The following is a 144,179-nucleotide window of genomic DNA, read 5'->3' as shown; positions in this document are numbered from 1 at the left end:
TGAATTAGAGTGTATTTCTTTAGAAGGTTATCTGTATTTCTTTAATAGAATAATGTATTTTACTGTTTAATTGGAGAGCTGTTACTGGAGAATGTTTGGTATAACAAGTCCCAGTCTTTATCTTGGAAAGGAAGAAGTGATACTTTTCGAATGGATCCAAGGAAATAAAGGAATATATTACAGTATAATTTTTTAAATTGCTGAAACACATTTCTTTATACGTGAAAAAAAGCACAGCTGGAATTGTAGTGATCCATTCAAATACTCAAGATTTAGTTGATATATTGTGTTGCTCCTAAACAAGAAAACCGGAGGTACGTGATTGATATGAGGTGTTTAAAGAACATTTAAATAGAATGCATTCCTACTAAGCAAAGTGTTAATTCATTTGGCTGAAAGTCATCCAGAAGAAACAGCTGTCATCTTGGTTAACTTTGTTCTGGTAAACTGTATTGTTGCGTGTTTGTGGATGAGCTTAGTGGTTTACTTAGGTGGATTCCAAAGATATTGTTGAAATTACTGCTCTATGCATTTCTCTGTGACATGAAATTTCCCAATCCTCTATAGTGGGGGGCTTGGGGGGAGTGTTTTGGTGGTTGAGAGATCTTTTGGTTGGTTGTTGTTGGTTTGAGGTCTTTTTTTATAACCTGTTTCCAGAGGTGCTCCCTTGCTTCTTCCCATCCATGTTGGCCTCTCTAATCAAAGGTATTAATTAATTCACCATGCTTCAGCTGGCTTACATCCTTCAATATTATGGCTAAAACAACACTGAAGCACTTATTTCTTGTCATCCAAGGTTTTATATTGTGTCGTTTGTCTTCATAAGTCTCCACATAAGCTCAGAATTACTCCAGTGATTGATAATCCAAATTTCAAATACTGTCTTGTATAAATGTCACTTCCAGGTCAGTATTAATAAAGCCTGCACCTCCATGGAGGTACACAGGGTACACATGCCTGTCTCTACTGCTGGGTTCGGCACATGCTCAATAATACCATGTATGAAAGGGCTTTAGATGGATATTTAACTGTATTATCTGTACTTGTTGACATGCTAATTGGCCTTAATGGATCCTGACAAACACTACATTTATGATAACTGAGTGCAACAGACGATAATAATGGAGTCTAAAAACCTAAACCCAGATTTTCTCAGTAAAGACTGATTTTACTGTTTCTGTTTCAGCTCATTATCAGATGAAATGCTGCTGTTTGCAAAACTGCATTATTCTACTTTTCCTACCGTATTTTCTCCAATTTGAAGGTGAAAAGGATCATACATATTGAATAGAGCAAGATGTTTCAATATGAAGGGGAGGGTATAAAATCAGACAAGGATCTTGTGAACACTTTGAGTATATTTCTTGTGAATATTTGAGAAAGACAAGTTTGCACATAGAGCTTATTATGCTGTGTTAATTCAATTCTTGCACAGTGAAATGAGACAACATCCTTAAACTTTCTTGTTGCCAATCACCAGGAGTTGTGAAACTGCTACAATATTAAGAAGTGGAAGATACAAGCCTGCCATGCACAGGCCTTTCTTTAAGGTGAAAGATGTACTGATGGGTTTTAAATCCCACTTTAAAGAGGATGATGTATTTAAATCTGGATGCAAGGGGGAAGGGCAAGAACTTTCCTGAATGACAGTTACTGATATTCTCTCAGTGTTATTAGTGATTACTTTTACTCACGCACCCCTGTGAGAATGTTAATATTGCTCTGTTGGCTTGGAACTGAAATATCCATACATTCCAGTTTAAAGGAAAACTTTTCTAAACAGCAAAATCCAGGAACAAAAACACTTTAATTCATATTGAACATGCTGTGTAGCAGGTTGTTTACAGTGCAGTGCTAAATGCTGAAACATTTCACAAATTCATTGCATGGGCTCTTATGGTTTTGGGATTGAAGTTAAGTGCCAGAAATTCATGTTTAAAAAGAATTAGGGATTTGAGACTGATTGACAACAGCTAGGCAATTCCACATTACCCTATGTGCTGGCCCACATCATGTAATCATAATGGCATCAAAACTGATCCTGTCTGCTTAAACCATCAGACCATCTCGGGCTGGGATTTGCACCAGATTGCTGTATAAGACTTGAGCACTCAGTAGTTGTTTGAAGAGCTTTAACCATGTTCTGCAACTGTTTGTGTAAGGAGCCCGTGGCTTGCTAAAAAAAGTATGCCACCTTTTCAGATACACTTGTTGGATTACAGCTAAATACTTCATTCAGATTCAATCAGCAGTTAGGAGGAGAAGAGGTGGGCACCATGAGCCCTGGAAGTAGCTGAGAAATGGAGATTAACTGTGTACTGGCAGCTCTGCTTAAGGCAGAAACCAACTGACGTGGTCTGCAACCGATGAGTGGCTCCAGCTTGATTAAAGCCCTTGAATCTGTTCTCATTTCTGCTGACATTGGTACTTACTTAAAATGTCAATAGAAAAGGTCCGTGCAGATTAAAGATAACAGAATATAGCATCTGTGGAGGGTGTTTGTTGACAAGTCTGCAGAACTTTTCGAGCGCTTATCCAGTGTGCTAAATTAAACCCAGTGTATTTCTGATCCGTTATCTTCTGTCTGACCAGAGGCTTCAGAAGTAGGTGAATGAAATGCACAAGCCCTCTTACATCATGACAGTGGCATAATCTCCATATGGAAAAAGGGAAAATCTTTCCTAAACCCTAAAAGCCAGTTAGATTCTACCTTGATGATTATCTGATGACCCAGATCTTACATTCTCAGCTTACACCATATGAATTCCAAGCAGGTCTTTCAGCTTTGGGCATACTTATAGTGTTGTGTCTGAAGTTTTTTCAGCATCTCTGATACATTTTCTGTTACCCAGTGTCTAATGTAATCACTTCTGGAAATGAGATCTGCAAATTCAGCTTTCCCAGGTATCCAGAGTTTGGTCCTGTGTGTGACATTCCTGTACAATTCACACATCCGTGGTTTATTTGGCCAGTGTCAGCTGTGAGCACACTGATTTACAGTTTACCTCCTGCACTGTAAGAGTGGTTAAGAAATAAACTCAACCTTAGCAAATGCATTTCTAAGAGCAGTTACCTGATCACTAGCCCACAAAAAAGATCTTTAAGGTGATTGATTCTGAGCAGAATGTTGCTGAAGTTTAGAGATTTTTAATCCAGTGACCTTAAGAAATATTAGACTAAGGCTAAGTAAAAACGATGGCAAATAAAGACAGAACAAAATTTAATTTTACAGATAATTTTTCTTTGAGTAGACACACAGAATTTTGGTCAAACTTGTACATGAATTTCTAGGATGTCATAAAGCTATCAATCCTTTTTGTCAAAGTTTGGAAAAAAAATTTCTAGGGATCTCCCATCTTCTTTTCCTGTAAATGTGACATTTTTAGGAATATAAATTCTGAACATTTTCCCCTTTTTTATATTTACTGCTAAAAGAAACCCCAAACAGTGAATAAACTACAGTCTTATTTTTTTTTTATAATAAGGATTCAATAAGTATTTTTCTATCAGTTTTATTTTTTAAAAAATATTAAAATTAAAACTTACATTACCATGGGATTTTTTTGGCTATTTCATGAAACAGAAGTTTAAAAAAATGCTACTGATTGTATTGGGATGAAATGAAACCTTTCAAGTCTCATGGATGTGCATTCTCTGCTCCATCACTCACTGGATTTGCAGGGTAAACACATTCAAGTCTCTGTTCTGAATCGAGTAGGGTAATTATTCAGAGGTGTGTCTCCAAATGTATGTGATTATCCTGGGTAGTCCTCACTGGTTTGGAAGCTGTTTGCATCTGACTAGACTTCAGGGCATGCTGAGAAATCTTCCTTGATTAAAATTTTGTTTGGTCTGAGAAGGCAAGAATGTTCAGATTTTCACTTGGGGGGGAAAAACGTTTACTTAAGGAAAGTATTGAGAAATTAAAGCTAAAATTAATATCTTATTTTAAAGAATTTACACTCTCTACTACCAAATAGCTGCTAATGAAAGGATTCAGAGTTTGGTTCTACCAGGCATTCATATATGACATTGTGGAACAACTTTGATGTGTGACATTGGGAAGTTATTTCAGCCTTTCAGTAGCTTATGAAACGAACTGGGAAACCAGTTAATTGTCCAACTGATAGATATTACCTTGATAGCAGTTTTTCATATGAGAAGTTGTACTTCATTACATCTTTTCTAGATTTTATATTCCCATTGTTGTGGCAAGTTAATGTTGGATTTTTTTTGTCTCAAGGAACAGATCAAATGGACACAGATGTTAATGTATTTCTTGGAAGAAAAGTATTACCTAGATTAACAACTGTATAATGTTGTTCAATCTGGAAGTTTTTAATTATGATTTGTCTTTTATATGTATGCAAGAATCACTTTATTCTTTATTCATTATCTTCCTTTAAGCATTTCTCAAATGCAGCTGTACTGTGTATGTGTACTCTATTACACAAAGTAGCCTGGGTTTATATTTTACATTTGTAATTCTTTTCAACTGTAATTTTTCCTTCATATTATCTTTTTTCATATTCTTTCAGTTTTTCTAAATGAGGCCACCTATGAAACCGCTGGCAGGTAGTGAGAAAATAAGTGTTTAATGAGTGAGAAACTATTAGAGCAGTCAGGAAAGGGAAATTACAGCATATGTAATAGGACAATCATTACTTTTATAAAATTCAGTATTAAATTGTTAATGTCTCTTGACAGTTCTTTAGTAATTAAGATTTCATCTTGATTGTCTTTCTGTTAAGATGAAATGATATGATGGTTAATATTGTTTAAATCACAATGTTAAGTGAATGAAAAATCATAGTGTATAATCCTCTAGATACTATTTGTTAAAAGCTTTAATATTATACTCAATTTAGAAAAAAAAAATCATTAAACTATGAATTTAATTTTATAACATTTAAATTGTCTCTTGGCAATATTAAATTTATTGTATATATATATGTATATATATGAATGCACATTCATATAATTTTCCAGCTTTTAAAAAATACATAAACCACATAAATTAAAGCTAATTATGAGGTATGACTAAAAGCTAGACTTTCAGACTAATTCATAATCCAGTGAAACTCAGTATGTGTTAAAAACATTTGTAACAAGTGTAATTACTAAAAACATATTTATGAGACAAGTAGACAGTTATTTTTTCATATTGTAGCTGAGGTAGCATTTCACATTAGATATAATCTAGATAAGAAACATCAAGGTAATAATCAGGTTAAGCAGGTGCTTACTCAGAGGATAAAGGATGTCATGAAAATCAACCTCCCACAGAGCTAGAAGAGAAGGTTTTACAACTATTGGGTCTTGTCATAATGATGCATGACAGAAATACAAAGCCCTCCTAGCTAGAAAATAAAGCAGAAACTTTCCACCACCCAGAGAATGAAGGGCACATTAACCCAAATAATCGTAAAATATGAAAAATGAGCTAAAGTATACAGAGAAAATTGATACAGTTCATTTAAAAAAGAACACAAGTAAGGTCTTAGATTTAAGCAATGACTGTTGGGACCTACTCTGTGACTTTAGGAAAGTCACTTAGTGCTGAAATCTGCTACAAATTCTTATTGTGCTTTCAGAAAGATCTGAAATCAGTTTCTTGATTTCCGTGGTTCAGTTCCCCAAGTGTAAAACAGAAGCAATAGCTATTTTCTTTCTGGAAGGCTTGTCACAAGGATAAATTTGTTAATTCCTTAGCTGGTATAACATGGCAATGACACGAGCACATTTGTTATAGTATGGTTAAAAAAACCATTCATACCACATCGTTTAGGAAAGGGAGATGAAAAAGTCAGCATCACACACTGAAAGTGTTCCCAAATGGAAACTTTGATTAGCTGATTCAGTAACTTTTTTCCTGGATTATTTAGCAATATTGTGTCTATGGCAAACCCCCTGTCACTAATCAGACTGTCGAAGGCTGTTTCATGTTCTTCTTGAGCACTTTTCAGACATTACTGGCACCTTCTTTTCATGAATACCAGAATGCAATTATTTTTAAAAACACACACTAATTTTGATATTTTGCATTTCGTTGCATAACTTATTTTCCAACTATTGTGTTATACAGCAGTAAACTCATTCTCAGATACAAAGTTGAAAGCAATGAGTACTTACAGTGTGGAAGGTCCATATGTAAAAATCAGTAGGGTTGCTACCAGGAACATACTGACTTTCACTATCAACCATTTAAAATCAATTTGAAGGCATTTGGAAAGCATTTTAAAGAGCAACTAGGCATCAATAAAATTTAATTAATTGGGTATATGGATGCTCATGTAAATTGAGTGCTAATTGTGCTAGCAATGCTTTTCCATTAAAAATTAAACTCATGATTAGTAACTAAGAAAAAAACAAGCCAATGTTGTTCCATAAACAAATCTCATTTTCCTTAATTGTGCCCCTACTTTAGATAACAATCATAATTCTCCATTTGCTTTGTTAAATATGAGCATCTCTTCAGCATGGGAAAGACAGAACAACTGCCAGTTAAGATATCACAGAAGTATCATTCATAACTTCTGACATGATGTCCTTGTTTAAATTGCCTTCTCCCTCCTTTGAACAAGAACGGAAAGTTCAGGCAGCCTACCCAATGTATTAAGGAGAAAAATAAATTTGTCAGCCGTATGTTTGCAAAGACAAATTTAATAGTAATGTGGAGATTAGTGGGGCAATCTCTTTTATTTAGCTTATAGGTCTGAGAATACAGAGATGAGAATTAGTACGAGTGTCAGTTCAGCTCAGGCTGTAGGTATTTGAAGCTTCAGTTCTGTTTCTTCTTCTTCCACAAACTCTGCTGCTATAACTGTGCTTTCAGAGCAAATAGAAATCGGGATCAAGAGGAGGAATATGTGCTCAGATCTTGGAAGAAAGTCAATAGATTTCAGGAGTGAATGTTAGGATCTAGTGCTTTTCGAACAGAAATGCATTCAGAAAAGTTGGGCTGAGACTTCTACAGTGTGAGTTTTAAAAGCAGATCCTCTCCTTGGACGGTGCCGTAATGTCTCCGTGTTCTGGATTCTCTTCCTAGGCAGGCAGCTGGGACCTGGGATCTGGAGACCCTAAATTTTATTAGCTAGATTCTCTGAATGATTTCAGCACTTATTCTGCAGTTCCCTCACCAACAAAATGACTGTGTCACTTCATTGTCTCACTGTTGTAAAGATATAAACGCCTTAAAAACTGCCAAGTGCTGAGGGATGAGGTAGATATACCATGTAAGTAGAGAGCAATGGTGGTATTGTGCTTCAATATTATATAGAGGACAATGATAAAAAAAAAATATTTAAAACACCGGAAAACAAAAAGAATCTGAAACAATATACTCCAATGATTCTGAGTGCAAATCTTAACTTATCCATTTGTTCATACTACCTCTGCTGTAGAGCTTCACTTCCCCTGTGGAAAAGCTGTGCTTAGTTCACTTTGTTCCCTCCATGAGAAGAAAAACGTTAGGACAAATCAACTTATGACTGCACATTTTTCATATTCACTGTTAACTTGTGCATTTTATCTAGAACTGGGCTTATGGGTGGACTCTAAGATGATGCTGTTCTAAAAGGATTTGAAGTCCAAATCAATTAAACCAGACAAAGTAATGTCTCACTAGAATCTAAGCAGATAACAGTAAGGAGTCTGTCATGTTCTAGGTTTGCAGAGAATCAGCCAAAAATATTTAGGTAGCAGTAAAATGGGAACTGATAAAAGAGGCTTAAGAGTAGCAGGACAGTATGTTACAGCTAATGCAAAATCAATCAAAATATGAAGAAAGTATTTTATAGGATTTTCATGGAGCTTTGAAATTACTCGTTGTCTGTTGGACTCAGGAACTGCATCTCTGTGTAGCCACCTCATTTCTTTGACACTGTTGAGTAGAATAACAGGAAAAATAAATTTTGAGGAATATCACAGCCTTTCTTCTGTGGCCTTGTGTGTCTTCTCGCTATTCATAATAACATGCTCTGACAGGTTGGAAACAGGGGTGTTCCATGCTCCATGCTAAACTAGGAAAGTCCAGTTCAAATTCTTCTTAGCCTCAGGGTGACAAGTAAGAAAACTTTGTTGAAAGTAAATTTTCGAGGCAGAAAATTGATTTTCTCTTTTTCTTGAAAAATCAGGGGAAAAAAATATGCTAGTGAAGATAAAGCCTTAAATGCCTGAATCTCACTGTCTTAAAAGACAAGTATGTGCCTAAATTATTGTTTAGCTTCTGTCACCTAATGTGAAACTTTTGCCACTTGTAACAAATTTGGAATTTGGGAAGGTGAGTGCAAATACCCCACCACATGAAATTTGTACTCCAAGGGTTTGTGTGTTTCTACTTTCTCCACACAGTGTTTAGGTGCCCTCCCCATCCCACATCAACCTTCCTGCCCTGAAACCCCTCATGCCCATTTGTTTGAAGTACTCTCTGCTGCCTGTCCTTAATTGTGACTCACATATTGGAGGTTCTATTTAGTATCTCAAGTGCTAGTTCCATAATTGCTTCAGTACTAACTCAGCATGGGTTGGTTTGCTTTTCTCAACTGATTTGTCCTATTCATCCCAACAACATCTTTAGACCAAAGTCAAGGAAATGAGTGCACAAATGTACTGAAGTGTCCAAATCAAGATTTATTTTTTTTATTTATAACAGTCATAACAATGTACTTCTCTGAAGCACAGAAAACTATAAATTTTTTAGGCCAGTAGATTTTATACTTTGAAATGTGACCAAAGGGCTTAAAGGTAGTATAATGATTCTATATTTCATGTAGAAAATTACTCCAAGAAATTTGTGCGTCTCTGACTGTGAGAAGTGGTTTGTGCCTTTTCACTGGGATTTGGAGGACAGAACTTGGAAATTCTGTGTGAGTTATTGGAAAACAGCACAGAAGGCATACCAAGAATAAAGTGAGCTACTTGAAATCCTGGCAGTCAAGTCTGCACTGATCATTTGTCTGATCCCGCAAATGTCTGTCCAGTGAAAGATTTTCAGTGCACACAGATGTTCAAGTAGGACTGGACTGGGTCTTTGTCTTACTCGGGTAGAAGGAAAATAAGGACTCTTCATAGTGTTCATTGCCTTGCACCTAAGGCACAGAGCAGATCCTGCTTATTTCCCACTAGTCCGTGATTCTGTGATTTATTGCTGTGATCTGTCATTAGGTAGACAGAGAAGTTGTGAGGAACTTGGTTTTAGTTTCGCTCTTGCACTCAGCAGCAAGTTGCAAAAAGGAAGTGTCTTTTGGAACGCAGTCATAGCTGCCTTTGTTAGATATGGGGGGGAGCAAAGAAGGTATTTCAGACCAGGCTGAAGAGTACTGGGATCCTCTAAAGAATCCTGCTTGTAACTGCCCCCTCCTCCCATGTCAGATAAAGTTTGCAAGCATGCTTTCAAGCAGCTTAAATCTCCTCCTAATCTTATAAGAGAAATGGAACTATTTGCTGTTGCTTATATCTACAGTGGTTTCTATCTCTTCTGTCTGTCAGGTGACCCAGATCCTAAACCTCTTTGTAAACTTCAATTAAATGTTTAGCCACAGATGGGGGATGTGTTTCATACAAGCTTTGGCCAGTGTGCTAACACGTTTTGAAAACAGTAAATTGAGATGATAAATAAAGTAGATGGAAATTATTCCTGTTGAACTTCCATCTGATCAGATAAATTCCTGTTTTCACACACCAGTTGTATTTTTCTGATGGCAAATGGTTATACATTCCAAACTGAGGACACACATTTAAGTCTCTTTTTTGTTAATGCAAACCTTGTGCTCATTAGCATTCAATCAGAATGGATTAAGAGGTGTGAAATACAGTGGTGCTAAATAGCAGCAGAGAGATAAATACAGTTCCAGCTTTGGGTTTTGAAGTTTTGGGGATTGGGGTAGATTTTTGTTGTTGTTTTGATTTGTTTTTTTTTTCCCCCAATCTGTTAGCTACCTTTGAGTTGCAGTGTCATTCCTCTGGGCCTTGCTGTCCTGCCTGATGCTTTTGGTGAAGGGCAGGTTTGCATTGCAGGGAAAGGGTTGTGATTGAACTGCCAGGGGACTATTGGCTCTGCTGCAACTTCTTCAGCTCCTCTAAGTTATTGCCAAAACCAGTTGTATTGATTCTTATACAGCTGTGGGAAAGCAGCAGTTTCCCTTTCCTGCACATATTGACTGGCTTTTATTTTTTGAAAATTCTAATAACTGTGTACAACTGGATTTGGCATAATGTCATGAACAGCAGATCTGTTCTTATGTATTATGTTAAGATAGTAATTTTGTACTAGTTACTTATTCATAGTTACTTTTACTTTGTATTAATGGTGAAGGCACTTATTAAACTATTAATGAGAAATAAATTTTCCCATTCTGTTTTAGAAGAACATTCATTTCAAATTTTTTTTTGTAGAAATTAAAATTCCTTTTATAAAATTTTACACTTTGTAAAATGCAAGGATCAACCCATATTGTGAAGTTAAAAAAAACTAGTTTTCCTATGGAAATAGTTATTCTCTTTGGAATATGTACTATCCAATGCTTAATTCCATCATAGTAATAAATTTCAATTTTATATTAGATTTAGAAATGCAAAGAAAGTGCAAACCATGTGAGACAGTTGCCACAGTCTCTCTTCAAACTCAGCTACTGTATTTGTTGAAGATGTCCAGCAGAATCCCACTTTGATAGCAACTGAACATACAGTGAGCAGGTGCCAGTTCTTGCTGTCTAAAAGTGCATGAAGGAAAGACAAGGGAAGACTTGAAAATATTGAAGCAACTTTCCTAGATAGTAAAGTGGCCAGATCCAAAACTTTATTCTTGGGGTAATATTCTACTGTGTGAGACTGCTTCTAATGTATTTTTGCTTATATTATTATTATTATTATTATTTACTTTGTAATAGACAATATAAAAAGGCTCATCATGAGAAATGCATTTTTTTCCTCTTACACACTAATTCACAAGCTGACTGAGCTTCAACACTCGTAATCATTTCCTTGATAACTGTGCTATATTGATGGTTGGTTGATGCTATTCTGTCAGTGATATCCCATGCTAGAGACTCCTCTCATCTGAGCTGATTCTTAGTTCTTTAGTGTACTGTGAGTTTGGATAGTGTTAAAATTTATGATAACTTCATGCTCTTCTGACCTAAAATGCCTGTTACCTACAAGAGGAAATATCAGAGCTTTATGAAATCTAGTAAGAGAAAAATGAGAGGTAGGAAAAGGTTCTGATATTTGTTTTTCTCATGCTGCTTTCCTTGTGTCAGGTTTCAGGCCTTGAATGCCTTTTGATTTGTCCATGTACTTTTTGTTTGTTAAACTTCATGTGCTTATCTAACTTCCTAATCTCCTGTGGGGATTTGATAACCTTAGTGGTTTTTTCATGCTGCTTCTAGTGCCATGATTAATGGGATAGACCACTAAACTGGCCACCTCCAAAATTATGGAATGTGTTAATCAGATGGGCAGATGACCTCAGGGAGTGCAATGACCCCTAGGATCAAAGGTCAGATTTAAACAATATGACAAATACAAGGATGTTGTCATTTCAAACTAAAAAAGGCTAAATAGATAAAGGGTAACTTGAGAGTGACATACTTATGTCTTGCAGGTTTTATGTATACAAATTGACTTTTGCCATTAAATAGCAAGTAATGTGTCTTCGATGGTTTGCTATATGAGGTTGAAGTTACAAGGGAAAGATTACTGGTAAGGTACATGACACAAAGAACACAAGATTTGGTTTCAGTTTTAGTGTTGGTGTAAAACAACCTGTTATTTCTGTGCCTTCATTTTCCTCTCTATAAATATTACGGAATATGATCCTTGGTAAAGCTGTTCAAACTCATGCATTCATAGTAGTGTAGAAGGACAGTGCAGTGTTGCTATCAGTGCTGCTGAGTAGCTGTTTCATATATTACCCACTTAACTGGAAACGTGGCACCATATGATAGTTGAGTATGGAATTTTATTTTTCTCTCTTAGTTGTTAAAATGATCTCTCTGGAGTTTTATTACAAAAAGAAAAAGGCTCAGTCCTCAGCCTGCTACAGCTGAGAAGAAGGAGGACTTAAAACAAATTTGTGCTTCCATTACACTGACTGGCCAGGTAATACAACAGACTTTGTCAAAATTTAAGGCAGCTCTAAGTTACACTGGCTGAATAAGCTGGGAACCTGTCAGAGTGCTGTATGATTTTTCTGACCATGACATGAATTCTGCTCAGTACTTTCTAACCCGACCTTTAACTAGGTCTAGGAAACAATTAGTACAGAAATGCACTGTGTCAAGGAGAATCATCTGTTATCCTTTGGTAGCTTTATAGTCTCAGCTATACAAAGCAGTTCGATGTAGGGCAGGAGTTTGAAGCTTAAGTGTGTTGAGCCAGTGAAACATCAAGCAGACAGTGTTGTATCTGCCATAAAGCTTCTCTTCAGCAGGATTTGTAGTGGACAATATAGTCTAGAGTACTATATCTTGGTCTAGTTATTTAGCATTTTTACTTATCTACTATCCTGAGTATTTCACAAATGGCATAAAAAGCAGTATAAAACCCCTTAATTTCTAAATAAATCAGGTATGGAAAGTAGTCTATAAATTTTCATAACAGTACTGTTGTCCTGGCTGTGATGGTCTAAGACATCACTAAGCCAAATATTGTGCTGGATCTTAGTATTTTTTGTTATGATTAACAAATCTACTTATACTTATTTTCAACTGTTGTATTCTTTCCAAGTTTTTTGCTTCTATTTCAAACTTAAGAGTTAGCCAAAAGCATCCCTGCTGATTCCCCCCACCACTTATGTGTTGGCTGGTTCAATAAAAAAAATTTCTTCTCCCCAGAAATGCCTTAGGAAATTCTGTCATGAATGCCCAGATGCTCTGCTACATGTTGGTTGTATTGACATTAAAGGAGACAAAGCACTGAGGAATAACTCATAAACCATCATTTCACCTTTATTACTTAGATAGAGCTCTAACTTGGTTGTGGCAGTGTGATTGAGTAAAGAGTGTAGCTCAGCATAGGAACTAAAAAGGCTAAGTCAGACTGGAAAGGTAACCAATGTTTTTGAGTAATATTCAGCTTTAAGAGCAGCCTGCCTACTAGAGAAATATTTCCTTAATAGGTCTTCAGATTACTTTTGGTTTATAGTTAATAACTGAAATGAGTTCTACTGAATATGGTCAGTTTAGACTTGAGATGGAAATACTTACTTGAGAAGTATTCTGTTCTCAGGGTATATATATTTATGTTCTATGTTCACAAAAAAAAAATAAATCTTTTATAACAATAATAAAAAAGAAAAGAACCATTTTGCATGAAAACATGTTTTAACTGTATTTGTAACACTCAGTAAATAAATTACAGGTTTTATATCATTCAGAAAGAGCTGCGAGTGATTTATTCAGTTATTAACTTCACACGCTTGGAAGAATGAATTAAATACCAGTCCTTGTTGAAGGCTTTTGGATTATTCTGCCAGAATATACCACTTAAAAGTTTTGGCAGCTCAGTGTGTGTTGCGTGATGAGCAGGAGGGTTTTGTTGGAAGCTGAAGCAGATGAGTCTGTATCCTGACAGTTTACAGCATCTTATAAATTCCATAAAATGAAAATGAATTATGTATTATTGGGTTTACATAAGGTCACCAGATGAACTCTGACCCTTCTCTTTTCTCATTTGGCTCAATTATTAGATGAAATGACAGATCTGATCTCTTTTCAAATTGTATTAGAAGGGGCCTCTTTATTTTGCCCTCTAGCAGCAATTCTCTGACAGAACTAGGCAAGTGCATTAATTATGATTGATTTAGTGGGTCTATAAGGTGATTATTTCTCAAATTCTACTTCTGTGAGAAAACCTTTTGACCTCTCTCAGGCCACACAGCAAATGAAATCCATAAGAAGATTTAAGAGGGGACTGACCAGCGCTGCAGTTTCCTTCTGCTTTTTGAACTCAAAACACTTTGGGACACCCAAGCAAATCCAAAGGATTGAATTACCAGGACATACTGTGGTTAAAATGTTTAACAATTTGATATCTCTGTTTAAAGTAAATGGCATGAAATTGATCACAAGGGGTAAAAAGTCCCCTTTTGAAGGGGGGGAGGAGTGGCTAAAAGGATTTTTTGCTTTGTAAATTAGATGCAATAAAATGATTAAGATGCCCAATATTAAGGCTGATGGAGTGTGTTACATTGCAGTGAGAATAGAATTGCAGTCATGTTCTTCTGATAAAATGACAAAATAACTTCAGATATCTGTGTAAGGGTCTACTTTTTCTTGGTGTGACTATAAATATTATGGACTACATGTGTGTATTTATATGCGTTATATATATGTGTGTTTATACACACACATATATAAGCATAGTAAAGAATACAGTTTGAAACCAAATCCAAGTTCAAAAAGAGAAACTGCACACTGTACATTTGTTCCTCAGTCACCTTGATGCTTTGTTTATAGGCTAATAGAGACGTGAATCCTGTTTCCAGATAAACCACTCTGGTTTTGGCAAGCCTCGTTCTCTGGGAGGTGTGCAGTAATACACCATACAAGTGCAATAATTCTGGATATGAGGTTTGTGTAATGATGCCTTTTACAACTCCATTGTTATTAACCAGTTAGAGGATATGTGCACTGAGATAAGTTTCTTGGGAGCAAAGCTGGCTGGTCCTCAACTTCCAGCTCAGATCAGTGCATGTCCACTCTGCCTTGTCTATTTTGCCTGATTAAATGTTTGCTGAGTTGCAACTTCTGAGAACTGGTCTCTAGAAACAGAGGTGAATGTCTTGGAAATATCAAGTAAATGCCTCTTATTTTCCTTTTGAAAACCAGATATTCGTAAGATGGTAATCATGAATAGTAACCTGGTTAATGCTCAACAGCTGAATCAGATCTATATTTATTGAGCATATCTGTTGCAATATATTAATTAGGAGTACTTTAAATTTTTTGGAGAGTTTTTTCATATACTTTGTGGAGATAGATACTGTTATTCAGGTAGATCTTTCAGTAACTCCTGAGTAAAATTCTGGAAACCCAGCTAATCCAGATGAAGTTTCGACAGTTGATTTTAACTTTCTAAATGTAAAACTAAACAAACAAACAAAAGGAATCAAACTAGAATGAGAAGAGATTTGCAGGCAGATTTCAAAACTCCACAGGCAAGGAAACTTAAACTGCAGCTTAACATACTGCAGTAAAATAATTTAGTTCTAATTGGTTTCATGAAGCAGAGATGAATGGAGAAAATGCCTGATGCTTTTTTGTGTGAAATAATTTAGGAATTTCCTGAGGCTGTAGAAGGTACATTCATTTCTTCACTCTGCTGGAGGTAGGGGGATCTGAGACGAAAATCTCTGCTTTGAACCAGGCAGAAAAAGAACGTAACCTGGCTTTTGCAGTCCAGGAAGCATCCCTGCCATTTAGTGCATGTGTTTATGCACATACAATAAAAATGGGAACCAGGAAACAATTGTTTTTCTGCAGAGCTGTTTAGAGCAGCATGTGTGATACTTGGACACCAGTCATAGGCAGTGTTGGTCTAGTCTGATCTGCTAGTGACACTAATCCAGGGAAACAAAAAAGTTGGGCAGTTTCCAGACACCCTGTGCCACTTTGCTGTTTGTCCATAAAACTGTTGCTGATGATCAGCACGTATTTTTCAAGTCCCTTTATCACTCGTAAATGGCATGTGGTACCTCACCAGATATTGTGGATATTTCACTTTACTAGCATAAACGAGAACACTGCCAACATGATAACTTCATTAGCATCCTTTGCAGTGGCACAAAATATTTGAATAGTAAAGTGCCTGTTGAACATTCATTACTCAGTTTTCTGGGGAATTCCTTACTGTCTGAATTAATCTCTTCAGCCATGCAAATTCCAGTGCTGGAGCATGTGCAGAAGCAAGAAAAGCACAGCAGTTGTCTTCGTGTTAGGTATCAGCTGTTCTTCCAGATCTCTGCAGGGCATCTTAGCACAAATCCTGTCACATTGACTGGTTTGGCTGGTTTATCACTGTGCTCTGCCAGTAACCTTGGTAAAGGCATAACACCTGCATTAGTCAATGCTGTGCCTCTGCTCCTTTTTAATGATACTACTTGTATTGAACTTATTATGGTTAGAATTACACTTGCTCTCAGAGGTTTGCTGGCACAGGCACTCCTGATGTAGTGTTTCTGATGTCATGATTTTGTTCTTATATTAAAAATTAGACAGAAGTCCTAATGTTCATTTTCTTACACCAGAAAAGTAAAGAATGTCTAGTGAAAACAAGCTGATAACTGAAGTCATGCCGATGAAATAAAGTACCTTAACATGGACTGATGTTCAAAATGATGGCTTAGAGCTGCCTTGTATGTCCTAGCATTGTGTGGGAAGCTATAAAGAGGTTGTTCATTCTCATAACTTATAATTCAGACATTCAGTGCAACCATTAGAATCTTTGAAAAGCCCACTTTTTACTGTAGTAGAAAATAAATCATCTTTTTCTAAATTATACAAAATCAAACCCAGAAGCATTCTATTGTTTTAAAGGTGGGAGTTAATTTGGCTACGTCTTTTCCTTGACATAGAGCAAGCTGTGGCAATCTCTAAGCTTGCTTATTGATCTTTCATTAAATAAATAAGAGGTCTCAGGTGCTGAAGTTACCAACTTCACACATTTGTAAAAAATTAATGCTTTTCTTGTTCTCTGTCCTGTTCTGCTGTTAGATGACAAATGCTCACAAATAAGAATTCTATAGAAAGCAAATATTTGGCCGAGTTTTTACACACTGGCAGTTTCCCATGGAGTCTTTTTGACTATTACGTTCATTGAATCATAGAATCATTAAGGTTGGAAAAGATCTCCAAGATTGCCAAGTCCAACCATTAACTCAACTCCACCATGTTCGCCACTAAACCATGTCCTCAAGTGCCACATCCACATCCTTTTGAACACTTCTGGGGATGGTGATTCCACCACTTCCTTGGGCAGGCTGTTCCAATGCCTGACCATCCTTTTAGTGAAGAAATTTTTCCTAATATCCAATCTCAACCTCCCCTGGCCCAACGTGAGGACATTTCCTCTCGTCCTGTCACTTGTTACCCAGTAGAAGTGACTGATCCCCACCTGGCTACAACCTCCTTTTCTGGCAGTTGTAGAGAGCAATAAGATTCTCCCTGAGCCTCCTTTTTCTCCAGGCTAAACACCCCCAGCTCCCTCAGCTGCTCCTCATGAGACTTGTGCTCCAGACCCTTCCCCAGCTCCATTGCCCTTCCCTGGACATGCACATTGAGACATTAAATAGAGATGGAAAAATGGGGAAGTCTGCTCCCACTTTGAAGGCAGCATATGTATATGCATTAATTCATTAATTGTGAAATTAAATGATCCTTCCAGGTATGATACATTATTGTTTTCTGTAGAATTCTTAGAGAATGTTTGTTGTGGGTTGACCACATTTGTGACTCTTGTAATTTTTTTTCTTTTTATAGTCAGAAAGTTTTAAAAAGTATACAGATTTTACCACTGTTTTCCCCAAGGATGTGATGGAAGTCCTTTAGAATAATGTAGACTCTTTTGCTGCCGTGGTTGCTGTGTATAGTAGATTCTAGATGCCATGACATTCTAAAAATAACTAGCTAGTAATAATAGACTTGGAATATTGCATCTCAGACCAGTGGTAGCTTCATTTACCCTGTCCTACTTGTAACCAACTGTTTGTGTGAAGCTGGTCTATCTTAGGATAAAGTCCTGCAGGAGTGCTTTTTCCTGTAACTTTATGCTTGTCCTTGATCTGTACCTAAGCAGACACTAATGTTTGATGTGTGAATGGAAGGGTGCTAATGTGGGCTTTGTGCACTATTCAATTGTCCAGGTAGACAGTCTCAAGAATTGTTTATATGAATTCTGCATAGCTCAGTATTCATTTCAGTCTTACCATGCTGATAAATCAGCTCAGATTTCTCTTTAAGAAATAGATGTTAATAATTCCAGTGTCTGATTATGTCAGACTAGGCCCCTAAAAGCCTTGGGTTTAGAATTTATAACTCCCTTGCAAATAGTAATGTTATTTATGATAATGAGTATTGTTTGTTTGTGAGCAACTTGATCTCGGACCTGAGCTGAGACCATTGTTCTCAATACATGTAAGAGCTGAGGCAAATTGGAAAAGATGTTCAAAGGTTACATTTTAACCTCCAAGTTCCCTGTGCTTTATTTAGAGATAAGTTTCTGCTCAGAAAGCTCTCTTCACTTGGCCTGAATCTGGAAATAAAATGTGTTACATTTTAATACTGACACAAACAAATGAGTTGGTTTTAGTTTCTGTCATCCACAAACCGCTATGTTTATAATACCACGAGTATATTAATGGACAGATTTAATGATATATATATTATGTCTGTCAGGATCCTCTAAATTACTTTTGCTACCACAAGACACAAAATGATGATGTATTTCAGTGAACAAAGGAAGGTAGGTTACACTTCTAGTGCCCATAAATTCTTTGTTTTAAAAACATCAAGGCCCTTGATACAGTGCAGTGCTTTTCAAGAGATTTGCTAGTAAAAATTAACCAGTGGGGTGGAAGAAGGTTTCCTGATGTACCTACCTGTATCACATTTCCCCAGCTTGTTTTTTCCCATTCCAAATGTGGCATTGACTGACCTCCTGCTTCATTACAGTTTCTCAGTTTTGGTGGATGCTGGCACAGCTAATGTGTTACCATGAAAAACGTGCTAAACTGTGAAATATTATTATGTTTGGCTGGTTTATCTTATACCAGATTATTCTTGGCATAATCTTGGAAAGCATTTTATGTCACGTGAATTATTTTATTTCTTTTTAATGTATTTCTCATCTTAAAATGCCTTTTTAAGAAGTTTGTGCTCCTCAGTTTAGTTGATTCCCCTTTTCAGCTCTGATATTTGGCCAATATATTCCTGCTACTGTTTTGGGGTTTGTTTCTTTTAGTAAGGTGTTTGAAGAATGGGCAGGTTGAGAGTAGAGGTAAGAAAGATGTTTAGTTTTGTATTTGTTATGCTCGTTCTCTAAGAGATTTGATCACTTCAGCTTTCACTGTTATTTCACAGCTCTGTTGCCATCCAAAAGCTGAGAGCATTGTTAGAGATTGACAGTAATTTCAGAATCTGCAAATCATGAGAAGAGGACAAATACTTAATCTACTTTTAAGATTTTCAACCTGTACACCTGTTTAAAAGATATGTAGCATTACCAAAACAAGCTTTCAAAAACTGAGAAGGAGCAGTTACTCTTTACTGTGCTGCCTCCACTTAATTGCTTGGGAGAAAATCAGTATGCACTCATGAAATTCATGTATAAAAGAAGAGTCAACCTAAGGTTACAAGGGCAGTTTAGTATTGAACAAGTATTTACTGCTCAAAACCAAATACTTGGCAATTTGAAAATCTATTTTAGTGCTGTTTTAAAATAGAAGTTACTTTTTAATTGTATCTCAGAAATATACCTACATCCTCATTTCTTCCTCTGTTCTTGTCATGAACAAGATTCAAATCTTCTCTCCATAGCACAGATCTCCCTTTGTGAACCAAAAGTAAGTAGATGGAAGTAATACAAGCTGTTCATGTAGATGAAGATAAAACCAAAGGTTTCCTTTAGAGCAGTCAGTGCAGCAGTTTGTAGTCACAGAAAAAGAGAATATCTGATCCTCCTTTCTCTAATGTTACTGACAGAAAAAATTAGTGTCACTGTGCTAATTATGTACTTACTGCTGCACTATATTGTGTAATTGTTACCTGTAGATGTTTGTTTTGTTTAGTTTAGCTTTTTAAGTCATGCATTGGTGCAAAGACATTAAGTTTTTAACAACGAAGTATGTTTCAGTGATACTGTGCTGTATTTACTGTCAGAAATTTAGAAAGGTAATTTGGAAACCTGATGAGCCTTCATAATTTATCAAGCAAAATATCATCTGTCTTTGAGGGAATGCCACAGAAAGCAGACACCTCACTCTTAAAGAAAAAAAAATAACCTATGTATATGTGTTTTTCATGAGAAAATCAAATCTCTAACTTCTTGAAGTTGTCTTTACTCCAGTCTTTTAGCAAGGTTTTGTGGTATTTGGTCGTCTTAAAAGACCTTGATTTCTTTTCTGGGACCTTGATTTCTTTTCTTAGACCTTGCTGCAAGTACAAGAATCATGAAAAGAAAATGGTCTCCTGTGAATGCACTGCAAATAGTTTCCTTTTTCTATTTTGAGCTCTACATCAAGTAGAGTAATCTTACACTGTAGTTTGTCAGTACTTTTTAATTATTCTCATCAACATTTTCTAATCCAACCTGAGAGCCTGTTGGAGAAGTGAAGGATATCAGATGACTTGTTTTGTTTTAGTATTTATTTGGGGATTTTTTTGGTTGAATGTTTGATGTACTTATTTAATTTTAATTGTGGTATGAGTAAGTATGTATTGGTTGTATTTTCAGCATGATACCTTTTCAATTTACAGCAAAGACAAGTAGAATTTAGCTTAGCCTTCTGTTTGCCAGTTGTTAACCTGAGGAATTAAAATTCCAAATAGTAAATAACAGCCAGTTGAGGATTACAGACTGTGTGCAAATGGAATAAATTTGTCAAAGTGTTTTAAAAATCTAAATAGTCAGGCAATGTGTAAAAGCAACACAAAAATTTACAGGTGGAAGGTAGGGTTGTGTGTTACTGCAAGCTGTTTACTTATGTTTGCTATGATAGAATCCAGTATTTCAGACCAGGTGCCATTCTTCAGAAAATAAGTTAGATATGAGAAAGATTATTTGGATTTAAGTTGTACAACGGAGTGACAATAACAATTGACTAATGATTAAAAGAAAAAAGAAATCTTTGAATATAAACAAACAAGATAATGCAATTCTAACTGAAAGGGTGTTCAACTGTTCCCACAGTGTTGGCTGACTCTAGAGAATAGTTTGCCTCACAGGTTCAGTAATTTTGCATTGATCTTCTTTACTCTGTCCTGCAACATTTTCCCTGTTTAGAAGTGGTAGGGATCTTAATAAAAGAGTAAAAACAACACAGTAATATAATGCAAAAGGGGACTTGGTAAAAGAATCTTGGCAGTTTCATATTCAGTAAAGAAATACAAATTCAGAGAAAGATTCTGAGAAGGGGGAGGAGGGGAGTAGGAAAAGGAAAAAAAAAAAGCCACACACAGATGCTCAAGTGTTCATTACCTAAATCTTTGCAGGAAGCAATTGAATAGAATTACCTACAAAGAGAATGTGGCATTTTAACATTATACAATCATGTTCCTCATGGCAGGTGACATCTATCTCCTTGACGGAGACTGTATCTCAAAAATACATTCACCGAGCTGTCTATAAATTCAAATAAACCCTGCAATTTAATTTTCAACATATCCATATGTTTGAGAATCAAGCTTTCAGCAGTTGAGTACAGTTTGTGTTGATACTACTGTACCCAGTGAATAAGGAGGAAACAATGCAGTGCCACTGCAGCTATAGCCAGGTTTAGCAGGGGTCTGCAGGGCAGAAAGGATTCGTCCCAGTGTTCTGGGTCTAATTCAAGATCCAGTCAATAGAATTTCCAAGAAGTTCATCCTTTCTTGTTTGGTCAAATGCAACCTTTTTCATGGTTTAGGGGAACTATGTCATTACTTAGTTAGAAACACAAAGAACCAAATGTGTCATTGTGCACCATGGAAATGCAGCCAAGAATCTTTTAAGATAAAATAAAACCGTTAATTCTTTAAGAAAAATAATACAGTAGAATGCGCATTCATTTAACTTCTTAAGTATAGATTTTCAGAATATCTGATAAATTATATTGTTTGCAAGAAAGAGAACACCTGAGGCAGCTGCTGTAACAAAAGGAAAAATGTAGTTGTTATTTTTCAGTTTTCAAAAAGGCATTTCCAAAGTAATTCTCAATCCTTTGTGTGTGTCCGATTGTATTTTTGCTAATGAGAAATGTTGTCTTACGAGCTGAAGAAACAGCTTGAAATAATGAACAAACAAGTAAAGATTTTAACTGAATATTCGTTTTCTCTTCTGGAATGTGATAGATACTGTTGGTTGAGAAATGTAGTCTTGCAGTTGTAGGTCTGTTCATCCAGTCAGTAGGATCCTTGGGTGTGTTGGGATCAGTCAGAAAATTCCTAATAGCCTAAAGCATTTGAAGATGCATCTAATAGTAATCACCAGCAGATCTCCAGAACACTGATTGGGGTTTTAAGTGCTCAGTCATTTCGTTCCAAGTTTTTGGCACAACCCATGGCTCTATAGTGGTAACGTGAAATTTTTTGTTGAAGCGCACCAAAACAAAAGCTGTTAGCCTGGCTTGCTGCTAGGCCTAGGCTGGGCCTGACACTACAAACCTAAAAGGGGAAGGCAAACCCCCCCCTGCACAACTTGCCCTGCCACCATCTTAGTGTTGGGAGGATGTGTGAGCTCAAATGAATTCACTGCTTGTGTGCTCCCCAGCACAGATAAACCCTGGCAGAGTTTTGACTACATTGCATGAATAGAAAAGCAGCAAGGAACATCCTCCATTCCATGAGGTGGCCTGGTCTCACTAGGTCTCAAACTTTGCTCAGATAGCCTGGAAATGTCAGGTTCTGTTAAAATCAGCAGTCAGGGATGCAGGAACAACCTGTGACACACGGTTGCAAAAGTATTTTAGGTGACATATTTAGTTTATATAGAGCTGGCAAAGTCTCGTCTCATATTTTGTCACTGGTACAAAAGGTTTCTGTGTTTGTTTGCACACTTCAGCCTTTTGAAGGCCAAAGCTAGGATGAGTCAGACTTCTAGAACAGTGAACATGTGTGTGACGTAGAGTGAATTTGGGTACTGAAATGAGTAAAAGTCAGTACTGGGGTTCTCCAGGGTCAACTCTTTTAATCAGGGAGAACATAAAGATCTTCCATCAGACCGTTAGTGATTTGGTATGATAGGTAAGAAGATACTCATTTTTCACATCTTGGATCATATACTGTTTCTATTCTTCAGAAACAAACTTTTTGAGCTGCCCCAAGGTGCCAGAAGTTTGTTACTCATCGCTCTCCAGACTATAATGATCAGTATGTTCAATACATTTTCCCTGCCAGGTATCTGTTTAATCACTTTTTTTTTCAGAGGAGAATCTGGTGTTGCATATTTTGGTACATCTAACATTAAGAAATTAAACATGTATAGCTAGCTAATAAATTATGAAAATATGTATTTTGGTGACCTGACGTTAAGAAACAGGTTTTCATGTCATCTTCATCCTCTCGTTGTGAGGCCTTCAGATTTGAACCCTGGCCACTGATATTTTGTAAGATAATAGAACTATGTTGACTTATCCTGCCAAGCATATGGTCCTTGAATTAGTGGAAGTTTCTGCATAATGTTTCAGAAAACATTTCCCTGATTTTAGATAACGGGATTTTGTTGTGGAACAACTACATGGGATACTTTATCTTATTCACATCTAACACAGACCCTTCTTTTTTTTTCTTCTTTTTTTTTTTTTTATAAAAGAGGTGCTAAATTATTTTAGAAGAGATTAATTAATTGTAGTCCTTGAAAACATTCCTGTAATGTGCAGCTACATTCTAATCAGCTGCAGTTTGCTAATATTTCAATTTTCATCATCCAGGATCATCCATATGTATAGGAATTTTCTGAATATTCTGTTATTGTTGCTTGTTCTCTTTCGTTTTTAAAAATATTTTAACTAAAAAACGTGGGAGCAAACATTTAAAAAAAATGCAGTGGTGGAGCTTTGAAAATTTATTGCACAGCTGGGGGCACTTAAAGAACTTAATTAACAAGCTCCAGCCTTAACATTCTCTCTCTTTAAGGGGAAAAAAAAATCAGTTAAGGTTTGTCCAATTAAATTTTAGAAGAGTTTGTTGATAAAAAAAAAAAAAAGCTGTGATTGTGAGCTTACAGTTTAAAAAGAGAAGCTCCAGAATAATGAAAACTTGCAAGCTGATTAATTCAGTGGAAAGCTGCTCTGTGCATAGTTTCCACAAACTCATAAGCACTTGGGCATTTTTAGCCCAAATTTAATTATAGCCTTTGATAATCAGGCTTCGCTCAAAAGAAATCCCCTTCTTCCCATAATACTTGATGATGTAATGCTCTATTATAACTCAGAACTCTTCCCCCAGCACCAAAAACAAGCCGTCTTCATGTCAATAGGGAAAAAAAAAAGGTGACCTCTCCTCTTGGAGTTTTACATTGCATGTTCTGCAAATTGATATAGATCATCCAAGGCTGTGCTGGTTTTGGGGTTCTTTTTGTTGTGATGTGGGGTTTTTTGGTTTTGTTTTGGTTTTGATGTTTTTTTTTAATTCACTACTGACTGAAAACAGCTAATAAAGGCTCAGTTCAAAGCTGTCTATTTCTTAGTGGGGGGGAAAGATGTTATTCTGACATCATTGCTCTGAATGAGCAGCCTGTGGTTCATACAGTATACGCTCCCCTGGAATGACAAATTTTCTGCCTTTTTCTTGGGGGGAATGTTCAGGCGAAAGGAAAAAATGCATAAGAGAAGCAAAGAAAATTCATTTGTATAAGCTGGCCCCCCTACTGTGGAATTTTCAATTATATATATCTAATTATGGCTGTCAGTTGATGAATTGAGAAAAGACATTTTTTGTCCCCCCTCCTTTTTTTGTCTCTTCGTCATCTCTTCTGTTAGAATGATTATAGCACACTTACACAACTAATTGCCTTACTGCTTATTAGTGATACAATTATGCAGGCCAGACTCCTTGTGTGAACAACCATCTGCAGAGAAAAAAAAAGTGACACTATTCAAAACTATCCATAATTTAACCAATGTTATTCCAATGCACTGAGCTCAGACAATTGTTGGGCCTTCATATTTCATACCCACCCTGGAAAAAGAGGGTTGTGGGTTTTTTTTCTTTTTTCCCCTCTCTTTCTCTCTTTTTCTCTGTGCACTGATTCACCTCTTTAGACCCACTGTGAAATGGAAAGAAAGGAAGAGAAAAAAAGTGCTTCATATGTCAACAAAAAGGAGGGAAGTGAAGCATGGCTAATGCCCATTCCTCCTGTGGGCAATTTTTCTTCAAATTTTATACTAATAGGCATTTTTTTCTGCTTTAGAAACAGTTGAGAAAGTGCAGATGTCCTGACCACAGAAATCTGTGTATGTACATTTGTTGGCTTTTAAATCGTCTTAAAGCAACTGATGTACAACACAGAGCAGAGAAGAAAGTTTGCAGTGCATGTAATTGGTTCTTAGGAGAATGCGTAGGGAATGTCTTTCTGTCGCAGCTCCCAGAGTGGTAGGTGTTGGAAACCAAACAGGTGAAGATTCAGGAGTCAAAACAAAGCTTTGTGTGTTGCTGATTAAGCTAATGGGGAATATTTAAATGTCTAAAAGATACTACTTTTAAGTTGTAGCTTAGAGATAATGTCAAAATGGCTTCCCTGGCAGAAGAGTCAGAGAAGAGCTTTATTTCTGTCGTTTACCTTCATTTCCCTGTACGGTAGCATTTGTCAAGTCTCTGAAATGTCAGTCTACCATTACTGTATTTTCAGGATAAGTAGGCAGAAAGTAAGTTGTTGTGGAAACCAGAATTTCTTTTTTCTTCTTTTTTTTTTTTTTTAAGTCAGTGTGAGACTACGAAACATGCACAAAAGAACAAGCAAAACTTTGGTGTCAGTCCCTCTCGACATGTGTTATAGAAGGCTTGTAATTCTTTTGGTTTACTAGAATATAATCCACCTGTAAAATAGGGAAAATGAAGATATTTACAATCTGTCTTAGAGGTACAGTTACAATTGTCTTGGAGACACAGTTAAAAATGCACAGTTCTTATATTTCCAGGCTTTAAAAAATGTCAGCAACCATGTCAAGGAGAAACCATCAGATGTCTTGAAAGAGGAAACTTGCCATTCCCTCCTTATTGTTCCCGCTCTCTTTAGTGCTGTTTGACTGTCATCTCCACAGCAAATATAGACCAAAGAGTACATGATTCTGCTTTTTATTGCACTTCTAGAACTTTTTGGCTCTATAGGTGAGTGTTCTGATATAAACTGGATTTGGACCACTGGATCTCGGAGACTTAGGGTTTAGATATTTAGTTGTTCATCTTGATTCATTCATAGTGAGTCTAGTGTCATTTATCTGTAACAATTTTAATGCAAGGCCCTGTTATTGTGAGCATGCCTATTAGAACAAGAATGAGCTCTATTTGTCTTCAAATAGGAATCCTGCTGGTTTGTTCATGGAGTCTCTCAGGGGTCTCCTTTAATCTCAGTGATTTAAATGCACATTCAAAACTGAGAACTCCAAATTCCTTAAAAATGGTGTACTTCAAATGTCCAATTTATATGAGGGGGGAGTTACAAATCCAGCTTCTCATAGTTTTAGTCCTGAACTTCTCAACTTTAAGACCTGTCAACTATGACAGGAAGGAAGAGAAGCACTGCCTTGCAAATTCATGTTTTACTTATACATCAGTTTCATGGAATGGACTGTTTCTACTTTCAGTTTTTTATTTTTGTTTCGGGAGATGCATCCAAGTGCTTTAGTGGTGTGTTTCTGCAGTTTGTTTGATGGTGGTGGTATCTGCTGTGTGATTGATTTATCTTCAGTGTATCAGTATAAGTGTTCCTAACAATGCCATAAGAATCTTACATTGGACAAGGCTGCAGCCTGAGTAACTCCATTCTGATCTTTCCTATTTGTTCTGGAAAGTAAACCCTATTTTTCTGCATTCTGAAATCAGGACCTAAATCAGAGGAATGATAGTGGACATGGTTAATTGTTCAGTACCTCATGGAGTACATGCATACCAAAACACCTCGTGTTTCTGACTGTAAAATGTACTATTAATACTTCAGGCAACCTGACCTTCTAAGAAGCTTTACAGATTTCCTTCTTCACTTAAGTATGGATGACAAAATGTCTTTGAGCTGTCTCAGCTCTGTAATAACGGGTGCACTGCTCCCGGCAGTTACGAGTTGTGCCTTGAGAGTAACATAAGGTATCACGTCTCTGTGGTACCCTGCAGAGAGAAAAACTGACAATCTAATTATGCAGATTAAAAAAAAAAAAAAAAAAAAAGGCTTCTGATCAACATGGTATGACAAAACGTCTGGAAATAATCTGGACAATCACATACCTGAGCACTGGCGATCCCAAAAGACAGATTAAGACTTTCTGATGTTATAACCTATTTCATAGTTCCGGAACCTTCCCCGTGATGTTACAGAGGTTGTGGCAATAAAAGCTGCATTGAACAACAAGGGGGACAAAAACTCTGGTAGTATTTAAAATTGTATCTGCATGCATGCATGCAAGGCAGCTGAAGTATGCAGAGACAGCTTTAATGCTGCCGTGTCCCACACTGTGTGTGCCCTACTTAGCATGCTTCAGAGTTTTTTTGGATAATTTCTTGTGTGCATGTCTGGACTGTCTTGAAGCAATCTAAGTGGAGTATAAGATATAACTTAACATAAGCTTATTTATCTGCCAAAAGCACACTGCAAGTAGATTATTTTCTCTTTACTGGTTTTATCTGTCTCCTTTACCCACTCCTAAAAAACATTCAAAGCATGCACAGGCTTAAAAACCAGAAAATGGTTCCACAAAGGGTCTGGAGGTGTGACAATGGCTGAAGGACAATTATTTAAACACTATTCTTTACCACTTTTAAACTTATTCAACGTCTGTGCTACTAAAATATTTATTGAATTTAATTACTTAGAGGCTGTCAGGAAGAATTATCCATAGGAACCTCTCATGTGCAAACAAAAAAAAAATTAAACTAATAGCAAGCAAACAAAAATCCAAGAGTGAGAGAGAGAAAATAAGCATGGAGGTGCATAAATGCTAGGTATCATTTCAGATAGCTCAAGGTTTTCCAGAGGAGATCTTTATGTATTTTAGAAACCATCTAGAAAAGTGGGTAGGGCAGACTGGTGACATGGGAAATCTAAGGAGGGTGGAGGGGGGGAGCTGGTGGGGTGATGTTTGGTTTGGTTTGCTTCTGAAGTTTCTAAAATTTTGATGAATACCTCTGATCACCCAGATGTTGAGTCAGATGGATGTTGTACTTTCTGCCAGATTTTTCATGGTAGATGACAGAAGTTATTGGTTTTCTTTCTTGTTGAAAAACAGCATAATTCAAGGTCTTAATTTTTCATGAAACAGATGCTTTGTTCCCCACTGAGTCCTGTCACTGAGCACTGAGTGTGCTGAGAAGGTGTGCTTCTTTTAAGAGTTCCAGTAGTATCCAAATGCCTTTTTTTGGGTCTCAAATCATTTCTGATGTACCCTATTGGTTTTGTGTTTTGAAGAAATCCAGTGGATATGCACAGAATTCATAAACTCCCTTAGCTGTTACTGTGAATCATATAATTTTAACATCCTTTATGAGTTCTTGGGGTATTTCCCTTGTAATCCACTTCAATGTAGAGAAACTTCCGTAGGAAACATTGGATTGTAAGGGATCTCCCTTCTCCTCAGCTTCAGCTAGAGAGTTAAGAACATACAGGAATAATCATAAGCTAGTATTTTACTTTCCATTTTCTCCTCCTCTACAGATAATAAATTATCTATACATCATATTTCCCAATCCTTGTAGCTTCTGGTATAACACTGGGAACCAGCCTCACAAATGTACACACGTTTGCTGTCTCTGTTTTGAACTTTGCCCCATGGATTTTGTGCTTCTCCTGTGGCACTCCATGACACCAGGTAGTAACTCAGTTGCATCCATGGGAAACTTGGGTAGCTCTGCAGAGTTTTCTTCCCCATTCTCCTTTTTTGTGCTGTTCATGGGGATGGATAGTAAGATTGGGAACAGAGAAGTCTATTTTGCCCCTTTAATATGAAAAGCTGCTCTCGGGGTTTATGATCTGGTCCCAAATAAGATATTAGAATAATTCAGAAGTAAAATAAAAATATTTTTGACATTGTATAAGATAATGAAAAAAAATAGTGGGTTTGGCGGTAAAACAAACCAGCTGAACCAAAAAAAAAAAAAAAATCAATCTCTTTTTACTCAAAATCACTAAGATGGCTCAAAATGTAAGAGGCTCAAGTTTTCTCTGGTTAGAAGAGAACTTTCAGGTGTTTACTTGGCTTTATGGAAATTATTCTAAAACAATACTAAATATATATTTATATTTTGAGGTGAAAATTTGTATTTCTCTGAATTAGATCTTAAGATCATTTTTATGGGCACTTTTTCTTGATTTTTTTTTTTTCCTCTCTCTGCTTCAAAGAGGATAAAACAAATACATGGAACAAACTGATTAAATGAGTAAAGACATTTCTGATGCTTAGATTTTTAAGACCTTACAAAACTGTAGCAATATCCATTGGCTGGATATTCATCTAAACTGAAGTTAAATGAAGATTGGCTGTAAAATATATACTTTTTTATCATAAAGATTAACTGCTGAAGCCATTTTAGCTGTTGACATGGCAGGTTTGTCATCATGTCTTCAGAGACGCCACAGTTACTTTTGGTAAGTTCAGACATTGTGGATTTTTTTTCACATTGACCAGATCTAATCTGGGCACTGACATGATTACACCAACACAGGGACCTTAAAGAAGTCATGTACCATCATCAGTATTAAAGTGTGGGGAAAAAATTTTTAAAAATCCTGACAAATGAAATAACTTGTATTGGTTAAGAAATCACTTATCCTGTCCTTATTTTACACAACCAAATACAGTGCTGGCCATAATCTGCTGCCTTTCAAGGAGGAAAAAATACATTACTTATGCAGAGAATGTTTCTAATGTAACAAAGAGAAGGAATAAAAATGCCTTACAACAGTTTTATTAAAAACAAATTCCCACAGTAAATACATATACACTCTAGTACCATGGTGAAACAGCCAAAGACATCACTGTTAAGTGCTATGGGAAGTACTTATAAATTACTTGAAATAAAAAACATTGTTGCCTGGACATCAGGGTTGAAATGCTGCAGTTTGTAATAAATTAACACAGAACTTCACTTCCCCTCCTCTAACAAAGCAGCCATTTGTCTGAATAACCCACATTCAGCTGTGAGTTATATTTTCACAACTGCAACTGCATTCATTTGCAAATCATTCTCCAGTTTTAATGCTGAAGTTTTAAATACCTTAAGAACTAATAAATAAAGCAAAGTAGAGCAAACAGTTGGCTTGTAGCCTAAAAACTGGCCTAATTTCTGGGGGGTTTTCTTTCTTCTTTTTTCTCTTTCACAGTAATTTTGTACATGTCTGACATTTCTTTAAGCTGTGTTTTGTTTTTAGTCTGAATGTTTTTTCACAATATTTAAATTTAGTGAGAACATTTCATATCACCAGCAAAAATAAAGACTCCAGTTATACAGGTTTGAATATTAAAAAGCCTGTAAGGATTTCATTCCTTGACTAGTTTCAAATAATCTTTGAGTTACCTTGAGATTTTTCTGTTGTAAGTCACTTTTGTCTCTTGAAAACAGGTTTTTACTTGTATTGATCCTGAGCTTTATGCAGAAATTTTGCTCTGGAGTATGAGTCTCTCATTTTCCTAGATTAATTTGAAATGTAAATCAGAGAGCTATTCACTGTAAGGGAATCTGCTTTCATTGCCTACTGGGTAAAAATAAATGTGATACTTTATGGATATTTAAATAAACTCTTCAAAGTGGTATGATAGAAACATTTATTTACAAAAGTTGAGTTCTGAGGTTACTTTCCTGGCATTATTGAAGGCTGGTTTCTATAGATAGAATCTTAGGCTTTGTTCCACTTACTCGTTTTGTTTTGAATAAATTCCTGTGGACATGCCTGAAAGGGTTGGTAGTCATTTTCAGGAAGTGAAATTTAGGGAACAAAGTTCCTTACAGTGTCTACTTGGGTTTAGAATTGATCAAGTTTTCATAAAAGAGGATTTGAAAGACTTCTAAAATCTCTTTTCTCCTTTTGTGAGGGTAGCCCATCTGTGTGGTGAAGTGTTTCTTAATGTAAAGAGTGTCCCATGAATAGAAGTATACAACTCTAATGCAAAACCTGAATTTACAAAAATATCTTATGTTCATATTAGCATTGTACCTACTTCTTCAGAACTAAGGATATCAAGGTCAAATATTTGAAACTATTTCTTTTAACTGTAACTGCTTATTTTTAAAAGATTACAGCAGTTTTTGAGGAAAAAGCATTCTGGTCTGAGTTCCTTTCTGTACATCCTGCCCCAAACCCCCCAGTTAAATGCCTGTAAATCAGCTGTACACATACCTGGGTACTTAAAACTTGGAAATCATCTCATCTCTCTGCAGATTTAAGCAGAGAAGTTGCAGTGTCTTGCTTCACGTAACATCTATGCTAATCAGAGTGAAGGAGGCAGTTCTACATACCTCTTCCCTCCTACCCTCCATTTAATTTAGAGATAAACATGTCTTCTTGCTGATCCAATTTAAAGCCATTCTGCTTTTCCCATCGGCAATAGAAAATTATCTATATTCTGCTTAAGAATGGAGAAGGAAAAAATGAAAAAACCTGGCTGACAAGATGGGAAGGGGAGAGACTGCTACTTTTGAGATTAGATTACTTAGATTGCTTTAGCTGTGACATGAAACTGCTCCCTGTGAGATACATTGTGGAATTGAAGATGGGTTGAGAAAGTCAATTCATCTTTGAAACTGGGCTTACAGGTATAATGCTGCAATTTCTCAAGCATTTCTGTAGTCCCTCTATTGAAGAATCTGCCTGCAACTCTTCAGCTAAAAGATTATTTATCTACTTACTTATTTATTTGTTGGGAAAATAGGGTCTGTTTAAGCATCCATCCTATTGCCTTGCCTCTGATAAGTTCCAGTTATAGTCAAGACTATCTTAAGCAGGCAGTGTTTTTTACCTAAGGAAAGTACCCCACTACATCCACACACCCAGATCTCTGTAAAGTGGTGCAACCTGCCATGTGTATCAAGGATTGTTTTAACGTGTGCAACAGTAATGTGTGATACAATTATTAGGATATACTACAGAGTCAAACCTTACTTATATAACAAAACCAAATAATTCCTTCAATTCAGGCAAAGTTTTTGAGAATAAGTAAAGGCTTGCCTATGAAATTTGTGAGGTGTTTTCCTATTGCATTACTGAGAGGAATAAAGCCCTTGATGTGCACCTTTCATAAATTCTTAGCAATCAATAATATAGAGTAATCAAATTGCAAGGATATTTTCTGTGCACACATGAATGTTCATAACAACCAAAAATTGAGTTCCTTTTATTTAAGAGAGATTTGTATGAGGATAAAAAAGATTGGGGTTAAGATTAAGAGGTAATGATGTGACAGGCTTTAGCTAAGACAAAATCACTTCTCTAGTTAGCAGAGTAATTTCAGCAATACATCTTCTGTAATTTTTTTTAATCACTTAGTGATTACTTATGTGGTGCTATTTGATTCATTGGCCATCAGTACCTGATTAAGATTCTATGCTTAGGCCATCATTACTTTTCAACAGGCCACCCATATGGTGTTAGTGTTGAGCCAGTGCAAATCCCTCAGCTTAGCACTGTATATTCTGTTAAAGAAGACTACGTGAAATGCTGACATTAGCATATGTTCTCCTCTTATTCTGTTGACCTTTATCCATGGCATTACACTAACACTGGATCTTTGGAGTTGGTCCAGTAAGAAATTGGGTTGAAATGATAAAATTAGCCATCTGTCTATTAAAAACTTTACTGAGCCAGCAAGTTGGAACAAATGAGCACAATGATGCAATGAAATGTAACTATCAAATATTAGGTTTGCTTTCGTTTTGATTTTCTGTGTGTGTTCTTTTCTCTCAACTATAAATGGACTTTCTTTCCCTAAGTCTTGCATTGTGATTTCTTGTGGTTGATTTGAGTCTTTGTGTTTAAATTTATTAGGTATTAATTTTGATTCTAGAAGTACTGCTGAAATATATACCTTAAAACATGGCTGGGATAGTGATAATTAGTTGTTCAAGAGCTACAATTTCCAAGAGCTTGAACACTTTCCCTCTTCGATTGCTCTGCTGAAAATAGGAATTACAGTAGCTTGGGCTATAAAGAGCCTAGTGGAGCATTTTTGAAAAATAATTCATTTACTAATTAACAAAATGGTGTTTGTTTATTTACAGTACATAAAATGTTGCTATCAGGAAACAGCCTGCTAATACTCTGGCACTGCCCTGCTGTGCTGACAGCAGAACATCTGCAGTTTAATTTAATACATTTACTAAATGAAGTGGGTAAATAAAGGGATGCTAAACAGCTACTTCCCAGCCTCTGATATTTTTGCTTTTCTCCAGGGGTCAGAAGCACTGATGAATGATTCCTCATCTTTCCCTTTGCCGCCTTTACAAGAGGCTCCCACGGGCCAACACTGTTCCAAAGGGTGCAATTGTGATTGATGAAATTACATTGGCCCATCATACCTCACTTTATCTGCTCATCTATCTCTTTAAATGCTCTGTATGTTACTGTCAGGGATTATTTTACTCAGAATATTACTTTATGCCTTTCTGAATGTATTTTTTTAAATGTGTGGCGACCGGTCACAGCAAATGGAATAACTAAAGAATGAGGGTGTGGGTTTTGTCTAAATTCTGGACTAGTGAAATCTGATTTCAGCAGGTCAACAACTCAGGCCTAGCCAACAACATAATTACTTTTACTTTCATAAAAATATGGTATTGATTTTGGGTGATTGCATTTGCTTCTTTTTTTCTTTTTGTGAAAGTATTTTCATTTTCTAATAAAGTGTATTTAATGGATAATTTGACCCTTTCTTGAGACAATTCTGGTAGCTTAAGTCACTCTTGATTCCTCATCTTGTTCCAGGCTTTATGTAGGTAGATGATAAACCTAGAGTAAGAAAAAGATTTGGGTTAATACCGTACTCAAAGGTGGATATTTTACTAAATATGGTTCTTGAACCAAAGATATCTGTAAAGTCTTCATCTTTGCCACATTCTTTTTAAACAGTTTGCCAGGTCAGTGTCAAAAACAGCAGTAACAGAAGCATTGACTTGGGTAGTAAGAGGTGCTTAAGACACTACTTCTTGCTAGAATAACTTATGAATTTATGGCTTGAATCACAGATTTATAGAACATTATTCATGAACTCTAGGACAAAGCATAGAAGATAATACAGTTTTCCTCCTTTTCAGTCGAGTGTTGTAGCCAAAATTCCACTCCTGTTATTAAGTGTTCAAGTTTGTGGTTAGGAGTCTAGTTAGGAGAGGAGTCCTTGCCTCAAGTAGCACCTTTGCTGCTGTGTGGATGAATCATGATGTCCTGATGTTAACTGCACCTTTTAATGGCTAGAGCCAGCAAAATAAAATTCAAAAGTTTGTGATTTGTAAAGTAACTTGGAAACTTTAGCAACATATCTTGAATGGATGTTGAAAATACTGGTCTGTAGATACTAGGTGGATCAAACCAATAATGTACAGGTTTGCAATAACTGATTTAAAAAAAAAAATCCAAATAAATGTATTGGAATTCACAATATCTAATTCTGAAAGAGCAAGTTAGCATGTTAATGCCTCCTTCCCCTCCCTCCCATTAATCAAGGAATTTAGCAGGCTTATGGAAGAGATGTCCTTGATAGATGGTGAGTAGGATGAAAGGAAGTATTTTTTCATCAGCTAATACTAATCTATTCAGATGTCATAAGTAGTATTGGAATAAGTAAAGTGTACATATTATGTCAAAAATATATTGGATGTTACCAACAGCTCATGATTAATCCCTGTGTGCCTCCAGAGGTACGTGTGTTACACTGGCCAGGTTGAGCTGAGGAGGAGAGATAACAGCAACACTTTCACTGCTGCTTCTTTGAGATTCCGCTACAAGGACTCACTTTTACATTTAATATATAAAAATCTCCTGAGCAGTTGTTTTCTAGGAGGCCTAATGAGTCAGAACTCACACAAGCATGACCTTTCCTTTGGCTGCCACCAGCCACAAACCCAGGCAGTTTGGTCTCTTGGTACACAGGAGTAATTCTATCAAGTTTGCTACCAGGGCAGTGCCCTGTATTGTCTTGTTAGATGTGGAACTTCCCAGAAAATGAACTGCACCATGAATCAGGTAGAGAGGGTTTAGTAAGGGTGTCTATTGTGTTGCTGGAGCATCTGTTTGTCAGAGCAAAAATAACAGTTAATTAATAGCAAAAACTGATGTTTACATATTCATACTGAAGAAACTATTTAACTCGAAGTCTGTTATGTGCACACACATACCTCTATCAAAGATTCTCCAAAGCATGCATATGTATTCTTTTTTATTTTAAGGGAGTGCATAAAAGTTTTCTAACCATGCTTTGAACTTATTCATAAGATTTTATGTGTCTACCTGGAGCAGATTTGAAATTGCTTTTTATAAAATATGCTGCATTTATAAAATGCTTTTTTGGATGCCTTTTTATTTTTCAGTGTTTTTATCAGCCCCAACTCTAGATTTCATAGAGCCTGGGGAATTTACAAAGGAGCCAACTCAGAGTAAACTAAAGTCACAGATATTGTACATACAATAGTCTGTCTGCTGACGCCAAGCCTCACTTTCCTCCTCCGCTAATAAAAGCCAGTAACAGTTGTCTGATCTTTTGCATCAAAGACAGTGTTTATGAAGTGGCCTGTATCGTTATCTTAAAATATACATATAATTCCTGCATTAAAAGCTTGAGAAGAATTATGAATCAACATTTCACAGTAAATTGTACACAGATTTGAGGACTGAAATATGTTTCATTCATGAATAGTGGACCTTCAAAATAGGAGCACCCATGAAACAGGGTTCCCTCTGACTAGTGGTGTTTACTTGCCTGATTGATCTTGTGTGTGTGTGTGTCTCCAGTATTTTAAAAATTTAAATCATAATATTCCTTAGTCTTTCTGTTCACAGATTTTGAAATATTGGATTCAAATCTAAGTGGGGTCCAGCTGTTTGCATAAACAACTTTCAGCTCAGAGTCTTCAGAACAGGACTCTGGGTGGTTTTTTTTTCCAGGTAAATACCAATTCAATTGAGCATGGTCATTCTTGGCTTCTAAAAATAGTGATGAATTCAGGTTGAATTTGGTTGAACACATTCAAGTAAAAAAAAAATATTGAAATATTAAAATGTTGAGTAAATTCTCTGGTATATTCAGAACCAAGATTTACCTGAGTGTGACAACAATATGTGAGAACAACTTGTGACATTGTCTTTTTTTATATTGAAGTAGGTAGATGGTGTTATGGTATACACTGGAGCAATATTTGTGAGGAACTGAAGTAAATGGCAAGGAGCCACTGCAGATTTAGACATCCTGTTGGCCTCATCTAGAATAAAGGCTTTGAGCTTTCATCTCACATCTCTCCAGACTGTCCAGGGTTCTTGGACTTCATGAGTTTGCCTCTCTCCCTCTTTTCATGTATCTAGCCCTTTATATCCAACCTGCAGAAGTCCATATTTTTTACAAGTAATTAAAATGCCCTAAAGGAGACATTTAATGTTGCACCAAAGAGACATTTTGGGTTTTGGTTGTTTTTTTTTTTAGGTTACTGGGACTTTTTTTTAACCCTGATAGTCAAAAAAATTCACACAAATCTTAAATTTTTTCTGGATTTTGTTTTCTTTCTTTTTTTTTTTTTTTTTTAAGTGTCAAGCAGAACAGCTGCAGTAAAAGGAATCTAAAATTTATTTGCTTGAATCTGTAGTTTGAATTGAAGGTGGAATAGAACTACTGTTTTGGAAAGGTTGATCTTTATTTACTTTGGTAATCACAATGTATAAATAAGTTATTTTGAATAGGCTTCAATGTAGATCCATTCTGAAATTATAAAGTCATTTATTATCACAAATAGTATAACTGCTGAACAAGTTTGGCTGGGATTTCAGAAAAATCTTTGAGAAACTTTAATATTTTTGCCAATTTCTGTGAGATCTCCAAGCACTTAACTTAGCCAGAAGGGTCATCAAACAGCACAGGGCAAATCTAAATAAGAGAAACTAATGTGCCTGGGGGGAAAAGAAATCTGTCTCTTGCATTTCTGTTTGTAAAATATTGAATTGGGAAACATTTTATGAACAAGGGATAATGGGGAGCAGAGGGATAAATCTAGGAATTGTGTATTTTTCCCTGAAGTATTGCAAAATAGCTATCCTTGAGCATATCTCCCAGCTAATTTCTAGGCTACAAAGTTTTTGGGCTACCAGCATTTACTGAAATGATCCAGTGTGTAGTTAACTATTTCAGTGTATGATCTTAGTTCTTTCATTATTGTCATGGTAAATGCAGTATTTTTCCTTAGAATGATTTAAAAAAATAATACACCTCCAGGTAGAGAGGATGACTTTGATCACTTACTGGTGGTATAAAAATTCACAAAGTATTTAAATTTGTATGCATCTGGTATTCCTGTTTCATAGCTCATGTTATAGTTTACTTATGTCTTAGTCATTTGCATCAATTAAATTGAATTGGAATATTTTTCTCCTCCTACTTTAGCCCTTCATCTTCAGCTGTCAACATGCATATGCCAGTCAGCAGTGTAGCTGTCAAAGCTGACATCAACATCTGTACTTGTATTTTTCTGGTGTCTGTATCTGTCTTATTTCTGAGTATTTCTTAATGTTTGTCTTGCTGCTAAGAAAAGGATTTGCAAAGAATTAAGTTTCTACCATCACTACCTTTAGGGGCCAGTGGAAAGTTGGTTTTCATTTTGGAAACCTGACTTCAGCAGAGTTACTCTGTTCCCATTATTGTGGTAAAATTCTGGAGAGTTATAAGCTTTCAGTAGTTTTTTCCTTGCCATCAAGAAATCCTTGTTTTGCTGAGGTTAATAAAAAAATGTTTATTTCAACTTTAACCATTTATCCCTTAATTTCATATTCCCCATAATTCAGCTAACACAAAAACTGTGATATTTCTTCTGAAAAGTAAAATTGGACAGCATGTGGACAGGCAAAGCTGTTTACAGAAATCTTCATAGTAGTGCTGAAACCAAGTTGTGAGAACATTGTTGCTCAAAATATATCCAAGTGATATTCTTTCATTGAAATTAAACACTTCCTCATTTGCTTGAATGGGTGCAGTATTTATGTGATTTCCAGATCACTGAATAAAAAATGAAACATTTCAAACTTATAATGCTCCATGTACAGGTTAGGAGAAAATAGTGGAAGCAGCTCAGCAATAAAGCTTTTATAAATAAATAAAAAGCACCTAATTTTCAGAGCAAATGAGAGTGTATGATGAGTGATGTGCTCCTAATGAATACTGAAAAGCTTCCAGGGTAAATAAACAGATGGTAAAAATACTTAAGTTACAAATTTTTCAAACCACAAATACCTAAGTCACAGGTCTGTGCTACAGATTTCAAAGGAAAACTTTGCATCCAGCTTTTCCACGGTGTAAACATTTTCTTCCTCTTCAGAGGGAGATAATAAATTGGTACTTACCTCACAGGAAGGTTGTGAAGTTTATGGAATATCTCAGGTTTTGAAACCTGAAGAGTGCTCTGCAGGTATTAGTAATGGAGGTAGAGAGGAAGTTTGGTGTGAGATTTTGTCAGAGGAAAGTAACTTCACACTGAAGTTGCAAAAGCAAGTTGTGTTCATGTGATCTCTGCACTCGAGGATTATCTTACTGGCCACCAGTTTCTACTGTTGCTCTAGAAGTGTGTTGGGAGACACAGATACTTGTGTGAAATGGATTTCACTGTGTGTATTAATCCCTGAGTTGCTGCATGGTTTCGTGCTAAAGGTGGCTTATAGAAAAAGCACATGTGCTTCAGAAAATAAAGGCAACATCCGTGAGATGTTGCCGGGTTTTTTTATAATTAGATCTATATTGATCAACAATGCAAAGAGAAAATTGAAAAAATTTTTATTATGATTTAGGAATCATACAGAATTATCTCTAAATGTCAGGGTAGTTCAGAGAAATTCTTTTTACCTTTAGTGATTTTGGGGAAATCAAATTCCTGTCTAACATGATAATATTTATTCACGGTAAATTAAAAATGCGGATGTATGGATTAAATTAATCATTTAGTCAAAATCTTTTGCAGGTAGGGTAGAGCTTAACAGAGACTTTTTTGTCAGGGAATTTTCCCTTAAAACTACTACTATACTGATCAATTCATATATCCACATTATCTCCACATCTCTGGGAGAGAAGAATCATGTATCTGAAAGGAACCATGAGATGTCACCAGTGCTGCTCAGAGATGCTGTCAGCTAGTCCTGGATGGGTGTTGATCACCTTCTTATAATCCAGTGACAGAGATCCCCTTGCTTGTTCCATGTATTTAGTAAATTATGAAGCTCAAATCAAGGCTCCACTTAAGTCTTTCAGGGCCAAATCGATAAACTCATGTCTGTTACATGACATATCTATATGTTCAAGTCTGCCTATCATGGTTACATCATAATATCATATGTTCTGAGATGTTATTTCTGGGGTTTAGCATGTTTCAGATTTTGATCAAGAAATAAATACTGGGAAGTCAAATAGGATTTTGTTTCTATTTTTGGGACTGAGCCCTGGTAGATCAGCAAACACTGGTTTACTCCTTTTCCTAGAAGAAACTAGAGTTCCTCTCAATTAGGGAAAAGGATTGAGTTAATTTGGGCTTAGCCAAAGGTGATTTCTCAGGAAATCTTTCTGACATGTTTTTTGCAATGTCTTATGTCTGACATTTCCACTAGGAAAAATGGGAGTAGGAAGCACTGTCAGACACTCAGTAGTTGTTGAGATTGCTGTTTCGACTCAATTTTTTTGTACGACATTAATTTTGTACCTAGTGCTTTAGCCAAAAATCAGAAATAAGTGATGTGCATCTAATAAAGTTTCTATTTGTCTTGATTTGTTGAGCTTATCTCAAAGACGCTTCGTTTCAGAAGAGTCCAAATGACCCCCAGGGCACAAAAGTAAATTCCTGTCATGGTGAGTAGGACATGAATGTGCTTTTTCTCTTCCCAGGGGGCTGGCGTGTGAGTATAAGAAACTTTTCCTAGGTTCATGGAAGTGGTAGAGTTTAGCTACTTTGAGTTTACATGATGGGTATCCTGAATGGGTCAGATCCTGTCTGCTTCTGAATTCTGTTCCAGACTTTCAGATCTTCTCTTGGCACTGATGAATTTCCACCAGTGCACTTCAGAAACATCTGTGCTTCACTCTCTCACAACCAGACAGTCCAAACAGCCTGTTGTAAAAGATTCAGTAGCATCTTTGGCTCCCAGCAGGAAAAGTCTGAATTGCTCTTGGTAATAGCTTCAGATCTGCAACCCCCGACAGGTATTTTTAGGTCTGTCTTGAAGAGATATCAGCTTCCATACCCTTCAACTTCTTTGTCTGGAGTCACTACAGCTCCAGACATATCATTGAAATGGGGTATAATTGTGGTCTCATGCCTTCTCAATCCACCCACCAATCTCAACTGCCTTAAAGGAGCCTCCTGCTGTGCTACAGGGAGCATTTAGAGCCTTTCTGAGCAAACTTGAGCTGTGGGTTGTGCCTGAATTTAAAGACTACCTTGGAAGGAGGAGGATTGAAGATGCTTTGTGAAATCTCTTCTAAAAAACAATATGACTTATAATAGTGGAACACTTTGTTTCATTGGAATTTCATTGGAAGTGTATGTTTCACAATACTTATCGCTCTGGCATGTGGAATTCTCAGTATTTTCTGTCATTATAGGGCAAATGGTAAGATATTGTAGGGCTGATTAATAGTATAATAGAGGTCTGAACCATACTGTTATAAAAGTGAGTAGGATTTGGTGAGAAGTAGGGAAGTGATCCAGTAAGCAGCATGCAAATGTTCAAAGAGATCTTTACCAAAAAGGGCAAGAGAGAGGAAGAGCACGGCCCCTTTCACTGCGTCATGTAGGTCAGGATTGTGTCCACACTAGAACACCAGAACATTTATTCCCAGAAATAATCCCTTTGAACTCAGTACAGCTGGTAATTGGAGGTTTGTGTACAGGCTGCAGGCAGCTTCACTGGGCAGCTGCTGGTTATCTCATGCAGTTTCAGTTTTTTCCTTTCAACAACTTCTGGATGCTTTATAGATGATTCCCAAAAAAACGGGAAAGGAGAAGAAAGGAAGGGTTAACAAGGGGGGTTGGGAAGTCTAGAAAGGAGACTGAGATAGGAAGTTTTTTCTCCTTTTTACTACTTTTGTGCAGCCCAAAGGATAAAATCAGCAAGACTGGAAACTTTCAACTGGTGCTATATTCTCACACTTAAAATATAACTTTTAATCTTCTCTAGCTGTTGAAAGATGTGGCTCTGACTGACTCCTTGCTTCTAATCAATGAATAAAATACAAATACCACCAAGTCTGTCTTTCATCATGCAAGTGAGAAATCTGTATGGCCACTCTAACACATCTTACCAGAGAGCAGCTGGGATATGATCCGTGCTTTGGCAAACTGAGGTTTTTTAACTGCTGGAATAGAGCTGGTTGACTTGTTGGCTTTTTGCAATACAAATTTTTATGACGACTTCTAATATAAAACAGAAGATAAAGGGGAAACAATGCAAAATAATATATCAACCTGATAGTGTATTCTATTGCATAGTTTCAAAAAATATTTCAGGCTAGTTGAAAAGCCTTTCCATCCATATATACTAAGTTTGGAGAAAGCAGTATTAAAGTCACAAAAATATCAGCTATAAATCAATGCACTTAATATAGACAGCAAGTGAACAATAATGTGGATAAAGTTTTCTGAGGAATTTAATGTATAGGAGTCCATCTCATAGTTTATATCAATTCTGTGTCAATCAAATAAGGCTGATTGCTTGTTGGAACAGTGTATTTTGAGAGGGACATAGTACAAACATGAAGATAATCTGGTAAACTAAAGTGGTAAAAGGACAATATATAATTTTCCAATATGGAAATCTTAATTAAATTTATGTCTTTAGATGTTTTTAGAATTATAGCCATGAACAAAAGCAAATAACAGCAGTAACAACTGCAATGATGTCTTACATAGATTGGAAGTAGTCTGTTACAACTAGAACTGAACTATTTTTCTCAGGAAGTATTCTGTAGAAACAAAAACATACAAAAACAATTGAAAGAAAATATTTACTCTGGTAGATGAGTTCATACTCTTTGTATGAACAATCGAGTTATTTAGCTTAAATGGCACAAGTGCACATAGAGTTAAAAGTATGTCTTTCTAAATTTCCTGCAGAAATAACAGCACATGAGCAAAGCTGGGAAAAAATATCAAGTAATTTAGTGTCAAAGAATATTTTCAGCAGTAGAAGTACCTAAACAGAAATATGCTTTTGTCATCTGAAGATAAGGTAACATCAACTTCCTACCGAGGTAAATTGTTTCCATGCAGAAGCCCACTGTACTCAATGTTAATCTTTCCATATGTTTCAATGAGCTTTAATTAGGCCATAATTTTCAGTTTGTCTGTCTGCATCCCTTTGTCAGCAACTGGTCCTTAGTAGCTCCTTCTGGGCTCAGTTCATAAAGGTTTTACAAATTTAAACTGGAATTATAGCATTTGTTTAGATGCCCCATGGCATTAATGGCAGTTCAGCTCAAAACACAGATTCACCTTTAATTCTGATCTTCCCTAGTCACTGTGGGTCTGTTTGCTGGGTTAGGGGAGCAAGGACTCCCAGCTTTGATCTACTGTGGCTTTAGCTAAACTAGTCCCAACTTCAGCCAGGACACAAATGTGAAGGAACCCTCTCAGGGGATCTGCATTTAAGGCTAACAAAACTGTCAGCATCACATCAGTCAGAATACATCTTGTTCTTCACGGTTTGTCCCCTTAGTATCTTCACTTTCTAAGGTCTCCCAGGCAGTGATTGCCTCTTTGTGTGGGTGTATGTGAGATTAGAGGGGTTGTCACCACAGATAATATTAACAGAAAATTTAAAGTAGAAAACTGTGCTGTGATATGGATTTGGGGAATTTAAAAACAACAATTCCAAAAGAATACACTTAAATTACTCCTCTAATAATACATCAGTGGTTACATGCAATATAGACTGGGTAAATGCACATTCTGTTCTCCCTTGCATGAATTTAAATCTAATGCAAAATTGACAGATCCATTCATGCCCGTGAAATTAAATCCAAAAAGGTTAGGATAAGCATTAGGTTTAATGATCACTGCATAATATAATTAAAAGATGATGTTACTTGAATATCAGATTCTCTGTATGCATGTTTATTTTTTAATTGAAAATAAACAAAATCAGAGTGCAAAAAAAAAGTGGAAAAGATGTGTGAAATGTAATGATAATGGTTGACTTCTAAACAGCCATGGAAATTATAGTCATCTTATGTGTGGGACAGGAACAAACACCTCTTAATTGCACTTCATTATAACGTACCTTTCTCTTCTCAGTTGTATATATTAATTATAAAAATCATGTTTCAGAGACGAAAAGCTGTACAATAGGGGTTTTTTTTCTTTTCCCTCCCTCCCTTATGCTGTCTGCAGCAGGATGGAAGAACAATATCAACTGTCATCCACAGGAAGAGCTTAAGAGCTCTCAAAGACAAATCATAAAAAGAATGAAAGGCTATTATAAAAAAAAGGAGGAAAATGCTTTGATTTCACAGATTTGCTACTTAATAATGTTTAAGGTTCTCTCTTCTTTTTAAAAATAACTTCTCATACTGTTTTGTATGTGTTATGTGCAGGTACATCACTTTTTGATGACTATATCACATGACACGTGGATTACGTAGATCATTATTAACGGATGGAGGTTGAAGGGATGAGATGGGGGAAGACACTGGAGCAGCCCTCCAGGACCTATGTCAGTTCTTTGGATAAGTTGTAGAAAACTTGGACATTAATTTTGTGGCACAAAGTAACACTGTCTATCGAGGGGTTTTGGTTTGATTTGGTTTTTTCTATTCGATTTCATTCTTTGTTCATTTTCCACTCCATTCCGTAATTAAAGACCCTTGACAGTAAGGGTGTGTTTGTCTTACCTGTTTTGTGTTTACCTGGAACCAAACTTTTCCGTGGTTGCATGTACGATTGGCCATGATGTTTCCTTCAAACATGCATTCCAGCTTGTAAAACTGAGTAGTCTCCCTGGTTTTGTTGAATCTAAGAGGCATCTTACTGGTGGAGGTTTTGTGCCTGCTGGAGGTAGCCTTACAGTGTAACTAACCGTTGCAAGAAACTTGGTGTATTAATACCTGGATCATAAAGCAGTGAGCAATGGCTTTTCTTCTTTATCCTCTTGAAGTTTTTCCCATTTATTCCACTCTTTTTCCCTTTCACTCTAAACCTGGAGTGTGGTTTCCTGGATCTGGAGTCTGTGATGCTGGGTGTCTCAGGGTGCTTCCTAAGACTGTTTTGTTTCTCCTGGGCCTTACAGCATTTCCTGCAGCCTCTGTGGATCTTACAGATGCAGTGTCTCTGTCAGAGTTAGACACTACCCATGGCTTTTTATTGTATGCATGGCCTGTTGATAGCAGGTGAGGACCTAACGTTGTATGTGTTGTGTGTATAACATTGTGTGTATTCTTGTGGGGAGGAAAAAAGAAAAAAATCAATGAGCTATATTTCCTTAGTAACCATCTCTGTCAATGTTTCCTGACAGGGTAGGTGCTCACAGAAGTACAGGTGTTTAGATTGTGCTGTTCAGTTTTCTGTATGCTCCTTCCAAACTTTTAAACTGCATCACCTTCAAAGAATAAAGAAAGGGAAGAACATTGCTATCCAAATGACAAGTTTGCTACTTTGTGCGTTCCTGGAGGTGGATTAGGGCTTCTGTCAGTTGAAGTTTTCCTGCTCATGTATTCGGATTTCAGGTGTTGCTTTTTCAGATAGATGAGGTAACTCCTCCCAAAGCTGCAATAGCCTTTGTTAGACCTTCTGTTTGTTGTGGTGGCAGGGAAATCCTCCAAATGTGAGAACTTGTGGCTTATTAAATTCAAAGTGAATCTAAAATGGGTATGAGGGAGATAGGTACTATCTATAGGTAGCATTCTGAGAATACAGACTCTCACTTTACCATTTGTCATACTGATGAATTCTTTTTGTTCTCTCCCTTTACCCTGCCAAAAAAACCCCAACCAGTAATTAGTGAAAAAGGTGATAACTATCAAAGGTATGACTCCTTTTCCTCTCTCTTGAACAGTTGCAGCTTACATATTGTTTCAATGGATTGGTCAATTTATTAAAAATCAAATAAACAATAGAAAAGAAAGATGAGTTCTTTATAGACTTGCTTTGAATCACAAACAGGAGCTAGACTGGCCCACAGATTGTCCTGAGAGGACAGCAAATATGGTATCTCTTTTTCTTCTCTATCGTATGAAGTCCCATAAAGCAGCATGTGCTACTCTAAATGTATTTGCTTCATTCTTCCTATTATAAATTTTTTTTAGTCTGTATTATATGCAGAGTAATTCCAAGACACAACAGAATCAATAAAAGCTCTCTGCATTCCTCTCTATTTTAATGTCATTTGTGAAGTAGTTTAACTATTAACATCTATAAAGCCATCTAACTACATGAAGAATAATCACATGATACATTTTTTTTCCTAAGGAAATATTAACTTTAAGCTGGGATAACCAACTTCCCAGAATTCACATAAAAACATAATGTAGTTAATATTAAATAAAAGGCTTGTGCAAGCTTTTATTTTTACAATATGTGCTGATGTGTCCCTGATTTAATCAGTTTTGTTTATGATTAATGAATGATTCACCTTGAAGATCAAAGTTTGATTCATATCTCATAAAAAATTTTAAGAAATCATCTGTTTAGAAAATAAAAGAAAGCTGCTTTGTGTGTTACCCAGTATTACAAATTTGGCAAAATACACACTGAGCAAATAAGAGAGGGAATTGAAGCTGACAGGACATAAGAAATCTTCAGTTATAACACACGTGTTACCAAACCTCAGATTGTAGAGAAAAACTTCAGGTATAAATTATGTTAACTCAAAGCATGAAAACTTATCTTTTTTTCTCATTCTCTATGAGGTATTATCATAAATGCTAACTTATGCAGCAGAACCAAAAATTTAATTATGTGGAATACTTTTTATTTTCAATGTATTTATAAGGCAAAAAGGAATATATTCATAAAGAAAGGCTGCTGGAAATGTGACTAAGTTGCTTTTGTTAAAGAGGATGCACAATTGTGCAAGTCCAGAGTTTATATTTCACTAGGGGTATAGCCATTTCTGTGACACTTCACCTACATAAAATATTATTAGGTAACATCTGAGGAAAGATCTGAAGTAAACTGTAACAGTTTATACACAGTATCTGTGTATAAATTCAGAGCAAAAAAATTATTTGGTTTTATGATATAAGTGTATCAATCATAACATGTTGGGGGTTTTTCTGATCTACAGTAAGGATTATTTTGAATAGATCCATGTTGGAGTAGGAACGGGTAAATTTGCAGGAAGCACTATTTATAAATAAACCCTGATATAATGGGAATGCTTTCATGTGCCAGTGACCTGAGATCCATAATATTGTATCTTTTAATTTTCAGAGGAGAAACACAGTCTGAAGATTGTCTGGGGTGGATAGATAATAGCCAATTTGATAGCATTCATTGTGTGATATCTAACAACCTTTTCTGACAAAATGGTTCTAGTACAATGATAGACAGATGACTGTTCTGCTGTTGTCAGTGGGTGACAGAAAATTGTTTATGCCCTAGTCCAGTGATAGAATAGAATTATTGTCCAAGTATTAATGCAAATTTCATGGAAAAATTCGACTCTCAACACATATTTATCTCTGGTTCTTCACTGAAGAGTGGGGGAGCAGGTTTTACGTGTTAGTTCTGGCCTGTACAACATTTAACTTTCTTAGAATAATTCTTCAGTGGTAATGATGCATGAGCTACAGGATGAGCAGTTGAAAAACACAGTGCAAAACCAGACTGTGTTAGGTGAGTTGCAATTTGTGCGATAGTTCAACATTTACCTCTCCAGAGAAACATGTTACTGTTTTCCTGGTGAAAGAAATCCTTCTGTCTCTTTTTTTCTTCATTTACTCATAGACAAGTGAACAGTCAGTTACTTCTTTTAGGTAAAGTCTTGCAAGCAGAGGATTATGTCATTCAAGTTGATTTCAGTGGCACTAACATATTACATATTACTAACATAACCTTCTTGATTATTTGATGTGTAACTTGGCATTATATTCTCTCTCAAAGGAGTCTGAGAACTTTTGAAAAAATGTCCATTTTCTGGTTCAGTAAGTTCACTGTTGTTCATGTAAACTCCATCTGCTTTACTTGGATTTTACATTTCATAACTCTTTGTTCAATGTATCATTCGGGCTGGTTCACCTTGGTATTGACATCACAGAGTTCAATGACTTCTGTATGGCTTGTTTCCCCACTTAAAAATAATATAGCTCTGAGAATTTAGAGTGATCTTTGTCCTGTGGTTTGCTTAATATTGTGAGTTTATGTTTTTCTTATTTGTTCAGAACTATTTGTACTTGGATTATTAATCTATAACTAAATGTTACCCTCTGTGTTCATCCTGCTGACGATAACTGGAATCAGACCAAAGCTGTTTTCCTTAAAATTGTGCAAAGCATGTTTATTGGCAGTTTCTTCTTCACTTATGATCTTTTTGGAATCACATCAGAAGGGGGAAATATTAGCTCAGAGCAGTATTAGTACCTATTAGTTCTACCTTTTTACAGCCAGAAGCTTTGGATATTCTGCCTAAACAAAACCTTAATGGGAATGCTGTCTGTCTCTCTCAACAGCAATGATTCAAGCAGAGAATCTGTACTGTCACTTGAACAATTATGTCACTTGAAATGAGCTACGGCCAGTCATTGTCTGAAATCACTGTGTAAATATCATCAAGCATTTGTAAGGAAATATCTTGTATCACAAGGAACTGGTGAGGAAATGAACCCAAAGGCACTGTGCCATCTCCAGGTTGTCTCCACCTTTCCCTCCTCCAGGGTTCCTCAGGGAGGGCACTTCAGCCTGGTCACAAAATCTGGAGCACTTTGCCTTTCCTTGGACTGTCTGTGCCGCTGACTGTAGGGATGGAAGTCCTTCTGCCAGTGAGAGCTTCCAAGCCTCCCTCAGAGTCATTGCTAGAGTCTTGAACTGTGCACAGGCAGGATCACACGTTTGATCCACTCGAGTTGTACAAAAGATTCCAAGCTTAGGAGTTGTTCAAAAGTCTGTACCTAAAAACAAACAAACCAAGCATGATGCCATAAGGAAACTTTTGTTTGGGTTAAGACTTCAGTTTTAGATGCTGTCTGCTGTTCTGAAAGGTTGAACAAATGAAAGTTAAAAAAAAATCTTACTTATCATTGGTAGATTGAGTTCCTTATCAGCCTCGTGGCATGAGGGCTACACAGCTTCTCTGCTGGTACTGTCACTGCAATGTGTGCCATTGTTAAAATAAAGGGGTTATAAGATGGGTATTTACATAGAGGTAGAGATCTATATGATAAAAATATGAGATCCTTAATGAGCATGTAACAGTTTGATGTTAGTCATATAGTGTGTTTTCCTTTTCTTTTTCACTACGATAGCGTGTGACAGATGGTATAAAACAGAGCGCCTCAGCTTCCTAAAAAGATTAATCCAGTTTTGAACATCTAGAAGCACAGAATGCTGAAAAAAATAGAGGCTGTGTGCAGAGTTTTCAAACAAATAGAGGGTGGCACACACTTCTGTGAGTCTGCTTCGTTGGCTCAAAGTGTGTCACGTTATTGGTAAACCTTTCAGCTCAGGCAAAATTTCTCCTGCTATTAGAGTTTTTCTGAGTAATCTGTATTATCTAATCTTTAAAGGCTCACCACTGACTTGAAGGAGAGTGAGGAACTTCTGATGCTGTGGTTCAGATATCCATCTTAGACATTCAATGTAAATAAGCATTAATCTGTGATAGTGTAAGTGTTGGAGGTTCTTTATGGGTGAAAATTTTGCATACTCTTTTTCCTGACTGTTGTCACTGTGAAAGAGTATGGACAAATCTGTTTGGATAAATTTTCCTGTCGTATTTATCTTGAAGTAATGAATCTTAAAAACATGTTCCTATTCACATCCTATCACAAATTCGAGAGAAATTGAAAAAAAAATTACTTGCTCACATTAAAGTTAATGCAGTTGGAGACTTTCATCATAGATTCTAAGTTATCAAGAAAATAGTTTGAAGTGTAAAGAGAGTTTGATGACTTTATCAAAATCTTCCTAATCATAACTGGCATCTTTTAAAGGGTGGATTCCTGCTAAGTGGTCTGCATAGCGCCACTGATGTGCAAAAGAACAAGAAGTAAAAATGCCAGAGTTCCTCCTCCTCTCATTTTTCGTGGTAAGTGGTCACTCTTTCATATTTGCATAATGTATAAGTTTGGTTCTGAAACTCATTGAAGACAGATCAGCATTTTTTAAGAACCCTGTATTTGATGTCTGGCAAAATGTACATTTAAACTAATTTTCACCAGTGTGTACATACTGGGTCAAATCCCTTTGTCTTACAAAATATGATATAAATAGTAATTTTTATTTCAGTAACACAATAAAAAATTACTCCAAAAATGTCGGGGATGGGGTGGGGGAACAACTGTGTGAAAAGAGATTAAGTTTTATGTGCTACTTTAGATGAAGTTTTATTTAATACTTTTTATTGTAAACTTTTCAATGCAAGTCTGCAAATTGCCTCAACCATCAAACAGGGACTTAAACAAAAACTCTCTCATGATTAATAGCTATTTTAGATCAACTTTTGACAGATTTATAAATTAATTACATGCATAAATAAGTGGGAGAGAAGGCACAAAAGCAAGATGGCTATGTTATATTGTGATTATATATTTATGCTGACCTGGACCAAGCAAACTTCCATGTACTTACAATTCTAGTAACTATTTGGTTCTGTTTTTAAAGCAAATGCAGCATAATTGCACTAGAATAAACACAACCGATTTGAGCTGCATAAATGTAATTCAGATCATGGCTCATTATGTGATAATGCAATAAATGGCATGAAGATGTATAAATATGTGTCAAAAATATTACAAAAAACTTATTTTTTGCAAACAGAAATAGGCGCCTTAAATCATGCTGAAAATAGGACTGCACAAACCTTTTTAGTTCATTTAGTCTCCCTGAAAGGGTTAATTTCTAATTGTTTTATTTAGCAGTGCAACAAGCTAATAAAAATGGAAGCTTGTACTGCTTCGTAGCCGAGGCCTTCATAACGTGCTCAGAGCCCTTTAGTTCTGCTCTTGTTTCTGTGTAGGAATCAATACCACAGGCAGCAATTATGTGGTGGTGTTTTTTGGCTAAAATTCCCACACATCTGGGATAAACAGATATTCTATTCGAACTTCCTCTGTTAACTCCACCAGTTTCCATGGAATGACTCTCTATATGCTTGTTAAGTAAATGATTGTTATAAGACTATGGAGACATGGTCGATCAAATTAACCCCTTTTGTCCAGCCTCCAAAATGGTTCCCTTCATTTGCCTAAATTCAGCTGCTTTGGGGAATTTTTTCAAGCTTGAAGGACTCTCTGGATTCATCACATTAGCAAACTGTAACCTGAGAAGAGGGTCTTTGGAGCAGCAGGACTTCTTTGGCCCCCAATTGTTTTGCTAATCAAGATTATTGCCACTATTGAGATGTGGAAAGATAGCCTAGCTGACAAAATTTGTCAGCTTCCCATGAAATAGTTCTGTCAGTTTAGTCAGGGTGCCGGCTAATATTAACATATAAATGAAGTCTCTCCCCCTCACCCCTTAATAGATGCAGAGAAAATATAAACACACACACAAAAAACCCCTCTGTGCTTAAATCAAACAAGCTTCTTTTCTCAGCTCTAGCCCATGTCCCTGGAAATCCTGTGAGTAGTGGAGCTAAAGGGAGGGGGGAGGGAAGTAGAATTTGCACAAAACTACTTTTAAGCCATAAAGCAGCAAAGCCCCACTCCCTGCTGATAGCAACAGGAGATTGATTACGCCTGCAAAAGTACAAATGGTTGCCTGAATGCAAGTGGCAGACCTCCAAAGCAGTATGCTCTATGTGCTGGTTTTACATTTTACAGCAGAGGACTTGGATACAAAGTGGAAAAGTGGAACAGGGGGTATGAAAGAGTTATCTTTGCCCGGAGGTCAAACCCATGAGTGCAGTCCCTGCTGGTCTCAGAGCAGGGCCCAGGGGGATGGCGGGGGCAACCCGGGCTCGGCGCTGCCATCGGCCCCACGGGCACCCGCAAACTCAATCCCTCAGCACCTGTTTTCTGCCTTTCACTCTGTTTTCTCATAATCAGAATACATATCGTATTTTTCAGCTGACCTACAAGGTGATATAACCTAATGCTCTTTCACCCACTTGCACAAATTTTGCGTTACTTTGTCAAAAGCAAATGCCTTGCATCATTCTGGCGGCAACTCTTTCAAATCCCAGCTGTACCAGATCATAAAGAAGTAATTCAAACTTGCACTCATTTTAACTGTAAGTGGATCTACTGAAAGTTCTCTTCATCCTTTATCCTGATTTAAATATAAATAAATAAATATCTCGTGATATTTGTAATCTGCAAGTCGGCAATATTGGCCTTTTGGTACTAAATTAGCCCTTGAATGGCAACTGTGCAGCAGCTTTGTGTAGTTAGTGTACGCATCGGAGATGACTCTTCTAACAAGTTCAATAGGCTTTGCAAAGCATAGCTTTAAATAGAAGAAATCCTTCAATCATGATTTGTTCTTGCTTTATGAGAAACAATCAGATTATTCCTTTGTGCCGAACTGTGACAATACTCTAAAGCATGAATGAAAACTAGAATATATGTTCCCTCAGTGGATTACATCAGCCTTCTTGATCATTAGGCTAACATGAAAAATAGATTTAATGTCTAAAATATCTGTCACTGAAGAGAATATTAAGAAAATTACTTGGGAGCAGTTCGTGGGAACTTCAGAGGTAATGAGTTAATGACAAAGCACAGTATTTGTTAAGAAGTTCAAAGCAGATCATTCCTAATAGTTCTAGGTGAGTAGCTAAGCTTCTTATTTCATAATTTCTGAAGTTGTCATACAGACTTGATTTCAACTTCTCCAGAAATGTTGTGTAAAATATTGCATTGTTTGCCCAGAATGTGGAGCTAAAGAAGCATAATCCAACAGTGTCATTGGTACCTATTGCCCCGAGTTTAAAGGGGCTTGCAGTGTTCATGCTCCTACCTTTGATCTGAACTTTCTCAACTGAGAAAAATAACTGGGAGTCACAATATTAAGCATTGTTTGCAATAGGACAGAGTTAATAAAAATTCAGATCTCAGAATCAATGTGAATTTCCTGGATTTCGTTTGTAGCTCAGTGGAGGTTGATTCCATTGAATCCTGCTCCCTCTTGTACTCTGGCCCCTCTCCTGAAGGGTATGAGATGGGAGAAGGCTGAGGAATATCTTACTTATTACCTAACATGCAGTGTGTTGATGTTTTTGTACAAATGAATGAGTCGTCTTTGCCCCAGGGAGTTCACAATCTGTTATAGCTTTTGGTTATCTGTTACAGTATCAGTTCATCAAAACATATCTATTCTAAACTTTAGGTTCATTCTGCTTTAGACCCTCTCACAATCTGGCTTCTGCTACAAGCATCAAGTCTAAAACTTTATATCCACCTTTAAATAATTAAAAGAGTAATATTGACCGAATTAGTCTTCTACTAAACAACTGTCTTTCAGGCCAGTGCCATCCAAAACTCATGTAAAGTTTCCAGGAGTCAGCAAGACAGACTTGACCATGTGCATTGAAACCTCAGTTTACTCTGCGTGGCTTTTGCTCACGTTTGTTGCTGGTCACACTCCTTCTTTTTGCACCTGCAGGACTTGTCAGGTATATAGTACCACTAAGAAAAAGAAGTCCTGCCCAAAGGCAAGGGTGTGGAGCTTTCCTCCACTGTGGCAACTGCCCAGCTTGCAGACTTGCCTTGGAAGGGGAGCGGAGTGGTGCTTATAATGGAGCCCTTCATACCTCGGAGAGAACAGCTGCCTCACACTCCAGTGCACACAAACAAAACACCTGCTCAAACCAGAAAAAGCAGTAAGCAATGAGACTGGCTATGTGATGGATGTTGTTTAGACTTTCTCTTTTATCTTTTTTCAAATGTTATAACATGTTTTTTCAGCATTTTCAATGTTTTGAAAAATTGTGTGGTTTTGTTTGTAGAAACATTTCTTTCTTCTCTTTTTGAGGAATATTAAAAAACACTGCCAATATTTTGCTTTTCGTCATTAGTAAAGATAAACCTCCATAAGGTTGGTTTGGGTAAGCATCCTGCAGGTTTGGCTACCCAGCTTTTAGCCTTACTTCAAACTGTATCACATTAACTTGAATACAAGCAGCCCTTCATTCTTTCCTACCCTTTTACAAGATATTGGACAGATACTGAGTTTTGCCTAATGTGGTGTTTTTCTCTTGTATGTTGTAGATATGAGGGTGTATTTCTTGCACACAGTAATATAGACTTTCATCTATCCTATTGAAGGGGCTTTTAGTGAAACTTCGAGGGTGCATCAAGGATCTTTGTAAGCAATGAGACAGAAATGACTCTTCAGGAATGGTGGAGAGATAAGTAACTCCACTGAAAATTATTATATGACACTGATTAAATGATGATGAGCTTATATCATAGTATCACCAATAACATACTGTAACTCCTCACTTGTGTGTTCTGTTTCACACAGATTCATCCTTGTTTCTGACAGATTTCCAGCATTTTCAGCTGAAATGCCCATCAGGGCAGGGAAACTCTCCATAATGGCTGTTGTCATATGGCAGCTGTTATCATTTGGACTTTGTTATACAAATTTATCATCTCCACCATTCATAATAAGCCTGACTGATGCCATAAAACCCTATACTGCCACCAACAATAATTGTCATTCTATTTGGAAGTCACAGAAGAGAGATTAAGGACTTAATGTTTAAATTTTAAATGAAATATTCTCTCACCATTATGGGTGGTCTCCTTCCCAAACCTTGGTAGGACAGTATAGTAACTCTACCCAGTGCTATTGCCTGAACTAAGCATTTAAAAAAAAGAAAAATTGTCTTCAGCGCTGTCAACCTTTAAATGTTCTAAGCTGAATATGCACATAGAGTGTATGCATCAATCAAAATAAGTTTCGACTTCCCTTTTTTATTTTTAGCCTTGTCCTGAATTTTATTGGACTGACTAACTCTAAATAATAAGCATAACTATTTTATTTAACCAAGGGAAACGAATGGGAACAAGTTCCAACTGACAATGGCTCTCTGCTGGAACCCAGAGAAGCAAATGCAAGCAATGCAGTAAGGAAGATCAAACTTGTTACACTGCTGATATTCTAAGAGTTTGAACTCAGACTCCCTGCTGACCTCAATTTTACAATGATAATCATTTCCTAAAATGTCTTCATTTTGTAAATGAAGCTGTACCTCCCTCTGAAGCAGGGGTTTGCAAAGATTAAATCATTTACATTTCAAAGTGTTCATTTTTTTGCCAGTGTGAGAAATACTCAAGCAGGAAAATGAGTGCTCCTTTTAATTTTTGAAAGCTGGGAGAGCATTCATAGTGAAAATAATCACAGCCTATTACAGCAGCCTTGCTTGCCCATTCCCACTTCAAAAGGATGAGCCTATCTTTTCCCCGCCCAGCAGTGAATGACCACTTAAATGAGTGATGGCTTATTAATACTATGACTCAGCCTCTTCTCGATAAGGAGAACAATAAGGGGTCAAAGCTTGAGCATCCCTTACAGGAATTAATGAGAACATGTTGCTGGTAATTTGGTCTTTTGGAGATTACATTTAAATTAAAAGGTTCTTGTGTCAGGCTTAATGGTGAGACCAATGTTCTCACTATTTGAAATCCAGAGGCTGCATTTTTGTCCTTTCCACCTGTATAATTTCATTGACTTTATTAAGGTTGCCTTGGGGGTTGGACACCATTTAAAGAAAAAAAAAAATCAGAGGAACTGACAAAAGGAAGTTCTCAAAAAGTAACCCTAAAAAATTGCTCATATTTATTTGGGCACAGTGTTGTTTTCAGAGCCAGGACATATTATTACAAAAACAATGAAATGCACATATTTAAGATATGTTGCATTAACATTTCTTCATAAGACCTGGAACTGATTCATTTCCAAAGAATGAAGCTATGTGAAAAACAATTTACCAGGCAGAGGTGTTTGTGTAATTGGGGGCGGGGGGGTGCTTTTCTTCGGTTCTTCATCCTTCTTTCCATGAAAGACTTAGCACCTGGGATGTCTGGTTTTATCCTTAACTTTTTTTTTTTTACATTTTATTATTGATGTTGAAATTGTTTATGCTTTGAAACAAGAAACACAATGGTGGGATCAAAGTTGTTTAAAGGAGTTAACATTACTTATATTGTTGTGTATGTTATTAACTACAGCAGAGAAATTCAACCCACAGCTTTTTTATTATCTTTTTCTTGTAGTTGTGAAAATACTGCATGTAGCATCTCTTCTGACCTGAAACCAATGAAAAGATGTTCTAGGTAGGATTACAAATATAAACCAGTGTTCATTCTGCTAGCTAGTGCATGGTGCATTGCATCTTCAAGGCACTTTTCAAAATATGCATTGACTATTTATAAACATTTCAGTCATAATCCTGAGGGAAAGTATAGATAGTACAATTCAGCTGTTTTCTCATTGTGCAGTGGCAATAAAAAATGTAGAAAAATGTGCTATATTATTATAAAAATAGGTAAAGTATAAACATTTGAATTTTTATGATCTTGATATGTTATTTCCTATGTATCTAGAAGTCATATAATAATTTATTTTTTTTTTATCTTCTGCTAAGATGGTGTTACTAAATTTGTTGGAGAACTCCTACAAATCTTGAAAGATCTAAAACCGATACTGTGCTCTAAGAAAAGCAAATATGATTGTGCTGAGATTAGTTGAAAAACTTACAAAAAATTAATGGAAGAGTATTCACATAGAACACCAAGCCACAGAGAAGATTCTCTATTCCAATGTAAAAAATATTTAGATTTGCTCTGGAAAATGGAAAAACGGGTTCCAGCACAAGCATACAAAATACTGAATAATGTCCTAATGAACCCTCCTTATTAGGCATTAGCTCAGCCTTTGTGTGATTCTTGGGGAAATAAAATGTCGTTTTGACTAATAGTGTCATCAAATTAAGAATTCAGAAGGTGCAGGGAGGCTAAGTATGTATGGTATTATGATGGCAAGAGACATTGAGTTGTTTAAATCCTACACTTGTCTGTAAAGATGCCAAAAACTTATTAGTTGAGAAAGTATTAGTTAAAAAAGCAGTAGTTGAGTGCTTACAAAAACTATGAAACTTGCTTTTCATAGGACCTGTAAACCTTCTAGGTTTTAAGGAGTTAGAAGTCTTCCAACTCCTTTATCATGATCCTTGCTTGGGCCCCAGTGATGGTTCTGGTCCTTTATTTAGTCAGTTAACCACTGATTACTCTGTGCCTACTCATGATGCAATAGGCTTGTACATATTGCTCTTGTCAGGGGCAATGAAAGCTTGTACCATTTGGAAGTATAAAATATGACTACTCCATAATCAGGAGAATATTTCATGACTTGGAGTCTTAAGCAGCCCCTCTTTGCTATGCAATAACTTTTAAAAAGAATGTGAGCCAGAGCAAGGAGGAAGAGTTGTAAAAAGAGGGGACGACTGGGGAGTCCCGTTTAGTTGGTGCCAAGGAGAGGGGCTGGCAGCCCCCAGCACTGGGCACTGGGAAGATGGAGCTGCCTGGAACTGCTGCCAGCCAGAGACTCCCTGGGGGTGGCTGGCTTGATGCAGAGGACTCCTGTTTTGTGACTAGTGACTGACTTATTGTTCCTGAGAAAAGTGGCAACAAGCCAAGTAAAAGCCCTTTTTGTCCTTTACTCCCAACAGGGGACTTGGTAGTGGTTTGTCATGTGCCTGGGCATAATCCAGGCAAAGTCCCCATATGCAATTAAAATAGATTTTGCTACTGTATGTGTTTCTTAGGAAGTGGTACTCCAAGTTACGGGTACTGCTCATTCTTTTATTTAATGCTTTTGTCTGATTTCAATGCTTAATTTTCTTGGGGATTGTTTTTGTCTTTTAATCAATACTCATTTCTCAATATCAGCACTCTTTTTAGATAATTCTGATGGAGTATACATTACATAAAAAGAGATATAATTTATAAATAGTGATGTCTATGAGTAGCCATCTCTCCTTAATGTAAATTCCAATATATGTCATGATCAGAAATCTCCAGCGTATAGGTTTACCATTTAATAAAAGTATTAGCAGCACATACTTAAATCTCACAGATAAATTATATCCCTTTTGAACTGTCATCACAGTAGTTTGTCATTATTGTTCTTTATGCCCTTGTAGCCTTTGTTAGACTTATATTTGTAATTTTAAAAGTTATTATTATCATTTTCTAAGGTACTTGAATGTAGTAGACCTAGTGGTACCAGAAAATCAATCTTAGCTGTTAATCTGTAGCTGATGTAAGGTTTTGTGCTGTTTTCCACAGTTTTAATATTGTGTAAGAAGGCTATAGTGGAATATAGATATCTTAGATGATCATGATAGATATATATGGCAGACAGAGTCTCACAATTATTCATGCTGAGTAGTGGTTCTCCAGTAGATTATTTCTATTAAATCCAGTGGAACATTACAGGAAGGCAGGGGCTGTGCAGTGCAATTTAACAGATAATTTGTTTTAGCTGTCTTTTCTTGCAACAAATCTATGTTTTGTAGTGCAATATTAAGAAACATTTGAGAAAAAAAATGTTTTCTGTCAGAAAATATCCTGTTAAAAACAGAAAGGTTCATACAATGCTTTTAGGTTCCTGGAAAAAATATAATTGCATCCAGATTACAGTGATTGGTCTAAGACAGTTGCCTCTGTAATAGAATACACAATGTTATGTTAAAGCATGTTTGGCTGTTGTAAATATTTCTACAATATTGTAGAAATATTTCTGCAATAATTCTATGTTATCTCTGCATAATTGTAGAAACTCTATATTAAAAAGTTAATAGGAGAAGTTGAGGAAATTGATACAGAACATATCTAGAAGGTGGTTAGACTGTTCACCCAGAATCTGCAAGTGGGGAGGATATTGCCACATCCATGTGACTACTTTTTCATTAAAACCTTAAACCATTCCCTTTTACTCTTGTACAGGTATATGGACAGAACTGGTGGAATGTGAGACTCAGGGGATAAGAAAGATGTGGCACTCGATTCTGCTTGTTAAAGAGTATCCTAATTGTAAGTATCTTCAAGAGTTGTTTATTTCTTATAATTTTAACAGCCCTATCTTGCTGTGTAATACCATTAATATGTACCTAGTGCAAGGTATTGCAAGAAGTATTTCTTTTTCTTAAGGGGGAACCTTATCCTGATTGCTTAACAGAACACTTTCATTAATGAAATGGTGCTGCTTATCACAAAATCAGCTTTGTTCATGTTTGTATTATTGTAGCTTCAAAATGCTTCCTCTTTATCTATGGTACTTTCCTGATGATATTGGAAGTAGCATGGTTCCCAAAAAGATGTTTTAGCATTTCTCTTCTGAGTAACTATGAAACACTGAAGTACTTTCTATTGATTTAGATTTTGTATCTCATAGGTCCTGATCCCTCAACTGAAATATTTAACAGGGGAATGTCTGGGAGTGGTTTATTAATGAAATGTATATAGTCTAGAATGTAGTGCACTGTTGACAGATTCAGTAGGAGTCCCCATCTGACCAGTAAAGACTGGCAGTGTAAAGCACTCTGAGGGCAAGGCCAAGCACAAAGCAGAATAATTTAGGCCCATTTGCCTATGTAGAATTCCTGCATAACTGATTATATTTCCCTTCATGCAAGGAGAAATGCAACATACTCTCAGCTGTCATCTGCTAGGGAACCATCTTCTGGAACACACAGCCAGTTTGATTGTGGGACACTTAGTCCAGGTGGAATTTCTCCAACTTGCTGGAGTTAAATTGTTGCCAGGACTGTGTCCTGCAAATAAATAGAGGAAAGAGATAGTCCTGCTGGAGACCTGATTCTCAAAAAAAAAAAATTTTTTTTAAACAAATGGCATTTCTGAGAAATTAAGTAAAATGTTTCAAGATAAAAGAATATTTGAGAAATTGAGTAAAATGTTTCAAGATAAAAGAATGTTAAATATAGCTAGAAATAAGAGAGCCATATGTTGAAAGCATATCAGCTTTGAAACCACGCACTTAACCCTGGGACTCAACAAGATCTCACATTTTAAATAAAAAATTTAACTTCCTGAAAAGATAAAGTTCATTCATCTTAAGGGTAACCTAGAAAAAAAATAGGGAAACGTAATCTGTGGAGAAACCCTTCACTTAGATAAGCATCTTTGACATTAGGAAAAAAAGAATATAATGTGTAAAACTAAGATGGGTTGTATCCATTCCTAAAGAGCTCTGTTGTTACATTTGTACATCAAAGTAGGATTAGGGTTATTTTCTGAGTGGTTTTTTTGGCTAACAAGTACATTATCTTACAAAACCATTGCCAGAAACATAAAATCTTTGTTCAATGGGAAAGAAATGCACCATTTTAGCACTCCTATTTGAAACATTATACAGAGTGCAGGCTGTTCTAAGTTCAACGCAAGTGTTACATAAATATACCCATTAGAAATTTGGTCCTCTAGAAGGAGTTTATTTGGATGCTTCTAAATAATATTGATAAATGTCAACATTTGAGCATAAGACAGTATGCACAGTTTGTCCAACCATCATCTATGTTCAATTGAATTGATTTTATTTCTTACACAAGCTGAGTTTTCATCCTGGAATAAGTTTTCCAGTAACAAAAGGGCAGATCAGGAAATGTGTAAGATGGATCAGTGCCCAAAAGACTAAGTTTTACATCTATTCTTGGAAAAACATGAGGACATGATGTCTTAAAAAGAAAGGCATAAATTACAGAACATAAATTCATTTGAACTTGCATGTTGAGCTACACTGTCTCTAGGAATCCTCAGCATGTTACTGACTGTGACACGTAGGCTCTGCTTTGGAGGTCGTTACCTTAGACAGGGAGGGCCAGTGAGTGCCATTGGAATAGAGTGGCCAACTTCCCCAGGGATTTTACTGATTTTCATGGAGGACTCCATCTTAATTGGAACTTTCTTTCATTCAAGAGGAATTCAAGTTCTTGCCATTTCAGACACGTTTGAAAACACTTTCCAGGTAAAACTGTTGAGTTTACATTCCTTGTTTCAAAGAACCCACATGTTGTCTGTGCCTGCACAAACTAGTCTGACACCCTTTTAGAAATCAGGTTTACCTTTTCCCTTTTGTACAGAACACTTCATAAGCCCCAGTAAAAGTGCAGCCATGGTGGAGAAACAACACGTGGTGCCAGTGGTAACAGCCTCTGAGAAACAAGGAAAATGTAAGGAATTAAGAGTACAACAATCTCTGATAAAACCTGCCCAGTTATTTAGTATCATAAATGCATTTTGGAACAGTGTCATGTTCATTATATACATTAAAAGAAGCAAACACATATTTGATTGTCTCATTAAGAGCAAAAGTTATATTTTTCAATAATGTCCATGGCACTGGATCCAAACTGTTGGAGAATTGCTTGAATAAATGCACTGTGTTTTCATGATGTATGCTTTCTCTAGAAGCTACCCTACCTTCTGATGATTGAGTCTAACCCTCTTTAACTACTTTGACAAGATTATTGCCTGAAGTAACATTTTTAATTAGCATTCTTGTTTGTTTACGTCTAGAGATTGAGGGGGAAAATAACTAAAAGCTTTGGAACAGCTCTTGAGTCTGCACTTGCTCTAAGCTGGAAGAAAATAATTTTTAGTATATGTTTAAAATTATGTAACACATTTCAGATGTTGGTTCCGATTACTGTTAAAATGACATTGAAATCTGGGAGTGTTTCTCGCTGGTTTTGTCCTTTTAAAAATTTCCACTGTGCTTTTTTTCATCTTTAATTAAATTTCAATTCATTTTATAATAGCAATTAAAGTATTTACGGCAAGAAATTCTATCCATTTGCAAAACTGCAATAAATTGTAACATTTTCACAAACAAACAAACTTTGTATAAGGTTTGCAAAGTCTTTTTCCTGTATTTGTAAGGCATTGAAGGGTAGATCATCAGCTGGTATAAGTCACTGTCATTCACTGGAGTCAGAAGAGCAATTTTGATTTACAGCAGTAGAATTTGGCCAATAATCCAATTAATATAATCAAAACCATGTACAGACACCAGAATAAACAATACCAAACAGTAAGGCAAGTAACCTATCTTACAATGAAAATAAAATGAATGTCCCAGGCTTCTTAAATCACTGTTTCATTACATAGCTTTGCTTTCTATCATCTTTGATCTCCTTCATTTCATTAGAGCAAACTTCTCGTTGGAGGCATGAATGTCTTCCTATGAAATGGATCTCACTTTCAACACTGATATCTACTGACTTTTTCCAGTTTCAGCTTTAGTCTTTTTATACAGTACTTAAAAAAAGAAAAAAAAAAAGGCAAAAAACAAAACAAATTATTACATCATAAGTAGAGGAACATATGGCACATCCAAAAGTGAGTACACAATAAATATGTTTCTAATAAATACTTTGGTGCTGAGTAAATTACAGAAGAGAGCAGACAATAAACCACCATTCTGCTATTTATGCTTTTTCTTAGCATGGTAGCAGTTATTAAATTAGTTTAATCGTAGCCAAGCAGTTGAGGTGCAGTAGCACTGCTTATTACACCAGCCATTATCATCTCACTGTTACCTTGGGCTTTCCTCATCTGTTTTGTATTCACTGTATTGCTCAGATGCATAGCTTGCAAGCTTTCTTATGTTATATGAAAAATGGGTATATTTGCATGTCACAACTGGGCCTTGATATATGATTATGGCCTTCAAGGTTTTTTCAAGAATATATACTGATTATAATAATTTCAGGGCAATGGAAAAAACTCATTTAGCCTCAGGATAGAACACTGTGTAAAAATTTTACCCTGTTCAGCTTGTATTGATTCACAGCTGCACAGAGAAACAGAAGAGAAAGAAAGCATGCCCACTACATACCAATTTTAGCAATGGTTGTACCCATAGTAAATTCTACAAAGTTAGGGCATTTTTTTCATTAAGTTATACCAGTTTAATTGTGGGTTTTGTGAATTCTGAGTATTGGGATGAATCAGGACATTTTCAGTGGGCTCCCTCACCTGTAATAAAAGTAATGGAAGACCTGCATTTTGAAAAACTCTGCATTTGGGAGCAGATTCTTATATCTGGAGGCTGGACAAGTGAGGCTTCTGCAAATACACTGTCCCATTACAGCTTTCTAATTAAAGATCAGTTGCAGGAAACAGTAAATTTAAAATAGTGGCGACAATATTAAAAAATCCCGGGGAAAAAGGAGACCATTGAAGATAAGGAGGCAAATATCCTATTAGAAGAAATAGAACTAAATGCTCTATGGTGACTCTAAAGCATTGTGCAAGTATTCACAGTGGGCTATAGATGAGAATATGAAAAAGATGAGTGTTCTAACATCAAGGGGTATGAATGACAAACAGATGCTAAACAGACAAATGAGCTATGGCTGAAGGAGGCCAGTGCTGTTGTATGCTGAGGGAAGAGAGAGGAGAGGAAGAGGTGGATAAAAAAAAATATAGCCCCAGAGAAAGCTGAAAACCATGCTGAGAAGTAGTCTGGAGAAGATCACAGGAAACAGCTTATGGAATTAAAAACATTTGGGAAATTACAGCACTTAGGAGGAATTAAATATAAGAAAGTAATGGTCATCTATGAAAATAGAAACTTCAAAAAGGAAGGGACTGCAGCACAGAACCTGGAGGAGAAGAGCTAGACAATGAGGAGATATGATCTCAGCAGGAATAAAGAGACATGCTAAGGACCCCGTGCAACGTATCAGTCTCTAGGAAGACCTTTCATGAACAGTTAACAATAGATTTTGGCAAGAGAGAGCAAGGAAATGTCTGAGAGACAGGCATATCTGACTGAAGTGATGGTCTTACATCAGTCCCATCATGACTGGGAAGAATGTGTATCAGATATAAATAGCATCTTAATTTATTTCAAGTGGTTATAACTTGCTTTTCACTGATACTCCTTATTGTTAATTTGTTAAAGATGCTGGAATATATAGATAAATATAAGCATAATTTACAAAGTAATGTAAATTTATGTTGAAAGAGAAGCGCTAAAATTGTGCAAATGTATTTTTTATATTCCTGATGAATTAACCATATTGAAATTATTATTTTCAGACTCAATTCTCCCATTAAGCCAGTGGAAATATTTGTCCTGTATTCAGATTTAAGAAATGGACCCAAACATAGATAAGAAAATGAGTTCATAATGAGAACAGATGCTACAGAGACAAAAGATATCTTTAAAAATCGTATATGGCTTAATCCCATGGCCATTTGCTGTGTGCATTTACAGTCTAGCTTTTAAAAGTATTTAACAGTTGTTCCTCTCAGCAGTGCAACATGTGTCTGATTTAGGAGCTGCATAGTCAGTGCTCACCTCCCTGCCTCTGTCAGCCAGGTAACTTTTCTGTGTGTTTGCCAGACCATTTCTGTACCAAAGATGGTATGAAGTTTTATGGGAGCCCGAGTTTCATCTCATTTCCTTTGTGCAAATACTTCCGAGGTGCAGACTGCAGGATTTGAGAATCTCATTGAACTGGACAGGAATTAGGCACCTCAGTACCTTTGTAGATCTTGGTCTAGCCTAGAGTTTCACGAACAGGGCCTACATCAGCTATTGCTTAATACAGTGCCTTCTACCACCATCAGTATGGTACCCAGTTTTAAGTGCTTATTTATCTGAACAGAGCTTGCTTGTTAATTTGTTAAAAGTTTTGAGAGATATAATCCCAGAGCTGGTTAGGCTAATGTAGAGTAACTCAGCTACTACTCATTTTTTTTTCTTTCAAAATTATCCAGAAGGTGGGAAAAGTAGTTTAAAATTACTTTAAGAATGGGTTCCAGATCCCTCATATGTTGGGCAAAAGGGATGAAGCCCACTGGGGAAAGGGGAGAGTGACCAGCTGTGTTTGGAGAATGCAAGTTTTTTCAAACTATGGGGATGTGGGGGAAAAAATGCTTTAACTGTGGGTTCTGTGAATGATGATCCAAGTGTGCCTAAGAGCAGAACCTCAGATTCCTAGTGGAAAAAATTCTTGAGTATGTGTGTGTTTGATTTTCTACAAGCGTCTGAGGTGATTGCCAAGAGAGAGCTTTTTACCTATTGGTTTTGTCCATCCTCGCCTGAGATTACGAATTGGTCATACCATAGCAGCTTGTTTTAAAGTTACAAAGTCATCAAATGCTTCTGTAATCATAGTAATAGTCATATCTTTCAGTTGTATTGCAAAATGGCTGTGTAAACTGAGCATCTATGTAAAATACATGAATGAATTCAAGAAATTTAACAACCATCAGAGTAATGAGAAAATTTGGGGAAAAAATAGGAATTCACATGAGCTACTTAATTCTCATAAGCTTCCATTTTAGAAAGTGAAGGTGTTGCAAGTTTGTCAGGGAGACTGTTACAGTGATTGATTTAAAGTTGACCCAGATATACTGCTGCCACAGTGAGAACAGTTTGGAAATGTGCATTAAATGCAGTTGATAGTGGAAATAGTAGGATCAGAATATGAAAGAGAGAAGAAACCAGAGTCAGAGGTTCCTCTAAATTCCATATGGCAGCAACAAGTGTGAGGCAAGCTAAGCTTACCTCACACAAGAGAAGTCTCAAGTGTGGAATACCAAGTTAGACCCCAAAAATAACATTTTTTTTCCTCATTCACTTCAGCAGAAGTTTAGTAACTGTGCAGCTGGAGAGACAAGAGGAAATGAAACAGCAGCATTTCTCAGAAAATTTAAAGATAAGATGCATGCATGCTAATCAGCCAGTGTTTATGTCCTCCTCCTTTGTTTTTCCCTGTCCACTTTCCCGAATTAGAAGGGTACCCTCAGGGTTCTGGCCGAAGGAGTATTCAAAAGAAAAGTACAGCTGCTTTCCTTAGAAGTTCAGCCAACTTTAGTGCAGCTAGAGCCCTTACAGAGTGGCATCCACCTATCCTGAGGAAGCTGAAGGTTGTTTTACTCCCAGAAGAACATGTTCTACCTTATGTTTCTTCGGTATTTTTCTTAATCCATTACTACTTGCAACTTTTTGCTTCTTACAGTGCTTTTGCCTTGATGATTCAGAATCCTGAAATTAAAATAACTTGGGCTGTAGGATTTCCACCAGTTGTGCTGAGATTGTGGCTCTTTTCTCTTTCTTAACTAAAATACTCTACATGTTCCAGTTTCAGGTGACATGGAAGTCGTCTTGACCTAGAGCTCTAGAACTGTGAACAATCTTATCTCTACTTAACCTGCAAAACCATCAGATATTTCTGGGCAGAGAATACAAAGCTACATGGGCCAGCAACATGACAAATGGTATAGTATGTTAATTAAATCAGCACAGTACAATACCATTGTGTTCCTGGGTAGCCTTTTTCATTTTGAGCACCTCAACATGCACTCCAAATTTTTATGCGACCTACAGCTTAATTCTGTATTGATAATATTAGAAGTATTGTTTTTACAAATTTTACAGGATGGTTCTCGTGTTCTATACATTCACAGACTGTTAAGTACAAAAGAGGTAAAGAATGAGGATTTCTAAGCCTTTTGAATTTAACTTGTTTTGATACCGCATCTAGTTATGATATTTTTTTCAGTATGGATTTAATATTTTTTAAATACTCCATGGTAATGGGTTCTATGCAGGTAATACAGTGATGTTTCTAAAAGTAATTGTAATTGTAATCCATTAAAGTCAAGCTAGTGCAATATCTATCTGGTAAAGTCTGGGATTCATGAGACTACAAAATAATTATTAAGATAATAGTGTAAAAAATGAGCAAAACCAAATTGTATAATACTAGCTTTGATAAATTTTGTTCCATAAAATTAGTTTTTGAAGTAGACATTTAGTAGGTTGAGCATATGAGTATCCACCCTACAAAAGTATATTTTCTCAAATTAAAAATATCTTTCTTACAGAATTGGCTACAAGTGCCTTTTCTTATCTCTTATGGTTTCCAGTACTATGTAAATTCATAGCTCAGAGGAATGGTGTAATCCCACATAATGAGTTGCATGATATACTGAGCCAGTTTTAATGTATCTTAGTTTGAGAGAGGATTTTATTACTTTTCCCAAATATTATTTTGTTTTTTCAGCATTATCATAAAACCTCATTCATATAACATTAAATATCTTCTTTAAAGCTTACAAAGGCACCAGAACTGAGGGGATATGGACACAATGCAGTCCTTAACTCACCCCTATTGTGCAGGAACAGAACAGGAGCCTCAAAGCTGCTGGGGGTCTTACATATCTCATATGTGCTGGAACAATGAAACAAATTATGAACAGGGCTTAAGGCTCAACTCTGAATTCTTGCCTTTGTGAGTTTGTGTCTCATGCATGGAGAGCACTGATTTTGCAAGGTACTCTGAGATGTGGCCTGTCTGTCTGTGAATAGAACCAGATGGATTATTTTCTGAAGTTTGACATTCAGAGAGGGATCTCTTCTTCTTTGGTCTGGCACTTTTATTAAGTCTACACAAGTAGGTTTTATGTATTAATTCATTAATTTCTGTAAAAATGTAATCGTACTGATAAAAGCATGAGTGTTAATCTCAGACACTGCAATGCTGTTCTGTTCTGCTTTAAAATATGCTAGGATAAAAAATGCAGTTATGTTTATGTGCAGAATCCAAACCCACCCAGCTTAGACTGTACTTAAGAAATTATTCTAAGGTCAAAGATGCATATTCAGAGTTATTTCACAGAGAACATCTCAAATGGTAGCTAGTTTTACAAAATGTTTCAAATTTATTGAGTTGGTTGGCAGAAGAAATACGTGGCTGATATAATGACACTGTATGAGTGTTCACAGCCCCTGCAGTCCCACCAGTGATACAGAGCCAGGTCACATTAGATGCCATGGAATTGAATCTGCTTTTGGATAACCTCCCTGGGTTTACTCCAAGAGGAAAATACTACTCAGGGTAACAAGCTAAGCCTTTAGCTGTTCAGAAAACAAATGCTGTATTAAGTTTAATTACTTCAGCCACCTACTAATGATCTGAAAAATCTTTTAACAAACCAAGTGTTCTCAGCTAGGCTGTTGCCTTGGCTGCATGATCTTTCTCTCTACAGCTGTGTGGAAGTGCAGCAATCAGAGTTTAGATTATTCTTTTGGCAGGTAATGAAACATAGAAGCAATTTCTCTTTACCCTTTCACCTTAAATTTTGATTTGGTGACATTATCAGATTGATAAAGATGAACTGAATCTGTCTCTGCCAATACAGAGAAGTGAACAGAGGGAGAAGTTGTCATTACAAATAAAAGAGGTCAATAATTATGGACCAAATCCTGATTTGACTGAAGTGACACAAATGGCATGACTTTCAGCAAAATTAATAGTTGCAAATCACTGACAGTAAGCCCTAATAAAATGTTATTTCTATTCATAAGTTTGTTCACAGTTCATATTTGCATTATATAAAGCAAACTTGAAAAATCCTTAGAATATAAATATATTTAATAGAAATATTAAATTTTTTTTCAGACTGCTGTGAGGAAAACATGGTATGTTCATGGTGTATGTAAAAGAACAGCTGTTAGCATTCAATTACATATATATGTCATACAGAAACATGCATCTCAGTACAAGCATCAACAACTGGATGCTGTTCTTATAACAGTAAGTGGAAGCCTTATCCCTGAGTCACAATTCTGAGACTTTGAAATGCAAGTTTCTTAGGAGGTAAAAAATGGTGTGGACACCTTGACCCCTCCTCTTTCTGACGTAGAAAGATTGAACATCGTGGGGTTTTTGATCCTTAAAATGCAGTAAGTGTGAGTCATAAAAGATACCATATAACAGTTCTCCTAAGAAGTAGATGCAGGACACCTGTTTATAGCTTAGGGAGCTCTGCTTCACCACCTCCTTGGCCATCCTTTCGGTGTGATTTATATACATATGTGGAACACACTTAGAAACTTTCAGAATGCAAGGTTTGTACAGTGGGATGTTATTAACTGAACAATTATTTTCAATTTTTAGTATAGCTACTGCATTTTAGAAAAGTAGATGGAAGCTCCTTTAGTTTTGTTTTAATTACAGCTCCATGACAGCATTTTCTCAACTTCTAAATAGGTCTCTGCCTTTTTTTTTTTTTTTCCTTTACAAGTGAAAAAGAATCACTGGCCAGTTCAGAGAAAAAAATTTTCTTTAGTCTCAAGGCTTATGTATTCACTAGGGAGGTTGGACTGTGCTCCAGCAAACAGAATTAATCAGCAAGTCAGTGCTTTCCAGAAGTAATGTGTAACACCTTGTTTTGTTCCTTGGTTCAAAAGGCACTGTCACTGTTGTACACCACTGTGGGGTTTTTTTTTAAAAGCTATAATTCATATGCAAACTAAGGAGGAATTCATGATTTCATAATAAAATGTTGAAACGCTTTGATCATGAGCTGGAAGGAGGTGTGAAACAGTGCTTCAGAAACAGACAGATATTTGTGTAATCAGCCTTTATGTATTGCCAGTTCAGAATAATAACATATAAAAAGCCCCAACTTACCTCATCTGCCTGGTACAGCCAAGGCATAAATAAAAGAGAACAATGGAATTACTATTACTCACTCACTGAGCCCCAGCTACATCACTGTATTCTTTATAATTGCTGGCAAGAAGATTAATGTTTTGTTAAATATCAGAGTAAGGTCACAAGGGGGCTTGCAGGGCTGTCTAAACATCCAGGTTTTAAACTTCCTTCCTTCCTTCCTCCCTTCCTTCCTCCCTTCCTCCCTTTCTTTTTCCCTTTCCTATTTTTTTATTTTAATTTCACAGATATGAACTTTCAGCATTTCCTTTAATTATTGTGACTTCTACATTTTTGCATTTGAAAACTTTTGACAACACAAAAACCAAGTAAGGACAACAATTGTATGACTGATAAAGCTTAATCACCATATTGATAGGAAGATGGTGGGGTTTTGTGTGTTACAAATAGACACAAGTTCCATTTTGCCTGTCATATCTCTATTCCTTCATGTCTGTTAGTTCTGTAGTCAAATTAGGATTTTTTTTCTCATTATGTTAATGTCAGTTATCTTAAGTAATGATCTATTTAGTTTAAAAACAGTCTTTGTAAATGTCTATTAATTTATAGCTTGTGAACAGCAGGACAACAGTAGTTCAGGTGAAAACCTCATAGTTTTGCATATTGAGGAGATTTTTACCTTATAAACCTCCAGAGTATATGTACCACCAGACTGAGGTTACCAGCTCCAATTTCAGACCTTTTGCAGCAAACAAGTACTGACAGTTTTCCTTTGTACAGATAAAACCTCACAGTCATCAGTCTCCCCATCATTATATAGAAATAGTAAAAGAAATATTCCATCATAAATTATTTTTTGGGGAGGGAACTAAAACATCTGATCCATATGGTAGAACAGCTTCCCTTGGAAATACAGGCTAACACAGAAGATTTCTGGTAAATATAAACACAGTCGTTTCTAGTGAAGGAGCAAAGAAATTATAGTCATCTTAATCTCTTGTTTAGACTATTGCCAGTCATTTGCAAAATGCAAATATCTTCCTCATTTGGCTAAGATTATCCTCCCAATTACACAGGAGCAGTCTGGGCAGCAGCAACCACCAGGCTCATAAAAAAATGTGTTTTCTGTCTAGCCCCAGATCCACCTAGTGTATCTTTGGAGAAGTAATGAACCTCTGAAACAGGTTTTGGCCCTGGAAGTGCTCAGTGTGGATCCAACACAAGGGCTGTCCCCTGGGTGCCACAGGACCGTGATGTGCCCCCTCTCCCTCCCATCATGCTCAGTCAGCTCCCTGAGCAATTGCTTCTGAGAATGCTGAGTGGGCATTAATGGGACCAATAAAGCAGAAGAAGGTCTGAATTAAAGAATTCTTATTTCTTGGTGGCATTTGCACGCTAACGCTGAGAGGGCTCCTTAACAGAACTGTGCCATTGAGTCTGTCAGTGCCTGGTAGTGGAGCAGGTCTTTTCTCAAGGAGGGGTAACTTTATGTGGTATTACTGACTTTTATGACCATTATCTTCAGTTACCTAATATTAAAAATTACTTCAAAGATCAATATATGGACAGCAGTGGTGAAAGTCATACATTTAAATTCTACCACTTTGCATAGAAATAGCAGCGCTGCAGAAGAGCAGAATAAGCAGATCCCAACACCTGAACAACTCTGAGTGATTTCAGAAGAAAAGGTTTAACAATCTGAGCTAAAAGGGATAACAGATTCAAGAACCCCTGTTCTTGATCCAGTTTAATCTATGACTCTTGGAAAAAAAGTATTTTTTTCTGTCTTACTCAATTTGCCCGTTAGAAATGAAAAATAATGAAAAATCTGTTCATGTTTTCCTAGAGGTCTGTCACAAAAATACTGTGTCAGTAATTTTACACAAATAAGTGTTAGAGTGCTGTTGTAAGAATCCTATTCTCTATGTTCTTGGATGTGGAACTGAGAAAATTAGCTATAGAAACTACAATTTGAGACTTAGATTGACTAATACTTCAGTTTCATCCTTTCTTCTTATCACCATTAAGTATACCAAGATGTATTACTAAATCATTGAAAAGGTACTGAAGTTTTTCCCTTATGTTACAATCCACTGGAATTCTAAGAACCAGGAAAGGAGCCTAGAAGGAATGGGAGAAAACGAAATTTGTTAAAATTGTAAAAAAAAAATTTAAAAAAGTAAGATCATTTGCGGATCATTTAATTTGTAAGAATTCTTTATGAACCATCACAATATTGTGAATTAATTACAGTTTGTAGTTTGAATCATTTCAGTTTGTAGTTCTTCCCTGGAGACATGAATGCTATTCCTCTTTATATCAGCCAAAGACCTGGTGCAGTTTTCTCTTTTTAGCAACAAGTGTAATGAAAAGTATGGGCCGGAGGACTTGGCAATCTTGCACCTATTTTTGCAATAGAAAAATTACTTAGTATCAATCAGTAAATATTAAATTTAAATCTGTGCCCTCTGATGCTACAGCCTCAGTGGGGCTTGCAAAGAGCCAGAGTGCCCAATCAGAAGGTGCTTTGAGTTTTAACGCTGAGAGTGGTTGCTTGCTTGGTTCTCTTCAGAGAAATCTACAGGTTTGCACACCCTGATGTTGCAATTACACCTTACCCCATCTGTTCTTGATCTGGTTTATCTAGAGAGTGGAACTGAAGCCCAGGCCTTCAGAGGGAAAATAAATGAAGTAGGAAAACAGTTTTAAGGAGCAGGTCCAGTTCTTTAGTTCTTTCTTAGTGCTGGAAATTGAGACTTTGACAAGTTTTTCAGTCTACTTTCAAAATATTCAACCCAGTAACACAAATCTTCTCAAACATGGGGTTTCTTACAGCTTCCTCCCTCAGAGATACCAGTGAGGTTCACTCACCAACTTTCATCAGTCTGGGTCACACAAGTCTTAAAAGTACCCTTTATTACTTGCATATGCTTGATGGCAAAGCTCATCTGTCAAAAGTCCTTTACCTTTCCTCACATCACATTTCCTTCCTTGTGCATGTTGCTTTGGTGATGTTTCTGAGAGAATCAGGTCACTGAAACTGTTAATGAGATTTAACTGAAGAGGCAGAACCTAGGTTTAGCCAAAATTCAGGGTGGTTTTAGACTAAGCCAAAGCTGTGAACAATGAGTTGAGACCTACGATTCAGAGTTATTGCAGTTCTTTTAATCCTGGCTCTTCTCCAGCTCACTCCTTAACCCAAACACTAGAAAATATGCTTCTTAGCCATCCTCAGTGGCTCTTTAATGTACTGTGGATAAATTTCTTCTGCAGTTTCTCTGGAGTGGCAGGAGACGAGCCACTCTGCCACTGTTACACCACTGCCCTGAAGGGCAGCTTCAGTCTTTCATATGTCATATCAGAATCAAATACTGAGAAACCCTGAGGACAAAGTTTTAGCTTGAGATTTTTTATACAGTCAAGATCAGAAAGGAAATTAGTGACCATGTCAAGGATGAGAGAGATTTTTCCAGACTCTTGTTTCTCAGCTCTAAATATGATGCGTACAAACAAAACCCATGTTTTTGTTGTACACATAAAAAATAAAATTATAAAAAAGTTGGTTCAAAGTCATGGTCAGCACATGGTCAGTGAATGAAAGTATTAATCAGTGAAATTAAATAAAACATAGTAGAACATCTTTAATATAGACAATCCTTTATAATTTATAGACACAGTAGGCACAGCATTTATAATAAATGTAAATATGTAGAAGTATGTATGGTGTGAATAGGAGAAAAATAGGTGGAAGAAACAACCCTAGAAGTTATTTATTAAAGACATATGATACATTAAAACTTAAAAGGTTAAAAGAACTGTTCATTCTAAGGACCTATAAAAGGTATTACCATGTACAAAAACCAAGAATATGAAATTAATTACTCTTACTTTAAAGGAGAATTTTCCAAAGGCTGGAATGCTTGTGATTGATGTTGGAGAAGCACAGTTCTACTTATTTTTTGATCCATTCAGCTGTACTTAGTGTACTGGTTTGTAACCTTGTGGATTCAGACAGATGTGATGTCACCTCTCACTGCTCTCCTCCAGCCTGTCTCTGCTGCAGTGAAGTTAAACCACTGGAAAAGAGCACTCAGGAGCACAGAAGAGTGCCTTAATTGGAAAGAGGTACATTTTTCAGTTGAACATTCCTGCCGTTTGGAACAGAAAACAAAAGACAGCTTGCAAAGACCTATTAGTAAGCTCCTTGGGGATGTTTTCTTCTTATATATTTTGTGTGATTTTACTGATTTATAGGTAGCTGATTTGCCTTGAGAGACACCTGTGTAACACTCGGATTCACCTCTAGGGCCAGGTTTGGTAAACACCTTGCATCATTGTTCCTGATGAAGTACATGACATACCGAAGATACAGATTTCAAAGCAGCTGCATTACTTAAGACTCTGTGTATCAAAGCTAATCTTATCAGTAAAAAAAAACAACATATGAGATTTGTCAGCATCGGGAAAGACGTTAGGTGGCTACTTTGCAGAATTTGGGCACACATAGGCCTTTGAAATTCTGCAGTGCTCACTGGAAGATATGACTAGTTTTAGCACATGGGAAGATGCCACTGGCAAAACCTATAGTGATGTAAATCACTCATTTAGATGACAAGTATGTTCTCTTAATTATAAACAAATTTTCTATAAAATCTTTTATTTCTTTTTAAACTTCAGATTGAAAGAGAAATTCTGAAATGGAAAAGAGGTATGTAGATCCCTTCCACAAAGATGACTGTGACCTGGGTTTTGTTAAGTCACAGCTGCCCTTAGAATCTGACTCTCTGAATAGTTTAGTAGGAATAAGCTTTAATTTTAGTTGCAAGTTAGACAGCTTTTATATCTCTGAGCAGCATTCAGAGGGACACTGTAACAGGCTCTAAAATACCATGGACCTCCAACAGCCTGGTTTCCAATGGTCATCACATTACTTCTTTCATAAGGTCAAACTTTACAACCCAGCCACTACCTCTAGAGTTATTATATCCATTTCATCTTTCCTGTACATGAATATGAGACCTACTTTTGCAGAATTACAGTTTGGAAAAATAGACCATGTGAAATGTAACTTCTTAAAATGCCACAAAAATATACTGTCACATGTAGGCAGAAATCAATGACAACTACAAATATTAAAAAGAAAAAACATAGTAAAAATAAATTAAAAACATAGTAAAAATAAATAAAAACCAATCTAACTGTTGAGAGAGGAAAGCAATTATGACTAAAGCTAAAATAAAAAGAAACAGTATTATTAACTACTGGAGGAGAAATAGTCTAGCATTCTGAAAATTAATTTCTTTCCTGTCATTCCATAGTGAAATCAAACCCAAAAACAAATAGCAGAACTATGTTGTAATAAGAGGTTCAGGAATACATGTTAATTGGTTACATGGGACATAACCTTTTGAATCTTACTATGCTCCAAATTCACCTACAATGTTTTATACCTGTGGGGGGGAAAAAAACTTTTGTCCTTTTTTCCTCACAGCTAACAGTAAGGAATTCAGGGGAGCTGCCTGCCCACACGTGATGAAAGGCTCTGTGACTCACCGTGGTGAAAAAGTATGACAAAGTCAAAAGGAAAAGAATCAAGTAGGTTATATTGATTCAAGGTGGTCTGGTAAAACTAGTTGAATATGTGTAAGAGAAATTGCAGGTGGAGGAAATAAGGGCAAGGATAGGAAACCTGGTGGGGTTAGAAAGGGTGGATCTGCAGGCAAGTCTCATAATGTTCACAGTATTTCTCATCTGAATTATTCTGACTATCAGAATTGCCACTTTTTTATAGAGTTCCATCATTCCTTGGACCCTGCAGTCTGGCAGGGTGCAGTCCTGGCTGTCTGTGAAAACCTCTGCTCCTCCACCCCTGATCGGTGTCCGGGCTCGGAGGGTCCCAGCCCTCGCAGGAGGATCTCGCTGAGCAAGGATGGGGTGTATGTTACTGGGTGTGCACACTGGAGGGTGCTAGTATTTAGAGAAGAGGAAACTAATTGTGATGGGGTCTTCCTACAGGCAGAGATCGAAATGGAAGGTCTGAGGTTCTGTCATCTAGTTGCTGACAGAGAACAAGCTGTGACTGTGTCCCTACCCTGACTTTGCTGATCACCCAAGCCTGATAAACTTTAAGTAATTTTTTAATGCTTACTCAAAAATTTGGGGTTAGATTATGATTTTCACTGTTTATATTACATGTGCTTAATGTACCTATATGCAAACCTGTACTTATGTGATTTTCCTATTCATGTATTTGTCCTTGTTTATATGTGTATTTATTTGTTTTCCTCAGGCTATTTTGAATGTCACTCAGAGTTAAAGATGATGTATGGCACATTCCAAAGATATGTAATAAAAGACAATACAGCATATTTCTTCCATGCCATTCTGGCTTACATAAGAAAATATACAAAACAAATAGTAAACAAGGAGTCATTTGGATTTAGATTATGCATGAATAATAATATGCAGCTTCATCTCAGATATAAACAAAAAAACAGGTTTGACTGCTAGTGGGCTTAGGAAATATTTTTCTTTTTCAAAGGAAATTACTCAATGTAATAAAAACATGCTTTTTAAAATAAATGGATTAATTTACCTTTTGTTTCAAGACAGATAAATAATCATAGATACTGTACTTAGACCTAAAAGAGGTGCAATTTTTTCACATGTATTTGGTGATAGAGTTTGACCTTGGCTTTATGACACTCATTTCTCTTTTCTTTAAAAACTCTTTCTGGATTTTATGGTTGCTTCTTTACCTGCAGTCCTGCAGTTCTGCTGGTCACTGCATCTGATTCAAAGCATATCAATGGGAAAACTCTTATTGGCTTCACTGGACTCTTATATCAGGCTCTGTAGATTGATTTGATCCTTTTGCCTGTAAAGTTTATTGCAAAACTTCTACAGACTTCAGTGTCTCTTCTGGCCAGGACTTTTGTGTATCATTATGTGCCTACAGTCACAGCTCATTTTTTCTTTGACTTCTCCAAGTCAGAAAGTTTTTCCCACACAATGATGATTTTTAAAAAGATGCAATTTCAAAAAGGTTGGGGAGTTGTTTACTTTTTTATGCACCAGTAACATATAATTTCTTCCCAACTGTATGTTTTTAACCTTAATACCAGAGGATAAGAAAATAAATAGCATCATATTTATGTTTCAGATTCAGTTTAAGTGTGTGAGTATAGAAAGAGAAATTTTTCCTTTAGGTTACGTGAATAAAGCTCCATAAGTCTTTGCAGGATTGAGCTTTTAATTTGTAAGCCTGATCTGGCTGCACGAACAATTGTAATAAAGTTTAATGAACATTATTAAAAGTTTATATGCAGGCAAATAGGGTTGCACATTTGGAGTAGTCATTACTAGCCTCCAAAAGAGAAGTGGCTTGAGGTAGCTCCAATTTTCCGTTCACAGAAATAGGGGCATCAGGACAGTAAGGGGGAGAATAGGATCCCCTCATCTTCCAAACAAAACACAACAGTATTGTGGGATCTTTAATGGGAACCAGAAGTGCTTCTTTTGCAAAGTAAAATAAGAAAGAGCACTTCCATAAAATATTACTTCAAGTTTATACCTGAAGCACAGTACATGTGCTGTAATGTTCAAATTCAGTAGTTTCAGAGTGCAGATGGAGAGCTCTGGCCAGTCATCCCTGAGGAACCAGCCCTGTCACACCATGTGCAGTAAGAAGGGACACAAACAACACACAGTTCCCTGGTTTGCACTAAACCATGTCATGGAACTGTTTCCCAATCACTAATTTTGCTGCCTCAATTGAGAAAATATTACAAATACCAGTAAAAGACTTTCACTGAAGGAAACTTAATGGTACAAAAACTGCTTAGCTTCCCCCCTTCATTGCTTTGGCTTATCTTTATCATACATAAGCTGCAACAAAATCCTGCTGTAGGATTTGCTGAGCAGAAGGTAGCACAACTCGGGTGGTTATTCCTGTGAACTGGGTTCTACACCTGTAGCTTAAAACCGAATGTCTGAGAGGGTCTGACCTGGAAGAGATAATCATGTCAATAAATTGATTTTTTGAAAAATCTCATTGGTTCCAAGAGAGGTTAGTCCTGCAAATGAAGTTACTCATGTACTTAACTCTTTGCCGGATCAGGTGTTGTAAACTCTCTGGGGGAGGACCCGTGTTTTTTTTTTTATTTGTCTGTAAAGTGCCATGTATACCTATGGCACTGTATAAATAAATAATAATAATAGAAACAATAAAAACCATCTAGGGATTAACCAGGCCTTTTAAAGAGGCCAAATGTTCTTCACATAAATCTTGGATCTAATTTGAGCTCTAATAAGCTCCATTTCCTGCTTTTCCAATATTTTTAAGCCGCGTTGCAATAGCTATCTTTTTTTTTTTTTTAACAGGTGTTTTAAGAGGGCCCTAAGGCAAGTATCTAATCAACCTAATGGAATTTTCCATGCAGTTAAGTGTTTTATTCAGCTCAAAACATTGTCTTTGATTAGACTTACCACCTTCCCTTTTGCCCTTTTACATTATTTTGGCAGGCTCTGCAGGTGGAAAAGCTCCATCTCCACTGCAGCTCCATGATGTGTGAAATAGCCTCTCTGTGCGTGCCTGCTTGGATGCCTTTGAGCTAAAGGAGAAAACTTCGGAGCCAGCCCTACAGTCCCAGTCCAGCTTTGGATCTGCCTGTGCTCCGTTCTGGCCCCATGACAGCCCTTTGTACAAGGTACTCAGGTCAGCTTTTAATGAGGGAACTTGTATCCTGCGAGTGACCCCGTGGTACTGAGTGTGATCCAGGCTAACTATCCTGCAGTATCTGCCTGGAGTCTGGGATAGGCTTTGTTGAACCCTGGTTGCTGTGCTTGTGCTGAGTCTGTACTGGATTAATTAAAGCTGGCTCATGTATGCCTGTGAGAACTACAGTCCTCTTAGATGGCAGTGTAGCTTTTTCTGTAGAATGTGGCCAGCTTAGGTGCTTTAAACAAGTTCTTTTAGCCTTTCAACCTTTTTTTCCCCTTGGTTTTCTAGAATGAAAATCGGTTTAGATCATATGAGGGTGTAACTTATTACATTATGCTTAATATTTTCCCACTTCATGAGGTGTTGTGAGGATTTTTAAAGTAATATTTATACAGCATTTTGAAGATAAAAAGCATCGCATAAGTGATAATTATTATCTACATTTATTTTCATGCCTCAGTTGAAACATCTTTTTCTCTTTGTCTAAGATACTTAATTTTTCTTCTGCCTTTTTTTTTTTTAATTACTGTGTTATTTAACTTCAGATGAGATTTTGGGGTATAATTTTGGAGAAGAAAACTGCTGTACAGATTATATTGTACTGTGTCAGATAGTTCTTCTCTTTTTTGTTTTTCATCCCATGATGAACTGATGCTTTCACCAATCCAATCTGCAACCAGAGGTTTATTCATGCCAGAACAGAAGAATAGTTTGATTGTTCAGGAAATCAGCCAAGACTCAGAAGGCCTAGATTTTCTCCATTCTGATGCAGGTTTCTTGTTTGACATTGGAAAAATCACTTAATTTCTTCATGTCTCAGCTGGCCATCTGCAAAGCAGAAATGGTGCTTCCCTACTGTGTACTTGGTTTGTAATATTACTTTTCTATATGAGGCAGTGCTCATAAGGGTGATAGAAGAACCAATATACTTCAAAAGGCATTGTTAATCTCCTGTGTGCAGATCACTCATAGGATCCGGTGACCTGCAAAATGGATATGGGGCCTGTATTTCAGAAATACATACTAATTTAACTCTCAATTAACTATTAATTTGTTATTAATAATATTGTGTTTGTATTTATATTGTATTTATTATTAATATATTTATTCATTAAAGAAGACAGCTTCTGTCTTCTTTGGAAAGAATTGGTAAACAACCTTTTCAAGATAATTAATAGGCATATCTCCATGGTCCCTGTCAGTGTCTGCTTTCAAAAAAGAGTATATATACAGTGCTTAGAGCTTGGCCCCCGGAAAAACTATCATGACGTTGTTTGTGCGAATTTTGCTTTGGAAACATACTTCTGTGATTTTGTGTCAGAAGTTGTTTCATTCTGTTACGTGGAGACCATTTCTCCTTGCTATGTTATGCAAAGGCATATCTTCACCTGTCTCTGACATGTGATATTGGTTGCTATGATGGGCCATATATTGGTAATTAGATATGGAAACATGCATGTCCATCCTCATTTCTAGGAGGAGGTTGTTACATTCAACCTGTTCCCTACTATACGTAGTAGGGAGAAAATATGAAGTTATTGTATAACATATGATCAGGCAAAAGCTTCTAAACATAAACAGTCGTGATTTTTTTAGTTTCTTGATCAACATGCAATGCTGAAAATGAGGGTAACGTAGAGATAAAAAATTATCATATTTTAATTTAATTCAGTTATGCTTCTCAAATAGTTCCTCTATCCCAGTGGGAATGATCCATGGCAAGATAATGTTACTTAATAGTTTTATTTCTAAAATGCACCTTCTTTTCTCTGTGCATGCAAGTGCTTTACAGCTTCAATAAAAACCATTGTGAAACAGACACTAAAACATTATCCTAAGAATCATTTCACTTTCCTCCTTAAATGTAGCCATTAAAGTAGTAAAAGGAGGTATACTACACAAGTAAAAATGAAAAACAGAGAAGTTTGTATGTGGGGATAACAGATCATTCTAATCATGTTGAAGTTTCTATCAGTTGCAGTTTCACTGTCTTGAAATTGTACTGGGTAGACTCAGAATCAAATTTCCCCCTTTAAATAAAGTTGGTTGCTTGAGGAACCAGACATATTCTGAGTGTATTCCTTTGTCATGGTATTCCTGTCCAGTTCTGGTGATCTTCCCCTGTACATCCAATGTATAGGGAAATGTGTGCTTCAGCATAGTCAAAGGAATTTCCTTATGTAAAGGAAGGAATTCTTTGTAATTTTTTCAATTGACCTTGCTTTTCTAGTTAATATAGGAGATGTAAAGGAGTAATAGAATGTTTTTTCTTCTCATGACCCATTTGTATTCAGAATCTAAACTGCTTTCTTCTAAAACCAGGTTAGCTCTAGGTTGTTTGTTGAGCGTATTCTAGAATAACATCTCCACAGATAATATGTGGTTGTATGTTATTGCCCTAACATGAGATACTTGTCACTTTAACATTTCTTTATTAAACTTTCAGAAAAGACACCTAGGAATAAAAAAGCAGGGCAGTAAAATATCAGTATTACATAACCAAACATGTACTTAGTAAACATAGGAGTAATTGTTATCATGCTGGGTAGATCTTGGAGTTCAAGGGTTGTGTGTAACTCTGGATGGTTGGCAGGAGACAAGATGTCAGGAAGTTATTTCCTAGAGGTTAATAACCTTGTGGTTAAGTGGCTCCATTTGAGTACATTGATAAGTGTTTTGATGAGTTTGCCATCCATGAGCCCAGAGCAGGCATGTGGAACCCCTGAGAAACCCCACTTTGAGCTGAGAGCAAGCTGGAATTGTGAATCCACTGCAGAATCATTTTGGTCACAGAAGCCCCAGGAGTTGTCTGTGGTTACTGCCTGGAATGGTACCTCACTACAACACTTTCCTATTGTAAAAATCTTCACACGTAACCCTAGATTTGTTTTCTCCACTGATGGAAGTCTTCCATTATCTTCTACTCTAATTTCACCTTGGCATCTTTTTCATTACAGAAATGCACTCTGTTCAAAGAATTCAAGTCAAGTTCTCCAGAAGATTAAAGATGTTTGAAAGCAAACCCCAAATCTGCATCTAAACTTTGCAGTTCTTAAAGAGAATAAAACCAAAATGCATGGGTAACTTGTTGGCTCAGTAGTATAATTAGCAACCTTCTAACTGAGTTCAGCCGAGCAGATTTGCATCCCAAACATCAATAGCTGCAGCCACCGGCAAGGTTTGAAATAAGAAGCAGGATGTGAATCCTGCTTTATCAATTTCTGTTGAAAAGTGAATTTAACTTTTCAAAGCATTTTCTGCTTACATTTTATTTTCTCACTGTCCCAACTAAATTTAGCTTTCCTAAAACAATCTGAGAATTTAAATGAGTTTCCTGTCCATGCACATTTGTAATTTTTTGTACCACTCATTTCTTTTTTGATAGCACATTGTTTTATTCTTTCAGTCTTAAAAAAAAAAAAAAAAAGAGAGAGAGAAAAGAAAAACCTGCCACAAAAGTGAAATTTTTTTTTTATTGCATTTCATTTTAAGTCGTCTTTTTAAAGATCTGTCATTTATACAATGACAAGAAAACTTTCTAAATTGGAACTAATTTATGAATTCCTTCTTTTTGGCATAATGTCACTTTGCAAGTTAAAATGATAATGACTGGAAAGATCAAATATGTTTATCTAAAAAAAGAAGAGGGGTTTTAAGAGTTTGCGCTCATTAGAAATCTTTGCAAAGTCTGTACACAGCAGGCATTATAGATTTTTTGAGTCCAAAAATCCCTTAGGTTAAAAAAGCTGTAGCTGAGAATGATAGAGTTTGAAGAGAGCTCAGAATCCCTTTGTATAACAGCTACAGATGGATGAAATAGCTGGTTTTCGTGTATATGATTGTTAGAATGAAACTTGATTTTGTCACCAAACCAATCCTTCATACTCCATATTATGAGTGGATTCTTCCTACTCACCCTTCCATTCATGTGCAATCCTGCAGTGGCACAGACATCCACAAACCAGAGTGGCATCAGCACCGAGGGGCACAACTGAGTCTTTGCAACTGATAAAGTACAGTTCTGTGTTGATTTTTAGTAACTTCTCCTTTGTGACAGAGTGATTTAGGAATCTGCAACCAAATGGCTACAGTGGAACTTCGGTACCCGGGAAAACTTTCTGACCTCTGTCTTTTCATTATACGGATTTTGATGCGAAGGAAACAACTAAGCTGTAGCAAATGAAGTAGAATTAATACCATTATGCTCACAATATGCCCACTGCCTGGGGGCAATGCTGTCGACTGATCTAATAATACCAGAATCGCATCCTCACACCGTTGTAAAATGCATCCATATGTTTCTTATCAAGACCACTGGTGGCACAAGTCCTTGATCCAGGCAAGTAACAGTCTTTAAAGCTGTAGAGAAGAAAAGTTTCATTTGGTCTGTTGCTGTGCCTTGTATTGTTGCTTCCTCTTACACTTCTGAATTTGTTGTTCCTACCAGTAATGTTGGCATGTCACCATCTGTTCTCTCCTCCAAGATGTCAGTTTGTGTCTTTATCCTGTGCTTTAATCTCTTGTGATGTACTCTTCACCAATGATGTGTTTAAAAGTAGTGTGAAGAAGGTATTAGTCTATGATATAAAAAGGAAGAAATCTGTTTCCCCCACTCATTTTTTCAGTGAAAGTGTAAGGATTTTTTTAAGCAAGTGCTTCCAAATAATTATGAAAGAATTTTGAAAATACTACAAAAAATGTCATATGAGATTTTCTAATGCTTTGTCTAGGCACACCAGAGTCAGTGCAGATTTCAGACTGCAAGTGAATAAGGAAGCAATTTCTGCCTTATATTACCAAAAATAGATGGGCTCATAGTTTCACCTTAATCTCATTTTCACTGTAGCTTTTACACTAAAAAAAAATTCTTCTAGTACCTGATGCAAAAGCATGCAAAGATTAGAAACAAAACTAGAAATACAAATAAGATAAAAAATATTCAGACAACATTTTTTTATCTTTAAATTACTCTAAGGGTTGTTTTCTCCTTTGAGATTATGAAGGAAGTTCCTATCCAGGGTTTTCCTTTGACACCACGTGCAGCTGAACAGTGTGTCACGGAAGGAGGTGTCACAGTTGAGTGGGGATCTCTGAATGTCTGTCTTATTCTCAGAAGTTTCCACTGTTGTGCCCTGATTGTGCTAATTTTTTTTTTTACTAAACACAACATTTAAGAATCCGTTGCTTCAGAAATGCTGAAAAAAAAATTAGTGAATTAGTATATTAGTCATGATATAACCCAGAGACAATAAGTATGCTTTGTCTTTTTTGTCTCTAGAATAGTTGGAGGGTTTTTTTCATCCTTTATATGCAAAATTTCTAAGGCATTCCAGAATGATATGTGACAAAAGCCCTCCTGTACATGCTGTACTCATCCTGATACTCCTGAAACATAGGATTCAATGCCATTCTCCATTTTATACTCAGTGTCTTGAAGATGAAAGCATAAATAAGAAGACTACAATTAGTTAATGTGCCCATGAGCTGTTATACAAAGCCTCAAATCTCTAGTGAAATATGAAAAGTGAACACAAGAGCAGGTGCTGCAGCTGCTGGCATAAAAAAAGAGGTTTCATTGCTGTCACATATTTGAAGCACAAGAATATGGGAGTGTCTATGATCAACATCATATTAAAAGCCTTTTCAAAGAAAATAAGTGATCCCAAACTGTTTGGATGCTATCCAGATTTCTTTGGAAGCACTCTAATATGAGAATATTTGAAAGCAAATCTCTAGACAAAGATTTAATGTTTATCTTTTTTCTGAGATCAGAAATTTATCTTACCACTTTACAGTGCTCAAAAGACGTGTGGATGTGGCACTTGGAATATAGTTTAGTGTTGAACATGGTGGTGCTGGATTAGTAGTTGGACTCGATCATCTTAGAGGTCTTTTACAACCTAAATAAGTTTATGTTTAGCTGTCACATGTATAGGATTGTGTTCTTGACTTATGTTCTTTATTTCAAAGATAATTTGAGAACGGTTAAAGTGCACTGAGGTGGATGCTGTTAAGGATCCAAAGTGTCTGTGCAACACATTCGGAAATCTTTTCATGAAGCAGAGAGACTGTAAAAGATGATTATAGAAAATATTCCTGGACTAGATTGTGTCGGTTCATTATCTGTAGATGTGGGTAAAGATGTCCTTGAAGTTGTATATTTAAAACTTTTTAAGTTATTTGCAGATGATGGTGGGGCAGCATTTAGCTTTTTAATGAAGTCCAACAAAACTCTCTATACCAGAGATAAATTTTTACTAATCTTTCCTACTTTTTTTTTATTTTAATGTATTAAGCTAGTTAACAATATGACAAATAGGACAGTGAAAATTCAGTTCCAGCTCCTCTTTGAGAACCGAATCCTGTTCCCTTTCCTTTCTGCCTCTCCATATAGAGAGAACTTTATTTAAGAGCATTATTTAAGAGACAGTACAGTATTAAATAGCTTGTGCTATTACTGCAAGCATTACATTTGTAGAGGCATGACAGTGTGTAAAAAGAATTAGTTCGTGTTTGGTTCTCCTTCTATACTTGTAAGAAGGAAATGAGGTAGAAAAATTGTGACAGTTTTCTAGGAAGATTATCTTGGTGGTATTTTTCTGGGTTTTAAAAGGAGGAGGAAGACTGATAGAAATCTGAAGTCTTGAACAGTTACTTCTTGCTGCCAAAATCATCTTCATATATTATATTTCCTTCATAGAAATTCCAGTATCTGACTACAAGTGGGGTCACAAGATAAAGGTTTTCCTGAAGACATACTTGGATATCCCTTGGTGTGAATGTTGAGGTACTACAGTGGTGTCAGGACAGAATCACACTGATATGTCTGAGAAAATGGATTTGGCCAATTATTTTCTTTAGATACATGAATAGAAATTTCAGTGAAAGTTTTAGAATTCTTCAGTGTTATGACCAGTTCTTTTATTCTGTCAGGCAAGTGTTAAAACCAGTAATTTCGGAATGTTCTGCCCCCAACTTGCAATATTGACATTATATTGTGGTATTGGCATATCATAGTATTGTAATGCTGACCGTTAGAGAGGTTTTACCTCTCTCTCTCTTTTGTTTGAGATCTCTATTTATCTTGACAAATCTTTGAGTATGGACACCAAAGGGGGAGTCTCTGGATATTATTTTAATATGAATTCTTCAGATTTAGTGTGAGTACAATTTCTTTCTGCAGTACCATTGTGCCAACAATGGTCAAGTGCTGATTTGAATGGATTTCCAAAGAAAACTCTGCCAAAGTCATTTCTGTTTGGTGCAGTTATAATAATTCCAATGGAACTTCCAGTGGAATCACACAACAGGTTAGAGTTTAAAGACAGTCAAGCTGCCAAACCCTAGTGCTTAACAGCATAATTTTTAAGATTATTTCTCTACTGTTCCTTTCTGCTTTTAAGAAATGTGGCTTAACAAAATTCTATCATAGGCTGGAAGGTTTGTGAAGACAGCAGGTAGTTAGCAAATGGAATTATGTGCAGAAAGGCTTTAATCCCTGCAGCCCTTATATAAGAACATCTGCTTGAATTACAGTCCATACATAAATTGTGTGTGTGCTTGTTTTTGTCACAGATCCTTCCCCTCCAACCTCTGCTCCCCACATATCCCCATATGATACACTGGAAAAAAAAAAAAAAAAATCCAAACCAAAACAAAAGCTAATTAGTACTTCCAACCCCCCCATTAGTGAAACTTGATATGTTTACTAAAAAAATAATTACGACATTCCATTCATAAATCTTAAGCAATGTCAGCATTATACTGATGGAATTATGATGTCCCAGTACAAATTGTCTGACCTGCTTTATGTTCCCCAGCACATAATTAAGGTGGCGGTGTGTTAAAGGAAGTAATTTTGTTCAAAGCTTTGGCACCAGCCGTGCAATGTCTTTTGCTCATGTTACTAACAGTTACCAGTCAATGTCGGGAGCTGCACCATGTTTGACTCTGAGATTAGACATATTCTTGTAGCTCTGAGCACAAGGCTTTGAGCAACACATGCAAAATTTAAAATAATGTTCTGCGTCGTGACTTTGTCAGGATTTGGGTTTTGCTCTCTTGAGGATTTGCATGAGGAAATAAATTAATGAATGATGACAAGAAAAGCTTAAAAACAACAAGCTTTAAATTTTTTTCGCAGGTAGTTTGAAACATAACTTGTTTCCTTTCTTTGCAGTCTTTGAACTTTCTTGCTCTTTTCTTTGAAGATAAAAACTTGAACAGAGTCTCTAACAGGCTTTTGAAACTTCTTAGCAAACTGAATTTTATTGTCACAGTGCATATTCTGAATATTGATACCAGAGGACTACAGCAGTGTACATTTCTGGAGAAAATGCCAGTGGCAATATCAGATCCCCATCCCACAAACAGCAAAGACTGTGTGCCTCACTGAAGTTCTGAAATAGAGATTCAGAACATTGAGAATCCCAAAGTTCCTTTCCAGTTCAGTCATACAAATGTCTTCCTCGCCATTCGCAGTCACTGACCACATCTCCAAGCCTGTTGACTGTAACTTGGCTCTGAGCCTTTCTTGTGTATTCTGCAGTGACTTCCAGGAACAACTCAGATTTGCAAAATTTCCTTATAGCTTAGATTGTAGGATTTGGTTGAGCATAAAAAATAAAAAAAAAAAAATGCATAGTTGCTAACAAGGTAAATGTGATTAAATGCACTCAGGCTTGGGCAGATAACAGGGAAGTTGTTACTGTTACTTTAGTATAAGATTTGAATACCCAATGCTTTGAACACTGTGAAAAAACTTCTGACTTATTTATTGTTTTTGAGATGTCAAAGGAAATTATATCTATGATGACTAATTGTAGAATCAGCAAAATAACTGCACCGTGTAGGATTGATTAATAATAGTGATTTGATAAGGCTGATTATAAACTGCAGTTGGTTTGTCGCTTAGGAAAAAACAAAAACTTTTGGTTTAAAATTTTCATAATTTTACATAGGTTATGTATTTAGAGAGCTATGAATACTATTTCTGTTTATAAGTCAAGAATAAAGGGACTCCAATTCCTCCTTCAGTTAGTACATGGTATAATGTTTACATTTGTCAAAAGCAATAGTCAGCTCTGTGTCTGGAAGCCTGTACTCATATTTGTGCTTGGCTGAAACTTTCCCCTTAGAGTCAGGAGAACCTTTAACCCAGGATTAGTTTTAATTTGTCTTTCCACCTAGTTACATGGCCTGAATGTATACACTCCCATGTCATCATTTATATTGAGCCTGCCATATTTTTACATAACGTTCTAAGATTTCAGTAAAGCTTGTAAGATATATTTTGATATCATTGGACCTTCAACACAGTCAAAATAGAATAATAACCCAAAATATACATTTTAAAGCAATTTTCCTGCTGTAAGATGGTACAACACTGGCCTTTCTACTCAATTCTCTAAATGAAAACACACTGAGTAAAAGATCATAGAAATTCCTTGAAACTTGTATTGTTCATTTAGTCAGTCTGAATGATACAGGCATTTAATTTCATCATGCTTTTCTGCTGTTGATTCAAACCTCCAGCTTAGGCTCCTAAATAAATCGAACACATCTAAACATATACAAATGAATTATTGAAAATTGTGGATTTTATTCTTCTTATACCAATGCCAACCTGGTTTTTTAAGTCTGTTGTTTCTGAGGTCTGAGAAATATGTCATTGGACAGATTGTCTTGTGAGGCCAAAATTAGCTGCTACTCTTTCCTGTAAAATATTAATTGCTGAATAATTTCCATGCAAATACACTAGCAATTAATAATCGCATTGCAATGACTTGGCTGTTTATAGCCTGTAAATTGAAGCATTAGGTGTATGTAAATATCTTGACTACAGTGGGAAATGGAAAGACGCTGCTTAGTAATAAAAGCTGTCTTATTCAATTAGCAGAATGTTACATATCCTGTTTCCTTCTAAACACCATAAGGTCTCCTAAACATTCGCAGGATTGGTGTTGACTAAGCAGTCGGTTGCATTGCAGATCACAGGAAGCCTCGTAGTTAAAATTCCCATTTGAAATAAAACAGGACAAAAATTTTACCAAGTGTGAGTAGGGCCGTGGCTGAGCTGTTTGAAAAGCAAAGGGAAGGAGTCGGGGGGAATCGGGGGGACATTTATTTCTGAGGAAAGTTTCAGAGTGGCTGAAACAATTTGACGAATAGTCTGAGTGGTTGAAATGCTTCATTTTGAAAATGTCAAAATGAACTGGTTTGATATTTCAAAATGTTTCAGTTTGTGCATTGTAGTGGAAACTGAGGAAGTAAAAGACCAAGTTCACCGAAGTACCTGGGGACTGTGTGCTCTTACCAAACAAATGCCATGAGATGTCTTGGCTCAAGCGTGTCTCAGTCTTCCTGCCTTCCAAGAGTGCAGTGCCCTCACCCTTCCATGAGACAATGTGTGCTCTAATTCTTATCTTGACTGTGCTCCACTCTGCATGGTCATCCTGTGTATCACTGAGCAGAGAAGGAACCATTCTCACATCCGAGTAATTCAAACATATGGTAGGAAAGTCTGAATTTCTGCCCATGCACTGCGTCCAGCAGAGGCTGAACTAAGGGCTCTGATTTCTCAAGGAACTGTATTACCCCCACAACTTGAGCTAATTTTTGGGGTGTTGAAACATCCTTAGTCCTCACTTTTGTTTGGAGTATTTAAATGGTGAAGGGAATGGAGGTAATCATAAGCCATATTTGTAGTGTCATTGGGTAATAATCCTTGACTATCTAATTACTTTTTTTCCCCTTTTCTTAGTTTCCCCAAATTAAACTTCCTTATGTGAAGATTTTTTTCAAACTTATTTCTGTGTTTTTAACTAGTCATCTGACAAGAAAAAATATTCAGTATTTTCACATTCCTTCCCCAAATGGTTAAATCTTCAAATACCACAATGTAACGAGATTCCGTATTTGGACTGATGGAACTTGCTGGAATGTGTCAAGGATCAGAATTTATCTTTACCTCTAGGTTGCTGGCTCGATAGGTGTGAGTAAGCTTAGCTCCATTCATGTCAGTAAGGTGTGCTGTTTTACACTAAGCAGGGGACTGACTCACTATATTTTGACTTCTATCAGGTAAATTACGAATAGGTGTGCTAGTAGGTTTGGGGTTTTCCTCATTAATTTTAGTAAGTCCTTAAATGCTGTTATGCATCTACTTATCTTAGAAAGACAGAACTACTTTCATTGACTCAAATGTCATATTCATAAACATAAAATAATTAATGCTGTAAGTTTCTGAAAGACTGAGATCTAGGGTTTTAAGTCTGGTATATTTTGAAAAATAATAATATCTGTGCTATATATGTTCTTGTGTAAGTTGTGTGTGTTTGTGTGCCTGTACAAATCTATATTCTTAGAAAGCATCTTTTCTTTCTACCTCTCAACTGATCAAGACAGAAAAACTCAAAGTAAAATTATCTTAAATTATATTAGTCTCCATTCAAACAGTGGTATAATCATGTCACTAGTTCCTGTGGGATAAGGAAACAGCTGTAAAAATCTTATTTAACTTTTTTTTTAGAGTATTGTCATTTACAGCTGGATAACTGAAGACAGTGAGCCAAAACTGTTGCAGACTTCATAAAAACTGAGGAATTTATGTATGTAACAGATTATTTCATAATACTGTCAATCTACCATATCCTCCCATTCTGTATGAAAAAATCTTCCACATTGCAAAGCACATTGTCACTTTTATGAAAACAAAAAGAGTGCATATTTGTTTTCCAAAGTGTTCTTCAGGAGTTTCATAAGGGTACTTCATAAAATCTTTGACTGCACCCTTTGTCTTTTTTTTCCTCATTATTTCCATCTGCTGAAAAAATATGTGTGAAATACCACTAAATCAGAGTACCCATGGTGCATCAAGCTGCAAAGAGCAGGCCACACCACTTACATAGTGCTAAGAGTCCAAAATCCTCCTTTTTTCAACCCCATTGATGATACCATTGCACTCATGTGTGGTTAAGTTTAGATATATATTGTGGTTCAAATTAAGATAAAAATGGGCTTTTCTGAATCAGAACCTCTTAACTGCTCTTCCAAAGTCCAATACATTCAGAATACTTTGGATTACTTTCAAGGTACTTAAAGGTCAAGCCTTTAAATGCCAAAAGCATATAATATGAGACTTTTTTGCATCGAGATAGGCCTGTTAAATTATGTCCCATTACAAGGTTGCTCAATTAAAACTCAGGCTCTGATCTCTTTCTGTAATGCAAACAGGGAGCCAGGTTTGCATTTGCAGCCCAGGAAGCCAAACATATCCTGGGCTGCATCCAAAGCAGGGCGAGGGAGGGGATTCTTCACTTCTTCTCACGAGACCACAGCTGCAGTGCTGTGCCCAGCTCTGGGGTCCCCAGCTTAAGAAGGATGTGGAGCTCTTAGAGTGAGTCCAGAGGAGGGACATAAAGATGGTCTGAGGGCTGGAACACCTGCTGTGAAGACAGGCTGAGGGAGTTGGGGTGCTTCAACTTGGAAAAGAGAAGGCTCTGGGGAGACTTTAGAGGCCCTTCCAGTATCTGAAAGGGCTACAAGAGAGCTGGAGAGGGACTTTTTCTGAGGGCATGGAGTGATAGAACAAGGGGAAATGGCTTTAAAATGAGAGTAGGTTTATATTAGATATTAGTAAAAAATTCTTCACTGTGAGAGTGGTGAGAGTGGTGAGGCCCTGGCACAAGTTGTGCAGAGAAGCTGTGGATGCCCATCCCTGGAAGTGTGTAAGGCCAGGCTGGATGGAGCTCTGAGCAACCTGGTCTAGTGGAAGGTGTCCCTGCCCATGGCAGGCAGTTGGAATGAGATGATCTTTTAGGTTCCTTCCAACACAAACCATGCTATGATTCCATGATTCTGTGATTTAGGTGCATGGAGATGTAAGTTAGTATCTCCGATGATTGTCACAGGAATTGAGTTAAGCCCTTCTCAAATGCCACTAAATGTACCTTTTGAGCCTAGATGGTCACGTGATTTTGGATCCCGCCCTCTATAAATCTAGCAAGTAAGTTTTCAGTCAGATAGGATTTATATGTTTATATGTTTTATATGTTTTTTCAGTAAGATATGTTAGTTATCAGAAGATATTCAAGGCATATATTATGTATCGTACATTTTTCTTAAGTTACAGTAGATTCCTGGCAGCATATATATAAAAAAATTAATGAGCCATCAGTCTAATAAAAACAAATGGGGAGCTCCAACTGATCCCAGTTTGAAGTCCTTTGCTGGTATATTTATAATATCCAGGTGGTTTAACAGAAATTGAGAGATTTATACAGAAAATGATTTCACAACTTTTTCCTGTTTGACTCGGCATATTTATGCCTAAGAAGTTAATTTATGTTCTTAACAAGTTTGCACACATACTTTTTTGTATATAAAATGAAATGTCCCTTTTAAGAAATGAAGTCAATCCTTTACTTTTAGTGCAAATCTTCGTTCAACTCAGTTTTGTATTAATTGTAAATATTATGCGTATAAGTCAATTTTGAGATTTTTATGAGAATGACTCATAGGCAACGTACTAATTTAATTTTTTCTTGTTTTTCACTAATGATTTGATTGTTGTTTTTGACAAATTTTTTTATAAACTTCAACAATACTATGTGACTGAAATAAGCATACTGTTGAAATGAGGATATATCTAGAGGATCATGATGTTACTCTCATAGTGTTTCTTCTGCTTTCACTTGAAGTCAGAAGTCAGGGTACAACACTTTAGTAAGATGTGTTGGGGATGTTGTAAAACAATGCCATATTCGTTGTTTGGTTTGTGATGGCTCATGTATGGACATTACTTGAGAAGGCAGAAACAGAATCTCAGTTTCAGCTTTGATACAGATGTGTCCTTGAAAAACGCAAATGTCTTGATGCTCAGGACCTGCCTTGACATCCAGTTCTGTGTGATTTAGGGGCTTTTTAAACTCTCTTTCCATGAATCTTGGTGCACCATCTGCTACTGGCTGTTGCCAGCTGCCTTGTGAAAACTGAATCCAGCCAAAGGAGTGCAGGTGGTGGCTTGTGCAGAACCTGTCCATGGTGGCTCTGTCGTGGGGGGCCAGGCTTTGAGTCAGTGCTCACTTACAGGCAGTTGTGAGCATAGACAGTGTGAGCTGGGAGAACTTGGACTGTGGGGCACTGGACCATGACTCAGTTCCTCTTGGTTTGATTCCTGGATCACCCTGGATCACCCAGGATTACCCAGTTACACTTTGGTAACTGTGAGCTTTCCAGGAAAGCAGCTGTGCTTTCCTGTCTCTCAGCAGAATTATGGAGATGAGAATCATTTTGTGATAATAAGATGTTTGTTTGCATTCTACTGAGGAACTTAAAAACACTTCATATAGATAACTCAGCCTCTTCTTACCTATCATAGGGCAGAAGTTGGTGCTTAAACTTCTCCCCTTTGTGAAAATTTGGTGTCAGTTTTGTATGCTGCCTCCTAACCTTAGTCCATTGAAGCAACACATCAACAGGAGGCCAAGAACAAAAATATGTCACAAATCCATGTGCTTTTAAATCTAGCTAGCATAGGCAAACAGGCAAGATATGGAGCTTTGTGTAAGCCATTAATATTTAGTTTTAAGCCATTCCAGATTAATATATTCTATTGTTTTTTCTGCATATAGGAAGAATCATATTTTTGTGTAACATCATAAAATACAAAGCATCATTTGAATCAGTTTGGAAACGTCACAATCAGTAAGCTGACTCAGTGCTGCTGGTCATTTTCTTCTGATTCCATATTCCAGAAAAACCCAACAGACAGAAGCCATGTGTTAGATGCAGTTCTTTGATCGGTGATTTTGAGGAATGCAGACTAGCTAATTAGCATGGGTCTCTCTCTGACAGAAAAATCTCTAAAACTTGTTGTAACTCAGTGTGTACCTTTGAAAAGGCAAGTGCTGGCATAAGCATCTTTCAGATGCACTTTCTATACAGGAGTGTTCTGAAATGTATAAGCCATGGGAGACTTGCACTGCTCCTGCCTACCTTTGCTCTCAGGATTTGTCAGTGTGGCATTGTCCACAACCACTGACTCTAAGCAGTTTTTGGATAAACTTTAGTCCCACTCCCCCCAGCCCCTTAGGCAGGTGCAGAATTTATATCCAACCTCCTGGCCTTGAGGCAGGAATGCTCCCCAGTGAGTTATCCTGACACTACAGTACATCCTGCCATGAGTTTTAACATCACTAGAGACAGGTTTTTTCCCCCAAAGGAAATAATGACTTGCAGTAACACAGCTTGTTGTGAGATCTTGTTGGAAATCCAAACATGTGGCAATTTACGAGTGTCAGCAGAATTTTTTAGACTTGTGTGGCAATCCGTGCTGTGCGTTAGATGTTGGAATCTGACCCTTCGGCTCTGCCACAGTGGTGTCCCAGGAAAACCATGTAGAGTTGCCTCTATGCTCTTTCCTATTTACTTTCTTTCCCTAATATACTGCAACATAGTTTACCTATAAAGCAATTTGTGCATGTTTTTTCACAATCCAAAATCCTGCCCAAGGCCTTTTTATTTTATTTGATCAATCAATTTTGATTATTTTTTTTTTATTGTTTGTACACTTCATGGTTTCTTTACGGAATTCTTGGCTAACTGGATTAGGCAGAAAATGGTGAAGGCTATAAATTTTTTCTTTCTCACCTCAGTCTTGTAATAATTACTATTTTTTATAAGAATAGTTTTTTTTTTCCTACAAAAGATGAAACTCAATTTTAAAATCCAATTTGAATATCTGTGTTCTACCTAATTGGATCTGAAAGCAAGACAGATCTCAAGCTGTTTCATGACAAAACAGTCTTTGCATTCAGCCTTGAAAAAGTGAAACAGGGTTTCTGGTTATTCCCATTAAGAACAGCATAAATAAACCTGAGCACACTGCTGTGTAATGTTCAAGTAGAAAATAGTCTTGTTACAGACTGACTTGTCTGAAACTTGGGTTTGGCATGTTTAGCATGTTTTACATCATCAGTTGCTGTTACAGCTGTTGGCACCAGCTTGCAACATGATTGAGAGGTTTTGATGACCTCAGTTTCTGCAGTTTATTAAGTCATCCAAACAAATAAAGAGGTTCTGTCAAGTAGCTTGCTCACAACATATGCCTTACCTGTATATCTTTATGGTCTAGTATAATTGTAATTTGAATTTTAAGTGTCTGTTGGTGAGGCAGGGAGAAAACTCCTGTTCTGTGGCTGAAGGGAAAGAGACAGGTGCCTTGGCTGCCATCTCTACTGAATACACAGTGAAGAAAACAATGATTTTAATAGCTCAAGATTTGGTCATATTGATAAAATAGGCTTGTTTTCGTTCTGAAAATCAGTATCAGTCTATTATTATGATTACAGGGATTGAAAAAATTTCATAGAGAAGCAGAAACATGTATGGATTGCATCAACTGCAGGAAACAGTTCGAGAGTAATGTATTCATCTGAAGGAAGCAGATTGGCTTTGTGAAAGTACATTTCCTTGGGCCAATGGCATATCCAGTGATTCCTAGTTCTCTGCTAGTACCCAGATGTTTTTTGCAGGTAAAATGATATCATTTTAAAAGCAGTTGATTATTTCTTCAGAATTGGAGATTTTCAGAGAGCTTTTTCATCAGTTCTCTGCTGAGATAGTACTGATAGAGTTAGGACACATGAAAAATGACAAAACTTGAAAACTCAAAAGCTTTATTTTTTCCAAATAAGATGAAACTCTTTGACTTTCATATGGAAATCCATGTGGTGTGGTGGTAAAACTGATGGTTTGAACCAGGTTGAAATTAGAGTGAAAACAGCTTTCCTGTTGGTATTTCAAAACATCTGTCAGGAAAGTACACTTTGGCACAGTAGGAAAAAGAGAATACCAAAGCAACATTAAGCAACTCTGGTGATCCCCAAAACCCTATTAAAGCAGAGGTCAGTAAGATTTACCACAGTGGAAAGCCTGTACCCATTTCCATTCCCCCACACGTGTTGCTTGGAAGTGACTCTATGTGGCTGTACCACCCTGGGATGATCCCCTGGGCCTGGCTCTCAGGCCTGGCTCTGCCCTTTGAAGTCAGACAACGCTGAAGATTAGACTCAGTGGGTAAGAAAATGTTTGGAGACTAAATGCTCCTATTTTCTTTTTCCTTTGGAAACTGCAACATAGCACATAATGCCTTGTAGGTGCTAGGACCAGCTGATTCTTACATTTTCAGAGGAAAATTACCCAAAGTCAACAACAAGAACTTCCTAAAGCCTCTCAGTATGGCCTCTAACTGTGTATGAACACTCTGTGGCAGTGCCCCTGCTTAAAGCACACCATGCCATATCTTCTTGGAGAAAGTCCAGCTGACCTGGATTATCTGATGTTGGCCCTAGGAGGCTATGGTAAATGTGTCTGCCTGGCAAGTTAAGGTATGACTAGATCCCACAAATATGAGATGCAGCAAAAACTTGACTACATTTTTAGATAAAACCCTGTAATCCCTGTGCCATGCCTCCGAGCCCATCCAAGGACTTTGCATTTGTGTGTGTGTAAATCCAAACAGATGAATAGGCAGTCAGTGACTTTGGGTTTCAGTAGCAGCACTCCAAACACACTGCAGCCTTCAGTGAGACTTGATTAGACCACATTCTAGAGATCACATATGGAAATGCAGCTTGCTGCTTTCTTACTGAGCAAAAGGGTGGGCCGGAGTACCCTGAGACAGAAAAAGCTCTATTTACTCTTAAGTTAGGAATTTGCTGTGTAGTAGTTAGGACTGTCCTATCACCATCGAGAAAATGCTGGCACGGGCCACTAAAATTACAGTCTGCTTGGCTGGATCTCATTCTGGGGGAGTTTTGCAGTGATGCCAGCAACTCAGAAGTGCATCAGAAGTTGTTTTAAAGTACTGAAAAGCAACGTGTAAACAGTGAGCAAATGCATGAGTAAATAGAGAATGAAGTTGTCATCAGCTGTCCTTCTGTGGAAGCAGGAAAACGTGTGCTGTAAAATGTGGCTAAAAGCAGAACTTTCTTTTATTTGCTGCCTCAGTGAGTACCCAGCTTTCAGAAGTGCAAAGCTGATCATTTTCAAACCCACCCTCACAAAGTTGCCTCAGGAATAACCCTTATGGAAAATGATGAAAAAAAGCAGTCACACTGCTCTTCAAGTCAATATTTTCCTTATGGTTTTAATTCAGGTCCTGGTCAGAAGCTAATGGTATTTATTTTCCTTTGACTTCCACGATCTTTGAATCCAGTCTTTAACATGCACAAATTCATGAAAAGCTGGGGAGCTTGTTTATTCCCAAAGTGAAGCAGTCTTACAGACATTTCTCCTTTTTTTCTAAGGCTGCCCTTTTCTCTTTGGAATAAAGGTGTGGGCAGTAGGCCATGCTTCAATGTCTGGGACCATCTGCCAACACAAACAGAAAAAAATTAATTATGAATAGTGTCTTCCCATGCTAAATCATTTATTGTAAAGGAGTTTTTCAGCTTGTTTGTAATGGCTGTAGCCTAAGGGTGCACACTGTATAAATTGCCTGATTACAGGATACAGAACACTTCTAAATAGGCCTCAGATGATTAGGAGAGGGGAAAGAAATTAAAAAGGCCATTTTCCTTTAGGTATGCAAATGGATTGCAGAACAATAGACAAAGATATGAAAGACCATGATAAAACATACCCTCTTTTCTTTTACCTTAAATTATGTACTAGGCAAGTAGCAAGCTTCATTACATGTGTCAGCTGAGATGTGAATTGTTTCATAATTGAAACAATGCTGTTGTCAGACAGTGCATGTTAGATTTCAAGATAAACTACCAGTCTTTGTGTCCTCGAGCAATTTGGGGTTTGCTGCCTAAATCTGTTTTAGCAATGGTTACATTCTGACCTTGGTTTAATTTAACTCTGCCTACTTTAGCCTCTTTGAGCTACCTTTTCAAATAGTAAGGGCTAAATTTGCTTTTGTCACACTAGATCCTCCTCTCAAGTCACAGTTACGTGTCTGCATCTCCTGAACAGCCAGTGCTGGTATTTTACTGCCCATTTGAAGGTAGCTGGGTGTGTTTAAACAGCGAGGGGAACAGCAGGAGCCGTCTCCTAGCTGGCTGTCACACTCTCACACATATTTGCATTCCCTCTTTCCCACGTACACGTCTGTGTACACATTCCCTCTTACACACCTACACGTCCGTGTGGGTCAAGCATATCTGCCAATTCCTGTGAGCTTGAATATTTGGGGAGGTACAAATTCATGTTTCCTGGTGCTAAAGTATCTTAATAGTCAGCAGCAGCTCCTAGGGAATTGAAAGGTGAGAGATGATAGATAATATTGCCTATAAGTATCGCTCTTCAATGACACATAGGGCTCCTTGGAGTCGAAGTGACTACAACAGTTGGTCAGAAGTGGGTGCTTAACAGCTACAACCCTTTGAAAATTACCATCTCACACCTCCATTCACCCTGAAATGAAGAAAGGTTTTCACAACACGTAGCCAAGTGCAGTGGAGGCAGCTAGAACAAGCTCTCAAGTGCTGACAATAGGACAGTCTGAAGCAAAGCTTACCCCTGCATGTGACTGAAGGGTTGGTTCGACAGCCAAATTGCTGCATCACCAGTGTGCAGCAGACAGGATGCTGAGATCACCAGATGGGGTTTAAAGATCACAGATTTAAAAATCATAGACTTAAAAATCACAGACTTAAAAATCACGGATTTTTAAAATTATGAAACTTTTGAAATCTTATTAGCCTGCTATATTAAGCATTTGGGTTTAAGATTTTCTTTAAAAATATGATGTGTCAAAAATAGCAGGGACTAAGACCCTAAGGCTGAATTTTTTGGATAGTCAAAGCTAGAATTCTTCCATAATAATAAAGGGCCAGGACCTGAATATAAAATTTGAAGCTTGTTCTAGTTATCAGATTTGAAAACTACCTACTATTTAAACTACCTGCATTTTGATGTATTTCTTAGAACAGTACAGGAACAGACAGCAAGTTTGGCCAACGGGAGCTTATGAGAGCTGAACTGTGTATTACACTTACAAGGAGCTCAGCTACACAGTGATGTTTTGGTGTGTCTCCCCAAAAAAATCAAAATCAAGATTCAGCAGGTAGTCAGGTCCAAATTTTTTAGATAAATATCTTGTTTCCCATAGGACAAGTATGCAAAGAAGGAAGTGAAAAAATTCTCTGCATATGTGCACTGTACAGGTATGTATGGTGGGCTTTCTGACAGCCCAGTCTGCCCCACGTTCTCAAACCAGTCTTTCTCCAGAGAAGGAATGTACTTGCATGTGCACCTTACATGTAGAGCCCCATCCTCTGATCCAAGTGCTTGGAATCTCTTGATCGTTCTAATACTTCCCCTGGTAAGGTCAGGCCATCAGGTCAGCTCATTGCAGTGGCAGTTCTTCTCTCAATCAGATGCAAGGCAGAAAGGAGTGGAGAGGGGGATGGTAAGGAGATTTTTATGATACAGTCATCTGGGGCTTGCAAGAGCTGTAAATTGGGATTTAGAGTGATATCACAGTTCTTTCAATTATTTCACCAAGTAACAAGGGAAACAGCACTTTGAATGTAGTACTAATGAATAAATAATGCACTCATTTGAAAGCTGGAGTTGAGACTGAGAAATATATCCAGTATTTTTTAGTGGGCCTGAAGTTCCATTAATGTGCTGGATCAGATGGAGGAACCACGCAGAGGGATGCACATGATGCCAGTGTGGCCCTGCCACCTGCCCCAGCCAGCAGGGAGGCAAGCACAAGTGTTCCTTCCACACCTTTGCTGTGTGCCTGGGCTCCCCATGCATTGTTACACTTTTTTCACCTAAGGGATGTGAAAAAAAGACAATGTTAGGTTAAATATTGTTTGAATCTGTCATTCCTTTTATTTAGCACCCACATACTGCTCACCTCAGGCTTGGGCTTGATTGTGTCTTGTGAGGTCCTTGGCCTGCTGGAACAAAGCACAGTGAGAGGTCACCAGTCCCTCTGGGGAAGCTCTGACCACTTTCAGTGTTCTGTGACCATGTCCTTGGACTGTTTGATGAACTTTGCATAGATAGTTCTGGTCCATCTGGTTGTCAATCAGCAGTACAGCCACTGCAGTGATATGGAAATTTTCTGGATTAGATGAAATGCTGCCTGGTCCCGTAAAACATCAAAGATGACCAGGGAGCAGAGCAGTTAAAAGTTATCTGTCCTAATAATTTCTCTTTACTTCACTCTGTCCATTTTCCTTTGCAATCCTTTCCAAGAGATCATCCTGTACAGAATTGTGTAGACCTGCTTACAACTGTCCCTTGGTTGCCCAGTGTTTTTCTCTTGTTTCAGTTACAGCAAGAACAAACTATAATTCATTGCCTTGTGCAGCTCCAAATACACTGTTGCTGATTACTTTTCCTAATAATTTGAAAACAGGGTGGAAATCTGTCATGTGCATCTTTACTAATAGAATCTGTAAAGCTGTGATGAATATTTGTGTTGTTTTGGAGGAGGAGTACCTTCCACAACTAGGAGTTTGTGGAATTTCCCCTCCCTGCTTCTATGGATTGTAAATTCTTGATGAGTAACTGAGATCGGGTCACAATGGAATGAAATCTGTGACATATTATTGATTTCTTTTAGAGATTAGGAAATTCATAAGCCATAAGATGCACTTTAAGTTTGGTCCTGTCTGGCAGATCACCTGCTGGAATCAGTGAGTCTCTATGGATGCAGTCATTTCAGGATCACTATCATCATTCAGACATGAAAAATTATTTTAAAATGGATATGTAATAGACTTAATTTTTATAAAATGAATATTTGCAGTTAGCATCAACAAATACATTTCATTTCATTTGATGTTTGTGTTTTTCCTCATTCTTAACTATTAGATAGATGAAAAGCTTTGAATCCAGTTTGAAATATGGTATTATATATCCTACGTTAGGTATCTTTGAAATAGCATGTGTGGGTGTTTATGACAGTTTTGAAGATTGATGATTGACAGTCACTCCCATAAAAAGTAGTAATATGAAGAATCACTTGTTTCAAGAATGCTGAGAACATTCTTTACTTTGATTTTTATTCTTTCTTTTATGAAACCTGAAAAATAGTTTTATTTTTTAAGAATAAGAAAATACGAACAAAAAGGCACTCCATTAGGCTAATCTACTATTTTTTTATATTCTGCCTCCTAAAGTCATACAGGGTGCTTTTTCAGGTTTTGTTTATTGTAAACTCGATCCTACATGATCCTTATTACTCCACAAAACCTTGGAAAGGCAAAGCAACTAGAAAAATCAATGTAAGGAAATTTTGTGAAGCAATCTTTTCCACAGTGAGTGTGAAAACCAGAAGAAAATAATATCCTCAGAAGTGAAAAGTAGCTTTGGCTTCTACCCACACTTCACCATTCTTGGGATAAATGTCACAGACTGTTTTGGACTCTGAGGAAGCCACACCACCCGAGCAGCTGCCTGGACAGCCACCTCCTCTGGGAATACAGTAGCACCTGAGGTAAAGCTCAGCCCTGCAGGATTCTCCTCTCCCTTTTTGGTGGTGATGCAACACCCTGTTTGTACTCTGGTCATTATATGTGATGATATATATTGTGGTCGTATTGTTTCGTATTGACTGGAATCTTAAAATGCTTTTTTGTTTATTTAATCTTCAATGGCAACAGTTCCCCTTTCCTCCCCATCCTTGAATTTGTTATTTTTTAGGTTTCAGGTTTGTAGGTAGGAGGGGAATGTATTAAGGATCAAAACAAAAGCTGCTGATGATGGGTGCTTTAAATTACCTTCGTTATCCATTAGAGGATTTTTACAGGTGAAATGGGTCTTTATCATGACATCTAAATTTCAGTCTGTCTAATGTTTAGACTAAGTCTTTCTGTTTACTCATCAAGTTTCCAGGGGATTCAGCTGGCTTTGATACAAAACAGTCATAAATTTTATCTCATCTATTCCAGGTCACTCTTCACCAGAGACAGCTTTTATTAACTAGTCATATAGCCTAGAATTATATAACTAAGAAATTGCCATATAGCTTATTAGAAATGTTAAAATATGTGCTCTAATTTATAAAAATAAGTTCCTTTCTCTTGGCCTCTTCTGCCAAGAGGTAGATCTTGTCCATCAGTGCTTCACTTAAATTGCATCATATGACACTGGTGGTACTTACATAGTCTTTGAGGAGTATTGGCTTGTGATACTGCTGGGGTTTTGGCCAGGGACAACTGATTTTTATTTTCTGACTATGAAGCAGAAAGACACCTATCTGCAGACTGTTTCAGCTCAGCATGCTGACAAATCAGATGTTTAGCTGGTGCAAATAAGTATAGCTCCTGCATACTTCCTTACAACAGCTTAGCCTTTAACATACCAGATTTTAAAAAAGAAACAAATCAGATTCCATGGCTTGAAAACTATTCTGTTCAGGAGTGAATCATATGCATTTAGCAAGTAGTATACTTATAGTATACTATATTTAATACTTATATAAAGAGATAAAGAACTGCATCTAGTTTACAGGAAGGTGGAATAGAAATGAAGGTAAACTTCTAGCTCTGCCTTTGCCCTGCTTAAACTGCAGTTCCTGTTCAACCTCTAAGAGACTGACTAGAACCTTTACCTTCCTCAGAAAGTGCTTGGATACCTGATGAGAAAAGAAGATCTCTAGGATCACAAAAAAATATAGTTGTCATAAAGATAGGATATTTTCTTGTTGGCTTACAGGACAGGTAATTTCTCAAATTGTGCATTTGTGCAGAGAAGTAAAAGATCCCCATTGTGTATCTGTGTTTGTTAACTTAATCTTTTCATGTTCAAAATGGTGGGAATGATAGCACTGCAAATAATGTGTTGTTTTTAAGGCTTTCTAAGAACTCTTTCTCAATTGTCTTGGACATACATACTTGCTAATTAGGAGGAAAGTCTATGTGGGACTCTTTATGGTAGACAGATTGCAAATAATAAACAGGCTCTGCAGAAGTGAAACATTTCTACTAGTTTTGTGATAAAGCAGTTTCTACTAGTTTTGTGATGAAGTCTGAAACATTTTATGCTTACTACATACAGTAAAAAGCAATATATATTTCTAGGCTACCAGTACTTTCTCCCACATTTTGTGAACAGGAGCAAAATACCACAGTTTTCACTAGCTCCTGGGTGATAGCTCTGTGTGTTTTATTAGGAAAAATGTGGTAATGTGTTGAAAGATTAATAAATAACTTGTGAAAAACCTTACTTACTGCATACTCTGAATGGCCCATTGTCCTCTCATAGTAAGACTTCATCATACTATGAATCACTCAGCAATCCTGAAGCAATGTATCACAGGTAGCATATGCCTTTACATTTCAGAGAAGTGACAAACATGGTATTTTACAGTGCTGTGCATGACTGATGATGCAGGAATAAGTAGGAGTAGGAAGTACACTGGAGTTATAAAGATATGTTTTAAATGAAACCTAAAAAGCAATCGGCTAGCGAATTTTATTTTCTGATTGTTTTGTGCTTGAAAGAGTGGGAGCAAAAACCAGACATTATTTCAATCATCATGACTGTGCTTTCCTGACATGCATGTACAGGAGGACACAATCTATTCTTGTTTCTATATTGAAAACTAGAGACTTAGGTTTACCTGGGTCATCTACATACATTTTTGCAAACCAATACCATTGTAAGGTTTCCTCTTGGAAAGATTGTTCACTGGTGAGGCTCAAGCTCTTCAGTTCTTTTCCCATCAGGTTTTGTGGCCTCTTTGTGAATTTAGTGACATAAGATACACAAAAGTTGCCAGGGAAGAGATAACCTTATATACAGTTTGACTATTTCTCATGTAGCACAACTGATTTAGGCAACTGTTGCCAATCTCACATCTGCCATCACCATTTCACAAAAGCTTTTGAACCCAGATCAGTTTACAACCAACTTTATAGTATGACTTCATAAACAGTTGGAGTGGTGCAACTCAGAATGAAATAAATTGCAGCAGGAGATGGGAACAAGTGTATCAGTGCAGGAGACTTTCTTTTGGGAAATGGAGCTGAGGTGTGCTCACACCCATCCTGCTGGTTACCTTCCACTGACAGCAGGAACTACCAGGAGGAGGATGCTGGAGCTGTTTTCTGCAGACAATGTCAGACCATGGTTTGATGTGTAAGAGCTCCTCCCAACAGGCTAAACATGGTTTATCTTATGCACGTTGATCTTTAGTTGATTTGCTGTACTTTCTTCCTGAGTTTCCATGCATACCAGTCCTAAGTGTGTTAGGAACACTCGTGTTTGGTAATAAACCTAAAAATATGTCTGTATATTGAAATAGGTGATCAGATACTGGCAAAAAGGGAGAGAATAATTGACACAAGGAAATTCTTCCAGGCACATTGTTTTAATACTGATAGTTTCACATGTTCATGTGAAATGTCTCAGTAGAGTTCTAAGAGAGACATCTTTAAATGCCCCCAGCTTGATTTCTGAGACTATGTTTCTGTAGAAGGTAGACTTAGCATGCTTTGAAACAGCAATTTTACTAAAGTAACCTTTAGGACTTTCCCTGTATTCTAACTAAAACCAGTTTAGGATCTGATTGGAAATGAAGTCTATTGCTGATGCAGTTCTAGGATCTATTTTTTCTTTAGAAACGGGGTCAACTGTGGAGGTTCTCTGGCTTCTGGGTCACAGACCCTACCTTTCCTGTGCTACGACATTTTTGTGAGGCCACTTCTGTAGATTTCAGCACAGAAAAGAGGATTAACTGCAACACAGGAACAGAAATGAACAGTCAGAGTCTAAAAGGAAATACAAGAATTTCTATGCCTTACTGTCAGAGAAAAATGTCAGGTAATTACATCTTGAGCAACACCAAGATTGCATTTCAGTGATTATTAAGACAACAGATATCTTTTAACTTGTTTCTCAACCATCTCCTGACTGTAAAAGGGTGAGTTAATTGTCGTATTCACTAATGACTTTAAACAGCCTTTATGTTGATTTATAGATTAGCTCCGACTGCAGGAGAACCGTGACCTGAACCACTGTCCAAGTGTGTGCTTTTTGAGTTTGGGTAGGGGCAGAGAACCTGAAAATATTTATGTGTGAGAGCTGGGGAAGAGGCAGAGTGGAAAGGCCTGCAAGGGCATTTTGGAGCTATGTGTCAAGTTTGGTGTGGTGCATGGGCAGGTGTTGGGGTCTGGGTTTTGGGAAAATCATCCACTGAGATGGTGTGACCAGTTCACAGCATGCCTGTAGCACATAAGCTGTGCTTTGAGTGGTTTAAGCCTTTTGTTTTGGGGCGAAGTGTTGAGTTTGGGGGTAGTTTTTTTGCTAACAATCATCCAGTACAAGTGCGTACCTCAGCTAAAATACTGCACAACAATTTTTACCCTAAAAAATAAGAAGACTCAAATCCCAGAGTCTCCCAGAAGTCAGAAAACACAACTGGTATCTACTAGTGGCTCTTATGATCACTCTTTTTAAACAAGTTGAGCAAACAAAACGTTTTTCCTTCCTTCTAGCTAGAAAGTTCTGGTGTCAGCATGGGTGAGTAACACTCACAAGATATAGCAAATGATTTCTTAGGAACTGTCCTTTTCTTATTCATATATATGTACATATGCACCGTTGTACCTTGGCTTTCAAGCATCATGTGTCTGTTTAAAAGAAAAGGACACACACCTTGAAAATCAGTTGCCAAACAAAGTGTTTGAATTCCAGTTGAGCAGGATTCCCAAAAGAGCAATCCTTGCCAGTTTGTATTAGGGAAAAGCCTAATTCTGACACACTGTTCTGTGGAGCCTTTTCCACACACTAAAGCAGTCTGAATTAATTCTCATGTTAGAGTCAATCGGCTTGAGAGTTTTCCTGAAGGCAGTTGTTTCAAAGTGCATGCAGTTTTAATGAAAAGCAAAGATAGCTGTTTTCAAGCTTGGAGAGCTAAAAAGAGATTTTCCCAGAGGTTCCTGTATGTATACCAGGCCATTAACAGTTAAAAAAGTAAGATTCTGTCAGGTGTCAAGCATGTTTGGTAAACTAGCTTTGCAAAGACAAGAAGCTTGTTTCTCTGATCAGATCTCTTTTCCCCTTTGTCTGATGCTGTTATGCAGGCCCAACACTAAAATACTGTACTTGATGGGTTTGCTGAGACACTGTTTGTTGTTTTGGTGTTTTTGGTTACTCCTTGACTCCTTGTTCTCAGTGAATGTTGTTTCTTTTTGTGATGGATTTGTTCTTCTTCATTAAGAAGTTAGGAAATGACTTTAGTGGGACTAGACTGCTAACCATAAAACAAGAAATTTTCAAATCTTAGAAACTTGGTGTGCACGGTTCTCAAACACTGAGTATTAGTATCTGCATTGTGCTTGTTTAGCTAAGAGAGTAATGAGGAAATGTTTAAGAGAGGTAAGCTTCTATGGGGACAGACTGTTCTTAGACTTTGTTTATATTTATTTAGTTCATAAACTCACATAATAAAACAGTTTCAGACTACATAAACTGTTTTCAAAAACTGCTTGAAGAATACCCATCTAAGGTGAGTTTGGGTGTAGATGGGGACAAAGTATCTCAAGTGTGCCATGTGTATTCTGAGATTAATAGGAAAACCTTTCAGTGTGGTCTGATTGCATCATCGATGCACCCTCCCTATTGAGGCAACTTGCTTTTGCAGCTGTTTGATATAAATTCCTCGCATATGTCTTAGTCCAGTTGGTTTATTTTTATAAACAATAAATAGCCCAACATTCCTGCAGTGTTTCCCTTCCCTCGGACAGTCTCGTGGAGCCATTTGCCGTGAAGGCGGTGGCTGCGATTAGTGGCGTTTGCACAGATGGCGGCCATCGTTTGGGAAATCTCATAAATAGTGGAACACGTGGACTTTTTCCTCCCCCCTTCAGCATGATCACAATAGATTATGAGGGCCTACAAATCACTACCAGATGATATTAAGTTGCTTTGATAACACTCTGGGTCCCTTCCGGTGTGATATTTTTCTTCATTAGAAAGGATAGCTCAAGCACACCAAATCCTCTTACTCTTTTCTCAAAATTTATAGATCTCAGCCTCTAAACTAATTGTTAGTTGCACAGCATGCCCTAAGCTGTGCCCAGACAGAGCAATTACATCCCCCGGCCCTGATTAAAGGCACAGAGGAAACAGAAGTGCAAAGAAAATGAAACACTCTTGGCTGTTTGGGCAGGATGTCATTGCTGTTGTTTGCCTTTTTTGACATTTGTTGATAAAAGTGAGAAAGGAGGTCAGTTATCCATCATTGACCCTTGTTCTATGCCAAAGATGTGACAGGCTTGTCTCAGGCTACTGACTCCGTTTATGAAATTATAAACAAAAAGGGGTTTCTAGGCCAATGTGCTTCCTTTCTATTAGCAGCTCAAGAAATTCTTCATTTTCCCCCTGCTAAATTATATTGCTTTCTGTGTCTTTTACACTCATTTGCTTCTGTGTGTATGCCTAAAATCACAAAATATTTTTTGTTGAATGAGCAGAGCTGTACTATGATAAAAACTCTGCAAATTACCTAGAACAAGGGAAAACTCATATTCAAATGTTTCTGCGTATCCAGGCATTTCTTATGGAATGTTCCTCACCTGTAAATTGCAGCTTTCTACTAGATGTGTTTTCCTTTTATTATTTGAAGTAACTTCATGGCTGACTATTTGTACACTTTAACAGCCAAAATCAAGTTTTCCAAAAGAAAATGGGAAAGCACTATTTGCTTTCACCCCATATTTTTCTGAGGTCCTCATGTTCAAGTTTGTACATTTGAAGCAGAAGTACTTATTTTTAAAGTACTGAAGTGGCTTAAAAATCATATACAAGCATCTAAAAATAAGATGGCAGAGAGCAACAGCTTTCTTGCATTAAATCTAAGCTTGTGTTTTCAGTGCAAATGGTTCCAGTCTGCTGGGAGTTATCTATTTCATAGAACAGTTTGTAGAAAAGGTACTGTATTGTATTTTAAATATTTTTTGCCAGGACTGCCAGAGACTTCACATTTTGAAGTCTTTGTTTAACCAGTTTCTCTAATTGCTTTATGTGATACACTTAACACTGCTTCATACTAAACAGATGGCTTGTACAAAGGATCAAACCATAATCTCATGGTGTCTATAAAGAGTCAGAAACAAACAGCTTAAATATTTTTGAAAGTAAAAATAGGGGTTTTTTTCCTATTTTTTTTCACTTCGTATTCTGTTTTCTCCCTTTTTAAGACAAAGAGGGATTTTTTATTAAATGACCACACCCTGTCCCAATGTTTAAATATCTGATAAACTCAGTTCTTCTCTCCTCTGTGTCCCATGCACCACAACTGAACAGAAGAGAAGCTTTCAGCAGTCACTGTCTCTTAAAATGACCAAACATCAAAGAAGTTCAGTGAACTTGAAATTACATCAGGAAGTAGATCAGACAAAACCTTACTTGTGTGCATCTGTAGTTTCCACCGTTTTGTGCTTTTAAGTGGATTTAGTTTCAGATATTCTGTCTGTGGAAACTGTACACTTGCAAAACTACAGGTCACTCCCCCACGAGCCTTGGTCCCATGGACAGTTTTATTATTGCTGTTAAAGGCTGACTGATCTGGTATTAGTAGAATAATACAGTAAATAAACAGCATGTAATAAATTAGAGCTTCACACTTTGAAGTCTTTGTTTAACCAGTTTTTTAATTGCTTTATGTGATACATTGACACGGACTGCTTCATGGTACAAAGCTTGGTTGCACCATGGATCAAATCTATAATCTCATACTGGCTGTAAAAAGTAAATACATAAATAAATTTTAAAAATCCAACAAAACAAAACTAACTAACTATTTAAACAAGGTGCTTATGACCTAAGATCCTCACAAAACTGCTGTAACTAATGACTGAACATTGTCAGAATGGGAGTCAGTTTGTTAAGACCCTGCAGATGAAAGCAAGCATGAAACCTTGTGTTACATTCCCACAAGAAGCAGTGATGAGCAAAAACCTATTTTCAGGTGCAGTGAGTTTCTGTCCTTCTCAGATAATCAGAATTATAAAGACTGACTTAAGATATTTGCTAAATGCAAATTGCCTCATGCTTGAAGTGATCCTTGAGATAGGTGTCTTATAGAAAAATACGTTCCCTATCCTGCTACCTTTTTACAAGTCTTCCCTAACCAGTGTTGCTGGAGAAGCCCTGCAAAGAAAAATTCCAGTAGCCTTACTGCCAACCTTAGCTGACTGATATGGCTGTTGAGAGATGTACTTCAGGTGAAGGAGGGATTTCTCTTTTCTTGGCAAAAGCCTCCATAGATTTTACCTGTATTCCTTTCTCTAGCATGCCTGTATATCTATTTGTCTGTGCAGTTCAGAAATCAAAGAGTCAACTGGGGTTTTTTTGAGGCCGTAGACAGAGAGGGTGAAAACCTCTGGTTTTTCTGTTCCCTTGTTGTTTAAGAACCTTGCAAGAAAAAGGAAATCCACTCTGACATTCTCTTTTCAAGCTATCTATAAATTATTTTCTGGAACATTTCCTGAAATAAACAGAATGCACAAGGTCTGACAGCTCTCCACATGTGCTTTTGGTGCAATGGGTGAATATAACTACTGTTCCTATAAGACAAGGCAGAAGTGAGACATTACATGCCATGTGGGAGAGGCTGTTAACAAATTGGTGGAAATGGTTACGGTTTTCAACTTGTCAAGCATCATTTTCTTAGCTTGATGACACCTTGTAAGACCAATAAATAATTTATGGGGTATCTAAATGTTTCAAATAGGAGTTTAAGGACTGGAGGAAAGAGGTCTAGGGTCTCATAGTTAATCCTATTCGAGCAGCTTCTTATTAAAACAGCCCTCCACAAATTGATTACAGCTGCAATCCCTTTTAAGAAGGATTATTTAAAAATCCCAATTATAAAGACTATTTGTAAAGAGTAAAATACTTAGTGTCAGTTTTGCGTGGAGACTGTGGCTTGACTCAGTTGGCAGAAGTGGGTTATCCTTTTCCTGCCTTTCTTTTTAGGAGGGCCTGCTCATAGTGGTCATTTCAAACAGTGGCTTTAACACATTTGCTGCAAAGGAGGTTTGCTTCTTTTTATGTCACTTGTACTCCCTGGCTGCCTCTGCTGGCCCACCTCTGGTAGGCTCTACGTTGTCCTTTGCCTCCTTTTGGCCCTTCTGCTTGACTTCATCTGACATAAGGAAATGATATTTAAAGTCCGACCTGATTCAGGACTTGGTCCTGAGATCCCATTTAATACCATTTCCCCAAAAGGGCACATCTTCATTCTTACAATTCATATTCACTCACACCTTACAGTAAATGTGAGTGAATCTGATGGGAAAAAAAGGCTAATATGGCTGTGTTTTGTCTCATTTTAGGTGCTTAAGACCACCTCTGAAAAGCTTCTTTGCACAATTCTGATGACATCAGCAGTAATAAACCCACTGATGAAGGCAGTTTAACAAAAGTTGTGCAACACTGAACCATGCAAAGGAACCAGGGCAGGTCAGTGCATTTGATTCTGTGGTCTACATTAAGAAACATTTCTAATGATCTGACAATGCCATTATATTTTAAAATATTCTAGTGACTTCAGAGGGATTCATATAATACACTGTGAGTCCTCTAAGGACTAGTTTTCTTACAGCTAACCTGTAGAACACATCATGTTTGCATTTTCAAATAGGGTGACCTCAGTTGTACTCACTCAAACAAGTAATGCCCCTTCCAAAGCTTCAGTCACCAGAGACTGTTGCTTGAACTGCTGCGACAAAGCTTATTTTCTTATGGCAGTAATGTTTGAAATAGTGTATATTAAATAAGTATTTAAGAAAAGTCTTAGAAACAGAGCTGTAAATTTGTAAACATGAGTACTTAATCAAGAAACTGAACGCTTAGAGATCTAGTCAGGGACAGAAACATACCCTATAGCCATTTATCTAATCAAAATTAACAAAGTACTTAAAGAGTGAGCACTTGTAATGAGCTGCTTGTGAATAAGCTGGCAACCACGAATAATTCTCTGAATACAAATACTCTTTCAAGGAAAAGCTGAACTGCTTCTGAGCAGCTAGTGAATAGAAAAACAAAAAGCAGGTGGCACCAAATAAACTGTGTGTTTCACCCAGTTTTGCTGACCATGACAAGAGTGATAAAGACAAACAATACTTCCTTTCATAGATAAAGAAAAAGGATAGCTGAGTAAGAAAGATGGTAGATTGGGCAACTTCTATTCAGGTCTCCATTTAATCACACACTCACCATTTTGTTTTAGTCTCACTGCTTTACACTCATGTTTTATTCTGAGAACTTAGGGTCACGTTTTTCAAGGTTGAAATCAACTCCAGTTAATTTTAGCAAGAGTTAAATGCCAGCCTTACCATTCCTGTCAGTGCTTACTCATTTGTTAATGTACTTAGTAGCAGTTCCCTGCTTCAGGTAGGCATGGAGAGGTACATGTATTGGTGGTAGTGAAGCGTGTGGGTAAAAATATTTAAGATCACGCCCTCATTTATGTTTAATGACTGTATGAATACAGAAACATCTGTTTTCATCAAACTGCAGAAAGGTTGGACTGTTAGAAGTCTTTTGAAGGGTGTATTTTACTTTGCTATCATTTTCCAAGTAGGGTTGGGGGAAAAAAAACAGATAAAGAAGGTTATTTGAATTTATAATTTTTTTCTTTCTGAGGTTTTGTCTCAGTTTATGAGAAGACAGGCTGCTACTAAAGCTTTTAGTCTAGCATCTCACCACTACGTGAACTGCTCTGTGGGCTTCTTTCTATGTAGACATGCATATCTGCACACATGTATGTATCCATTTCCCAGGAATATCTAGTCATCATTCCTTTTACAGTAGTTCTAACTTTCTGCTACATGTGCTGAGCTGTAAAGTATTAAGCCTTGTAATCCCTCAACCCCTTAGATGTGGTTTGCTGGGGGGGGAGGGCTGTAAATCCACGGTGGCAAACAAGAAAAGCCTGAAGCTGTGAGCAAACAGGAAACAAATTATCTCAATCCCAGAATGTAAACTGTCATTGACAGAGATGCATGAAAGAATCATAACAGGGAAACCTGCTTCAATTTTTCATCCAGTTACCAGCTGAATCACTGCCATTACACTGAAGAAGCAACTGCCAGCCCACCACTGACATGGCAGAGTTCTTTACATGTTGTTGTGTGCACAAAGCAACCATATAGCCTGACTGGCATTTGCTCCTTTTCATGCTTGCAGACTGATAATTATTGTGCACTGCCTCAAGCTTGCAATTAGAGGCCACCAAGAAACAAAAAATAGCTGAATTTCAAGATTAAGCCTTTTCCATGACGAGTCATATTTTCTCAGCAGGGAATATGTTGTTGCCAGTAAAAACAGAAATCACCTATGCTGTACTGGTAGCAGATTAAAAGACATATTAGCTGCAGGAACAAATGGAGAATTCACATATAATAAAAAGTAATAATAACTGTCATTGTTGCTGGTGGCACAGTTAGAGTTGATGCTGGCTCCTGTCACAATGCAGCTTTTAAGGGGGATGAGACAAAACACTGAGCTCCCAAGTACTTGTAATTATATATTCTATAGTAATTTTTCAGTATGGATATTCACTCTGTGTTTTCAGCATGTTCTCATTCCACTTTCCCAGGCTTCTCTCCTGTCTCCCAAAGCTTTGCAGTTTAAGTTCATAGGAGATACTTCACTTCCTTTATTGCATCAAAAAATGTGTCCTCCTAAGCACGCCACCCTGTTTGGCTCACTTTCAATGGTAGGCAGAGTATAACAAGTTAATAAAAACACTAAGAAACACTTAGGACAAAGTGAAATACATGAAGAAGACGCTGTCAATGAGGAATGTTAAAGAGAAGGTTTTGAGTTTCTTTTTTACTTTCTCATTTTATGACTTTTTCTGTGTTGTATAGTGATGACTAAGATAAGTTGCTTTGGAAAAATCAGAGCTGCTCTGCAATAATAATCAAATCAGTCTATATATGGACAAGTTTAGTGGTATGTTTACTGTAAAAATACATTGGTTTCACTTAATGGAGGATTTGGAAGGGGGAAGGAGAAGGAGAAGGAATGGCCCTGGTTGAAACTTCTTGGCACACTATTAAGAATCATTTAGGAAAGTTCTATCAACTCTGAAGGTTCCTCTTCAGCCATTTGAACCAGGGCAAAAAATGCCCCTTAAATACAGGAGGAAAAAAGAAGTAGATGGTAGATTTCAAAGGGTGATCTTTTGAGAGATGGGATTTTATGGTTCAGGAGAATTTGCCTGAGGTAGAGCTGTGATCTGGGAAGAATAAGAAGCAGCAGCCAGAAGTGGCTGGCCTTAGGTGAGAGGAAACACCTAAATACCTTTATAAATAATACTTATCTTTCAGAAGGCTGTGTGATCACTACTCATTTCTGGATGCAGTCTGGAAAGATGACTACTTGGGTTCACCAGACTTGCTGAACAAGACAGTTGGATTTGGGGACTTAGGATTTAAGTCTGTTTCTGGTCTGAGGGTGTCAGTTCTGCCCTGTGGATCATTTATAGTAATTAATAGCTTGCAGAAAATTAAACCATCTCACTGAGAATGACTGAGTGCTCAGCTGAGGCTGGTTAGGTGGGATGGAGGAAAAACAAGAGTGACACCACTCTTCTGAGGCTGGTAACTATTGTCTTAGTTCAGCTGCTCTGTGAAACCTCCCTGAGAGTGAAGGGAGCTGCAGAAATTAAAAAGCAAACTTCTAAAACCAGAGGGACATTTTGTACTGCAGTTGCTTCTGTGACTGTGGGTTTAATGGAGCTCAACCAACCACGAGACCATTTCCCTGGTTTTCAGATGGGTTTTGTAGCTACTTTGAAGGTGCAGGAGGGATGAGCACAGTGTCCAATCACAGTGTGGATAGTGCCAAGAAATTAGACAGAGGCAGAAATACCTGTGTGCTGTGATATTTGTTCCTTGCAGCTTTCTGTCATGCTTGCTTTTGTAATTTAATGAGAGTACTCCCACATATTAAGCTTTATTAATACAAAAATAGCCATGTATGGTCAATTTGAAATTTGGGGGCAGAGGGGTATATGTGTGTGTAGATAGGTGTGTATGAAAGGAAGCAGAGTTTGGTCCTCAAGGATAACCTTAACTCCTTACCTATACCCACTGAGCCTTGTAGGATATCTTCAGTTATTTGAAGATCTTAAAAGTATCTATTTTGTCTGTCATCTAGTATTTTAATATGTGATCATTAAAATATTTTGAAAAGCAGCTGTATTTGAGGAAAAGTAGACAGGGTGCAGTTCAAAGCAGTTGATGTACATCCGCAAAGACTTCACTTTCCCCTCACTGATGAGTTACATTCTCCTTCCATCCTGACTGCATGCTCCTTTTCCCCATTTAATGACAGAAAGACAGCCAAGCACTTTCCTTTAAGATACTAGCTTGGGAGACTGTTCATCTACTCTGTTTGCTAAGTAAAAATGTCTTACTTTTGGGATGCTGCAGATTTTACCCTAGTCCCTCAGGGATGGCAGAATGCTTAATTTCCCTTAAAGTCATTCTGTATGCTCAATGAAAACTTTTGCTGCTCCTTGTTGTCAATTTAGTGTATTATTACTTATTTTAAACTCATTGAAGTTACCTTTGCAGTCATGATGTTGAGTCATGTTCAATTCCTTGTAACGCCTGGATCATTTGCCATGAAATCCATATGTGCACTTAATAAATCTGGAAATTAAGAAATGTACTTTATAATGAAAAAACCCACATGAAGTATGATGATGGACACACAGAGCAGGAATAATTCCTCACATAGCTACCTATACACCTGAAGATGTGCAATAACATGTACCTGTACAAACATGCATGTTACTCACAAATAATCCTAGACTGGAAGCATGAATATATTAGCCCAGAGTAAGTTTTTCCATAGATCTTCTCTTTGACTCTCAAAATATTCAGCCAGCTTTTCCCAGGGCTTCTTCCTGTCTCTTGCAGGTCACTTTTTGCTCATCTCCTGTTCTCACGAAGACAGTCTATAGCAGAGTCAGCTCTTACAGGACTCCTCAGCTTCCTGTCTCGACATCAGGCTTTTCCTTCTCTCTTTAGTCTTAAAAATGCACATTTCACTGTCATCTTGAAACTGCTTAGGCCATGGTCACAGTTATAGCATCATAGCACTCAGCAGCAGATGGGAAACTGCCTCCCAGAATGAGGGAAAATCAGCAGATTTTCTGTGTGGAAGAGACATTGGAACAAAATTGCCATTTCCCACCAGAGAGAGCTGTCCAGGGGATCCTGCTATCCTGAGTCTTTCAAAATCAGATGATAGCCTCTATTCAAAGTTCCTTCAGTGCACCCTGGGAAAAAAACAAACCAGCTTTTTCTTGATGGACTCAAGAGATCTGCTGTGAGGGAAAACTGGACATGGTTCCTAGTGGTGAACTGTATTTTATAAGCAATTTGGGAAGCCAGTGGTGTAAAACCAGTAACACTGGTGTGCATGTGGACCAGCAGACTTAGAAGCACCAGGTGGTGGAACTGCCAGCTTTGAGTTAGTTGATGAAAAGTTGTCCATTAGGGCAGGAGCTTTTCAGGTTACAATGACCACAAGGTTTTCCACACTGGGAGGAATTCTTGCTGAGGATGCCTTGCTGCCCATCAGTGATGCTTTATGACCACAATTCACTTCACTGACTGTTGTGTGCAACCACAGCTGAACCATGTGACAGGTTCACATAAATAGCACATGTTTCAGGCTTTAAGGAGAAATGGGAATGGTGGTAGCACAATGCTTTGCTTTGAGGTACTGGAATGAAACTGTACAGATCACAATAACATCTTTTGGAGTATAATACTCTTAATGTATTTATTTAATTAAAAATAGTGGTTTATAGGACAGCAAATGGATTCATTTAGGGACCACACCTTGAAATATTTTTTGTCATTAATATTAAATTTAGCAAATAAAAAATATTTCAAGGTGTGGTCCCTAAAGGAATCAGTTTGTAATTCTATATCTGTGTAAATAAAAATATACATGTGTATATATTTACACACATGGAGACCTAATTTTCACTTCAAATCATACTCAGATAGGTCCCACTGGAGCTGTAAAGTGAAGTTGGTTTGGGCCTGAGTGCTTACTGGAAAAGATCCATTTTTTGTGAGAGCCTAGTCTTATTGCAATTCAGTGGGATTTTGCATATGACTAAAATATCACCCACACCATGCAAAAAAATGGCTTTGATATGAAAAAGAATCAGGTATATACAGTTGCAACCTATTTGCTTGTATCATCAGACTTACCTTTAGCATAGTAATATTTCAGTTCTACTGAACTGCTGTATCTCTAAACTGATTTTTTTAAAGTGCTTGGAGTAAATTGCAAGGTTTTCCTCCATGGCACTGACTTATTGTTCTGCCAGAATGTCTTCTTTTGTCATAAAAACAATAACTTAGTGTAAGTAGTACTTTTGAGGTTTACTAATCAGACAGACTAATTGTATCTTTTAATCTGGGTCAATCTGCTCTTACTTATTATAATTTCGCTCCAAGTCCCCCCCAAAAGAGGAACATTTGCAAATAATTTAGTGTCAGAAGCACTCTTATATAAACAGTACAAGAATTGCTGGAAGGCCCAACAAAAACTCTCAAGAATTTTGAATCCAAATGTCCAATATATTTTTTAAAAGGAATATACTGCTTTTCTAAAACTTGGGAGTGAACTTGAATGTGTGAGTCTGTGTCTTCAGGTGAACACATAAAAGGACTGGATAAACAGTTAGGGAATGGGGTCTTTCCTTTATTTACAAAGCTGAGATTGTCTAGACAGGGCACTTTTCCTGAATCAATCTACCAACTAAACTTAGAAAGACCATACTAATATTCGATTTTAGCTTCATCACCATGTCTGTACAATCCCTGCTTAGATTGCTGACCAGGGTGATTATTGCTCACTGAAACTGTTAATGTTTTGGTTGGATGTTTGTCTTCTCAAAAATGGATTGAAAGATTTTTCCCTGTAGGCTACTGAATTTTCATTGCATGTTAACTGTTTAGGTTATTTTCCAACTCCACCACAATCCAGTAGTGAGAGAAAGCATCTACCACAGGAAAAAAGAATATTCAAATTTCTCATGGAAACTTTGAAATTGGCTTGATAACTGGAGTATTTTTTATGTCATATGAGGCACTTTGTTTATAAATTGGGGTCTGAAACCAGCTCTACCTTGTGACCAGTACCAGGCAGCTGCCCTCTGGAAGCAGTTACTTTGTAATATCAACATAAGAAAGCTTCAAAATAAGTTTGCAAAAATATCTGTTCTTCTCACCTGTTTGAAAGTGCAATCATTGTTGCATGAAGTAATATTTTTCTTCAGTTGAAGGATGGTTTTCCACAAAGAAGTACTTTAGTAACACAGACTAAAGTGTTTCGTTATCAAGAAGGCAAAAGACAGTCCAAAGTTATGCCCACAGTTTCACATATGTCCTCTTGATAAGGAAAGGTCTTGCTTTACGGTAAATTATGCTTTCCTGGAGGAAAAGAATATTGAAGGGGGGTTTTTGACAAGTACAATGTAAGAGATTAGTTCATTTGAGTAGAGAGAGTGCTTAAAAATGCAGCTGCATGCAGATTTCTTAAGAAACTACAACTGACAATTGAAGAGGAAACCTAAAACAAGATTACAAAAATTAATCAGTTGGCACAGAACAGTTGACATTAATGTGTGTACTTCTTTGTTTTGAAACTAGACTGTGGAGGAGTTTTCTTATATGGAAAATTTCATCTACTTGTACTTGTCTCCTCACATAGTCAAATATTTTGTGAGACAGATCAAAAACCCTCTTTGACAAGCTCATTCCCACGCTTCTCCTTATTAACCTGCTTTTTTTTATTGGGTTTCTCCTCTTTTCCTGGAGACTTGTTCAGATAAAGAAAACTTTGCTTGAAATCTATTTCAGTAGCTCTATATCTCTTGGGCAATCAGTATTTAAATGAAATATGGAAATGGAGTTAAAAAAACATTAAGGGATGGAATAAGGCAAGTTCCACTAGCCTGTCAGAGGTGTTTGGGAGCATGGAAAGAGCTGAGGTTGGTATTGGGTAAGGCAGTCAAGAGGAGGAGGTTCTGTGATGAACTATTGCTGTATAAACTCTGAGCTGTACCCTGAAATGCTGTCAGTGATTTCTCTCATACTTCAGAAGAGACAGCTCTTGGTGAAGCCTGTGGAAGTAGCACATGCAGTATTATCCTGGCTCAGAAGTTGGAAATTGGAAACAATCACAGACTGTTAGGTTTTAGTCAAAAGGGACGTTCTTCTAGTAAATATTGCTGATTAGCCAGACCTCTCAGTTTTAAATATCAGCAATTTTACCACCACATCAGTAAATGTCTTTTACACATGCACACTCCTGTGATTTTCCTCTTTACACTTACAGAAAAACTAATAGCTTGTTACAGTTCAAATGTGATCATTTTCATGTCCTAACCACTTTCCTTAATGGGGAATGTTTGCCCTCTCTAAAGTTTAGCCATTTCCACACCACTTGTGTTCATGCTCTTCAAAGCCTCACGTCTCAGAGGATCTGTTCTTTCCCTCCTCTGGACTATTCCTTTGTATTCTGAACTTAGACAATATTTGAAAAAGTTTTTACAGATTCCAGTTTTTCCTCACTGTATAAACAAATAACCCTAGTTAAATAGCCATCAGATATTATTACTATATATTTTACAAATACTTCTTTGCTTCTATAAATGTGCACACCCAAACAGGGTAGAGCTGCCAGGCTATATGGAAAGCTGTGCGAGGGGCTAACGTGCTGTCTGCTTTATGAAGTGTTGTGATAATCGACAATAGTTAAATAAGAATGCAGGGAGTTGCAAGATTGCATTAATTAATATGCACTGTGTGCAGCACCCATCTCTCAGGGCTGAATATTTATGAAATTTTCTTTGCATGTTTTTTTTTTTTCTTGTTTTTTTTTTTTTCATGTTTTTTCTTTCATTTAAAGAATTTCTTTTATCTAGTGAACTCAAGGAAATTCTTTTGATGCCTTTACTCATGCAGATTAGTTTCTTACCTCATAAGTGGCACACTTGCAGCTAACAGGTGAGGCATCACTAGTTTGAATACTGGTGCCCACTGATCAGCCCACAGGAGGTTTGGAGGCTGCTGTGTTGTAGTCATTTCTCCATGGTGGAGAACAGTCTTTGTGGTGGAAGTCTTACCTGCTGGAACTGCAGAGTGTGAGTTCTCCTCTTCCCTGTGCATGATTAAAATTATTTTTACTGAGCCAGAGTACCCTTGAGTGCTACAGGTTTCTTTTGAGTCGATAACTTTCATGGTTCCCAGGTATCTGTGAAATATGTCCCTGTTAAATCAAATGTATTGATAAACTATCCCAGTTCTGGATACCTGTGCAATGTATTCCTTCACACAAAGAAATTCTAGAAAGCCTACATTAACTTTTTGAAGCATACCCTCTGGGAGAGCCTATTGAAAAGCATCAGTTTCTTCTGTTCAGACCATTGTGCAAACCTACCGAAAATGTTATAAGGCTTATAACTGATAAGAGCCAATGGGATTCAAGAAGGTGCACATTGAATTGCAGTTCTTTCCAAGAATGTCATCTTAGGACAAAGAAGCAAATATCTTAGTTAGTGCACCCATTTTCAGATTTGCCCCAAATACCTCCTCTCGAATTGAGTGGTAAATTCTTTCTTTGACAAACATATCTATTATAGATACAGTGTCTGCTCTAACTATGAGAGGAAGTGTGTGTCCAAGGGGTTTGTGAGCTTGGCTTTAGAATTAATTTGAAATTAAAAGAAAGCTAATTAAAATCTTTCTTTTATAGTTATGTTTTGAATTGATTCTGTAATTCCTTTGAGGCTAGGCATGAGTGAATATAAAGTTCAGACAGGAGGCACACTGGTCTTTTATTCCCAGGCACAGATATTGAAAAGGGAGCATAATGTAGATGGGAATGGCTGAAGTGAGCTACGCATCATAGTGATGAGGTATGCCTTTTCCTTGGGAGTCTTTTTTGTCCTAGAGGGCAAAGTAATCTGGTGATTACACAATAATGTCATCTCTGACATAGGATTATTTTTAGCTCTTGTGATCCTGTTCATCTTTTTTTTTTTTTTTTTTTACTTTTTACCTATGCATGCAGCACAGTCGACCCGTGTTTTCCATCCCAGAGTATTATACTCATTTGCTTTTAACATATGGCAATCTGGGTTTCTTTAAAGAGAAGTCTATGCTGATAGAATCTCAGGACAGCATATATCTGTCAGTTGTATCAGTTCCTCTTACTATAGTACAGTGCATAGAGCAAATACAGAAGTAGTACATTTTTCCTCGAAGCCTGTAGAAAAAAATATTTCCAGGATCTTTGATTTCTGTAGTTCTCCCACCTAATATCTCCTCCACAGTTTTGATTATTGCATTGTGATAGGCTGCTTAGAAAAACCCAAGACAGATAAGATAGATTTAATTTCTAACCCTGACATCTCTGCCACCCATTCATTACTCTCTTTTACATTTCTTGCTATGCCCTGTGAAAGCAAATGTGCCAGTTACATCTGCAGTTTCTATCTGAGGGGGGAAAACAGTCGTATGTTAACATCAGATTTTTTAAAAAGTGGGGTAAATTGTGTACAGTTTAAAATCTCCTTGCTTCAGGTGAATAATCAGCCTTGTCAGTAAGTGCAGGCAAGTGGTGTCTGTTCCTTGTGCTGTTGTTTGTTTTAAACACGTATTTCATAACCATTGTGTGAAAAGGCATCCTTCGCCTCTTTGGCTTAGGGAATGTTTGCAATCGAGCAACATTTGTTTTATACTGTAAAAACTGTGTGTCCCTGCACTTTTGCACCACTCTTAAATCTCCACAGTGACTCTCAGTGGGTAACTTACAAATGTACAAGAATGTTCAAAACACATTTTGAAGGAAGAAGAGAATGAAAGAGGAGGGGGGGAGAAAAGAGAAGAGAAAGAGCAACTCATCTAAAGTTACACCATCATCTTTAACAGCTGTGTGCATATTAAAGGAAGTAATGGGGGAGTGAAGGTACTGCATATTTCAAAGCTGAACTGTTGCAGCAACAATAAGAAAGGGGGGATGTTGTACAGAGTTAGCCAAGTGTTTGAAGTACATTACCGTAAGCCAAACCAATGAAGTGGACAAGATTTCTAGCATGCTGCAGTGGTGCCTCTGCGTACTTAATAACAGATGTTTGGTCTCTCTAGGCAGATAATTGTCCTGCTGTAAGGTTGGCTTGACCTGTGTGAGCAATACTGTGTACAGCACTGAAGCAGTAACAAATGATCATAGCTTTTCTCTTTTTACTGGTAGAATGCTTAGCCACGCTTCCTTTTAAGCACATAATTACTCCAAAGCAACTGGAGCCCATACATCCTCCTTGCCTAATGGCTCTGAAGCCATTTTGCTATAATTTATGGGGACAGGGTTCAAAGTTTTAATAATATTTGGATAATATCATTGCCAAAATGTCTTTGAGCTGTGATGAATAGAATGAGAGTGGGCACATTTTGATTCTGTGCATGACAGTGCGAGTGTTAACAGCACCATACTTTGTTCAACCTTTATGGAAACATTCACGAGCCAATTTGCTCATGAATTGTAGATATGAGCATGAAGAATTATAAACAGCAGTGGAAAACATACAGGGTTGCTTGTTCATAAGGCACTGTCCTGTTAGTGGCTCTTCTTTATGCAGATAAATGAATTGCAGAGAATACAAAAATGGTTTAAATAAACCCTTAGCAGATAATGTATTAGCACATCAACATAAAATACGCATGCACTGTGGCATGCTTTTGGATATTTATGTTTATACTCTCTGCTCAAGTGGCTCACTGATTTTTTGGCTTCCTATCATTCACCTAATAACTTCAGCATCCTAACTGCACCTCTGGGTATGTTTATCTGACAATCCAAGCTGTTCTTTGCTTTATGTGGCTTGCTGGAATTGGCTCACCAATTTGCTCTGCGAGTCGCTCCAGTGTATGATAGGTTAATGATGTTAATCAAAGCTAAATAAGAGTAGACATGATCCTTTCATTGAAGCCATAGACCAGCCCAGACCAGAAGGTGCATTGATGGAGCAAACAAGCCTGTTGGATAGGTAGCAGGAGATCACAAAAATAACATCAAAATAATGTGTCCCTGAAGCTAATGTACACCTAGAGATTCATCCAAAGCCTACTGAAGTTTGTAGGAGTCTCTACTGATTTCAATAAGGTTTAGACCAGATGCATAAAATTCTGCATACTTTGGCTAAGAATATTATTTTTCCAGTTTGCTTCATAGGATACAAAACTTAGTGTGAACAAACTGTGGCTAAATTCTGTGGCTGATTCATTAGTGAGAGGTTAAGGATTTGTTAGTCAAAGAGCACAAGTATTTTTCATTACAGAAATGATATAAAAATACTGACTTCTCCAGGCACGACAGCTGCTCTCAATGATGAAAGAAAATACAAATATGAACAAGAATTGTTGTAAATGTTCCCAACAGTGATGGTAGCTAGAAAAAATTTAATAAATACTCTCTGTAATTCCATTCAATGATATTCAAGCAATGCTTCATTTAATCAAAGGGGCATTTGATTACAGAAATAATCAGCTGACACAGTCCCAGTTCACTCTGGCCACTAAGAATGCATGTAGATAGCTAGATGTAACATATGTGAGGGTTGGCAATTATTTCTGAAAAACCGTTAGTATGGCCTTAATTACAATGGTCTGATTTTGTATTTGATAGCCTTACTTTAAAATTGTAATGCTTATTATGAAATTTTAATGTTAATTTCTTAAAGATTCTTTTAAATATAAGCCTTAATTGGCTTGTGTAAATGGGGTGTTTTTTCCTCAATGGGTTGAACAGTGTTCATCAACTAAAATTATTTCTTATGATTATGCTGAGGTCTAAAGTCACCGTGAACTTCCATGTCTGCTAAAAAAAAATAAAATCAAATGAATATGTAGGATTTCATTAATCTTCCAGTCTTCAAAGAATATTATGTAATCATATAAAAATGTGATTGATAACTCCAGTGGTTATCTTAAAATTATACACGGACAATTTGATTTCTGTATTAAACTGTTGACTAAGTCTTTAAAAACAGGTATATTTCTGTATTGGTTTATCACTAGAAGACAAAATACATACTTTATTTTTCCTCCTCCTTATTCTTTTACTCCTTTAACTACAAAGAGAGTCTGGAAACCTTCAGCCTCAGAAGTTAAAAATACTTAATCTCTGCATTTTTCTTAATTGTTTTCTGGAAAAACTATGAGAGACAGAAATGATAAAGGCAGAAGTAGTTTTACATTATGAACAATTCCAACAAGGGGCTGAATATTCAACAACTGATAGGCCAAATAACAAGTTGTTAACTTCACAATGCACAGTCACAGAGTACATATGTGTCACTTTGAGCAAAGATTGAAAAGACTTCAGAATTAGAGATTTAACAGCAAGTTTTGATTAAATCAAAACAATCAGAGTAGTTACATTTGCAATAGAATTAAGTTTAAAAAATCCAGACTCTGCATACTTTGCCAGACCTCACATTTCAAGCTTATTATAGGATAAATTTTTCAGGTGATACCTTTGAAAAATATATATTGCTGAATACTTGAGGACTCTTCTGGCGAATGACAATGCATGTTCAATTGTTTTCCCTCCCATATATGACTTAGAACAGCCAATAGAGTCAGAGAAATGCTAAGTGCTTTGTTGTGGAGAGAATTCCATCGTATTTAAAGTCAGGTCATAGGAAATCCTCATTTTTTACATTGTGGTTGATGGTTATGCTCAACGGACTGAAAAAGGAACACAGATAAAGCAATATTATCCACTTTTATAAACTGAAAAAAAATCAGTTGAAATCAGTAGACACCATCTCTAGATCTGTCTCTTTTTCTCCTTTCATTGGTTCCCATGCAGTTTGTCAGTACTTGCTTTGATCAAAAATAACCACTTCTCACATGCACGACAGACACAGTGATCTGTCCTAGGACAGCATATCCCAAATAGAGGATATGGCAGTGTAGGAGTCTGAAAGCCTCAAAAATTGCATTATGACACAGGAAGAGGATGAGTTTATGCCTAAATGTCATTTCTGTCTGTAGATGGAGAGTGACACTTCCTATGTATTTGCATCCTGGACCAACTGCACTGTAGCTCTCTGGAGAACTGCTGATCACATCTTGTGAATGTCCCAGAGATGCACTTTGATATCACCACATCAAGAGAAATTAACTCCTACATAGGTATGATACCAACCCTTTATTCTTCAATCTGTGTTCCTCTAGCCAGGGAAGGTGCACTCCACACACCACAGAGAGATCTCTTGTGCACACATCAAATAAAAAACCTGAGAGAAGTCAGAGTGCAGAAGTTGTAGTACGTAGGATTACACAAAAGGTCTAACCAATAAATTCAGGAGCTCATGTAACTCAGTATTTATGGACCAAAGTGCTGCCCTACCTGTCTAGAAGACAAGCACATGCTACTATCCCCAGATCCCACAGAGTTCAGGGAAAGCCAGTGAAGAATTCTTGACAACCCCTTAAGTGCTCTGTGGATCACCATATGTGATGATTTCAAGTTCACGAGCAAAGTCTATTCAAAACCTCCATGCCCAAGGAAATTTTGCTTGAAATTTTATGAGAACGGTCATTCTTATAAAATTTGTGAAATATGCCAGTTTTTTATTTCATAGGAAATACACCTAAACACAGCCAAAGGAATGATTCTCAGTGATATCCCTCATTGGGAAAGATCCCAGCATCCCGTGTGTTAGGCTGAAAGTTCTACAGAGTCAAACTTCTCTCCATGCTTAATAGTATTTATGAAATGGCAGTCTAACTTGGCAGTATGGCATGAACATGCTGAAGACTATCTCAAAACAATGATCAAAAAAATGTTCTAGGTGATTTCTTTTTTTTTTTCATTTGTTCCCATTTATCTTTTTTCTTCTTCCCCTGAAAATTGGTGTTATAAAGTTCATGGCAAAAGGAGGATTCCAGAGATTTCCATTGTTTAGTGCTAAATAGATGCTGAACATTTGGAAAGACTACCATGTATTTTTATTTAGCCTTACTTAAAGCTAGGCTGTTGTCCCTGTTTCTAAATGCTGCACCTCTCCAGGTATACTTCTAATTCCTGCTTATCACCTCGTTGTGCAGTGGAATTTGCGGTGACCTGCTTCCTCTAATTGAATGGGAGCTCTATTCGATCGCCCTGTCCTTTAATTTAGCTCTCCCACCTAGAACAATGGGTGATTAACACAAGTCAAAACAAGAGCATAAAGGAAGAAGGCAGCACAACCCGCCTTGGTGCAGCTGCTCGACTCCAGTGTTTGCCTGCTGTGTAGCAGCATGTTACGGTCACTGCCAAGCCTTGATCTTCTCTCTCTGTGTCAGTACTCCAAGGATCCATCCTTTAAGCAGCACAGATCACACAATTATACATTGTTGGAGAACTTCAGTGTCACTTCTAAGGAATACAGATTCTGCAACTTGAATCAAAAGTGAATTAAACAGAAATACACAAACAATGTTTTAAATATTGGTTTGGTTTTTTTTTTTTTTTTTATTCAGACTGCCGCTTCTGTTACCACCAATACTCTTTTTTCCCCCTGAAGTACTTGTCTGGCTATTTGTCAGACACTCCAGTTTTATGGTTTTAGTTTTTTTCGTTTTCATCTCGATGCTTATCCCAGCATAATATCTCATCAAACTGTACCTTCCCCAGATCAGAATATGTTTGAAGTCTCATTTTAAGAGAGTTGTACTTTGATTCTGGAAATTATCCTATTGTTGTCTGCACATAATTCCTAGAAAGTTGTTTTGATGCAGTTCATTTTGGTGCTGACCCAAAGGCATGTAACAGTAATGAAACAAAACTCTTAAATTACTTTGAATCAGGCTCAGGAAAGTGCATGTGAAGTATTAGTGTTGATAGTGACCTTTCTAAAACCTAATGGGAAAAAAAATATGATTTAAGAGGGATGAAGCCATTAAGCTGTGTAGAATTTACTTTTAAAAGCTTATAAAATGTATTTGAGAGCAAGAACGTTTAAGTTGATGCCAACTACAAAAGGCTGTAAGCAGATCAGCTGTCCAGGTGCCTGTGCAGATCTCTGCATAGACAGCAAGGTGCAGCCCACAAACTTTACTATCCCAATCATGCAAAGATTTAACCACAAGCTCTGTTGCACTCCTGAATACCAAGGTATTAAATCTATCAGCAAGGACAGTCTGCTGCTTTTAAACTGGGCTGGATAAATGTCATGGTTTTCCTTTCCAGTCTCTGAGACAGCATATAGCGCTGCTTACTCGGGCCCAAACCAAAGACCACCAAGGGCAGGTTGTCTTTTTCTTAAATTAGTAATCTTTGCACCAAGCCCTTGATTTTCCCTTCAAAACCTGACAGGCATGTACTCAATTTCATATGTGCATAATATGATTCCTTAAAAAAAAAAAAGGTCTTTTATGTCTAGAGACAAATTACCAGGTTTCTAAAAGGACGGGGTTACTTGATAGTCCCTACTTAAAATGAGACTCTGCATACCTGCTATGATTCAGTGTTTAGAAAACAAACAGATAGGGTTAGATCCAAACAAAGGATTCGTTTTAATAGTAAACATATTTAAGAGGGTGCCTGCCTAAATGTGAATTGTTTAGGGGATGGATTACCATTTTGCATACATTTTAGAGCTCTGAGAGAAGCCATTAAGGGATTAACACCTCCGATTTATGAAAATGCAAGGATGATAAAGAAACAATAGGGGTGACAGCATTGTGTAAACGACATTGATTCATTTCAGAACAGGGCTGTTAACTGCTGGAAATGAAGAAATAAATGGAACAATGGATAGATGCTTTTACCAGCTTGTCATTAATTAGCAGTGAGCACAATTCTTTTATTGTCCTTTTTGAAAAATACAAAATTGGTAGGAAAATACAAGCACTGAGCAAATAGATTACTCTGTGTCACTAGACTGACATCTGCATTTTCTTTCTTCTCTAATATATTTTGTTTTTCAAATGATATCGAACTTTTAGCCTGGCAGCAAGCCCAAATTTTACTTCCTTTGAAATTCCTAAAAGGATATGTTTTCATCCTTGAAACCTCCCTGCTTTATAAAGGCATAACAAAAGCCATGATTTGAGAAAGGGTTAATAAATGTTAGTGAATCCCCTGTAACACAGCTTGGAAGCACAAACAACAGTTCAATGCACTATTCTGCTGACCTATTGCATCCGATCAACTGTGGTTTTATTTCTAGCAATGCCAGCAGGTGGGAACTGACAACATGTTTCTTTGGAATCGTAAAGAAAGATCGTCTCTGATGGAGAATTAGCTGGAAGTAAGCGAGGTTGTTTGGCACGGATCTAAGCAGGGACAATGCTTGATTATGGCTATCACTCTCTAGCTGCTGTCAGAATGTTAAGTTTGCTTTCTTGAGGCCTGACATCCAACACATTTCTTTTTTTAATTAGTATCTGGTACTGTAAGATGCTGATATTTTACTGCATGTCAGATGTGCAGGGCTAAAATACATCACTGAACTCAGAGGCAGGTGTGGGTGCTAGGAATTAGTTTTTTACCTCTCATAGGGAATTCAAGGCATCTCTCTCCACTTTAAAAAAGCTATGTGGATAGAGAAGTTAGTGTGGATAAACCTTCAATGCTGTTGCCCGAGAAAGGATGCAGAGTGAAGCTGATAAATCAAACATCAGCAAGGCAAAATACCCTGAGCACTGCCTTCATTTTCATCAGCATATCCAGGCAATTTTCTGCTCCTGAATTCTTCCTCACCCTGGCAGCACAGGAACGTCCTTCCCAGCTGCAGGGGTACAGGGGTGTTTGCACCATGCTGAGGGAGCAGCAGCACTGCCCACAGGATTGAGGTGAACTAACTAAGGTCAGCATTGTCAAAGATTTGCCATTTTGCCACCTGTGTAATGACCTTGTAGGTAAGGAGGAGTCAGGGCTTTTACCTGTGGCAAGTGTTACACACAGCTTGGCAGGAGCCGTGGAGGGGCCAACGTGTGGATGCAGGTGTGACTGAAAAAAGTGGGACTGTAGCTACAAGTTCAGCCAGTGCTCAGCAGAAACCTGCTCCCACTTCTTTCCTGCAAAGCTCTGTGATGCTTGGCTGTATGTTTAAGTGTGTGTATGTGTATATAGCTTTGGGTTTTTTGGGGGGGAATGGGAAGATGTTAAGTTTTATTTTTCAGCATCCTGAGGTAAAGCTGCGGGTGGTTTTTCACCCAAGGTAAAGGCAGTAGCTTCTCACCTTAAATGCACATAATAGGTTTCATCAGAGACTGTAGGAGAGGGCCCTTCAGCCAGCAACAAGTAAGTGAGACGAATCTTTATTTTTTTGCATTAAAAAAAAAAAGAATTGGTATTCAGAAGAGGAGGGTTAATTTTTCTTACTAGAGTGATGCCATTTATTTGATGGTTCCTGGACAAGTCACAAAAAGTACTTAGGAAAAAGTTGCCAATTTAATTTTTATGTCTTGTTCAAAAGCTCCTTACAACTCTGTACTTTTAAGATTGAGCCTATGCAAATTTCAATGATTTTCTCCCAGAGAGAATAGGCATAATTATTTTGTGAAACTATCAACTTCAGTAGTATAGCTCCTGGTGTTCCAAGGGTGTTTGCTGTAATCTGGGGCACTTGCATTTTCCAAGTCAAACTGTTAATTACCCATCCTCATAAAAACAGGTTGCACCTTGCTCCAAGCCTTCAGCAGTTCTGGATCTCTGAGATATAGTTCAGACCTCTGAACTGTCTCCAAAGAGTCTGGAGAAAAAAACCCAAAAAACTAAACCAAACTTTTTTCAGCATCAGAGCTAAATGAGACCTATATTTGTGGCACATATCATTTACATATCTACAATTATTTTATTGATCTTCCTTTGTTTGCCAGGAAAGACCTCCCCTTTTGTACATGCATTCTAGCTAATCTATGTCTCCAAAAAGGTTTAAATTCTGCTATCAGGTTGACAAAGCAATGGGACATAAGGCTATAAAGCTGTAAAAAGATACGTTTAGCAAGGTTTCCTCCTACCTATAGCAGAGATTCTTCATCATATGTGAAAGTCATTGAGGCTCTGTGAGGGTTCCTAGAATTATCTGTACAGAAGAAAACAATTGTAAAGGTCTTATTGTGGTGGAGCATTGAGGCACATGATTTACTCTCAGGCTGCAAGCAGTCCCATTGATTTCAGAAACGAGTGACATGCAGAAGGTTAAACATGTGCTTTGCTGGGTTGGGGCCAAACCTGGTGTCGTTCTTCTGAATAGTTTACAAAAACTTTTACTGTTATAAAAAAAAAAAAAGCCCAGCAACAACAAACTGTTATAAAGATATGTTGTATTTTAAGTCAGGATGTAAAAGAGCCACCTCTGGTTCAAAAATAAGCGAGTTATTTTTGCAAACACAGTAGGATTTTTTGGCTCTGTTGCCGCTGAAAGCACAGCAGGGCCCCTGTGCATCATCCCTTGCATGGCCTGACAAGTACTGCAGTTATATTGACTTTCCTTCGTAGGCTCCCTGTTCAGTGGGTTTACCCTTCAAAGAGCAGGTGTAGAAAAATCTCCAAGCACATGGGGCTGCACTGTCAACTACAGGATGGAGGTTTTAAAGACATTGCAGTTGACTTTGGATTCTGAGCAGGTACAGTTCAACATCTTCCATAAGATTCATGTTAAACTCAGGTTTGAGGAATGTTTTAGTTCTGAGCTGTTTATTCTCTGCTACACTCTCAGAGGAAAATTCTCCATGCCAGTGGAATGATATGTCATATATTTAATGTGTGGAATTCTGAAGTTTTCTACAGAATAAAAATTCTGGTTCTAGGTGAGTCATAAAACTTAAGCTTTGACTGGGAAAAAATCCACCAAACTTCTAAAAATATAAAACCTAATCCATAAAAGGGAAAATTAAGTAAGATAGTGAGATGTCTTTGTTTATCCCTCTCATTTCTATTTCAGTGTGATGTTTTACCTTGAATAACTCATGAGCAGTAATAGTTTTTACTGGTAATTCACCATCTTTAATTTCTTTCATATTGATTTTGATGAGATTTCAGATGTCTCCCATACTGACTCACTGTCTTCTAATTTCTATAAGGATCTGAAAGGAAAAATGTAGTTTATAAAGACTAAATGGCATTCTCATTCTGCACTTCAGCACAGTGCACTCATCAGTTTTATGTCAGCAATACTTGAGCAGTATAAGATTCTTGTTCTTAGAAACCAAATAGCATAACTTCACTAATTCCTCCATGTGTTCTCTTCCCTTCATGGAGAAATGAATGTCATGTAAATACCCAAATAAAATAACCATGGCAGGTTTGGTCAGTATTTTGGACCATTTGCTTCCTCTCTTCTGTTATAAGAACAAACCTCCTGTTTAGGGTGACATGTGGGAGGTACTTCAGGATGTTTGAGAGGGCTACCCCAAAATAAAGGGATCTATCTGGTTGATGGAGTGGTGCAGTCACTCCTTGAGTGCAAGTGGATTAAAAACATTTTTAAATGAAGTTACTAGGGAATAGCTCTTCTGAAGCAACTGCTTTCAGGAGCTCCTAGTAATGTCCATGCTGGGACATATGGGCTGAGAAGACCTGCCCATTCTGGTGAGAAACACACGTGTCTGAGCTACTTGAGGGCATGTTTCAGTAACATGAGAGTGCTGGGGGAATGCCAGAACCCTCTAAATTTTGGAAAAGACTCTCTTCTACTTGCTTTGATTTTCTCATTGCATAACAGAACTTCCAATGTCATATCCAGCTAATAAAGGGGTGGAGAAAAATATAAGGGGAGAGAAAACATTCAAAGGGCCCTGTTGAATCTTTCATGATGGAAAAAGAAAAAAAATCCATGCTTTGATACCTGATGTTCTCTAATCTATGAAATAAAAGAAAAGAATTCTGAAAATTTTGGACATGTTTACATTCACACACTTAGAGTGTTATTCATGTCCTCATAAATAAGTTATCTGTAACTGCAACCAAAAAAGGATCTTGTACAGTTTAGTGCCCCTTTATGGTTGACATTGATTTAAAACACTCCATAAGGGGCATAGTACTGCAGGATCAGTTAAAAGTAAATGCAGTCATGAAAGTTGCATGAAGTACTGTCTGCCAGAGCCTTGCAGACACTGTTCCTCCTACAGCAACTTGCCACCTTTCTAACTAGACAGAAAAAATCCAGATGGAGGTATAGATGCAGTTTTATTTCATACTAATTGGTGGCCTTGTGATGGGAAAGCAAAAGTCTCTGCCCAGATCAAGTCTTCTCAGATAAATATCCTCAGCAGTTTTAAGAGGATTTTAACTTAGTCTGTTAAAACATTTAGTCAAGTCTCTTCCAGAACAGCTTCCAAACAGGAGGCTGGCTGTCCGGTCTCACCAAGGCAAGTTCCTAAAACATTATTGTTAATCGCTGTATTTGTGCTAAGAAAATCAACACAGACAAAACAAAATCTAGACTTACACCAGTATGTTCAGCTCTATTAATTCCAACTTCTTTTGTTCGTGACTTTATATAGAAAAGGAGATATGAGTGTAAATTAAAGTGTGTGTTGAATGGGAAGCATCATGTAATCTTATGTGGGGAAAAGAAGTCATGATGAATTTTCTCTTGTCCCTGCATGAAAAGCTGGTGACATCAACTTTGGTGACTTCAAGAGCTGCACTAATTTGTCATTTCATCATAATGCTCAAAAGGCAGCAAGTAGGAAACAGGGACTGTAATTTTAGATGTTGTCACTCATTCCAGCCCAGCTGACCAGAAGCAAACTGTCCCACACTATAGGCCAGGGTACATTTTTAACCACAGTGGTTTTTGTAGACCCCCTCAAAAAATGTAGCAATAAGAAACCCTTTACAGGTTCTTTGAGCAATAGTAGCATAATGGTTTTTTCAGTTATGGGGAATTTTGTCCAAAGGGCTGCCTGTGTGAGAATTACTGTTGGAAAAATCCTGGAAGGGAACATTCAGAAGTGGTAGAGTCTGTACCAGAGGGCTTCCTGTGGCCCCTGTAATCCTAATTTTTGTGTATATATTAACATATGAATGAAACTGGAAATCTAAATTAGTGCAAGAGATTGACATCGGTTTTTGCTCTTTTTCAACTTATCTAAATAGTCACATTTGTGTCAGTCTATCAATTTGATGTTGCTTTCTCCAATGAAAGATAGGTCAAGTTTGGACATCATTCAGCAACACTAGGGACTTTTGTCCAAACAGATGCTGGCCAAACAGGTTAGCTGTAAATAACGAGTTGAAGTGCAGTGTTCAGTCACTGAGTGATGGAGTTACTCATATTTATAATTATATACATGTGCACTGCTACACAGACATTTATTCAGTTGACACTTGCTTAGAAATGTGGTATTATAACTACAGGACTTTTTGAAATTATCTTGATAGTTTGGCAGCTATGATAATATGATGCAATAATTGACCATATTACATTCTTTAGAATGTTGCACAGATTTTACTTTAAATCATAATATCATAAATAACTCTGCTTATAGAACTTTGACAAATTTTATGAGGACAGAAAGAGAACTTTTTAACTTCATCTTGGTAAATAAGAACTCATTTCCTAAATATTTTGCTCTTGGATTCATTCACATATAGGTTGAGGGGGGGTATGGTGTCAAAATTCTCAAATTATTTTAGATAATTCAAAGAAACCCCATCTAATGGTTAGCACCAATCTGATTTGGGGAAAATACTTCATTGACCTCACATCTGAAGCTTGATTTGATATGAGGAAGGCACCCCAGTTGGGTACTCTGGTAGAGTAAGAGCAACAGCATCTCAGTCTGATATCCTCTACCAGCTCCAGCCGTGTCCAGTTGTCAGTGCTCTAAGGAAAGCAAAGCAAAAAACAGAAGCCAAATTATACATCAAAAGGGAAACAGTATTCTCTCCTGCACTGCAGGCAACCAGCAGACCACCTCAGAATGGGATTCATATACTGTGTCAGAGAGAAACAGTCAACAAACAGTCCTTTCAGTCCATACCACCCTGTATCTACAACCATCTGTGTAGCCAAGAACTCATATTACAAATTTATTTTTAATACCAGGTTTATCCTGATTTCAGAGTCCTTTCCAGAAATGGTACTAAACTTGTAGATAATCCTTGCATTTTTTAACCAAGTCATACATACACAGAAATAATCACTCCGCCCTTTGAGATTTTGTACATTAATTGAGTGATGCATTATTAAGCCTAAGTAGAAGCTGAGCTGAGCTGGACTTGAAAGTTTTTGTTTTGTTTTGTTTTGGGGTTTTTTTTTGGGGGGGGGTTTGGTTGGTTGGTTGGTTGATTTGGTTTTTTGGGGTTGGGGTGTTTTTTGGCGGTTTTTGTTGGGTTTTTTTCTTTTTGGTAGGAAGAAAGGAAAGGCTGATGACTTGAGAATTTTGATTCTGGGGGAAAGCAGTCCCAAAAGATCAGATCTCATATAGGCAAGATTAAGCCACATTAGGAGTGCTGAAATGCTCTAGACAACTCTTTTTCCCCCATCCTGATCAGGTAACACATCAACACTGTACATGTGTGGGGAGGGGAAGCCCTTTACTTAGTATGAATATATTTGAAGCTTGTGGTGTCCAAATTCCACCTGTCCAAATGAGAGCATAAAAATGTAGGAATATTTTCTATTAAATATATCTCCACTGAGATAAAATAAAAATATGCTATAATTTATAAAGGCTGAATTTAAAATATAAAAAAAAAAAGAGTTTCTGGGTAAATCAGGGGTTACAAAGAGTTGCTATAAATATGGGATACTATTATTAAGAAATAGTTATGAAGTGATGCTCTGGAATTCTTAAATTAGTTATGCTTATTGATGTTTAGAGAACCAGCAGGAGTTTTGTGATCAGCTAAAGGACTGGTGCAGCACAGATCAAATAATATATTTTATAATCTCTATTCAGGAGATCCAAATTTGTGACCAAAGTACTTAAATTGTCTATGATTTCATTATTCTGAAAAAGTAATGGTGATGAAATAATAGTACTTCTGTAATAGTAATGATGTTAGAAATATTAGAAGCGTTTAGCAGTGGTGATAATGTTCATGTTCATGTAGAACAAATGGGTAGAAAAAAGGAGTGATCTGTGGTGCTGGAGGTTTCATATTCTGTGCTGAGCAGCCCTCTATGAATGATGATTCTGATGATGTAATTCAGTAATTCACAGTGCAATACAGATCTACATTCAGTTATAGTGTGAATTTAGCTGGATAATGTGTACCTTTACTGGAGTGCAGTTTTACTTTTCAGTCTAATTTTGTCTGTTTGCTTTCAGCTTTGCATAATTAATTAAAAAGTCTGGTGAATGCAAGAGCAACAGCAAGTCCAACTGTCGGTTAAAATGAGCTATCAAATTAATGCCATATGACAATGACAGTTTTGTAAATCATCCTTTGACCTGATTTGCCTCTGAAGGAGTTTATGCCCAAAGACTTATTCTAATACAGGCACATATTGACCATTTTTATCGAGCCCCCAAGCAATTTATTCTCAAGTCTTAATGTAAAAAAACTATTTGAAATTAATAGGAAGTTTTACTCAATAAGGGAGTCCAGCTTTGGCTGCCAAGCCAGCCAGTTCCAGAATCAAATTTTTACTCTTAGTGTAATATTCCCTCCACTACTGGTATCAGTAGGGTTAATGATAACCACTAATTACCTTATGTATTATTAGGACTAAGGAATATTTGTAATTGTTCTTCACAAGTAGAAGCTTGAGGTCATGGATTAACCAGCACACTGCAATGAAAGTACATGAACTATGGGCAAAAATTTTCATTTAAGAGAAAAAGGGCTCCACTTTTCCAAGTTTCAGAATACTTTTTTTCTAGTAAAGGAAAATATTTTTTAATTAACTGAAGGAATATAATCATAAAATCATTACATTTTTTTATGGAAGCTAAAAAAAATACACTGTATAATTAAAAATAACATATGATCGCTAATGAAAAGTCATGGTCTGTCCCTAATGCCAGACTTCTTGCTTGACAAGAGAGAGAAATCTGGAATGTTAAAAGAAGCTGTTTATTGAAAAATATTAAATTATACTAGAAGTTTCACTTTCATACATTATATGATTTTATAATCCTACCAAGGAAAAGAAAAAAATGTGCTAATGCCTTTTTTGAGTCTTTATGGTGAAACTAAAAAACAGGAATGGTTTGGCAGATATTTTAGATTGTTTGCTTTAAAGTTGGGGTTTGAGCTTGTTTTTAACTGAGAACTATAATGAATAAGAAACAGTTGTTTCTCTGTGTCTTTTCCTGGAGGATCCCTTTGTCTCAAGAGGACTAGAAAGGAATCTTTCACAAAGATTTTCTCTCAGTTGTGGTATTGCTGATGTCAAGCATGCAAAAATCGTGAGTCAGCACTCCAAAAGTCACGAGACTGCATTGAAAAAAAAAAAAGGCAACCTTTTAAAATACATGGCACTCTTGTTCGAGCCTTTATGGCAAATTTATGGCACATTCTTATACTTTTTCTGCAAATTGAAATCTTATTTTTCAAAACAAAAGAAGAAAAAAGAAGAAACGGCTGAGTTTTCTCAAAAATCTGTCAGACTCCCAGAAATGGGCTTCTGAAGAAGGTCTAAAGCATTTCAAACTTTGCAACGTAATTGCAGGTGTTGGAAACATGGCAATTATTTGTGAGAACTTTGATCTAAATTGAAGTCAATAAAAACAAATGAAAAAAACCGACTGGAAGAAAAGCAGAGAAAACTTCCTTTGCGTTTCAGAAGCTCAGGCTGCTGTAGCACCATTTGTTCTGCAGTCCTTCCACACAAATTCAGGAGAATAGACCTCGTGTCTTTAAGGTTAAATAAGAAGATGTACAACATCTGATTGCCAGACAGAAGATACAGTCAGATAATGACAAATAACACTTTGGTTTTGGCAAAAAAGGAATAGGCAAAGTAGTGCAGATGCTGTTGTTACAGAGATATAAGACCTTTACCACAGTTTAAAAGACAAAGACTATTTGAATCTAACAACATGGTTTCTGGCCAGAAAAAGCTCCAATTATTTTTAAAAATGTCACCTCATTCACATTCAATGATCACAGAAAATGGAAACATTTTAAGCAGTAATTGTAAACATCTGCTAAAGAAAAAAAAACGAAAACATGACTAAGACAGAAATGAGCTGCCAACATAAAGTATTGTGTGAACAAATCCACGGGAAAAACACCAGATCTGCGGATGGGTTCTGTGTGCACTGTGACAAAATTGATGATTATAAAAAAGATTAGAACCCACCTAAAAACGTTTTATTCTAAGTCAGTCTGGCCGTCTACGCAAATATCAAGGAATGTGGCTACACTTCCATTTCTGCAGCAGCTTTGGCCCCTGCTGCTTTTCCTGCCCTGTTCCAAGAGAAGCGTTTGCACAGGCGCAGGGAATTGGACTCAAACTGATCTTACAATTTTTTTCTTTCTTTTTCAGCTGGATCAGTTAAGAAAAAGTCAATGGTGGTGCAGATGGTGATGACAGCTCATACAGAAATGCTGCTAGATTTCTAACCATTGCCTCGAAACACTGATTTCAGACTGCAGGGCTGTAATGACAACATAAATGAAGGTAAATCAGATCCTTCTGGTTTTTAGAAAGTGCTCTCCAAATCACAGGCCAGGAAACAAGTGGAAGGCATCTACAGATCTTCATCTCAGCACAGCATTTAAATGTATTGAGCAACTTGCAGGACCCAGGACTGCTTTGTAAGATCTGTTGACTCCAGCATGGAGTAACAGAATGACTGCGTTAATACAGAAGAGAAAGTAAAGGTGTTAATCACCCAGTTTTCCAGGTATATCTGTGCCAGTTAAAGATATTTCCATGAACAACTCATATCTTGTATTGTAGAGATATAATGCCCCATGTCCTCTGGCCCAAGTAATCGTGCACATTTTCTAAAATACAGCGGGCAGCCTGGGTTGGCTCAGGTCATCTTTTCTTAATGCCAAACATCACATCTAGAAGCAGCTGTTCTGATTGAAAATGTTTTATCACCATCCTTTGGTAGAAACTTGCAACTGGCTGACCAGTTCATTTGAACTATTCCTGATCTATCCCCTTCTGTAACTGAGGAAAATCAGCCAGATCATGTGCAGCTGGGGGCAGACAGGCTGTGCTTGGGCTAAAAGGTTACTGAGCACAGGTGCCTTGCACTGCCCTCCTATGCTGCAGCTTTCCCTGCCCACAGCCTGCTCCCTGTCCACTCTCTGGTCCAACAGCTGATACATAGCTATTTTTTTTCCCCTCCTTGTTTTTTTGACATAGGAATGTCTGCTCTTCTTCTACTTCAGCACAGGGGGCAACACTGGTGAAAAAAATTTGCCGGCAAGGTAGGTGTGATTCTTTGCTGGAGTAGCAACAACAATTGGAGTAAAAGGCAAACCATCAATTTTTTTACAAAACAGGCCCACAGTCTTTAGAGTTGGTCAGAACTGAGAATGTGAATAAGGACTCCTGGGAAATGGAAGTTTCAGAAGAGTCTTAGAGACTTTGTTGATTAGCTCTCTAAAAAAACTCTCTGAAATTGCAAGAATATCAAAATAGCTTGATGCCTGTGACCTGTTCTAGCTCATACTCAGGCTAAATTACAGGAGATTGGAACCCTGAAGGAAGACTATTTGTGGATGGTGGGTGGTGTTTAATATTATGTTTATCATGTACTCTTAAATATCAAAATATGTATGTAGGTGGTGTTTCTGGAGGTTTTTCCTGCTTGATAGCTAGAAATTAGGTATTGGAGGAATGAGGACTCAATGCAACTTGCCTGTGCTCTGCAAGTAGAGCATAAAGACCAATTTCCTTAAACTCCTGAGCAATCAAAGCCAAATGCTCATGAAAAGCATCTTTCTAAGGAATTTTCTTGGAATATGGTACAGGATTTCAGAAGATCTATGATATAAGTCTTTTGAAGATCTTAAAATGTATAAAATATCAAATGTGTACTTTCAAACTGCATTTTTTTTTGGTAGTTTGGTAATGGAGAATTGGCTGCTGGTTTTAGCCTGTGGCCAGGAAGACAGTAAAAGTAGTTATGTAATAAATCAGAAAAGAACGAGCTTTTGACATCTGACAATGAACTGCTGGTATTTTTTGAGAAAATTATTTCATTCTTTTTTATCTAGGTTGAAGAACTCAAAATTAAACCTCTCTCCCAGCTCTGGAATTCCCATTGATAGTAGTTGATTCTGCATAAAGAATACAGGTAAAAATAACATTTTTGTTTACCTTTAAGGAAATTAGAAATTCCAGAAGTGCCGTGAGACTAGAAAATCTTTTTAAAATGGGATTATCATCCTGAATACTTGTAGACAATAAGAAAAAAAATGGGGTTCAAATCTACCATTGTAATTAAGTACCAGCCCTCCAAGGTCACATTGTGCTGCCTTCAGTAAAGCCATAGGTCACAAGGCATGGGTTCCATGGTGCATTCAGCCTGGCTTTAGGCTCCTATGACTGGATCAAAATGGTTCAATGAAATGATATAATGTATTGAATTGGTCTAAAGTCATCCTGTTGGTTCAAAATTGGTTTTAAAAAAATTTTGACTTTTTACTTGAAAGCTTTACATGTGACTAGAAACCAACCTTCCAACATCTGATTTTAATCCTGTTTAAATATTGTTCATCATTTTAATCACAGAATGAAAACTGTAGAGCTATCAAAAAAAAAAAAGTCATGTACAGTATGATTTTGCTGGTTTCGTTGCCATTGTAAGCCTATGACTAAGAATTAGTGAACATACCTACCAAAGAATTATTAGTCATGACAGACCTGTTGTTAACAGTCATGGAATCACAGCTATCTAAAGGTGTAAGTCTTTGTTTTTCTGCTGAGTCAATTATGCCAGTCTAAAATTTGGTCCACTGCTCTGTCTCCTCTTGATATGTTTGATTATAATACATAAAATACCAGAAACTAGAAAAGGAAAGACTAAGTATGAAGGTTGATATTCTCCCATGATCTGTGTTTTATGAGTATAGCATTTCTCAAACATGATTACAGACTTTCTTCCCAGCTTACAAATATTTGCATTGCAGAAGCAAATTTCAAGAAAAATGACTAGTTAAATACAAGTTGAATTTGTTGGTGCTATTATGTGTTTCTCCATTGTCTCTCCACTTTGAGCTCTGCTCTTATCAGATGGAAACCAGAAGAATGTTGGTTTTAATTGCTGATTGTAAATGTGACAACCTGTACTTTCAATGGTGGTGTTTGTTAGCTTTAGGGAACAGAGATGTTAGAGGACAAAATAAGTTACCTGTATTCCTTCATGGACTTCAGTGGGAGTCCCAGACGCTGCCTGAGGGTACAACCTTTTTATTTTTAAATCATTAAATTTATCTGTATTTTATGAGCCAGCTACTTTTGTAAAACTAAAGTTAATCTGGGATAACTGTGTACCTCAGCAGTGGTGTTCAGATGTACACTAGCCCAGCTAAGGTGGAATCGTGCCTGCTGGACAGAATTGTTACCAGTGCATTGCCACCTTTTAGACACAGTTTAGAAATTCAGCTCAGTGCAGATAGTAAAATGAGTTCATATGCAGACATGTTGCTGAAAATATACAAAATTAATGAGATGGAAATTTTTTTATTCAGGTCCATGATGCGCATTTTTCCAGTAGAAGGGAAACAAAATGGGAATATGACTGAAGAGTCAGAAGAATATTGGTCTTTGTTACTGGCTCAAAAAGTTTGGAAGTAGGAAAAGTGACACCAGTATACAACCCTTTTATTTGCAGTACTGCAACATAATTCATATCTGAAGATACAGACTTTGGTTTTCTTTTTCCTGTCTTGGTTCATTGGTGTTGGACTGCAAAACTAATTAATTCAAGTAAAGGGCACTAGTGTGCCTTCCAGCTCCCCAGTGACTACCACAGCATCTCCTGATGGAATCCACATCTTTATCCTGATGGAATCTTCTGCCAGTTTCAATGGGCAGTTTTAATTCCTGTGAGGAGAAGGTTTTGGGTGGGGTTTTCTAGCCTGAGCTCTTTACAGCAGTGCAAAGATCCTGCATGTGGATATACAGACCCACGTTCACTGTTGTGGTGATGTTAAGTCAGCACCAGGCTGTGCGTGGCACCTCAGCATCTTCCCAAGGGTTCTCCTGAGCATGTGGAGCTCTCAATGTTCCTCTAATGTTCCTCTTATTCCTATTCAGCCTTAGCATACACATGACATTTGGTATCAATGGCATGAACATATCACTCTGGTTTTGTTTTAGAAAAACTGGAGAAAGCGAAATGACATTTCAGAAACAAAGCTGCCATCCAGCTGCATAAAGACTCAGAAAGAGTCCTTAGGTTAGCTTAGGAATGAGACTAAGACTAGGGTTTGACTCTTTATCCTGATGGTGCAGAGTTGTTTGCTTGGGGTTTAGTTTTAGTTTGGTTTGGTTCGCTTGTTGTTGTTGGGTTTTTTTAACAGTTACCTTTAAGGGGAAATAATTATAAAAGGCCTACATGTTTACTTTTAAACACAGCATTTTTTCCACTCTGCCCCAATGACATTTTAATGACCTGCTTTGCCTTGGTTTTTACTGGCAGCGTATATTGAAGGAGTATTTTATGTACAGTTTTAACATTTGAACAACGCAGCTCCGTGTTCTGTTACTCTTTTATGTTGTGGAAAATGTCTTTTAAGTTTTTATTTCTTTTAATTGCTTACTAATTTGAAGGCATTTTTGCAAATATCTTTAGAAACTTTCAGATTAATTATTAGTAAGGGTTATTAATTTAAGAAGAGCAAGCAAAGTAAAGGCTGCATATATTTTCACTCAAATTACTATCCTAAATGACTCCATGGGGGGTTTCTTATAGGGGTCACTGAAAGGCAGAAAGGAATGTTTTTACTTCTTTGCTTTGTCACAAAAATTAGGTTACAAGGGCTATAAATGCAGGTAATACTTTTTATTACTAGATTTTCCTCTGTAATGAATATAACATTTCTTCTTTTCATATAATGATACCCACTGAATGTCTTAGTACTTAGCATGTTTACTCTTACCTTTAACAAGGTCTAAAGTAATTCCCCTTTAAAAGGCTTGCAAGCAAATTTGAAGGCAAAAAAAAAAACCTGTATGGCAAGATCCCTGCTGGAAGTGGAAGATTGGAGTGGGACACTGTCTTGCATGCTGCCAACAAGCTCATCAATAACGCCAACCCTTGAGTAGGTGAGGTGGTGAGAAGTAAAAACCAAAACTGGAGTAGTTGAAAGTCTGAACAAGAAAGACCAGAAAATTTTGCAACGTAAAATACAAAACTGGTCACATGTTTTCCTGCTGTAAAACAAATTGCTCTGTGCCAGCCTACCAGAATCTACATTAACATAATTCTCTAGTTCCAAAAGAGACTTGGTCTCACTATTGCTTTGAGAGTTGTCCACACAGCTAAACTGGGGTGAGCAGCTCCCCCTCGGCGAGGCCGTGCCGTGTCCCCGCGGCTGCGGCGCTGGTTCCGTGTTTCTGGGCTCAGGGTACTCTCTCCAGGGGACTGCACCTCCTCCCCAGCCCTGCTCTTCAAGAGGGCATTAATATTCTCTGAAAGGCAGCCACTCATCTGCAGCTCTGTAAGGCCGATCTCCTTTGATCTCAGCCTCAGAAACAGAATGATGGGGGATAAGAGTTCAAAGTATAAGAAGAAACTCAACATGCAAAGAATGTACTACATCTTAATAAGTAAAGAGAGTTCCCTCCACTTGTTGCTATTGTAAGGAAAAAATAGTTTAATATCTTTATGGGATTAGGACTCCACGGTACTTTGCTAATGAGTGGCCAGAGCTATTAAGATTTTCCCTATGTCTCCAGATAGGCTGGCAAACAAACAGCAATAAACAATGGCAAGTCTGAGGCTGGCTATTAAGAGTTTGATCTGGTGAGTATTTTATTAATGTGGCTAACATGTTGAGTTATTTTGTTTGTAGGCGCAGTGGAGTAAATATATAACGTAGAATTTCAATCTTTTCCTTACAAGCAACCTGAGGATTAAGGAAATTAACAGTAATGAATGGAGGCTTTCTAACAAAGTTTATCACAAATGACCCTGGATTGTGAAGTGTTCTCTATTCAGGCAGCCATAGATGGACAGGAGATTCAGAAAATTACCAGAGAGGACAAAATTCCTTGGTTTTTACTGGTTTGCTCAGAACCGTGCAGATATCATTCACATGAACACTTAACCTGCATAGCAATGACAAATACCAGCAAATTTAGCTTTCATAAGTGTATTTGAGAAAGATTAGCACACACCATTCAGTTCAAGTTTTAGTTTTTAGGTTAGCTGCCTTTCATATTAATCAGCTTTGGTTTTTTCAGAGCTGCCTTTTCTGTGTAAGAGCAGTGGGTGAATGCCATGTTTAATAACCCCTTGCATCCACTAATTCCTTTTTCCAGCAATTGTGTGGTTTCCAAAAAAAAAAAAAAAATTAAATTTGTATAATTAGAAGAAGAAATGTAGAAATGAATGTTGTTTGTCCTTAAAGTGGGGGAGAAGCTTTATGTTCCGAGGAATCGCAAAGCCTTTCAGGACAATATATTGTTCCCTAAAGTTCTTTCTATTTATTTTTCCAAGTCCTATAAGTATGGTAGGATTTAAGGTCAGCACAAGGTACTTCTTCACTTGACTAGCTCAGATGCTAATTGTCACAATGAAGTACAGCATACAAAGGAGAGTGAGATATTTCACATGCAAGTTCTGATTTTCTGAGTGTGATGGCAGGAGTTACTAGCAAGGATTTTCATCAGGTCGGTGTTGAAACCTTCTTTCCTTATTCACTTCTCATGAGTGATAAACAGCCATCTGCCTCTAGCATCAATCTGACTGCCTAGAAACAGGTTACTAAATTCTCTTCCCTACAGACAGTGATTTCATTTTCCTTTTGGAAAATGTTTGAGAAGTATCAGAGTTTTGTACAATAGAGGCCAAGCATGAAAAACTTGTCAGTCAAGAGAACGTCACCCCATAAATGTCCCTAACAGCTTTTTCCTCTTTTCTGGTTCGAAAGGAGAGTAGCTTTAATTAATTTATTGGTTGGCATCTGTTTAACAGGCATTTGTGTGATGGGTTTCTGAACACACCTGGTCTGTTTTTTAATGTAACCTCCAAAAGGATTTTGATCTTATTTTTAGCTTTAACCTTATAAAAATGTAACAGCACAAAGAATTCTTACAGTGACTAAACTTTTTTTTTTTTTAATTTAAATCCCAGTTTCAAAGGAATTTAGCTATGACCTGGATTTTAATTTTCTTGGGGATTTTACTAATGCTTGAGGGGGGAAATCTGGTACATTTTCAGCATATTAAATACCTGTTTGTGTCAAACTAATCATTAGATTTCTAATTGATTTGATTACAGTACAGTGATACAGCATGGGATATGTCTGGATATTTATCGTCTTTAGTTATGCTATTATTAGTCTATGATTTCTTTATTTTCATTATTGGGGCACACTACCTAAATATTGCTCAGTTTTGGAACCACTTAATTATCCTGTCATTGGTGTAACATTATTCAATTTTACATTAAAATTATTTTCCTGGAGACCTAAGCTAGATTCAAATAAACTGTTCATTTTTGGCAACCAGGAAGAAATGGAGTCCTTGTAAAAATCAGACTTTGGAGTGAGGAAGTTGGCGATTTTTTTCATTAGTTTCATAGGGCTCATTGTTCCTATTCTGGAAACTTTATAGCTGCAATCACCTACGGCTAGAATCTGATTTTTACTGAGGTGCTATAATAATTACACTAAGTACTTTCTGTTTGTCACTGACAAACAGCAATCCTTGAATGTCACTTAAGGAAAATAGAAACTTTTATACTGTGGCTTAGTTTCCAAAACTTCATGGTTTGAGTTCTCAGGAATAAGTGCAAGTTTTTCATTAAATAAAACCAAATCAAACAAAGAAAAAAAGCTACCCTGGGTTTTGCATATAACCAGGAGATCTCTCAAAATCTTGGGCATACTCACTGAGATGTGATAAAATATTTTACTAAGAAACTTAAGTATGACTTACTGAGAACTGAAGGTTGACAAGTTTAAATACTGTAATAGCAAAACAAACAAACAAAAACCTTTCAGTTCACTTGTGGATTAGCAGTTAATACTCTGAAATCCGCAAGCTATGGCTATCTGTGCTGTTATAATCCAAAAGAAGAACTCCACTTTTTCTGTTTTTTCAAAGGAAGATCTTAATCACCTCTTTGTAAGCCACCAAACCCCTTATTAAAAGTCCGGGCCCAATCCTCCCTTGAAAGAGTGGCCCCAGCAAACTATGAGCTTTGATCCTAAATTGAGAACAACAACTATTGAAGGTAACAGTATGTGATTAAGGACTGCAAAATTTGGGCCACTGACATTAGTGGGACTGACTGCTCATGGGAGTAAAGAACAATTTCATAAGATTAAGGACCTTTATTATGTTTGGTAACTGTATTCTTATTAACCCTTCCTCATTATTTATTCAGTTTAAATAAATTGAGCGATATTAATGTGTTGTCAATATCAACATTAATCAGTGGAAACTACAGTGAAAATGAATGCAGTGCTTTTTTTTAATTATGAAAACTTCTGTTTATAGCATAAATACTATGTACTGTTAAATCTACTACTGGTATGGTCGCTAGTCTTGCTCTTTGACATCATATTTTTAAATAAGTTACTGACAATTTGAATCATTAAACATAGTTTTCTGTTAACATTAACTTGGTCTCACACACATACAAACTGTTTTCCTGCTGTTCTAAATGTGTCCCAGTAAGTGCATCCAGTGAGGAGACTTAGAGAGCTGGGACCAGCCATCTGTTTGGGCCTGACACAGGGTGCTGTGTTCCCAGGTTAAGAGGCAAGGAGATAATGGAACATTCTCCCCCAGTTTTCATCTACAAACAAGGGCAAATATAACATTAACAACTGGGCTGTTAGGTTCTACAACCAAACCAGAGTAAGATCCTCTCTCTTAAGAGAACTGGAGTTGTCCCCATCCTTAGGAACTGGGGAAGTCCCTCAGCTGACATCTTAGTTCTCCCTGTAAGAATGTAGGTAGAAGTGCTACCCTGGAAGCTTTGGAACGGTAATTTTCTTGAGGTGGGGAGGATGTCTAAACTGGATTGGTTTGCTTCTCTTTAACTTCTGTTTATCTGCAGAACCAGGCATGGTGACAGCTATGACACTGAGGGACCAGAAACATCATTTGGGGATTTGAGGAAAAAAAAAAGAGACATGTAACTTGCTCTACCTGAACTTTGTAAAAGCCTTTCAGTGGTACCTCGCTGATTTCAGATTTTTGTGTTTGTCGCAAATAGGAAATGTTGAAAGAACCTGGAGCTTAACAGCTTAGCTCTTTCCTCTGAGAGGAAATAGAATTAGGATCTGCATGTGCTTGGCTTATACTTCATAATACATTTTATTATTAGAATTATAAATTAGGCCCCTGAGCACAAAAATACAGCATAACTAAAAACATAACTAACCAAGGTAAATTGATGCCTGCCCTAATATATTTTACCATCACAGAATACGGGAGACTGCTTCTCATTCTGGGTCCTCCACTCTTTAAGTGGGTCTGTTGGCACAGTATTACACTACTGTAACCAGTCTAGGGCTTGAATCTGAGCCACACTTTGGTTTCCACCCGTTCATCACAACTGGAGAGTCGTGTAGGTTTTTGGCCGACTTTCACCTTCTACAGGTGGTGGAAGGCCAGCTGCAAGTGTTTGTTCTCATTAGCTGTGCAATAAGCCCTGGGCTTTTCAGTGCT

At 37.1% G+C, this 144,179-nt stretch overlaps 2 long non-coding RNA genes across 2 annotated transcripts; both read left to right on the top strand.

The window, feature by feature from the left end:
• The first annotated feature begins 49,222 nt into the window (after positions 1 to 49,222).
• On the top strand, positions 49,223 to 74,211 carry LOC113994370. The gene is made up of 4 exons (XR_003543054.2): positions 49,223 to 49,293; positions 58,163 to 58,249; positions 65,335 to 65,470; positions 74,144 to 74,211. It is a non-coding gene; the product is annotated as an uncharacterized LOC113994370 (long non-coding RNA).
• A 2,970-nt stretch (positions 74,212 to 77,181) lies between these two features.
• Positions 77,182 to 122,498, top strand: LOC113994376. The gene is made up of 3 exons (XR_005565389.1): positions 77,182 to 77,360; positions 108,694 to 108,820; positions 122,464 to 122,498. It is a non-coding gene; the product is annotated as an uncharacterized LOC113994376 (long non-coding RNA).
• Positions 122,499 to 144,179: the final 21,681 nt, after the last annotated feature.

Source organism: Pipra filicauda, unplaced genomic scaffold (assembly GCF_003945595.2).
Source record: "Pipra filicauda isolate LSUMZ 115617 unplaced genomic scaffold, ASM394559v2 scaffold46_size3722508_pilon, whole genome shotgun sequence".
Taxonomy (NCBI): domain Eukaryota; kingdom Metazoa; phylum Chordata; class Aves; order Passeriformes; family Pipridae; genus Pipra; species Pipra filicauda.
The sequence above is the reverse complement of the archived record's forward strand: the minus strand, read 5'-3'. Positions and strand labels throughout refer to the sequence as shown.